Source organism: Canis lupus, chromosome 16 (assembly GCF_003254725.2).
Source record: "Canis lupus dingo isolate Sandy chromosome 16, ASM325472v2, whole genome shotgun sequence".
NCBI lineage: Eukaryota > Metazoa > Chordata > Mammalia > Carnivora > Canidae > Canis > Canis lupus.
Genome location: NC_064258.1, coordinates 8,538,490 through 8,682,668, shown reverse-complemented (window position 1 = coordinate 8,682,668; position 144,179 = coordinate 8,538,490). Strand labels below are relative to the sequence as shown.

Sequence of the window (144,179 nt, the reverse complement as noted above, 5' to 3'; positions counted from 1 at the left end):
GCAACTTTCAGCAAATCTCCACCCACCTCCTCCCCCCAACCCAAGAAAAGAAGCCAACCGACAAAAATACCAATTTCCACAAGAGCGAGTTTAGGAACCGCGGGCTCTCCAGTCCAATCCCCTGGATTCAGACTTGGCTCATCTTGACAGAGGATTAACATGCTCAAACCAGCACTGTGAACCTCTGCAGTCAGGTGAGATGAACAGTGGCTTGCCAGAGGCTTCCCCTAGGACAACGAGAATGCACCTGTCTGTCCTGGCGGCCTTCATGAACAAAGAGAGATGTTGCCCCAAAGGTGGATTGAAACATCCACCTCAAAAAACCAGAAAGCTGCTGGCCACATCTGAAAGACAGCTCCTCCCCCTTCCCAGCACCTGCAGCCTATGCCACCTGTCCACACTACAGCAGGAAGCCAGAGGACCCTAGGGAAAAATGCGAGGCAGAGGGAGTACTGTTGTTCATGGTGCGGCAGAGACAGGAGAGCATGTGGGAACATAGAGGGGCAAAGGAAATCAGGCGAGTGAGGAAAACAAAGCTCTTATTAACTCCAGCAGGAGAAAAAGGTTGTGGAGAAGGGAGCGTGGTCAGAGGCCAACAGTATCTATCTAATCCTGATCGCAGGAGAGCTGCCCATTTCATCAAATGTTGTAATAGGGGGAGATGGCAGGGGGCTAGCTCCTCAGCTACCATGGTGGGAGTCAACAGGTAATGTCCAAACCTGAAGAATCAAGAAATATAGGAGCACCTGGGTGGCTTGGTTGGTTAAACGTCTGCCTTTGGCCCAGGGGGTGATCCCTGGGCCCTGGGACTGAGCCCGTGTAGGGCTCCTTGCTCTGCAGAGAGCCTGCTTCTTCTCCCTCTGCCTGTCACTCCCCCTCCTTGTTTTCTCTCTCTAATAAATAAATACAATCTAAAAAAAAAAAAACACTGGTCAGTAATAATGTCAACCTCACATCAAAAAGTAGAGATGGAAGGCTTAAAAAAAAAAGAAAAGAAAAGAAAACTAGTAATATAAACAAATAGGAAATATTAGGAAAATAGAGGTTAAAAAAAAAAAAAAGGCTATCCTGTTGAGTCATTTCCTCCTGGGGAGAGAGGCCACGACAAAAGACAAGGTGGTTGTTACTTTTTATTACAATAAATATGTACTTATTCCACTTAACTTTTAAACTGCGTACATGTATCATTCTGTGTGTGTGTGTGTGAGAGAGAGAGAGAGAGGAGATACTTTTGTATAAAACAGGTCCTCTCGGGGCACCTGGGTGGCTCAGTTGGTTAAGCATCATCTGCCTTTGGCTCAGGTCATGATCCCAGGGTCCTGGGATGGGAGCCCTACATGGAGCCTCTGCTCAGTGGGGAGCCTGCTTCTCCCTCTCCCTCTGCCTGCTGCTCCCCCTGCTTGTGCTCGCTCTCTCTCTGTGTCAAGTAAATAAACACAATCTTTAAAAACAAAACAAAACAGGTCTTCTCAGCTGCTACAAAGCAAGGTTTCAAAAATTGAGGGGCTCTACAGCCCCCAGGGCACCTGACCGATGTGTGGCCATGTGTATCACCTTGCTAAAGCCGCTGCCATAGAGTACTGTGCACCGAGTACCGCACACCGAGTGGCCTAAAAGCAGAAATGTATTGTCTCACAGCTCCGGAGGCCAGAAGCCCGAGCTCAAGGCAGCGGCAGTGTTGCTTTCCCTGAGGGCTGTGATGGGGAATCTGTTCCAGGCCTCTCTTCTGGCTTCTGGTGGTTTGCCAACAATCTTTGGCCTTCCCTGGCTGGCAGACACACCACCCTGATCTCTGCCTTCATGCTCACACAGCATTCTCCCTGTGTGTGTGTGTCTGTGTCCAAATCTCCCCTTTTGGTAAGGACACCAGGCATATTGGGACCCACCCTACTCTGGGAGGACCTCATTCTAACTTAGCCAACTACACCTGCAATGAAGTTATTTCCAAGTAAAGTCACATTCTGAGGTCTCAGGGGTTAGGACCTCAACCTATGAATTGGGTGGGAGGATACAATTCAACCCATAAAGCTGGGTTATCCAGGCAGGGTGATACTTTGAAACAAATTGGCCACCCTGCAGGTCCCACCTCTTACTGTGGACACCTTCCTATGAGACCCTGACTCCCATGCTTGCCTTCCTCTAGAGGCTCCCGCCGGCCTCGGCAAAGGCCCCATCTCTCTTTGTCCTCCCCTGAACACACACCACTAAAAGGCACTCCTGCTCCCCCAGCAATGGGGCCAGTCCCAGCGTCATCCCACTGCGTCGTCTGTCCTGGTTCCTCTCACTGATCCCTGCTAGGCCGGTGGACCCTTAGCTCTTCTTCCCCTCCCTCTGATTCAGCCAACCCCTTTTCAAAAGTTTCCCCTCAGATTCAGACCAAGAAATCCTGAACTTTCCCCAGGACAAGAACTTGTGAATCCAATCTCAGCAAAAAAAAAAAGCGGGGGGGGGGGGGGGCAAAACACTTCCTTCCCCATGTGTCTGAGTGACATGGGCATGAGCGGGAGCCCTTGCTTGGCCACTTACCAACTGGGTGACGGTGGGCAAATTAACCTTCCTGTAGCTGCTTCCTTGGCTGGGAACTGGGAATAACTGTAACCCACCTCGTAGGGCTAAGTGATGAGAAGCATGTGAAGCCCCTAGCACAGTGTCTACAGCGTGATAGGTGTTCAGTAAATACCATTTGTCATTATTTTTTTTCTTATTACCATGTGTTAACCCCTTGATACCTTCCTCCATCTTTCCATTTTAAGAGCAAAAGCCTGGCTGTGCTAGGCCTCCCCCCAGCCTCTGATTAAAGTGAGGCCTCATTCAGGCCTTACAGTGCTCCGTTAGCAGTGTTTCTGTGGCTCCTGCCTCCTCCCCGTCCTGTCCTGCTAACAGCCAAGCAACGGGGCCAGCTCACCTGTCATCCCCGGGGCTCCCAGGGCACATCCGTCTCCAGGACATCCTCCACTGCACTGCCTCACTCAGATGATTTCCTAGTGCCTTCAGGACCTCCCCACCCCCACAGAAGCACTTTTAAGACATTTGTTTGTAAAAACAACAAGAAGAAGAACAGGCACCTGGGTGGCTCAGTGGTTGAGCATCTGCCTTTGGCCCAGGTCATGATCCCAGGTCCTGGGATTGAGTCCCGAATTAGGCTCCCTGCAGGGAGTCTGCTTCTCCCTCTGCTATGTCTCTGCCTCTCTCTCCCCCTGTGTCTCTCATGAATAAATAAACTCTTTAAAAAAGAAAACCCATTTCCAAAAAAGTAAACGATCTGGTGAATAATGTTGATATGTTTTGTGAAATTTTAGGACAAAGTCAAGTTACCTTATCCTTGTCATTAACACACACACACACACACACACACACACACACATTCCATTCCATTTTAAACTCATAGGCATCAAAGCACCCAGCTGAGGTCTGAACAGCATGTTTTTGCTAAAGGTCTCCAGTTGGGAAGGAAGCATAGTGGATCAGGTCTGGGAGCAAATCTCTGTGGGAAAACTAGAGTACAGTTTGTCTTGGAGCAACTTGCTCTGGAGTCCAACTCCCAATACCATTTAGAGATAGCTCTAACCAGGGAAAAACAAAACCCTGAACATTTCTGAAAGAATGTATCAAGGTCTGCTGCCTATGATCCTGTACAACTTGCCATCATGATAGACAGAACTTTTATGGTTATTATTTGTAATAACTGTGATCCAAAAAAAAAATCAGTAACTTTTCACTGTGCAGTTACTGTGTGCCAGGCACTGTTGTGCTTTGTGGGATGTGATTCATTTGATTCATCCAGTTAACTGTTAGTGGAGGACGTGCTTAAGAAGAAACGTTCTCAGGGAGCCTGGGTGGCTAAGTCTGTTGAGTGGCTGACTTGGTTTCAGCTCAGGTGGTGAACTCGTGGGTCACAGGACCAGGCCCCATGTCTGGCTACTTGCTCAGGGTGGTGTCTGCTTGTCCCTCTCCCTCTGCTCCTTCCCCTGCTCATGCTCACTCACTCTCTCTCATAGAAATACATACATACATACATACATACATAACTTAAAAAAAAGGAAGGCAGGTTCTCCATGGGGCAGCTATGTGAACCTAGACTTTCAATTCCTCACCTATAAAGTGGGTGACACCACCAGCCAGAGGCAGTGGTTGTGAGGATTAGATGAAATCATGCAGGTAGAGCATGTGAATCCAAGGTTTTTCACTGTCATTTCAGAGGCATGGAGAACTGAATGATACCTTTGAAAAACATGTACTATATTGATTTAAAAAAAAAAAAAAAAGCAGCAGGAAATGGGAAAATGTAAGATTCTAGAGGATCTTAGTCCGCCCTTCCCTTCGGTTTGTGGGTCCTGCTGGAGGTGAACTTGGGAGTGGTGTTTGATGCCCTGGTCCCCAGGGCCAGCCTCTGCCGCCGGGTGTCATTCCACATCAAAGGAGACGGGGCAGTCAGAGGCACCGAAACGCTGCCCACACTTCAAAGGCAGTTCCTCTTCCGGAAGCTGTTACAGCCTTTCAAGGAGGGTTAAAAGCAGTACAGCTTGGGGACGGGGACGGGGACGGGGACGGGGACGGGGATGGGACGGGGACGGGGACGGGGACGGGACGGGGACGGGACGTGGACGGGGACCCGCCGTCGGCTGCCACGCCGCGTCTGGACCCTCCCGGGTGCGCACTTCCCCCCTCCCCGGGACTTTACCGGGGCGCCGGGAGGCCCCATGGGGGGGGGGGCGGGGGAGCCGACGTCTCGCGCCCTGCACGCGGCGCCCCCCTTCCTCTCTGCGCCCCGCCAAGTCCACCCGCGCTGCTCTGACCCCGGGGCTTCCGCCGCGTGGATCACACACCCGACGGCTGGGTTTCAAAATCACAACCAGAAATAAAACACTCCCTATTTGGGGGGCAGAGGGCGGGGGCAGGGGGTGAAGAAGGTGCCTCGGATGCTCTGCTTTCCCCTGAGCAGGTGCTCTGAGCGCAGCATCTGGAGCCCCTCCCGGGACCCCCGCGCGCTGGCGGCGTCCGCACCGGTGTGCGCCCCACTCCCTGCGGACAGAGATGGGCCGAGATGGGCAATTTCGCAGCGCTCCTCCCCCCCGCAAAAAACAACAACTGGTTAGGGAGGTGGGCAGGCATGGGCGCACCCTCTCCTGGACCCGGGCACTCGGGGCACTCGCTCGGCAAGCGCGCCCTCCCCCCGCCCCCCTGCCCGGCCGCGCCCCCCAAGACCCTTCAGCCCCACCCCCACCCCTCACACCCTGCTCAGCCCCTGCCCGCTCGCACCTCCCGGACCCCCCAGCACATTCCTGCCCCCGCGCGGCCCCCTCCAGCGCCCCGCCCGCGCACCCCGCGGTGCCGGACCCACCCCCCGCACCCCTGCCGAGCGGAGGCGCAGACGTGCCGCACGTGCGCCGCGCGGGGATTGGCGGCCGCGCCCCGCCCGCGCCCCGCGCCCCCGCCCCCCCCCCCCCCCCCCCCGCGCCCCGCGCCCCCCCTCCCAGCTGCGGTGCAGGCTCCCGGCCCCGCTCTGAGGGAGGTCCCGGGCCCCGGGCCGCCACCGGGCAGCTGGTCCGTAGGGCGGGGAGGGGGAGGGCAGGGGGGGGGGCCGGAGCAGTCCTTGGGGAGCGCCCCTCCCCGCGCGGTGTGGGCTCGGCGGGGCCCAGCGAGCCTGCTCGGAGGAGCGGGAGATGCGGTTCCTGCCGAGCGCAAATACTTTCGGTAAGTGATGAGAAAAAGTGCCCCCTTGATTCGGTTGTCTGGCTGGGGCGCCCGCGCTCTTTGGGAAGGAGCCGCGGCGGGGCGGGGGTGGGGGGCTCCCCGCCCCCTCCGACCCGAATTTCGCGGGAGAACCGTGGAGAAGGAGCCTGAGCCTTTCAAGAGAGCTGGCGGGGCCTGACAGTGACAAAGGCACCGCGCGTGTGCGTGGCTGGGGGCTGGTTCCCCGCTCGGAGCAGGGACCCACGGTGTGCCCATTCGGGGACTGCTGATGGCCGGGCTTAGCCCGGGAGGGCTCCCCAGAGGAGGCGAGCTGAGCGGAGGCTGTGGGTGCCCGGGACCCGCAGGACTGGAAGAGCAGCCTGGGAGGGACAGGGGAGCGCGCGGGCGCCTTGGGGGCGGGAGGCAGCAAAGGTGCCAGCAGGTGAACCGCGCAGGGCCTGGGCTCCTCCTCCCAGCTGCAGTCAAGCCAATGCAGTCAAGCCGAGGGAAGACAGAGGCAGGGAACCCCCCAACCCAGCCGAGGCAAACCCACCGGCCTGCGGAGGAATTGCCACTGAAAGCATGTAGGGACACCTGGCCAAGAGGCTTCTCTTGCGGGCTGCCTTTCCAGAAGCCCAGGACAGGGCTGTACCAAGGGCCAAAATACCAGGAGCCTATTCGATTACTCATTCTTTTGGAGGAGGGTGCCTGCTGCTTGTACAACCAGACAAACGCCATCATACACGGTGAGGGCAAAGCAGAAGAGGAGGGCAGAGGGGAAGAAACGTGCCTCCTGACCTGACCATCTTAGGAGCTGGTGAAGGGTTTCTCCCACTGTTCTCCCTGCCTCCTCTTCCACGCCTTAAAGCTTAGCGTCTATTTGTGTGATGCGTTAGTTTCCAAACTGCTTTCACATCCATAAGTTATCCAGTAATCCCTATAACCTATAAAACAGGTTACTCATATGTGACCAGTGGAGGAAGTGACAGATTAGTTCAACTGTGTACCCAGAGTGATGCAGCTGTTAGGGATAGCTGTGGGACCAGAACTCGGGTCCTGGCTACCAATCCAGGGCTCTTTCAATACATCCAAGGAAGGAAAACAGGCCTGCTTTATGATTTCTGGTGCCCGGGGCACACCCGACAATTAAAATGAAATCCAGAAAGACAAGGTTCATTTTTTTTTTCTTAGTCATGGGTCTTTCAAATTGTCCCCTTGAAACACAGGTTGGCTCTGCTATTACACACCTGCGTGTGAAGAAGGGATTCCATTGAGTGACTGCCAGGAAAGCCAGCACTGGAGGTAAGAACAGAATGCCGGGGGGGGGGGTGGGGGGGGGGTGAAGATGGGTCACTGTGACTTGCTTCCTGATCCATACTTATGGTTAGAGCCACTCGAGATCTGGGGTCCTCTATCTCCTCTCCTATTGGTTGCCCACTACAGATGTTTTTTCCTGTCCTGGGCTGGGCTACACCCAGGGGGACCTCTGAAGCCTCCACCTCCTCCACTCCCACCCCTGAGGAAACAGAAACACCCACCCCTCCCATGGCCATGGCAACGTTGTTAAAATGAGTTTTGCTTCTAGAGGACTGTCACTTGAGCACTCACCATCTTTCTCCCACGTCAAGCTTTTTAAAAACGCACATCACTGAGCACGTCTCTGGGTTGGGATTCAGGAGGTCCTAGATGTGCGCTATTTGTTTTGTTTTGAATACCCTGACATGGTTTGGACGATCGGCCGGGTTTGGAACACACAGGTGTAGCACGACTTTCATCTGAATTGGTGGATCATCGGCCAGGTCAGGAACCTGTCACTGAGATGTTCATATTGCCTGAGAAGGGGCAGAAAGACAACTCCATTCATAAGGGAGCCCAGAACGGAACTAAAAGTGCTCACGGTAGGAAAATGCTGTGTTGAGTAGAAAGAAGACCCTAGAGGAATATAGGGTTGGGGAACTGAGAATGGGTGGGGACTAAAATAAAGTGAGAAAGTCAGTACTCTAAATAGAGAAAGGTCAGCGGCTTATATTTACATGACTTCTGTTCTGATCAATGGGCCGCGTTGGCTTCAGTTCCTTCCTCTCTAGATGGGCACCCCCCCACCCCCCCACCCCGGTAGCCACTGGCCATATGTGGGTGTGGAGCCCTTGGAATGTGGCTACATTTCAAGGTTCTGTCCACGTCCACTGAACACTGGATTTCAAAGACTCAGGAACGGTAAGAGCTCAGGGACACCTCTAACACTGATTATGTGTTAAAAGCGTATTTTGGGGGCAGCCCGGGTGACTCAGTGGTTTAATGCTGCTTTCAGCCCAGGGTGTGATCCTGGAGACCCGGGATCGAGTCCCGTGTCAGGCTCCCTGCACGGAGCCTACTTCTCCCTCTGCCTGTGTCTCTGCCTCTCTCTCTCTCTCATCAATAAATAAATAAAATCTTTTTTAAAAAAGTGTATTTTGGATCCCCTGAGTTAAATCAAATAAACATTATTGAAATTCATTTCACCTGTTTCTTTGTACATGTTTTTACATGTGGCTCCCAGAAAATTTTAAGTTACATATATGGCCTGTGGGGGCTGGAACTGTTCTTGACCTGAGTGATGGAGATATATGGGTATGTGTGCACATGTTGAAGTTCATCAAACTGTGCCTGTGGGCCTTGTGTACTATACTGTATATAAATTAAAAATAGTTAAAAGAAAAACAAAAAACTAACAGTGGCTTTCTGTTGTATTTAGAGCAAAAGCTAAGCTCCTCTCCATGGGCACCCAAGACCTGGCCCACTCATCTCCCTCATAGGACATCATTTCCCCCATGGCTCATGGACCTTGCCACTTTTCAGATGGGCCTGGCTCGTACTTATCTTGGGGTATTTGTATTTACATTTTCCTCTGCTTGGAAGGTTTTTCTCCCATATCGTCTTTGCTCCCATTCGTGTCTCAGCTCAAACATCTTCTCCTTCTTCCCTGACCATCTCTATCAGTTTTTGGTTAAAAAGAAACAAGAAACCCAAGTTGGCTTAAACATTGACGGGAATTTGTAGGCTGTGAAGCGATTAAGTTCAGAAGCGAATTAGGCACCAGGCAGGGTATAATCAGGGCCCTAGATCCTTTTCTCTTTGATTCTCTGGGGGCTCCCCTCAATAGGTCACCTTTATCCATTATCCTCATGTTAGCAGACTGGCTGCAGCAATCTCTAGCTTCTCATTCATATCCTACTTCATCCAGAAAGAGAGTTTCTTGTACTTCAACACTCAAAAGGGAAATCCTGCACTCACCTAACTTAAGTCCCGCCCTTAGCCCAGGAGAATCCCACACACTAATTGGTGTGATCCTGAACCAGTCCCTGCTCAAAGGACCCTAATTAGGCTTAGGCCGTGAAAGCCCCATGCCACCCAAATCTCAAGGCTACCATGTATTTGAGAGATTCAGATGGGTGCTGGGGAGGCAGCGGATGTGTCCCCAGACCACCTTACAGCCTCGAGTCCCTGGCTAGACCAGCACCTGGCAAACTTTTCTGCCAAGAAAAATAGTAGATAGGGACACCTGGGTGGTTCAGTGGTTAAGCGTCTGCCTTTGGCTCAGGGCGTGATCCCAGGGTCCCGGGATCGAGTTTTGCATCGGGTTCCTTGAGGGAAGACTGTTTCTCCCTCTGCCTGTGTCTCTGCCTCTCTCTCTCTCTCTGTGTCTATCATGAATAAATAAATAAAATATTCAAAAAAAGTAAAATGAAAAGAAAAATAGTAGATAATTAGGGTTGGCATGCTTCCTAAGGGTCTCTTTATTTCGTTTTATAATCCTTTAAAATATATAACTCGTTCTTAGCTCATAGGCCTGGGCCAAGGCCAGACCTGACTTGAGGGCCACAGTCTGCCAATTCTGACCTAGACCACTGTGACGCCTGAGATGTCTAAATTGACTTTGTTGACTTGTTCCCCGGCCTAACTACAGTGCAAGCTCCGTGAGAGCAGGAACCGTGTCTGTCTTATTCACCACTACCTTCTCAACACTTAAAGTGGGGCTGCACACAGATATGCTCAATAAATACTCCCTGGTTGGATGACGATGAAAACTTTACGGCAGAGTAGCAGGACCCAGTGCCTAGCTCTGGCCTGTATTTTTCTGCTCTCGCTGTCTAGAGGACACAGCTGCCCCACACTGAGCAGGACTGCTGCTGGGCCATGGGTCGTCATTATGTGAACCAGGAAAAGGTAACCCCTCTGGCTGATATAGCCCAGCCCCCAGCACTGGGGTGAGGGGCCAAGGGCTGGATTGTGGACAGCAGCTCTGGGGTGGAGTTCTGAGTCAGAGTTCTGAGATCTCACGTTCTTGTGCTGTTCCCACACCTCTAGGCCAAAATCCTCTGTGTGTGCTCTGCTTGCTGCTTTGACTCTCTTTTCTTTCACCAAGTCCCAATACCCTCTTGTTCCAGTTTTCAACAAAATGACTGCCGTCTGCATATATTGAAGTGAAATTCTCATTTGGTACTTGGAGCCGCATCCAAGTATAATAGAATGTGGCACAGGGTCAATGCGTGGTTGGGGAGCAATTTCTGTCCCGCACGCTTGCTATACCATGGGAACTCAGAAAAAGGGCCAGTCAACATTGCCAATAGAGAAACTACCAAAAAATACAGAGTAATAATGTTGAGGGTTCTTCTATCTGGGAAGATAAAAGCTAAAAAGGAATTACATCTGGGGCCCCTGGGTGGCTCTGTCAGTTAAGTGTCTGCCTTCGGCTCAGGTCATGATCTCAGGGTCCTGGGATTGAGCCCCAAACCCACTCTGCCCCTCCCCCTGCTTATGCTCTCCCTCTGGTGCACGCTGTCTAAAAGAAAGATATCTTTAAAAAAAAAAAAAAAAGAGGAGGGGGAGGGGGAGGAGGAGATAACTCCTGTCCGATCACGAAACTATGGTTAGGGTGGTCATGAATCCATTCCCCAAATCCTGAACCAGACTAGGGTGCTCTGCTTAAAGCTGGAGAGAACTACTTGCAGGAAGAACAGAAGAAAAATCTTCACTCTGTGGGTGGTAAGTAAGCTCATGGAACTCATTACCCCAAGCAGGAGTCAGGCAGGAAATAAAAATGCCCAGTGATGCTGTGGAAGACTGCTGTTGACAGATTTTAACGACTTACAAGAGAAATGAGGAATGCCTTGGGATGTCAGGATGTGCTCTTAGAAGCAGCAGACGGGGAGTGTAGCTAGCTGTTCACAGGGCCTCCCTCCATACCCCCCGCAGGGACCGAGTTCGAGGCAGGACAAGACCAGGAGGCAAAGCTGCCCCCCCACCCCGTACCCCAGGAGCAGTGTGGAAGATAGCCTTGCTCAGGGGTACAGGCCCTCACCCCTCAAAGAGTGACCTTGCCGACGTGGGGTTTCCTAGGCCAGCTACAATCTATTGCTGGGAATCTGGGGCTCACGAGACAGTGAAATGATGTTTGCGGAAACTTTACGTGTCTACTCCCTGGGAACTCATCTGTTGTCATTACAACAGCTAACGTACATCATGTACCGTGTGCGGCTGTCAGTCCTTACTCATTTAATCCTTACAACAACCCTGTCGGTACTCTTATTTCCCCATCCTATTTGACAGATGGGGAAACTGAGGCACAAAGCAATAACTTGTCAAGGCCCCACAGCCAATAAGTGATCCAGGATTCAACCTTAGGCTGATTGATTCTGGAACCCATCATTTCCCCATGAATATGGAGTTAAGGAGTTCTGCTACAGTTCTGCTGAGGAAGACACTGCTCGGCTCCCGTCATAAGGAATCCCTGTGACCATGCACACTTTTTCAAGAGAAGTCATGAGAGTCAACACTGGGTTCTGAATCAAATAAATCGGGCTAAATCCAGCCTGAAGTCGTCTGGCTCCTGACTCCTGCTCCACCCACACCACCTCTCCAGCGACATGTTTTACAGGATGCTGTTGTCCACGTCTGTGGGCGACCAAGTTACTAGACGCGCTCTGAGGAAAGCAGGGGAGACCAGGAGGACAGACATGGGGCTGGGGTGCTTCTGTGACTGGGAGTCTGTCCCGATGGAACAGATGTGGTGTCCCTGTCACTCAGCGATGACTAGTAATCTGTGATCCCTTGCAGTTCCAGGACCCAGTGAATCCACGGATGCCGTCACAGGAAGCAGCATCTAAGGCTCTAAGGCAGAGAAAGGTGTTTGACATGTGGGAAGAGAAGCTCTGTGGCATATCTTGACTGTCCATAATAGTCACACAAATCACACAAAATGTGCAAATTGGCAAGGCAAGAGTGAGGAGCCTGTGGCATCAAGTGGAGCCTTCATTCAGGGTCACCCCGTAGGTTGGGTTGTGCACTGCACTTCACGTGCACAGGGAAGACAGGGGGCCTTTTCTAGTTTGCACAAAGGCACTATTTGCTAAACGGAGCACCCTCAAGGCTGTGTCTGCCCACGGGGGACCTTTTCTAATTCATATCAAGTCTCCATAGGTACCAGGTGGGCCCTGAAGAAATTTGGGGCACTGTGCTACAGCACAGAGCCTGATGCACCACCGCAGGGCAGGGCTCTGAGCTCAATGATAGGACGGAGCTCAATGATAGGACGGAGCTCAGGATGCCCAGGATCCAGAGCTGTCACTCCCCTGCGCCCCAAGCAGTCCCCACAGATCAGGGCTCCTGGGAGGAGCAAGAGGGAGGACAGGGAGGCCAGCCCCCAAGTGGATATTGCTCAGCTTCCTCGTTCCACCCCCCAGTGAGGAGAGCACAGTCCACCCAGCCCCTGAGTGCAAGAAGTGGGGGAAAAGGCTGCATCCGGGCACATGACCCTTTATTGCACCGGAGCCCCATCCCTCATAAACGTGGCTGGACCGGTGTCCTGGATCTCAACCAAACAGATGACAGCAGAGGAGCGGGCTGGAGGCTTTCCCTCCCCTACGGAACATGGTTTTATTTGATCCTCACCATTTCCCTTTTCACAGGTCAGGATGCTGAACACACATTCAAGAAGGATAAGGGAGTAGGTCAAGGTCACATAACTAGGAAGTTGCAGCCTGAAGCAGACGCTGTGGCCTCTGCCCAGGTTCCCCTTTGAGGCTGATGAGAGCTCACAGTCAGTCCCTCCCCAGGAACAGCCCTGCCTGAAGGGAGCCACCCCGTCCAACACGGGCCCCTTCCTGGGGTGACCCCAATCCAACTCAGCCCTGCTGGGCTGGGGGAAGGAGTACAAAGAATCCAGTCCCCTGCTCCAATGTGGGACAATTCTGAATGGCCATCCTGGCTTCAGAGCTTTTGTTACAGCTGTTGTCTGCATCTCCCTCAGCCCAATCCTGCTCTCCTCACTCTTAGAGCTACTGCTGGGGGGCATGCTCCCCAATAAACTCTCTGCATGCAAATCTCCCTCTTATAATTGGCTTTGGGGCATCCCACCTAAGACCCCTGCACTTCCCACCTTTATGAAACACTGCCTCCCACCTCAGGCTTGCCAGGATGGAAGAATCCAGAATCCAAGCAGGGAGGGTGAGGCAAACCAGAGATAAACAACAGCAGGAAGCCACTGCCACCCCCAGGCTGGAGGGACAGAAGTGGGGGCAGTGTTCTCTGAGCCCAGGGTTCGCCCAGCAGAAGCTAGAACCACAGTGGGTCACAGCAGATCTGTCTGGCTCCTCTCTTCCTTCCTCCTTCGATTTTAGGATTATTTACATTTGCACTTATTTAGGTAATGTTAAAAACTAAAAATTTCAAGTCAGTCCAGGGTCCCTTTTGAAAGGGAATCATCACTGTAGAATGATGGAGGAGGGCCCCAAGGCATCATTAGCCTCCGCCCCAGTCCTGCCCACCCTTAACGTCCAGACTTTTCTATTGCTTTGATCCCTTGTTGGGGGAGGGTGTAGCCCAAAACAGCCCAGGGAGCCAGAGGATTTTAGAGCTGGAGAGTCCATCTTCTGGAAGGGGGCCCTATAACTTTAGGGGACCATCACTCCAGGGGATTGAAGTCACCTCCAGCCTTTTTAATCTCAGCCTAGAAGGGTACATGCAGGAGAATGACTGGACATCTTTTAAAATGGACAGGAGTCATTGGCATTGGTAATAGATCGAGTGTGAATATATTTGGTTTGTCTTGTGTGGGGAGAAAGCTCCTCTGGCCTGTCCCCAGGGAAGGAAAACAAGGTCCAGTGGAGAGAGAAGGGCTGAGGAACCCAACCCAGGTCCTAGCTCCAAGGAAGCCAGGCTCTGCCCTGGAGACCAGCTGCCATCCGTTTGTTTTTCAGTGGGCTGGGGATCTGGGCTGAAGGCACATCTGCTTCTGTTTATTCTTCCTCCTTATCTTAATGGGTCCCCACCTACCACTCCCTGTTACCCCTCAGCACCCCTGGGGCACTCGGGTGCCTCTTGCTGCCCCGGCATAGACTCGGGGTTAGGGCAGGGTGGCAGGGAGGAGAACAAGCTGGAGACTTGGTGTCCTGGGTGCAGCCTCCTCACTAAAAACCACCCCAGGCTCAATTGGATGCTAAGGTCAAAGAGGCAAAGGGCAAGAGGAGTAAAAAAGGCCAAAGATTCTCTTCCTGAGAAGGAAAGCAGGAAACTAACTGGCAGGTTGCTAGGGCCAACCTTAGCTCTTCGCTCTAAGAGAACTGTAATGATGTTTAAATTTCAGGTTACACCTAGGCTAATAACTACAACTGGCAATTCCTGTGGGAAGGAGGAAGTTTTCTCCCATGAAGTGGTAATAGGGAGGCACTCGCCCTTGAACCCAGAACAGTCAGCTTCATACAGGAAGAACTTTGCTCAGATAGGGCCCCTGGGAGCCTAAGGCACCTTCGTGCAGATTTGAAAAAGGGGCCCCTTCATCCAGGCAGTTCCCCCTCTCCCTTCCCAGCACCCCGGGGCAGGAGAGGCAGGACACATAGTCCTAGCAGCCCTCCCCCCCTCCCTCCCCTTGCTCTCCCTTCCATCAGCCTGGACAGCTTAAGCTCTGAATAGACCACCCTGCTGGTGGTGTGAGAAAAGCTACCAGCAGAGAAAACCCGCTGGTAGGTGTGAGAAAAGCTTGAAAGGCTTTTAACACTAACTTGGTCCAAAGTCCCTGCTCCATTTCATTCCATGATAAGGCTTCTCGTGGAGTGGTAAGAAAGCTTTCTCATCACATTCCAGCCCTGACCTGGGTTATCCTAAATTGTGATTATTGGCAATTTAGAATGCATGAAAAGGTACTAGATTTCTCAAGGACTCCCTTCTTCAAATTTTGCCTAATGCCTGTCATCTTCAAGCAGGGTTTTGGTTTTTGTTTAACTGTAGATATCATGAGGTTCTGTTCTTTTTAATTAGCTTTCTTTTTGGGGTAGCAAAATTAGCAATACGGCATGGTGGTTCCAAGCTTGATTTGGGGGTCAGAATTATGTAAGTTCCAATTTTAACTCCCCCACTTGCTAGCTGAGTGGCCCTATGCAGTTTACTTCTCCAAAGCCCAGTTTGCTCATTTGTACAATGGGGATAAGTAAAAGTATTTACCGTAAAGACTTGGCCCATGAATTAAATGAGGCAATGCATGGAAAACACTTGGTGGAGAGCACACAGCACCTAAGAACCATTAGCTATTCTGAAGTTTTTTTTTTCTTTTTTAAGATTTTATTTATTTGACAGAGAGAGAGAGAGAACACAAGCAGGGGGACCGATGGGCAGAGGCAGAGGGAGAAGCAGCCTCCCTGTAGAGCAAGGAGCCCAATGTGTGGCTCGATCCCAGACCCCGAGTTCATGACCTGAGCTGAAGGCAGACGCCCAACAAACTGAGCCACCCAAGTGCCCCTGAAGCTTATTTTAAATAGGTAAGGAAACAGACACCTTATTTTGGGATAATTGAGAAGGATGACCATGTTTTCTGTCCTTGGAAAAATGGCTGATTTTGTTTGGGGGCTGGGAAAATGAAACTGGGGCATCAAATTGTGCCAAAAGACTAGAAAGTGTTCAAGAACATAGGAGACATTAAAGGGGTTCTTGATGGCCACATTTGGGAAGTTTTGAGCATCAGAATTAATAATGACTACATTTGGTAGCATCGCGAATAAAACAAAATCCATGTGTTCATAGTGAGTACTCAAAATCACTATAAGGGACAGGAAGAGAAAGAGCCAATAAAAATGGAAGGAATAATAGAATTGGAAATCACTATTTTACAGCCCCCAATCAAATAAGTGATTTACACCAAGATAATCTGTAGAGAGTAAGATGTTCACATTGCCACAGATGACTTATGTGTCACCAAGGGGGAAATTTCCCTTTACAATAGGGAGATCTGGGGCTCACCATCTTAGCTGAGCCATCAAACTGAGCATCACCAACAATGCAACAGTTATGCACCTGCTGATGTAATAGAATATGAACAACACAATACCACCTGTGGATTATTCCTGCCAACATAGCTAACATGAGTCTAACCCAGCCTCGTGTCTACATTCCAGTGTACAGGAAAGAAGGACATAGGGGAACAAGTTAAATTATACCAAGAGGAATCGAGACTACCAATTCACAGTGTGGAACACACTATAAGACAACTGACCCATGACAAAGGCTCTCTCCTTGGCCAGACTCGCGTCAGGCTCCTCCAAACATCTTTTAATGAGGTCTTGACCTTGGTCCCCACTCTGTCTTGGGCCTGCCCAGCCAATCTTGGCAAAGAATCTTGCTAAATCATCCCCCACCCTTGACATCCGACCATCCTTGACTTCTGATCAAGGTCCTCATCCCCCAGCGTTGATGTCTACACTGTTGACCTGCCTTCAGCAAGAGTCACATCAGGTCAGTGTAGTAAGAATCCCCCTACCCTCTCCTCTTGACATCTGCCCTTTGTCTATCCACTGACCCCCTCCTCCTGCTCCTTTTTTTTTTTTTAAGATTTTATTTATTTATTCATTCATGATAGTCACACACAGAGAGAGAGAGAGAGGCAGAGACATAGGCAAGGGAGAAGTGCAGGGAGCCCGACGTGGGATTCGATCCCAGGTCTCCAGGATTGCGCCCTGGGCCAAAGGCAGGCGCTAACCCGCTGCGCCACCCAGGGATCCCTCCTCCTGCTCTTTGGCTATAAATCCCCACCTGTCCCTGTTTCAGAGTTGAGCCCAATCTCTCTCCCTTATTACAATAATCTTGAAGTCTCCCTTATCGTTCAAGCATAATTTTTTCTTTAATAGTTCAAAAATCAATGTCCTTTAAAAAAAAAGGTGGATTACTTTAGAATAAAAGAAGCTAGAAAGATGTAACAATCAAATGAATATATAAGATACTGTGATCAGATTCTGCTCAAAGAAGAAAAAAAATCTACATAAGATGTTTGGAGGACAACTGGATCCTTTTGATTACAGATCGGATATTATAAAATTATTGTTAGTTTTTGTATAGGTGATAATGGCAGGGCTGTGCTTTGCCTGAGGTTTCTTGAGGAAGATCCTGCCTTGCTTCTTCCTACATTTTTTGGGGGGATTGCTGGCAATCCTTGCTGTTCTTGGCTTAGGACAGCATTAACTCCTCTCTCTGTCTCCACAGTCACATGTCCTCCGTAGTGTGTCTGTGGCTTCTAATCTTTCTTTATAAGGACACTGGTTATTGGATTTAGGGCCTACCCTACTCTAGGATGCTCTTATCTTAACTTGATTACACCTGCAAAGGTGCTGCTTATGAACAGGTCACCTTTACTGGCACCAGGCTTTAGGACTTCAGCCTGTCTTTTCGGGGGAATGTAACTCAACCCACAACAAGGGTGAAATGTCAGGATGTCTGAAATCTACTTTCAGCTCTTTCAGGAAAAAAAAATATAGCTATAGAAAGAGCAAGAAAGGAAAAAAAATTAATGTAGTGAATGTGATCACTGTGATTCCTTAAGCTCCAGCTAAGCATGGATCCCAACTTGGGGATTGATCCCAAGACTCTGAGATCACAACCTGAGCGGAAATCAAGAGTTGGACGCTTAACCAACCAAGTGCCCCGAGCATCACTGTTTTTTTTTTAAAGATTTTATTTATTTATTTGACAGAGAGTGCAAGAGAGCATAAGCAGGGGGTGTAGCAGAGGGAGAGGGAGAAGCAGACTCCCCGCTGAACAGAGACCCTGGTGCAGAACTCAGTCCCAGGACCCTGAGATCATGACCTGAGCTGAAGGCAGACTGAGCCACCCAGGCGTGCCCCTCAAGCATTCCCATTTTTAATAAGGTGATCCTAACACAACACTAGGGTTGAAAAATACTAAATGCTAACACCATATTATTAAAAATACTACTAATACTAAATACTAAACATAAATATATACAAACACTAAAACATTAAATATATTTTAGGAAATATGAATACTAACTACTATAAACACTAAATACTATTTTTATACTTATAACACTAAATACTATAAATATCTACTATAAATACTATAAAAATAAATTCTAAAATATTATAAACTCACATGGATGTATTTAAATCCCCTGCCCCTTCTTTCTACCCACACACTCTAAAATGTGTTCTTTTTTAGAGCATAAATTTATGTAAAAGTGTACCAACCAATATTTCAGCGAACATTGACCCATGTAACAATGTTGAACAATTTATTATTAGATACATACTTCACAGTAGGGAGATATAGCCAAAGTTTATTTCTCTTGAACATCAATAGGCTTCAGCTAGGATTTGTTTTTCCTCCCTGTCTCTGCTCTTACCTCTCTTAAAGGTATAGGCTTTTCTTTTTTTAAATCTCTTTACTCACATTTTAGTGAGGTTTGGGGAGGAGGCTGGGGCTTATGCACATGTTCAATCTGCTATGTTTAATGGGAAATCCTCAGAACCCAAAGTTTTCAACCCTAATTTTATTGAAATGGGCTTCCTCCTGTAAACCTAATCCCAGTTTCAAAATGGAAGTCAAGGAGAAATAAGACTTGATTCACATAGTTTGTAGACCACTTTCCAAAAATGCACTGGCCTGTGTGGTTTAGTCTGAATGATCCATCTAAGTATAATTGTCTGACCGTCATGTGTGGACCATGTATATACAGCTCAAAGCCAAAGCCCCAGCCTCATCCCTTCTGGTGAAACACCAGTGCCCACAAACAGAAGGTTCCCCTTCTCTCACCCTGGAATAAACAGGAAGGTCTCTTGGGGCTGTGGTCTTAGGGCTATAGCTCTGCCCCTAATTTCTTCAGACCCTTTACTAAGAACTGAGTCATTGCAACATCACACCCAGCCAGCTGTCTCAGCACAAGAAAAGCTTTGCTGTGGTATGAGGTTTTGTGGGCTGCAAACTCCATCTAGGTCAGCAAATTAAACCCCATGGTGTGGTTACAGAGTCCAGCTCCATCTAGCTAAAGGGCTGTCTGACTTTACTCTATGGCCACCGGCTCTTTTGGTGCCTGGGATACTAGGCCCCTTGGCGGCTGTTTAAGGTACAACACTTCAAGCCTAAACCACTGGATGACATATGCCTAAACCCAGAATCTTGTTTTCTCCACCAGGGCTCTAGGGTATATGAGAATAGCAATACTCCACCACCCCTGCAGACATGGAGGTTTGTGTGTGTGTATTGGGACAAACACGGAAAATAGAAATGTGTTTCTTCCTTAGTTTCTCCTACTACTTGTGTTTTTCTGCTGCCGTGTTGACCCAAACATGAGCCTTTCTTCTCAGTTCTCTTTCATGGAAGTTTTTAAGAATCATTTCACAACAGATGGCCAACTGGTATACCTAGATTGGGTTTTACAAAGGGCAGTGTCTCAATGGTGTGGAGTCACCTTGGCTCAGGAACTGAGTCTCAGATTTATAGTGGATAAAGCCTTCAGAAACTACATTATGTCAAAAATTCAAAACAACTCAGCAACTACATATTTGAGGGCCTGCTACTATCCAGGGCTCAGGAACACAGACCTGAAAACCAGAGTTGTCTCTCAGGAGTTCTTTGACATTGGAGGAAGACCAACATAGTAGTGAATGGTTATACTTCTTACTACCTAGCACCTGCTCCTGCTTCTGGAAACAGTACCCCAAGTTCACTCTGGGGAAACTGCCCCCCTCATCCTGTGTGCTTTCACTGGGACTGAATCTGCCCCTAGCTCTAGAGCTGAGGTATAGACTCACGCCTGACCACAGTGATTGGTTTAAAGATGGGCATGAAACCTTCAAAGCCAAAGATATCCATGAAATGTTTGCTGATACTATTCAGGCAGAGGTACTAGGTACTTTTTACTAGGGTTGCTACCAGTAAGGATGATACAAGAATAGAACTGCCAGAAGCCACAAGATGGAAACCTAAGAATGAGGCCAACACAGCAAAAGACAGATCTGAATGAGAGAAACTGAGCTCCTCGGTCATGCCATTTTTGAAATTCTGCATATTCCTAGACTTCTCTGTCAATTGTCCCAATATCATTTTTATTTACTTAAGCTACTTAGATGGGGTTTTCTGTAATTTGCAACTAAAACAGTTCTATGTAGTAGGTTGAATAGTGTCCACCAAAAATTCACACCTACCCAGAACTCCGGAATGTAACCTTATTTGAAAACTGGGTCCTTTAAGATTTAATCAGTTAAAAATGTTGAGAGGATATCATCCTTGATAGATGATGTGCCCCAAATCTAATGACTGGTGTCCCTTTAAGATGAGGAGAGCCAGGGGCTGGGGGAGTTATGCTGCTCAAGGCCAAGGAGCACCTGGGGCCACCAGAAGTAAGGAAGAGGCAAGGAAGGATCCTCTCAAGAGCACGTAAAGGGAGTCTGGCCATGCTGACACCTTGATCTCAAACGTCTGGCCTCTAGAACCGTAGAATGTCCACTGCTCTAAGCCACCCATACTTTATTATGGAAGCTCAAGCAAACTAATACTCTCTAATATATGTTATCATTTAGTAAACACTTATGTGTTTGAACAAATCTCAGCATAAAATCCAAAGGCTGCTGAGAGATATTTGAGCTGGGACATTATGAAGCCTGAGGAACTGACTGTCCCACCAACCTGCCTGGCCATGGGCGCCCCTGGAAGGCCCCTGGAGAGTCTACACAATTCATATTCTGTAGGCCTCCTCTTTTCTAGATTTCTTGCAGGCCACTCTCCTAACGCAGGCACTTCTTTTTCTTCAGCAGGGAAATGAGCTCTGTTTGATAGACATTTAAAACATTTCTCCCAGTTTGTTTTCTGTCATCTCACTTTGTTTGGAGTAATAATTGCCCTGTAGAGTTTACATTTTTATACATTTTCAAATCTATCCATTTTTTAAAAAAAGATTTTATGTATTTATTCGTGAGAGACACACAGAGAGAGAAAGAGAGAGAGAGAGGCAGAGACACAGGCAGAGGGAGAAGCAAGCCCCATGCAGGGAGCCTGATGTGGGACTTGATCCCAGGTCCCAGGGTCATGCCCTGGGCTGAAGGCGGCGCTAAACCGCTGAGCCACCCGGGCTGCCCAAATCTATCCATTTTTTAATGGCTTATCATTGTTGGCCTTTTAAACATTCCCCTATTTTTATCTAATGGGCTATCCTACCTAATAAGGTAGCTTTTTTTTTCCTTTTTTTTTTTTCCTTATTGTAAAAAAACATACGCAACAAATTTGTCATCTTAACCATTTTTAAGTGTACGGTTCAGTGGCATTAAGTACATTCACATTGCTGAGCAACTGTCACAACCATCCATCTGCAGAACTCTTTCCATCTTGCAAAACTGAAACTCTATACCCATTAAACAATAACTCCCCATCTCTTCCCTCCCCCTGCCTCTGGGAGCCATTCTACTTTCCGTTTCTACAATTTTAACTACCCTAAGTATATGGCAGCTTTCTTTTATATTTGCCTCTACTTGCCTTACGCTGCATTTCCGCCACCTTTTATTAGGTGTTCCCAATAAATAGCAGCAGTGGTAACAGCTACCGTCGGCTATGTCCAGTCATTGTTCCCAGGCTCTGAATCCAATGGCTCTGATCTGCTGGTGTCCCTGCCAGCTACGTGGCATTCTGTGCATTTTACAGATGATAAGAGTGTGACCCCAACAAGCTCTACAAATTGCACTGATTAAAGAGTCTCGCACTCTTATTTGGAAGAGGGAGGATTTGTGCTCTTGTCTGTCCAAGCCAGAGCCACGGCTCCCCCCACAATGCCATTCTCAAAGACTTGCTTGCATGCCCTCAGAGTGACTGGCTTCTACAGACCTTGTCTCTTTTTTTTTTTTAAGAGTTTTTTTTAGAGGTTTATTTTTTTTTATTTTATTTATTTATGATAGTCACAGAGAGAGAGAGAGAGAGGCAGAGACACAGGCAGAGGGAGAAGCAGGCTCCATGCACCGGGAGCCCAATGTGGGATTCAATCCCTGGTCTCCAGGATGGCGCCCTGGGCCAAAGGCAGGCGCCAAACCGCTGCGCCACCCAGGGATCCCAGACCTTGTCTCTTAAATGTTGGCCATTCCTGGCTTTACTCCCACAGGAAAAACTTACTTTCAAATATTGCATGCAACTTTTTCACCTTGAAGCCTGGTTACAAAGTACAACGCCATTGGGGCACCTGGGCTAGCTCAGTCAGTAGAGCATGTGACTCTTGATTTCAGAGTTATAAGTTCAAGCTCTACATTGGGTGTACAGATTATTTAAAAATAAAACTTTTAAAAAACAAAATAACCCCAAATATAACTCTATTAATATCATGGGAGAATAAGAGGAAACAATTATTAAAAAGCAAATTCTATGACCATGGTCAAGATTCCAAAGTGGAAGACTGTGGTAGCCCCAAGTGGCTCCCATGGGCGTGTCTCCACTCCACTTTCTGCTCTCTCTCAGGTGGCTGGCCTCTAGTTGCCAACTTATCTTGTCCTAACCACAGGAAAGCACAGAAGAGTATGAACTTTGCCTCATGCGAACTCTTTTTCCTGTGTGAGAGCTGTGTCTTTTTTAAAGGAAGTGTAAACAATGGTGCATGATACTTGTATTAGTTTGCTAGGGCTGAATGAAGTAGCTGAAATGACAGGAATGTCTCACAGTTATGGAGACTACATATTTGAGGTGAAGGTGTTGGTGGGGATAGTTTCTCCTCAGGCCTCTCTCCTTGGCTTATACACAGTGGTCTTCATAGCATGCACTAGTGTGCTTGGGCTGCCATCATATCTGTTTTCCCACAGCTCTGGAGGCCGCAAGTCCAAATTCAGGGTGCCAGCATGGTCAGTTTCTGGTGACAGCCCTCTTCCTGGCTCAGAGGTGGCTTCTCACAATGTCTTTGAGCAGTAGAGAGGGTTACTGTTGCTTCCTCCTCTCCTTAGAAGAGTGGTAATCCCATCATGAGGATTACCACTGTCTGTCTTAGCTCAGGCTGCTGTCACAAAACACCACACACTGGGGGGCTTATGAACAACAGTCGTGGAGGCTGGGAGGCTATGCACAAGGTGCCAGTGTTGGGCACATTCTGACCAGGCCTTCTTCCAAGTCACAGAGCACCTGCTAACTTGTGGCATCCTCACGGGGCAGAGTAGAGAGAAGAGGAAACAAGGTATCTCAAGACTCTTATAGGGGGCACCTGGGTGGCTCAGTGGTTGAGCATCTGCCTTTGGTTCAGGTCATGATCCCAAGGTCTTGTGATCGAGTCCTGCATCAGCTCCCTTCAGGAAGCCTGCTTCTCCCTCTGCCTTTGTCTCTGCCTCTCTGTCTCTCATGAATAAAAAACATCTTTAAAAAAAAAAGTCTCTTATAAGAACACTATTCCCATTCATGCAGGCTCTCCCCTCACTGCCTCATCTAATTCTAATTACCTCACAAGAGCTCCACCTCCTAATACCATCACATGGAGGGGTCTGTAGTTTCAGCAGATGATTTTGAAGGACACAAACATCCTGTCCATAACAAGGCCTCACCCTCATGACCTCATCTAAACCTAATTATTGAAAGCTAATTATCTCCCAAAAGTCTACCTCTAACTAGCATTACATTGGGGTGAAGTGTTTGTGGAGGGTGGTTAGGGCTCCAACACATGACTTTGAGGGTTGGGAGACATAAATATTTAGTTCATAGCACATTGTCTTTTCTCCTTCCAGTGTGCAAATTTCTTCTCCTTATAAGGACCCTACCCCGCAGTGACCTCATTTGACCTTAATTACCTCTGAAAAGGCCCCATCCCTAAAGAAAGTCACATGCGAGCTACTGGGAGTTAGGATTCCACATATGAATTTGGAGTGGGGGTGGGAGGGACACAATTTGGCCCAAAATACTACTCTGAGCCTCATGGAATGAAGAGATTTTTTCCAAGTCTAACATTCCTGACCCCTCTCACGCCTGTGAATGATCAGATTCACCAGGTGTCCACTACTTTCAGCCTCACTCCCAGCAGCTTATTATTTTCTTTTTCTTTTTTTCTTTCAGATCTTATTTACTTATTTGAGAGAGAGAGAGAGAGACAGAGCAATGGGGGGGGGGAGGTGGGGGGGGGTGGTGCAACGGGAGAGGAAGAAGCAGGCTCCCTGCTGAGCAGGGAGCCCAATTCAGAGCTCCATCCCAGGACCCTGGATACATGACCTGAGCCGAAGGCAGATGTCCAACTGACTGAGCCACCCAGTTGTACCCCCATTACAAAAATGTTCAAACATAGAAAAGTTGAAAGAATACCATAATGCTCACCTGTATGCTTATCACCTAAACTTCACCATTGTTGACATTTTGCCACTTTTGTTTTACCTGTATACACGTGGTGGGGGAGGGTTGCTAAATTGCTTGAAAATAAGTTTTAGAACTATTTCACTCCACATGTTTCAGTATGTACCTCCTAAAAATAAACATAGTGCCATTTTCACATCTAAGAAATTTTATAGTAATTTGTCTTTCTTTCTCTCTCTCTTTCTTTCTTTCTTTTTTCATAGGCTCCATGCCCAGTGTGGAGCCCAACACAGGGCTTGAGATCAAGACCTGAGCTGAGATCAAGAGTTGGACACTTAAAAAAAAAAAAAAAGAGTTGGACACTTAAGGGTGCCTTGGTGGCTCAGTCAGTTGAGCATCCTACTCTTTTTTTTTTTTAAAGATTTATTCATTTATTTATTCATGATAGATATATAGAGAGAAAGAGAGAGGCAGAGACACAGGCAGAGGGAGAAGCAGGCTCCATACCAGGAGTCCGACGTGGGACTTGATCCGATCCGGGGACTCCAGGATTGCGTCCTGGGCCAAAGGCAGGTGCCAAACCGCTGAGTCACCCAGGGATACCCGAGCATCCTACTCTTGATTGCAGCTCAGGTCATCTCAGGACTGTGGGATTCTCTCTCTCACTTTCCCTCTGCTCCTTCCCCCTCCCCTGCTTATGCATGCATGCACACTCTCTCTTTGAAATAAGTAAATAAAATCTAGAAAAAAAAAAAACAGTTGGATACTTAACCAACTGAGCCACCCAGATGCCCCTATATTAATTTTTTTAGATATTTTTAATTCTATTTAAATTCAACTAATTGACATATAACACATTACTGATGTCAGAGGTCGAGATCAGTGGTTCATCTGTCTTATATAACACTCAGTGCTCATTATATCATGTGTCCTCCTTAATGTCCATCACCCAGTCACCTCCAGTAATTTCTTAATATCATCCAATATCTAGTCCATATTTAGATTTCCCTCAAAATACATTTTATAGCTCTTTTTTTATAGAACCAGAATCTAAACAAGGTTCACAAATTGTATTTGGTTACTGTGTCTCTTTTATCCCAGAAAAATCTCTCTCACCATTTAATTTTTGACATTGACTTTTTAAAGAAACCGGGTTAGTTGTTTTGTAGTTAGTTGTTTTTGAAAACCCACATTCTGGATTTTTCTGATTGTTTCTTTGTATGCCATTTAACTTGTCCCTCTATCCCTTTATTTCCTCAACTGGGCTTTTTCAACTGGGGTTCATCTGTACTAAAACAATTCTAGATTCATAAGGAGAAACTAATTCATTATATACAAAGGAAGCTGAGATCATTAATTGTATATGTCAACTTGTCTGGACCACAAAGTGCCCAGAATTTTGGTCAAACCTTATTTTATAGAATATTTTATTTAAATTCAATTTGCCAATATATAGTTTAAGTGCTCATCCCATCAAGTGTCCTCCTCTGTGCCCATAACCTTTGGTCAAACATTATTTTAGATGCTGCCATGAGAGTGTTTCTGGATGAGATTAACATTTGAATTGGTAGACTGAGTAAAGCAGATTGCTCTCCCTAATGTGGGTGAGTCTCATCCAATCAGTTGAAGGCCTGAAGAGAACAAAACCTGACCCTCCACTGAGTAAGAACGAACTCCTACCAGACTGCTGAAGAGATGGGACATTATTATTTTCCTGCCTTCAGACTTGAAAGGAAACACTGGCTCTTCTTATGGCTCAAATCTATTGACTTTCAGACTGGAACTTATACCATCGGCTCTCCTGCGTCTTCAGCTTGCCAACTGTAATTCCTTAGACTTCTCAGTCCCCATAATTGCAGGAGTCAGTTCTTTCTAACAAATCTGATACACACACACACACACACACACACACACTCCCCTATTGGTTCTGTTTTTCTAGAGAACTCTAATACAGATGCCTTTAGGTCACTGGGCTTATTTCTTTCCCAGAACCATGGTTGAAAAATTTAGATGAATAGATTAAGATTAAACATTTGGGGCAAGAACATTTCACATCATGTGACATCAGGAACCCCATAATATGTCCCTCTAATAATGATGCTAAATTTGGTCACAAATTAGCAACAAATCTGTTGATCACAGATTTTTACTTTATAAAGCTTCCCCCCCCCCCGCCCCGCCCTTGTGATTAGCAAGTGATTCTGTGGGGTTAGGCACCATGCAATTATCCTGTTCTCAACTAATTTTTACTGAATGATTTTGGTACTCATTGAGGATCCCTGCCTGAACCAGTTATTTCATTGGTTGCCCTCCCAACAATTTAAACTTTAAAAAGTTTGCGCCTCAGGCCACCTGGATGGCTCAGTAGTTGAGTGTCTGTCTTTGGCTCAGGGTGTGATCCAGACCCACATCAGGCTCCCCAGAGGGAGTCTGCTTCTCCCTCTGCCCATGTCCCTGCCTCTCTCTGTGTTTCTCATGAATAAATAAAATCAAGAAAGGAAGGAGGGAGGGAGGGAAGGAAGGAGGGAAAGAAAAAAGAAAAAGAGGTCAGACTGAATGGCTCAGTGGTTTAGCGCTGCCTTCGGCCCAGATGGTGATCCTGGAGACCAGGGACTGAGTACCACATCGGACTCCCTGCATGGAGCCTGCTTCTCCCTCTGCCTGTGTTTCTGCCTGTGTTGTGAGAGAGAGAGAGAGAGAGAAGAAAGAGGGAGGGAAAAAGAAAGTTTGCCCCTCAAAAGGCTCCAGCTTAATCTCCTGTGATTAAGGTATGTAGCAGGGCCAAATCTCTTACCCTTAGAGGGCTTTCTCTTTCCTATGAATCCTCTGATAACTGCTTAGTCCGTGCAGACCAGACCTGGCTGGTTGATTTCCTGGTGCCTGGAAAGTAAACATTAGGGGAACATTTTGTATCTTTGGTTGTGGTGCCTGAAAACAAGAATCAGAACCATTTGTGGAGGTTGGTGGTGGGGGCAGTGCCAACAGGAAGTGAAGCAAAGCTGGCATATCTGAATTAAGAGCAGGCTAAACTGAAGATGCCAGTGGGAATGAGGGACTCAGGGAAGGTGAGATCAGAGGGCCCCTGTCAGAGAACCGGCAGGATGCTGAGCATCAGCCAGGATTGGAGGGAAATGTGCTTTGCATTGGGGCTCCCCTGTGGGAGGGGAGTGGGTGGGCAAGAGGGGGGAGTACTAGGGCAGGCTGGGGGTCTATGGAACAGAGTGGGAAGACTCTGAGGGCAGAGGATGCGGCACCCAGGTCGGGGACAGGCTGAGCTCACACCACACTTCATCGGAGCAGAGAAGGATTAAGGGCAGAAGTTAGGGAAGATCAACAATTCGTGCCCCAGGCAGGAGGGACTGGCAGGAATCAGAGAGCCCCGGTGGAGGTGACCCCGGAACCAAGCACTGCAGAAGCAGAGAAAGGTGGCAGTTCTCGAAGGAATTCTATGAAGGCAGGGGAGCCAGAGAGGCACAGCCTCTGTGTACAGGCCAGGAGGAAATCGGTGGTCACAGGGGCCTGCAGGTGGGCCAGGGATGCTGGTCCTTCTGTCCCACCTCTCCCTGACGGCCTACACCCGATGCTGGTTGCTGCAGGTACCCCCCAGGAAATGTATTTGTGGAGCTTGAGGGACCCCAGGGCAGTAGAGCCCAGCTCTGCCCTCTCAGAATGACACTTCCCTCCTGCCCCTCCCAGAAAATGTAGCAGGAGCTTCCTACAGCCTCCTTCCTCCACCCCCATCACCTTAGCATTTCAGCCCCTGGAAAAGATTAGTGTCACTGGCAAACCTGGAGAGCTCATTGTGCACTTCCTCTTCAATGTGATTTATAAAAAAAAAAAAAAAAAAGGCTTGAATGAGATCAGTTCCAGCACTTTCCCTAGGGATCCATGTAAAGTCTACAGAGAAGTGTCCATTTATCACTACCCTGGGGTTTCCTGTTTTGAACCTGACCTGTTCTTGGCAGACCCTCCACCCTGGTTTCATCCAGTGGAAAACCCTGTACAGACTTTAACCCTCTCTTTTCCCTCATCCTTCCTTGGTCCCTGCCCTGCTCTTTCCAAGCTCGGGGCTCCTGGGCAGGACTCAGGCCTCCGGGGACCCACAGGGCAGGGGAGGCAGCGAAGGAAGCCACATGCTGGCCACACCCCTTGTAGTCTCTGCACCAGGCTACCTGGGTAATATTTCATGGAAGTTGGAGTGCAGAGGAAATGCAGGCCCACCTAGACAAAACGTGCCTGGCGATCTCAGGAGCAGAGCCGTCCTCGGTGTGGAGTGTGGTTTACAAAGAGCGGACAGATCCAGTTTGAAAGCAAACACCTGGCTTGGCCTGGACCGTGGAGAGAACAATGCAGAAGTGGTCATGAAATGGGGAAGGTAAATAGTGGAGCTCCATCTATGACTGCCCCGAGAAAACTGGGGAGGGTGCCAGGAGTTCACTTTTCTCTTCATTAAGTCAGGATTGTATCCTGACCACCTACCAATACTGGTTTGTCCCAAAACCCACTGGTGATCAGCTGCTTCAGGTATCAGGAAGTAATCCCATCCCCCTCTAGGGCCAACACAGGTATGCCTTGCTCTACAGAAGCTTCCTACCTAAATCCTACCTGCCAATGTCAGGACAATTGTATGTCTAGCCAGCTTCTCCTAGCCCCAGACCCCAACCCACCAGCTATAGAGTGTGCACATGACCTGGGTTGCCAATCATGTGCCCCATCCCCCTGCCCCGGTGCCCAGAAGCCAAGAAAGACCTAATGCAACTAAGTGGTTGCAATTTAAAAGCAGGTGTGGCAGCCTGATGGTTGCTTCCCTCTGATACTCATTCTCTTCTTATTCCTTAGTAACAGAAGTCCAATTTTTTAAAAATTGTGATAACATTCACAACAAAATTCACCCCTTTAGAGCGTACCATTCAATATTTAGTACACTCGCAAGGTTGCACAACCCTCACCACTATATCCAGTTCCAGAACATTTTCATCACCCACAGGATTTATCTTACTCAGGGCAGCAATGCTGCCAGCTTCAAGACTTCATTTCTCAACTCCCGCTGCAGCTAGGTGTGCTTTGTGGCTGGGTTTAGTCAATGAACTGTGGGCGGAAGCTAAAGGGGCCCCCAGGGAAGGGCCTTACAAGGAAGTGGCACCTTTGTCTCTCCTGTTTCTTTCTTCTGCTGCCTTTAACATCAGCTGTTTTTCCAAGGGTTTAATGGAAGAGCTGGCCTGGTTGGGGTTTTTGCCCCTGGTGTGGGCAGTACAGGTCTTAACAGGGAGTTCTGCTGCAACTTGCTACGGATTAAATCAGATCCACACATGAAGACCAGCAGGTGTGGCTCTTTGGAGAGCCACCAGTATAACAGGCTGCCGGCCCTGCCCACAATCCTTGGTTGTCTCCTCTAGAGAACCATCTCTGATGTATTCCTATTTGACTTGATTTTTCCAACATAACCTATAATATAATCTGTCTCCAGGCAGCGTGAACTTTGACCACTAGAGCTCCCATCCGGAAGCTGCTAAGCCCATCCCTCAGAGGCAGGTGTGGCTGCCTGAGTAATAAGCTTAGACAGCACTCACTCTGCACCAGGCTTTGATAGAAGCCCTTGATGTAGATCAGCTCTTGTAATCCTTATAGTAACCCTACGAGGTTAGAATCGTTTCCTTTTTAGAGACTAGGAAACTGAGGCGCAGAGCTCATTTACCTCGTGGTGCGGCATTTTGTCCTAAAACAAAACACAGGACAAAAGGCCATATGGTGACATCCACGCAAATCCTCCTTCCACTTTGGTCCTCCCTGCCACCACCCCTGTTACCATAGCTCCACACAGAGACTGGGTGGCTTAACAACAGAAATTTATTTAACTGGTCCCCTACTGGCTGTTTCCAAACTTTTGCTGTTATAAACAACACTGCAACAAATATCACTGTGTATATATAATTTTGTCCATGCGTGTATCTGTTAGATGAATTACTAGAAGTGGGATTTCTGAGTCAAAGGGCATGTGCATCTGTAATTTTGATGGCTACTACTCTCCATAGAGATTGGACAGATCTGCTCTCCCACCAAGTGTTTGAGGCCACCTGTTTTGCTATTGCTTCATCAACACACCAACAAAATAGTGTCAGACTCTGCCAGACGGATAGGCAAACAAATAAATAACTCCACTGTACTCTAACTTGTCAGTTGTGTGTGATGAGTTAGATCGAGCATCTTTTTACCTGTTGGGGAGTCATGAGCCCAGGCTGGGGGACAGCCATGCCCTCGGGCCAGGCCTCAGGCACAAATACCCCATCTCTACCTCCAAAGTAGGAGCTGCTTCTCAAGGCACCAAGTCAGATGCTTCTTTCCAAATGGCAGGGCTGCCGGGGATGAGGCGCCAAAACCAAAATAGCATGCTTTCTTGTTTCTAGTTTTAATATTTTTTTCTAGTGCTAAAACAACATACAACCCTGGACAAAAAAGAACATGAAAGAAAATGTAGGGGCGCCTGGGTTCTCAGTTAAGCATCTGCCTTCAGCTTCAGGATCTCAAGGTCCTGGGATAAAGCTGCCCACACCACCCCCCAAGTCAGGCTCCCTGCCCATTGGAAAGTCTGCTTCTCCCTCTTTCTGCCCCTCCCCCCATTCGTGCACTCTCGTGCACTCTCTCAAATAAATAAATAAAATCTTTAAAAATGAAAGAAAGGGGCACCTGTGTGGCTTAGTCAGTTACGCGTCAGCCTTTGGCTTGGGTCATGATCCCGCGGTCTTCAGATCAAGCCCCACACCGGGCTCCCTGCTCAGCTCTTCCTGTGTTCTCTCTCTCTCTTTCTTTCTCTCTCTTTCTTTCTCTCTCTTAAATAAATAAATAAATCTTTTTGTGTAAAGTTTAAAAAAAAAGAAAATGCAAATGACCATAATTGCTTGACACAAAAATATATGAGCAGCTTGACCCAAAAATATATGAGCAACATTGTTGTGTTATTTCCCACCAGTTCATTTTTCTAAGTGTGTATTTGCTTTTCCTTTTGAAAATTGTATTTAATTTGACTCAAATACAGGTATATATTCTCACGAAAAAAAGCACAAACCAGCCTTACAAGGGGAAGAAATCTGATGCAAGTTACAACAGCATGGATAAACCTGGAGGACATTATGCAAAATGAAATAACCCAGTCACACACACAAAAAAAAGGCATAAATGGGGCAATTTACCTCTATGCGGTACTTAGAGTGGTCAGATTCACAGGAACAGAATAGAATGGTGGTTGCCAGGGGTGGCAGGAAGGGGGAATGGGGAGTTGCTGTTTAAAAAATATTAGAGTTTCAGATGTTCAAGATGGGAAGAGTTCTAGAGATGGTTGTACAACAGGGTGAATGTGCTTGATACTACTGAACTGTACACCTAAAAATGGTTAAGATGGCGACTTTATGTCACGTGTATTTTACCATGATTCACATTTTTTAATTTAAAAATAGATTTCCATTTTGTCCCTCCTTCAAAAAGACAGTAAACTCTCCACTTGATTCCATTATTCGCTAGATATGTATGCTTCCAGAACTTTTCCTGTGCACAGACATGCTTATGTGAACATATAAAAAATATACTGCTTTGTGGGTGACATAGGTGATGGGGAGTAAGGCGTGCACTTGTGACGAGCCCCAGGTGATGTATGGAAGTGCTGAATCACTATATTGCACACCTGAAACTAATATAGCGCTGTATATTACACTGGAATTAAAAACATAAAGTCATACAGCTCTGCAAAAAACCCCCACATATATATGTGTGTATATATATGCACAAACAAATATATATACACAACAATGTTGCTCATATATATATATATATCTTCATTTTGTGTGGGTGTGGTTGCAATTTTAACATTCATGCTGTTCTAGAACTTGTGTTTTTCACTAAATGAGGTGTCAGAGAGCTATTGCCTAATTAGTACACGGTACGTATAGTACATGTCAGCAGCTCAGTATGAAACCAGACTTCTGTTTTGTGGTGTTGTACTGCCAATTCCCTTTTATTGGAGATTTATAGCATCATCATTTTTTTTTTTTACCTAACAAACAATGCTCCAGGAACATCCTTAGGCATGCATCCTTGAGCACATGTGCAAGTGTTTCTCCGAGGATAAAGGCCAGGACGTGTGACTGCTGGGTTGATGGGTATGGACGTGGCAAATTTGACTAGATTATGCTGAGTGACCTTTCCAAAAGGGCTGTGCCAATTTATACTTCACTGAGGAGTGTTTGAGATTATCCACACCTCACCAGCACTTAATAATATATGCCTTTTATGGCATATATATAATAGGTTTTTTCCAATTTATTTTTAATAAACATATATAGTTATATATTTATGCATGTGTGTATACATACATATATATATGTTTTTAATATATGTTTTTAATGAAAAACAGCAGTTCCCTGCCCTCAGCTATCTTACCATCAGGATCTACTTCCCAGAGGCAACTATTGGCAACCTTCTGTTTTCTCTGGCAATTAATCTCCATATTTATGAACACTCTGCTTCTACTGCTATTTGTTAATTTATTATTTTTAGATAGTATTCATGGACTCTGGTGCAGAGTCCCTAACTCTCCCACAGGTACACCCATCACTTCCCCTCTCCCATCACCCCAACATAGCCCTAGGACACTTTTTGGGTGAACAGTCAGTATTTACGTTATAATGACTATGATGGGCCAAGTAAGCATTAATTAGCTCCATTGTTGTGCAACCCTCCGGTATCCCTAAAGTCAAGGATGGCTTCTTTTTTATTCACTTTGCCTTCCATTACCTATCATTAGTGTTCTCTAAAAGCTTTCACATCTCTGCCAAGAGCCTTTCTGTGATCTTTTCCATATGTTCAAGTACATGGGTCCCATCATCTTCCTGGAGCCCCTCAGGAGTGCTCCTTTGTCCTGCACTTGGAGCTGGCTAGGCTCTGACCTAATGCTCTACTATATCCGGGGACATCTCTTCACACCTTCCTGTGTTGAATACCTAGTCCCTCTTTTAGGGATCCCATCTCCTTCTCTCTCTCTCTCTCTCTGCCTCCCTCTTTTTTAAAATTTAATTTTTTAAAGTAATCTTTTCACCCACTGTGGGGCTCAGACTCACGACCCTAAGATCAAGGGTTACAACCACACTAACCAGATGCCCCTCCATCCTGCTTTTTAATTTTACTCCCTCCTTTTGATGACGCATATTCTCTAATAGTATCCTAATAAAAATCACTTGGGAGCATACTTGGAAAATGTGCTTCAGAGAAAAACTATGTATTGTTTGGAGCACGTCCTTTGGAGTTATGTGATTTTTTTAAGATTTTATTTATTCATTAATGAGAGACAGAGAGAGAGGCAGAGACACAGGCAGAGGGAGAAGCAGGCTCTACACAGGGAGCCCGACATGAGACTCAATCCCGGTTCTCCAGGATCACGCCCTGGCCAAAGGTGGCACTAAACCACTGAGCCACCCGGACCCCCCATGATTTTGATTCTATGGGGGCCCTGTGCCTTTTGCTGCCTTTGAGCTATTTTACAAGTCTGTAAATTGTAGATAAATAATAGCAATTGAAAAATAATTCATATCTATAAATATGCAAATAAATAATCCATGTCCCTCTCTCTACCCCATACAAAAGGTCAGTTTCATACCCATTTGTAAATTCATTTGAAAATTCCTCTATTCAAAAGAATTCCTTTATTCCATATAAATTTGTGCTTCTTTGGCTTATTTAAACTGGTTGTAACATCTTACTAGTTCCCTCATTAATAATAAGGTAAGTACAACATTTAACACATGTTCACTTTATATTTCTGAGAGTCATGATGATTTTACCTTTAAGAAAAATTATCCTTGGGGTGCCTGGGTGGCTCAGTCAGTGGACTGTCTCCCTTCGGCTCTGGTCATGATCTCAGGGTCCTGGGATCAAGCCCCATGTCAGGCTCCCAGCTCAGTGGAGAGCCTGCTTCTCCTTCTCTGCTATTCCCCCTGCTTGTGTGCTTTTTCTCTGTCTCATTCTGTCAAATAAGTAAATTAAAAAATCCTAAAAAAAAAAAAGAGAGAGAAAAGAAAAATTATCCTTTAACAGAAGTATTTTTTCAAGTCACATCTGAAAAACCCTTGTTTAAAAAAAAAATACCCTTGTTCTACCTTCATACTTGATTGATAGATTGGGTATAAAATTGTGGGTTAAAAACCTAGTACCAATAAAATAAAATTAAATTAAAAGCTAGTGCCCTTTTGACTCCTGTTTCTTTGCATATTTAACTACTTTCCAACATTCCCCCAACCCTGTTTTTTTTTTTTTTCTTTGTCTATGAGATTCAGAAATGTCATGATAATATACTTTGGTGAGGGTCTTTTGCATTCATGTTGCCATGCACTTCAGCAGACCATTTACATAGAGAGACACCTGCCCTTCAGGCCTGGGCATATTTTTATATTATTTCTTTGGTGATTTGTTCCTCTTATATTCCTCTCCTCTCTCTTCCTGGAATTCCTTATATTTGGATGCTGAATGCTTAGATTTGACTTTCTACTTCCCTCCTCTCCCTGATCCCCATTCTCACTGTTGTATTAATTTGTTTCCCTGTTTACTAATGAGGTTAAGTAGCTTTCCATATTTAATTGGCCACTTAGCTTCTCAATTATTCTTTTTCTATTAAATAGAATTTTAATGTAAAACAACTGAATATAAACCAATAACTTGTTAGTGTATCATTGCATTTCAAAGGATGCTCAACTTAGAGCAAGATTCATTTATGTCATCTAGGTAAAAATGGTGTCTTACTTGTCTTGCTAGCCACAGAATTCCCAACACTTTATACATGTTCTGGCATATAACAGTTGCTCAACATACCTTTGTTGACTAAATCTTTAATTTATAGATTACAACGTATCTTAATCCAGTTCTTCCCCCAGGGTTAAATAGTAAATGGTCTTTAATTTTTCATCCTGAAAAAATAAAAAATAATCTTTACTGACTACTTACTCTTTGTCCTGTTCTAAGCTCTTTAGGTGTGGCAACTAATTTCATCCTTCCAACAATCCAATGAGATAGGTACTATTCTTATCTGCATTTTGCAGGTCAGGAAATGTATCTGAAAGTTTAAGTGGCTGAACTGAGATTTGGCTCCAAAGACAACACTTTTAACCACCAGACTAGGTGCCTCTTTACTTGACTCAGCTCATATGCCAATTCTGATCTATTTATAGTAGCTGTCAGGCACATATTGTTGTGAAGAATTTGGGGGCAGCATCTCAGTTCCATCTCAGGTCCAAAATCTGCCTTGATTGATTAATGATGTCTGCTATAGGCACAGGAATGGACAGTCTGAGTTACCTTTTTTTTTTTTTTAATACTCTGCTTAATAATTCCTTGGAGAAAAAATACTATCTTTGGGGTTAAACATAGCTTTAGTGCTTTTGAAATTAGGGCATGTTGACATCCAAAGTGTTTAAAGGCTGCTTTGTTTCTTTGCTATAGCAAGAGAATTCTTTAACTGCCTGTTTATAATTTATCTGAGAAAAGCACTGGTAATTAAGCATCTGAGCACTCCTCTGATTCTCTCCCTTCTTCCTTTTCCTGTGGCAAAAACAGAAAAAATAATCACATTGCATCATGATACCAGTGGGCCTTATAAAAAGCCCCATGATGTTATTTTTCCGATCATTGGTTTCCTCAGCAGCCAGCATTTAAGCCATTCCAAATACCCTTCACATCAGATCGTTAGAAATGACCGTACAATTGGTCTCTTTACTAACCTTTCTCCATCCCAAACAGTTTTACAATGTGGCTGCAGCTGCAGGGCAGCCCAGCTCTTCCCAGAACATCCATTAAACAGAACTTAGCATAGCTTTAAAAGTGGTATAAAGTAATTTTCTCCAATCTCTACCCACTTTCCAAAGTGCATTTTTGTCTTACACTCAGAACCAGCATCCATGTGTTTAGGATAGTTCCATAAGGTATTCGATATTTGCTTTTGAATCCTTTAAAAAAATTTCTTCAGCTAAAAGAATATCCATTTATTGAGAATTCCAGGGATGGCTATTATCTCCTATAACTACAAGGCGGGGATCCAAACAGAGAGAAAAATCACACAGCTCTGATACCCCTGGCAGAGAAAATGGAAGAGGAAAGCTACCCCAGAGGTCAACTTCATAAAAGCCAACAAGATTTTGAAGGAGGCACAGTGAGAGGAGGTCCCAGGACACCAGGGGTGGGTGGGGGCTGCGCTCTCCTACCACTGGCTGCTGTGTCTGCATCAGGGGGAGCCCTCCTCCTGGAAGCTCCACAGGGGCAACAGCAGAGAACCAGGTGTGCCCAGCGTTGGACTTGCTGGGGCTACTTAGACCTTGGCCACTCTGAGGCAGACAGGGCTCTCTCTTAGCTAGTTCCAAAGCATCCCCCATCAGATCAAAGAAAGAAACTCTGGCTGCATACCACATGGGTGCTGCAGGTCAGCCATACTCCTACAGAGCTTTCTGAGGGACATGTGTACACTCAGCCCCATAAACGGCCCTTCCTCTTAAGCTTCTGGATCTAGAACCCTCCCTGTGAGGCAGCATAGCTTGCTGCACCCAAGAAGGAGGCCATCTCATCTTCTTGTTGACACTGCACCTGCTGGGGGGTGGCATCTTGTCCATGATCCCATGAAGTTCTCTCTTGTAATACACAAAACTTCCACAGCTCCCTCGACTATTGCTGTATCCCATTATCTATGATGTTCAAGTTCAACTATAGAATGTCCCCTCCCACACATGCCCCACAGACCTACTCTATCTGGGCATACCCATAGCCAAAGCTGCCCAACCTGAATGCATCTTCAAAGCCCAGGTACTCTTAGATGTTCTTTTTGTGTTTTATTTTTGTTATTGAAATTGTGTTATTTTTGTTATTGAATATTTTTGAAAATTGAAATATTTTGTTATTGAAATATTTTGTTATTGAAATATTGAATATTGAATTTTGATATTGAAATATTTTTGTTATTGAAATATTGTTATTGAAATATGTTTTGTTTTGTTATTGTAATAACACTTTTTGTTATTGTGTTATTTTTGTTATTGAAATATTGTATATATAACTTATATGTACAGTTTAAAAATAGTAATAAACTCCCGTGTACTTATAACCCAGATCAAGCAGTATAACATTAGGAAAGCTTTGGGCCTTGTATTTGTTTCCTGAGGCTGCTCTAACCAATTATTGCAAGCTGGGTAATTTAAAACAACTGGGTAACTGGAATTCTCTCCCAATTCCAGGGGCCAGAAGTCTGAAATCATGGTGTCTGCAGGAGTGAACCAGGGGAAGGGGGTCAATGGAGCAGGGGCTTCAGGGCAGAGGCTCAGAAAGGATAAAGCCTTAAAGGAGTTTGGAAGCATTAGCTGTTAGGGGGCAGTTGGAGCCATAGCTGGGGGAGCCCACCCAGGAAAAGTGGATGAGGGGGTGGGGGTGGGGAGCGTGGAGGGGGATCTGCTGGCCAAAGACTGGGTAGAGAGGAAGGCAGTACCTGGGCACAAGCAGCAGACCCCAGAGGAAGACTGAAAAGGAACGGCCACAGAAGTAGGAGGGTAGTAGATGCATTGGCAGCTTTTATAAAGGTTTCAAGAAGTCTAGGCTTTCAAAAGTAAGAAACCAATCCTGTATGATTCCACTTACAGAAGGTATTTAGAGTAGTTGTATTCGTAGAAACAGAAAGAATGGTGTCTACCAGGGGCTGGAAAGGGGAAAGCAGAAGTTGTTAATGACTATAGTTTCAGTTTTGCAAGATGACAAGGTGATGGAGATTGGTTGCACAATAATGGGAATATCCTTAACATTACTGAACACTTAGAAATAGTTAAAGTGGCAAATTTTATGTTTTGCATTTTTTACCACAATAAAGAATAATTTACCAAAAACGAAAAAGTAACACAGAAACCAGAGCCTTATTTCTAGGCTTCAAATGTTCCTTGATTCTTTATCCTTTTGTGATTAGCGTTGACGCACAAGACCAGCATTCCCAAATAGGGGCAAAGCTACAATGTCTGCTCATAGCTGCGATCTGATGGGGGGGGGGGGGGCATGAGAGACTTTGCATCCCTCCCACCCCCCACCTATCCATAAGTACCCCCAAATACCCATGCTGGTAGACAGAAATCTAAGTAAAAACTCAAGCTGAGTCCCTTAGCAACCTGCAACCACACTGTCCCCTTCCTGCCCAGCACCTCTTATAAAGAAATCCTGCCACCCTCCCCAGCTAGTCAGCCAGCGCTCCCACTGTATGGCCATGGCTAAAACCTGCCAATTGCTAAGATCTACTTTATCTCCAAAAGTACCAATGCTTATTTTCAGTCTCATGGTCCAGGCTCTGGAAATTCAAATGGACTCTTGCTAATCACAACACAAATTTTGTACTCTTCTGGGCTCTCTGAGTAACCAGTCCAGGTAGGGGCTGTGATGGGTTATCAGAATGGCAAGGCCAGCTGGGAAAATAACCTGAGAGGCCTAGTGGATGTGGGACCTCAAGATGAGGTCCAGCTACAGGGCCTAGCTCTGGAGAGCAGCACAGAAAGGTCTGGAGCATCATGTAGGGGTCATAGACTCTGATATGGTAAAGTGACTAGTGCTTAGCACCTGCAGTGTGCCAGTCATCTTTCTAGGCCCATGACATGCAGGAACTCAGTGAATACTCACAGCAAACCTGTGGATGCAGTAGTGTTACACACCCCACTTTACAGATGCAGAAACAAAAGCATGGTGAGGGGGGTTCCCTGTGTCACATCTACTGTGAGCGTAAAGACCATTCCTCAGAAAACAGTTGACATTCCAGAAAATGTAGCCATCACTGGGAAGGGATGCACAGGTGTTGTGAAGGGCTCCGAGGGACTTCAATCACATCAATGTAGAGCTGTCTCCTTGGACAGAAAAAGAAGAGGCTCTCGGATGAAAAATGGTGGGAGAATGGTAAGGAACTGTCTCCAGGTTGCACTGTCTGCTGGTGTGTATAGAACACAATGGAGGATGTCATCCTGGCTATTGGGCCAAGATGAAGTCTGTGTGCTCACTTCCTCATCACCAGTGTCATTCAGGAGGATGGGTCTCTTGTTGAAATCTGCAACTTCTTGGGTGAGAAATACATCAGTATGTTTGAATGCAGTCAGGTATTGCTTGTTCACAGTTTCAAGCCCAGGAAGATGAGTTAATTCTTAGAGGAAAAGACATTGAACTTGTATCAAATTCAGGTTGCTACATCGATTCTGCAAGCCCCAAAAGTTAAAAACAAATATGCCAGGATATTTTTGGATGGTATCCAAGTCTTTAAAAAGGAACAGTTTAGCAGGCTGAAGAAGATGATCTAAGAGTTGTCCAGCAATGGAAATAACAAAATGACAGCTCATTCTTAAGACCTATTTATAATTATTTTAAAGATGCAGTGAAAGCCCTCTATTGAAGAAAAAAAGCATGTGGAGATTAAACAACCTGTCCAAGGTAATACCATGAGTGTGTGGCAGAGCCAGATCCAAACCCAGGCAGGCAGTCTTCCGAATCAGCACCCTTACCATGCAACTAGTCCCCTGGGGCCAGTCTTTAGGTGAAGAAACAAACAAGCAAACAGAAGGCCCCAAAGTGAGGAAGTCAGGAGAGTCTAGAGTCAGACTAGGGTTGTCATGGTATGAGGCAGGGCTCGGCCAGTCAGTAGCTAGTGTGGTGGGCTAAGAGTTCAGACTCCCAGGAGGGACCTGGTCAGATCTGAGCAAGGGACAGGGCAGGCTGCAGTCCCAGCAAAGGGATACCTGGACCCCCTTGGCTCTGAGCCATTGCCTTACTTCTGGGCTGGGGCCTTGATGTACTAACCTAAAAGTAAAAGTATAGGAGTGCTGTGACACCAGAGCTGTGACATAAGTGCCCAAAGTTGGCTCTGGGCCCCCTGATCCAAAGTCACACAGCAGCAAACAGGGCAATGTAGGCGACCTGACTGGCAGACACCAGGCTTCTGGGTAGAGAAGACCCGACATAATGACAAGGCCTCATGGGCTGGTGGAGACCAAGAAGCAAAGGGCAAACCTGCAGGTGAGAGCACCAGGGGGTGCAGGGTGGGGAAAGAAAAGGCAAGCAGCATGGAGCAGGCATGGACAGAGTCATCATCAAGGGCTCCCTGCCCACTGAAAATCCTTCATGCGTCTGTGCACTGTTCCGGCCCCAGGGTAAGACACTGCACTTACCTACCCACACAGATTCTAAGTGAGGATTCCCTGGCTGCTTTTCCACCTCACCTGGGCCGTTCCTCACCGTGCCAAACATGTTCCTATCTCAGGGCCTTTATACTTGCCATCTTTGACCTGGAACACTCTTCCCCAGATACCCACATGGCTCATTTCCTCACTCCCTTCCACCCTGTGCTCAAAGGTCACCTCAGCAGAGAGGACTCCCCCACATAGAACACCTCTCTCCTGTTTGCCCACCACTCAACAAGACCCCAATGGCACTGATTGTGTTTTCCAAAGGTATGCACCAACAGTCCCACCCCATGGGTTCTTTCATCACCAGCCCCTTGAAAGTGGGGGCCCTGCGGCTAATGACTTAACCAACAGAACACGGTGGAACTGACACTGATCTTAACTGGCGGTAGCTTCTGCTTCCTGCTGCTCAGAACACTTGCTCTTGGAGAGATCCTCCCAGACCTGAGCTGATAGGCTGAGAAGCCCAGAACACATGGAGAGGCTACAAGGGGGCAAGCTAGTCATCAACGCAGCTGAGCTGGAGGTCAACATCAAGAGCGGCCAAGTGAGTGAGCCCCCTCAGTGTCCAACCTGGCCAGTCCTTCAGATGACCCCCAGGCTGGCCAACCACTGACGGCACTGCATGCGAGACCCCAGCAAGAACCACCCTGATAGGTCCAGTCCATTGAAGGATCACAAGCAATAACACAAAATCGTTGTTGTTGGCCCCTCAGTTTCACAGCAGTTGTCCCCTGGAACATTCACCCTGATTTATGAACCTGCATAGTTACTATCACTACCTGACATCATATCATCAACTGTTTGTTACCATCTCTTTCTCCCTCTTGGTTTGGTTTACTGTGGTACACTTACCACTGAGAACAGCAGCTGGCATGGACTAGGCTCTCAATAAATACTCTCTGAAAGGATGAATGAATCCAAAAACATTTTCAAAAAGCAAATCATGACGCAATCATCAATGTGACTTTGCTAGTTCTCGACAGGCCTAACACTGGGTCATTCCTGAGCATATGGGAGGCATCAGGTTTGGCTGTGTTCATTTGCTCAACAATGGGTTATTGAGCTGCTACTATGTACGAGGCCCTGGAGATAAATCAGTGGACAAAAGCAAGGATCCCTACCTTCATTTTAGCGGGGGGAGACAGGCAATACACAAAGTAAAGTTAACATTCATAGGATATATTAGAAGGGGACAGATGGGTTGCAAAGAAGAAAATAAGGACTCTGTAGTGCTGGGGTTTGGCTGGGATATTAAATAAGCTGGTGGGGTGTATTGGTTTGCTCAGGCGGCCATAACAGAGGAACACAAAGTGGTGGCTTGGACAATAGAAATGTGTTGTCTCACAGTTCTTAAGGCTGGAACCCAAATAAGAGAGGCAGACTCTATGCAAGTGTTTTACATTTTAGAACAGTGTAATATGGATTTAATTTAATAAAATGAAAACTTGGAGTGCTAGGAGGCTCAACCAGTCAAGCATCCAACTCTTGATCTCAGCTAAGGGCTTGACCTCAGGGTTGTGAGTCCAAGCCCTGCACTGGGCTTCACGCTGGGCATGAAGCCTACTTAAAATAATAATAATGATAATAATAATAATAATAATAATAAACTCAAAAATGAGATAATAAAACAAGAGAATGAATGAAAAGGGAAGGCTTCAGAGCTAAGGAAATAAATTAAAACCCAAAATTCCATGATTCCAGATATAATAAATAAATCAGAAGAGAAAATAATAAAATAATCATGGCTAAAAATCAAATTAACACTATCATGGAGAAGAGACAAGATAAGGCTTGATGTAGAGGGAAAAGACAGAGATGGAAGCAGTCAGAATGTGACAGGTACATAAGTCAGAGATGTTCTATCAATTAAGGATAATCAAAAAAAAAAAAAAAAAAAAAGGATAATCAGTGTCCCTTGTATACAAGGCTCAACAAAAGGAACTTAAAATTACACAAAGATATAATACAGGATAGTTTCTCTGACCTGAGTGAAAAATTCAATCTGAAGACTAAAGAGATAGTGTACAGGCAGGAAAATTGCTGTAGCAAAACCAACACTGACATACCTATTTAAGATTCGAGCTTCTGAGGTTTAAAAAAAAAAAAAAGGAATCATTTAGACATACTGGTTAAAGAAAAATTAAAACAGATCACTTTCATTTACTTTTTAAAGATTTATTTATTTATTTTAGAGAGAGAAAGCATGAGCAGGGGGAGAGGGAGCATTTCAAGCAGACTCCACGCTAAGTGCAGAGGCAAACAGAGGGCTCCAACCCAGGACCCTGAGGTAATGACCTGAGCCAAAACCAAGAGTCAGATGCTCAACCAACTGAGCCACCCGGGTGCCCCAACAGATTACTTTTAAAGGAGGGGAGGGGAAATCAAGCTGGTCTCAGACTCCCCTTCCAGCAACAATAGTCAATGCCAGAGGACAGAGTTCATCAAAGTCTAAGGGGGAAAACTGTGACCTGAGAATGTCACATCCAGTCAAGCCAACACTGAAGCAACAAGCAAACACTCTCACCCATGCAATAATTCAGAAACCATAGTCACGATGAGCCCTTCCTTTAAAAAAAGAAGAAAAAAAAAAGATGATGAAGTCTCGCCAAATGACAAATCAAAATGAAGAACTCTAGAATGGAGGAGCCGCATAGAGGAAGAGATGGTAGGCTTTGAATCCAGTTAAAATGAGAGCTGGGGCCTCAGGAAAAATAGCAGGAACAAAATTGGGAGTGGGGAGAGGGGGAAGGAAGGCAATGGAGCAGGATCAGCCACTTCAGCTCTTACAGTTTGGATCCAATCAGTTCTGTCTATAACTGAAGTGTGATTTCAAAAACTGTAATGAATTCAACCTCTAATGCTTTTCATAATTCATAATCCTTTTATTTTAGACTTGGAGTATTTTAGGAACTAACATCTCCTGTGGTAAAGAAACATTTTTCTTAAGTTCAGCAATTTCTTCAGTTTCACTTTCTTCTGTTATATTCAAATAAAATTAAATAGGCTTTAGGATTAAATCAGCACATGCGGTAGAGGGCATTGGTTTTCTAATTCTTCAACCTTCTCGGCACCCATGCCCTGTACCTGTCACTTCCAAATTCTTCTCACAAGAAGTAGAATAGGTTTCTCCACCAAACTGATGTTGGGGTGGCCACTGTTATGCTCTGCCTTTCAAATCGCATAAAAATTCCTCTTTGGGTGAGCTCAACAGAGAAGAGGATTCCGAGAAGTATAGTTCTGACTTGGCCTACTTGACATAATGCAAACCACAACAGTCCACCCCTTATCATCCATGCATACTTCTCTGAATCACATTTAACTTCCACAAAAAAAAAAAAGAAAAAAATAAACCAAAACAAAAAACACAGCAAAATCATACATTCGCCTGATATAATTATTCCTTATACAATCAAAACACTAACTTTCTTTCCAAAAGAGAATATGAAGCTACATAGTCTCTTTATCCATCTTTGGGTAATATTCTTTCCTCTTCTAGCTCAATCTCTCTTTGATATCCTGTAACTTGGATACTGAAATATAAAGTTAACTTATTTGCATGCCCAATTTATTTTTGTATTTTTTAAGATTTTATTTATTTATTCATGAGTGGCAGAGAGAGGCAGAGACATAGGCAGAGGGAGGGAGCCTGATGCAGGACTCGTTCCCAGGACCCCAGGATCACGAACTGAGCTGAAGGCAGAAGCTCAATCACTGAGCCACCCAGGCAACCCTGCACATCTAATTTATCTTTTTTAAGATTTTATTTATTTATTCATGAGAGACACAGAGAGCGAGATACAGAGAGAGGGAAAGAGAGAGGCAGAGACACAGGCAGAGGGAGAAGCAGGCTCCCTGCAGGGAGTTCGACATGGGACTCGATCCCGGGTCTCCAGGATCACGCCCTAGGCTGAAGGCGGCACTAAACCACTGAGCTACCCGGGCTGCCCTGCACATCTAGTTTAGATGGTGTTTAGATGATAGAGGTTTAATCATTGATGCAGATCCATTGCAGAGATTTGACCTTAGTAGTCATGGGAGCTGGTTAACAATCATGTGTGTGTGTTGTCTTCACATACATGAGGTCAGATGCTGGAGCCTGAAGTCTGAAAGGCAGGCAGTTAGGACAAAAAAATCAATGTAAAGTAGAAGCTGGAATCCACTAGAATGGACTGGAACCTGTGTCAGTTCGCACTGCCTTCACCTTGAGGGTCTGGGTGTCCTGCAGAAGCAGCCAGTACCCTTTGTTATGGAGCTAACGGTGCATCTGGCCCAGGAGTTGGAGGAGCTGAAGAGGGCCCGGGAAGGTGGGGGAGTTGCAGGCCTGGCTGTTGCCCTAAGCTAATGGGGTGAGCCAGCAGGTTAGTGAAAACAGGTAAGCTACAAAATGGCTATGACTTCACTCCCACCTTCCAGTTCCCTCTCGTAGCTCATCCTGGAAACATGCAGGGAAGGGACTTTGGGAAATACAATTTAGCCCACCAGACTGACACATTACAAACTTGGGGCCTCTTTAAACCATATTTTACCACCAGATAAAGACAATAACAAAATAATGACTTTACCTGACTTGAGACAACTATCCCACACAGCACCAAAAACACACTAGCCATTCCCAGAAAAGATAATGACTCCCATTTTGTCTTTGGGTGGTATTTCTTTTGTAAGCGATTCTAACTAAAATACTGAGCTACAACGTTAATTACTATTAACATGTCTTATTTTTTTAAGATTTTATTTATTTATTCATGAGAGACACAGAGAGAGACACAGAGGCATAAGGAGAAGAAGGCTCCTCATAGGGAGCCTGATGGGGGACTCGATCCCAGGACCCTGGGATCACACCCTGAGCCGAAGGCAGATGTTCAAACACTGAGCCACCCAGGCATCCCTAACATGTCTTATATTAGATGTTAAGATGATAGAAAAGGGGAATAAACAAAAAATATTTGGTTAATTGATATGCAACTGTAACGATTCCAGTCCTCTTTTCTACTACTGGTCATATGGTCATAGCTGGCATTCTTTTTTAAGATTTTTAAATTTATTTGAGAGAGAGAGAGCATGCACATGCACAAGCAAGGAGAGGGGCAGAGAGAGAGGGAGAGAGAATCTCAAGCAGACCCCTTGCTGAACATGGAGCCGAATGCAGTGCTCAACTCCAGGATCCTGAGATTACAACCTGAGCCAAAACCCAGAGTCAGACACTCAACCAACTGAGCCCCCCATGGTCCATAAATAGCATTTTTAATGACCTTCCGCTATCTGTTCCATATCCCCTTTGCCCTCAGCAAGCACCTTGGCAGGTTGTGTTTTCTCATCTAGCAGGGTGACCCAAACCTTTATCTTTGAAGGGTCTGGGCCAATAGCAGTCTTGCCTGATTTGAGTCATTATAATTTTCCATCGACTTTAATCCCAGGACATGGGGCACTGAGACAGTCTGCAAGGGACTGTCTGTCTTCCAGGCATACACACTTCTTATCCACATGGTGTAGTAGCGACCTGATTTCCCCTGATGGTCAGGACTGGCTGCCTTAGGCAGGACCAGAACTCCTGCACCTGTCAGTCCACTGGCACGAGGTACCCGATGTAGCCAGATGATCGTAGTGATTTCCAGTTCAATGGAATCACTGTTGCGTTCCTGGTGGAAGCCTTTCTTTCTTAGGAACTGAGCCTCCCCACCTAGCATGGCCTAGTTCATCACCAGGGGGGATCGTGACAGGGACTACTCCCTCTCCTACCCTTCATTCCTGGAGCGGTAAATCCTGGTGATGGGGGAAACAGCACCCTATGTGAGATGTTGATCTGGAGCATGTAGCGCATCCTGGAGGACACGGCCTCAAACAGAAAAGGTGTTGCAACCTAGCTTTTGAAAGTCATTGAAAGGCCATTCCACAATTCTGTCAAACTAGCTCCTCTGGATAACGGGGAAGATGCTAAGACCAATGAATTCCATGAGCACAGACCAACTGTCTCCCTTCGTTTGCAATGAAATGAGTTTCTAGTCAGAAGGGATGCTTTCTGGAATATCTTGGTGGATAAGGTGCTTGTTAAGTCCACAGATTTGGCAGTTTTGGCAGAAGCACTGTGGGCAGAGAAGGCAAAACCACAACCAGAGTTAAGTATCTGTTCTAATAAGAACAAAATACTGCTCCTTGGTGGAAATTCTCAGGGTTATGAGTGTGTCACCAGGTTGCGGGCTAAGCACTCTGGGAAATAGTGCTGTATCAGGGCCTCAGTGCCGATGTCGGATGCTGGTAGAGAGGCCCTCAACACTGGCTACCGCAAACTGGCCCTGGTGAGTGGAGGGCAGGCCCATGCTTACCCCGGACACTGGGCAGTGGCTAGAGTGGCTGGGGAAGGAGGCTGACTGCCATCTCTTCTATCATTCTGTCTACTTGATGGTTAAAATCCTCCTCTGCTGAGGTCACCCTTTCATTTCCATTCAGAGAAATCTGCCCATCCACCTGTTCCCCAGACCTCCTTGTCATCGATGCTCTAGTCATGGTCCTTCTGAGTTCCTGACCATGCAGCCACAACCCACAAACCGAGGTAAACCCACACCTCTAGCCGTCTCTCCTTCTCGGCAAAACAAGTAATCAGGTGATCTGCAGAAGTTCTGCCCACTGGGAGGATTTTCCTCCATCCACTGTCCTTGACATTCTCCCCACAGAAAAAGTATAGTACTGCAGCTGTCCACTGAATGTGGGTAGGGTTATCGGTCAGGGTGATTTTGCCCGCAAGGAACAGAGTATCCAACTGCAAGCAGCTTATACAATAAGGGGCACATTCTAAGAACGACACCTGGAGGCAAAAAATGCACTACTGCAAAATTCTTTTTTAGAGTGCATCAAACCTTTCCTAAAGCCGAGTCCCTCCTCTGAGCACACACTGGTGTCAGTGAAGCATTCACACAGGGCACATAGCTGAAAGGTCAATAAATGCAGATTGTTATAATAATTGTTATGTTACCTCTAAGTCCTCTTCCAACCCTCAGATTCTATGAGCATCTCTACTTGGTGGCAGCATATTTACAGCTCCAGTGTGGGGGGAAAATAAAGTTGCAACACAGTGGTACTGGCTGGTATCCTGCTAAATGCAACACAGAGTGACTGTGTTTCCCCTGCTCCAGTTCTTTCTTTTGAGACCATGAGAAGGATTACTAAACGAACCTACCATGTATCTGCAAATGTAAAAAGCTCTTGGGAAAAAACTTTAGAAGCTTCTGTCCATCCTTTTCATCATCTCTAGGCATTACTCTGCCACATAGCACCCATCCCCTTTCCTTTTTCTTTTCCTTTTTTTTCTTGCAAACTCCTCAGAGTTGCATACTAAGGCCATGTCTTCATTTCCCACAGAAAAGTTGTCTACACCTGGTGGTTCCCAGTCTTTTGAATGTCACAGACTGGTTAACTTCAAGAAACAAAAAAAGATGAAGAAGAAGAAAGAAGAAAGAAGAAGATGATGATGGTGGGGGTAGGGATTTGTTACTTAACCTGTAAAGGAGCTTTTTGTTTCTTAAATCCCCGATATAATGTTACTATCACCAACATTTCATTAAAATGCCATCAAAGGAAAGAGCAGTCTAACACCAAAAAAGCAAAGGGGGGGGGGGTGTGCAGAATCTCAAAATAATGTGTCCTTCCAAAAAATCGGAGTTGCCAGCTTACTCTGATTTTTTTTTTTTTAATTTTAAATAGCAAACTATTTTTGGGACACCTGAGTGGCTCAGGGGTTGAGCGTCTGCCTTCAGCTCAGGGCGTGATTCCGGGGTCCTGGGATCGAGTCCCCCATCCGACTCCCTGGAGGGAGCCTGCTTCTCCCTCTGCCTGTGTCTCTGCCTCTCTCTTTATTTATTCTTATGAATAAATAAATAAAATCTTTTAAAAAAAGACTATACTTTTAAAAATCAAGCACAAAGGGGCACCTGGGTGGCTCAGTCAGCTTCTGACTCTCGGTTTCAGCTCAGGTTGTGATCTCAGGGCTGTGAGATCGAGCCCCACGTGGAGTCCCACTTGGGGCTCTCTTGCACTCTCTCAAATAAATAATTAAGTCTTTAAAAGATAATAGAGCCGGCTCCTGGGTGGCTCAGTCGATTAACCTTCAGCTTGGGTCATGATCCCAGAGTCCTGAGATTGAGACCTACATCAGGCTCCCTGCTCAACAAGGAGTCTGCTTCTCCCTCTTCCACTCCTCCTGCTTGTGCGCTCTCTCTCTTTCTCTCTGTGTCAAATAAATAAATAAAATCATTAAAAATAAATAAATAAAAATAAGGCACAAAGAAATCCCAACATAAAATGTTGCCTTAAGATAATGAATTGTATTTTAGTGATTAGATGAGCACAGCATGAAAGTAAAAGAGTACATACAATTTGTGGATCTATAGTTTAGTGAATAATAACAAAATACACAGCCTACACATAAAATACAGAGCGCTGCAGGTATCTCCCCTGTGCCGCTCCCCACCGCCCTCTCCTGCCCCCACAGGCCACCTCCTATAGTACGTGGTATCTGTTTCCTGTCCTGTCTTTATATTTTACTGCCTTTGTCTCTGTCCCTGAACGAGGCATTGATTGGTTCTGCCTAGTTTTACTACTTCCATGAGAGGAACCATATTGTATGTGACTTCCCTTTTTTCACTCCAAATAATAGTGTGGGGTTTTTTTTTAAGATTTTTTATTTATTTATTCATGAGAGACACAGAGAGAGAGAGGCAGAGACACAGGCAGAGGGAGAAGCAGGCTCCCTGCAGGAACCCCATGCGGGACTTGATCCCAGGACCCCGGGATCACACCCTGAGCCGAAGGCAGACGCTCAACCACTGAGCATCAGGCGTCCCAAATAATGGTGTTTCTTGATACAAGTTTGGTGTGTAGAAATCTATATTCTACTGAGGCTTATTACAAAGAGGAAGTGAGATGTCTACTTCATTTATGTAGCAGTTGTGGCTAAAAATCCAGTCTCGCCCATGCACGTGGATGGAAAGGGAAGCAAGGCTCACGATGCTCTCGTCATACATTTTGGAATCATGCCCTCCAAGCTTCCTGTAGCTTCCGTGGGGCAGAGATGCCCTAATGTGGGCTACAGGGACTGATCACTGGCTGGTCACTCCACTGGCATGACACAACTCTGGGCTCTGATTACCATCCACCTGCTTGTGAAGGTGCCGCAAGCAGGCAGATTTCCCAGACCCGTCCAAAGTGACCACACTGCTGCTTAATATCTTCCAAGTTTGCATCCCTATATAGGGTCTCCTTCACACGTAAAGAATAAGCCCAGGAAATTCTCACTGGACCCTGGATCTCTCTTGAAAAAGATCCTGGGTGGTTCAGTGGTTGAGTGTCTGTCTTTGGCTCAGGGCGTGATCCTGGGGTCCGGGATCAAGTCCAGCATAGGGATCCTGTGTCTCTGCCTCTCTTTCTCTCTTTCTCTCTCTATCTCTCCTGAATAAATAAATAAATAAAATCTTTTTAAAAATCTTAAAAAAAAAAAAGATCCTGGGCGATACCCATCTCTGGTAACACAGAATCTTATGCCCCACCAAGACCAAATGAATCAGAATTTTGCATTTTAATAAGATTCCCAGGTGACTTATATGCATGTTCATATTTGAGGAGCACTGGCCTAGATCCTTCATTTTGTGTGCATGCTCTTCTTTTCCCAAGATTTTATTTATTTATTTGAGAGAGAGAGAACATGAACAGGAGGAAAGGACAGAGGGAGAGGGAAAAGCAGGCTCCCTGCTGAGCAGGGACACTGAGGCAGGGCTCCATCCCAGGACCCTGAGATCAGGACCTGAGCCGAAGGCAGATGCTTTACCAACTGAGCCACCCAGGTACCCCTCTGTGTATGCTTTTTAAATGAATACAGTATAATGCACATTCAGAAAAGGGCTAAGTCATATGAGTGCCTATGGATGAATTAAGTGAATCCACAGGTGTACCCAGGCCCCAGACCTTCTTGGTGAAGGTGTTCTTGCCACAGAACACTGGTGGCACCCTAGAAGCCCCCTTTCCCACACACCCTCCATTACTAAACCCCCTGCTCTCCAAAGGTAACCAAAACCCCAGCTTCTAATAGCATAGGTTAATTTGGTCCATATTTGTGGAATATGAGTAAAATCATATTGTATGTATTCTTCTATGTCTGGCTTCTTTTGGTCACGTGTTGCAAGACTACATCCCTCACTAGGAACACTAACTTTCCCATTTACTTAAACACTCTGAACCGGTCTCCCTCCTGTTTCTTCTATCTCCCCCTTCTCCTGAAAACTAGGATCATGTTAAATAAAGCCATTTGTTCAAATAAAGAAGTTTTTAGTGAGCATCTAGACTATGCCATGGACTGCTGAACCCCAAAGTGTGTTGCCACATTGAGATTGCCCTTTTTTTTTTTTTTTTTTTTTTTTTTTTTTTTTTTAATTTTTATTTATTTACTTATGATAGTCACAGAGAGAGAGAGAGAGAGAGGCAGAGACACAGGCAGAGGGAGAAGCAGGCTCCATGCATCGGGAGCCTGATATGGGATTCGATCCCGGGTCTCCAGGATCACGCCCTGGGCCAAAGGCAGGCGCCAAACCGCTGCGCCACCCAGGGATCCCTGCCCTTTTTTTTTAAGATTTTATTTATTTATTCATGAGAGACACAGAGAGAGAGAGAGGCAGAGACACAGGCAGAGGGAGAAGCAGGCTCCATGCAGGGATCCCGATGTGGGACTCGATCCCAGTCTCCAGGATCATGTCCTGGGCTAAAGGCAGTGCTAAACCACTGAGCCACCGGGGCTGCCCAAGATTGCCCTTTCAATGGGGCATCTTGCCTAAGTAGTTTTCCGGGGATGTGGAAGATTCACATTGGTATGTGAATTCAAACTCGGAAAGGAATTTATTACCTGCCCTAAAACACATCCAAGCTGCAGTTTAGCCCACAGCTAGCGAGTAGCAGCAGGGCTTCTCAATTACATCTTTTGAACACATCATAAAATCTAGGTCCCAATAAGTTTCTGGCTCAATTATTTCTACTTTTCTTCAAACGTTACTCGGTTAGATATTCAGCTTCTCCCAGCTAAAAGTTCTAACTTTCTCAAAAAGCTCTCGGCACGTGTGCTTCTCAGAGCCTTCTGAGAAGTAAGGCATGCACAGATACTCACCACTGGCTTCCCTATGGACCTCTGGACCTAAATCCTCTGGTCTAATTTAGTTCAATGTGAGCATCGCCATGCGACCAATGGTCAGTCAGCTTCTTGCTGGGCCCCAATTTTCTCATCTATAAAAAGAAGTAAGTGTACTGCATCAGAGGTTTTTAACCTGGGATCCATGATTTATGAGGGAACCCATTAATCCCTGGAAATTACACCAAAGATTGTGAATGGGGTGTGTTCTGGTGGAAGAGAATTCAGAGTACCACAACCCCCTGAAAATTAAACACGATCATGTTAGGGGACCCCCAGGAACCTTTTTAGCACTTAGTGTTCTGCAATCACATGGCTCCCTGTGGCAACAGGAGGGCTTGATTTTTGCTTAGTGTCTGGCTGAATTTGAATCTCTAAAAGAAAAGATGGCCGGGACGCCTAGGTGGCTCATTAGTTTAGCACCTGCCTTAGGCCCAGGGCGTGATCCTGGAGTCCCAGGATCCAGTCCCACATCGGGCTCCCTGCATGGAGCCTGCTTCTCCCTCTGCCTGTGTCTCTGCCTCTCTCTCTCTCTCTCTCTCTCTTTGTCTCTCATGAATAAATAAATAAAATCTTTTTTTAAAAAAGAAAGAAAGAAAAGATAGCCTTGCCTTTTTCCTTCGATAGATTTTTCTGCCCTCACAGAAAGGATACTATAAAACTGCAGCGTGGCACACGAGCATTTCTCTGATCCCTGCAGCTAAGATAATATAAAGGGTCATTCCATTCAAAATAGCATGGCCCTGGAGCAAGTCCCTTAGTTTTAATCATAGGCCCTCAATCCGGGTCCTATTTTATTTAGTGGCTTGTTTTGTAATCCTGTATCTACTGTAACCTTCAGAACAAACTGGCAGTTGTGGTTCTTACAACCAAACAGATGTGAACATACCAATATATTCTGAACAAGTCAACAAACTGATTTTCTTTCCCCAGAGAAAGGACAGCCCCACATGGAGAAGGCACCTCAGTTTGCCTAAGCAGACCAGGATGCTAGCCTGCCACCTGAGCAAAGGAGTGAAACCAACCCCTCCTACCTCTTGTAGGTTGGAGCTCATTATTTCACACACAATAATATTAGGTTACACACTCCCTGTGTGTGGCTGGTTCCCCTGGCAGCGCCCTAGCAACAACTTGAACCAAAAGTTTTCATTACAAACCGCCTCAGTTGGTATAAGGAACTGTCTCGTATTCCTTACATAGAACAAGACATGCTGGACTTGTAAACAGTGTTCTTAATAATTATATTGGTTTCACTGCAGATGAAAGAGGTGGTTTCAGAACTCCTCCTCTTCCTATAAATACCCTTTTCTATTCTTAGTTATCTAAAGAAGTAGAGCCACACCTTCCACCCTTGCTGCCCTAAGTGTGGGCCACGGACCAGCAGCAGCAACAGCATCTGGGAGCTTATTAGAAATGCAAAATCTCAGCCCCACCCCAGACCTACTGTCCAGAATCTGCACTTTATCCAGATCTCCAGGTGATTCCTAATCACAGGCACATTAAAATTTGAGAAGCACTCATGAGAAATCACCCAAAGCCTCACTAGCAGCCACCTAACCTATGCCTGTGATCTTCCAGCAAATAATTAATGATCGATAAATGTGAGCTTCCTTCCTTCTCCCTCTTAAAACCCAGAGGACCACCAGAGATGCCTTGAGGAAGGGAGGGGAGAAGGAACAAACCCCGAAGAGGGGAAACTTGCAGACGAGAGAGAGTGAAGAAGAAAGACCAAGAAGACCAGCAGAGCAGGGGCAAGCCAGGGATGGCTGGCAGAGTGAGGGCCCAGGGTCTCCCGCACCCTCTCCAGCAGGGTCTCCCAGCTGAGACACATGGGTCCCACCTTCACACTTCTCTCCACAGCAATCGACTAATCAACAACTGGCTTGTTTCTATACAACAATTAATTCAATTAACATCAAAACAAATACCTGCAGCTTCCTCTATTTACCTATTTAATAGTTTTCAAAAATTGACTCTTGGGTCAAGGTGCTTGTTATCTTTTTTCTAATATATGTTAAAACAGAATCATGGCTGCTGTTAACACTTTGTTAAATGTTTGTGAGCTGTCCCTGGTGGCGTAGGCCACACCTGGGACATCTGCCCCGGAGGAATGACCATCCAAGCGGTGCAGCAAGGTCCCTTCCAGCTGGCACAAAATGTGCAAGCCTGGTTCTATTTCCTCATGTTTCTAAACTGCATTGCAGGATACAAGGTGTGCTCTAATAGTTGTTATTCAGGCTAAAGCAGCAGTTGACTGCAGGTCAAACACTCGCAGGGCCACTTATCTAGCATCTGCTTAATTTTTAAGGGTACTGGCAGGAACTTGGGATAAAGATCATGAAGTAACAAGCAGATGTCCCCTCAAGATCCCGGGTAACTCACAAATGTTATGTTTACTAACTTTGCACAACGTGGGCTTAGAACGTGGACCTGAAATTAGCCAGCAGCCCTCATCTGGATGCCACTTGGCCTAAAGAAGCCTGGGGATTTCTGATCGCCTACACATGAACTCTATGACTCCCGTTCCCTCTGTCTCCACAGTCTTCAACAATTCATAGAACCCCTACTTCCCTGTCATTTGAGAGAAAGGAGATATGAAACAAGCTAAAGACATAAGAATGTGAACCCACTGAGGTGCAACTTTTTAAAAGAAACTTGGAGAAACCGAATACTCTAACAGTAAACAAAATAAATGGGAAGTCAGAAACATACACTAGAAGAGAAGGTAGCAATTATTTAAATGGGCCAGTTAGCAGCAGTTCTTGGGAATTTAACAGGTATATATACATTGGAAGGTGACAGTGTCTTTTCCATCTCCACTGAGAACATGACATAAAAGGAACAGGCTCGAATCATAGCAAGAGCGCGGAGGAACTTTGACTTGTCAGGGTTTTAGACTCTGATCCAAACTAACAAAGGAAAGAATGGGCTTGCCTCAGAAGATCTTTTTTAATGGATAGCTTAAAAAAAAAAATCACCCTGACTCTATTGTGGGTTAGGTATGGTTCTGACTGGATGTCAGGGGTGAGTCTATGGATCCTTTCAATCCAGTTATAAAAAGCTCCTAGGACCTCAGTCTCAATCCTTTCTAGTAGTACAATTAATTCTATTGCATTAAATATTGCTCGTGATAAGTGAGCTATCAATGCACTCTGAGTCTTTGTGTTATTTGTGTTTCTGTCCTTTCAAGAAAAGGAATCTTCTAACAGAGCCCTTTGTAAACAGACTTCCTACAAATTGCATACAGTATATTAATTGCACCATAGGAAGAGGGAGAAATGAGCTTTACTGTAAAACTGAGAGCCTTTTGTAAATCTGGATTTTGAAAAGCAACATGGAAGAGCCCACCCAAGGTAAAGAATGAACTACTGTCATACACAGGACAGAAATTGAGGGCAGTTGGCAGGGACCCAGTGCATATAAAGCTGTTAGCACAGTGCCTGGCCCTTAGGACGCAGGCAATACCCAGAAGCTCTTAAAATATCACTAACAGCTTTCTTTGGATACTGCTATTCACTTAACTTCCACATGTGCACGGGGCTGGGGGGGAAGCAAGGATCAATATTGCATCCTGTGCCCACCAGTCTCTTTATCTCAGCTCAGGAACCACGGTGATCCAAATCCAAGCTCCCCAGACCAGCACCCAAGTTCGCTCTGGTTCTCATCTCCTTGCCCTTTGGTCAGGCCAGCCTCTCCTCCTCCACAAAACATCAGCTCCTCCCTGCTCTGGCCCATTCCACTCTCCTGGAAGCGGTGAGAGGAAAACAAATGGGTTGATAATCATTCCCATTGACTGAAATTGAAATACAGGTTAAAGATAGCTGTGGAGGGGCACCTGGGTGGCTCAGTCAGTTAAGCATCCACCTCTTGATTTCAGCTCAGGTTATGATCTTGGGTTTCTGGGATTGACCCCCACATGGGGCTCCCTGCTCAGCACAGAGTCTGCTTGTCCCTCTCCCTCTGCTCCTCCTCTTGCTTGTGCTCTTTCTCTCTCAAACAAATTAATTAATTAGATCTTTTTTAAAAACAATAAAAGTTAAAAAGAGAGAGAGAGAGATAGGTGTGGAGGAAGGGCACGAGCCCCTTCTCCAAACTCTTCCAAAAAGTAACCAACAGTCCGAGGCCCACACAGTTCACAAAGTATGGAGGAGCTCACACTTCCTCCATGAAACTCTTGAGATGACTATCTGAGAGTACGTGGCAATTATCACTCACTGCATTTACTAGAATAAAATTATGAATATTAAAATTATATAGATTTTAAGTACCACTGAACATAGAGGTCCAACGCTATTGCTTTTGGTTAAAGACCAGACCAAGAAACAGCACAATGTAATCCTGAGTCAGAGTCACAGTGAGTAACATTTTCAGAGGAAGTTTCAAAAGAGGAATGATTTCTGGGTCAATTTAACTGTAGAGTCTAAAATAACTTCAGCAGTCAGCTCAAAAGATAAACTGTAAAAGTGATGTACATGTCTCTATCAAAGAGTAAGAAACTGACCTTTCCTGAAACATATCTCAAGGGAACAATGGTTAGAATTATCCCCAAGAACATTCTGGTGAAAGGAAGAGTCTAGGTGGATCACTCATCAGTCAAGGCTGCCAAAGGGAAGATGGGTCCCAGAAAAGGTTTGTCTCGGTTTGGAAAAGATAAAGTTGGCCAGGGAGTGAAGCATTTTGGGTAAGTCTAATCATTGTGAGCACTGTGTCTGCCACAGCCTGCCCGCTGGAGAGCTGAGGAGTCACAGTAGCAATGTGCACTGCTCAGAAATTGTGTCTCCACCACCTCTCACCAAAGATATGTTGAACTCCTAACCTGCCCCCACACCACCTGTGAATGTGACCTTATTTGGAAATAAGGTCTTTGCAGATGTAATCAAGTCAAGATGTGATTATACTCAATGAGGATGGGTCCTAAGACAGCCCAAGTGGAGTCCTTTTTAGTAGAGAAAAGAGTCAGAGAAAGACTCACATGGAGGGGAGACGATGTGAAGAGACACAAAGAGAACCCCACGTGACAATGGAGGCAGACTGGAGCCGTGCCTTCATAAGCCAGGCAAGGAAGGATCCTCCCCTAAAGCCTAAGAGAGAGCCCTGGACCAATCGACACCTAAGCCTCCCAAACTATGAGAGAATCAATTTCTGTTGTTTTAAACCCCCTCTGCGGGACGCCTGGGTGGCTCAGCGGTTGAGCGTCTGCCTTTGGCTCAGGGCGTGATCCCAGATCCTGGGATCAAGTCCCACATCGGGCTCCCTGCATGGAGCCTGCTTCTCCCTCTGCCTGTGTCTCTGTCTTTCTCTCTGTGTCTCTCATGAATAAATAAATAAAATCTTTAAAAAATAATAAAAATAAAATAAAATAAATAAAAATAAACCCCCTCTGCCCACCCAGCTTGTAGTCCTTTGACCAAAAGCCTGAGAAAGTGAACACATCCCCCAAAGTGCTACGGCCTCTCCTTCGGGTAACCACATCCCTCCCTATTCACATAGATACAGGTGCATTGGGATAAGCACAAGGAGTCCACAGTCATAGCCTTCCACACAGAGCTCCCCCCAAACTTGGGAAAATCTCGTGGGCATCTGCTGAACTGCAGACTTTTTGGCTGTCTTTTCTTTATTTTTATTTTTATTTTTATTTTTATTTTTATTTTTACTGAGAACAAATTTGTTAACATTCACAAAAATAGAGCAGTATAATGAACTCCTATGTGCCCACCCCACAGCTTCAACCATTATCAACATTTTGCCCATTTTATTTCATCTGTCCTCCTCCCGTGTTTATCCTGCACGGAGGGGTGCCTGGAGCAAGCCTTGAGTTTTCAAGCAAATTCAACACACCATTCCAGGTCACCTGTAAGTGCTTTCGTTCAAACTGCTTCAGACACACTTTCTTTGGTCATCTTCGAGTATTGTATATTTTAGTAGCTAAGCAAAAGGAATGAAGAACATTTTATGTCTGAGTCCTCTGTTTCTTTTCCTTATTCTTTTTTCTTCTTCACAGTTCAGTGGTTTGTAATATATTCGGAGTTGCGTAACTATCACTCAATCTAAATTTAGAACATTTTTATCATTCCCAAAAGAAACCTTGTACCCATCAGCAGTTAGTCCTCATTTCTCCCTCCTCCTTCCAGCCCCAGACAACCACTCATCTACTTTCTATCTCCATAGGCTTGCCCACTGTAAACATTTCATATATGTGGAATCCTACAACCTGTAATCTCTTGTATCTGACTTCTTTCACTTGACCTAATGTTTGTGCTTGCTTCGGCAGCACATATACTTGGCATGATGTTTATAAGACGCATCTATGTTAGGGCATGTATCAATATATCACTCCTTTTTTTATGGTTGAAAAATATTCCACTGCATGTATATACCAGTTTTGTTTATCCGTTCATTAGTTGATGGAGATTTGTGTTGCTTCCATTCTTATGACTATTCTGAATAACACTGTGATGAACACTTACATGGACATATATTTTCATCCTCTTGTGTCGGTGCCTAACGGTGAATAGCTCGGTTATATGGTCACTCTATGCTTAACATTTTTTCTCTGTGTTTAACATTTTGGGGAAACACCAGACTACGTTCCACAGTGGCTTTACCATTTACAATCCTGCCAGCAATGTATGAGGTTTCCAACTTCTCCATAAATTTTCTACCACTTGTAATTGTAACTTTATTTTTATTACAAACATCCTAATGGATATGAAGTTGTATCTCCTTGTGATTTTGATTTGGGTTTCTCTAATGACTAAGGATGTTGAGCTTTTTTTCATGTGCTTGTTGGCTCTTGGCGTAACTTCTTTGGAGAAATAGCTCTTCAGATTCTGCCTATTTTTAAATTGGTTTGTCTTTCTAATTTGTTGATTTGTAAGAGCTCCTTATAAATCCTAGACCCAAGTTCCTTATCAGATATATGATTTGCAAATACTTTTCCCATTCCATGAACTTTTATACTTTCTAGATGGTGGTCTTTGAAACACAAAAGTTTTCAATTTGGGGATGCCTGGGTGGTTCAGTGATTAAGCGTCTGCCTTCAGCTCAGGGTGTGATCCCGGAGTCCCAGGATCAAGTCCCACAACGGGCTCCCTGCTTCTCCCTCTGCCTATGTCTTTGCCTCTCTCTGTGTGTCTCTCATGAATAAGTAAATAAAATCTTTTAAAAAATTTTTTTTCAATTTGATGAAGTCCAATTTATTTTTCTTTTGGTGTATATCTAAGAATCCACTGCTTGAATCAGCATCACAAAGATTTACTCCTCTGTTTCTTTTTAAGAATTTTATAGTTTTAGTTCCTACATTTAGGTGGTAACCCATTTTGAGTTATCTTTTATATATGATGTGAGATAGTGATTCAATTTTTCTTGTATGTGGTTATAGACATGACATCTTAATTCTATTTCTTTTTTTAAGATTTTACTTATTTATTGGAGAGAAAGAGAGTGAGAGAGAACATAAGCAGAGGGGGGAAGGGCACATGGAAAGGTAAAAGCAGGCTCCCCGCTGAGCAGGGAACCCCACACAGGCTGATTCCAGGACCCTGGGATCATGACTTGAGCCAAAGGCAGACACTTAACTGACTGAGCCACCCAAGCATCCTCTTAATTCTATTTCATATTAACTTGTTCTATGATACTGTACTTCAGTTTTCTGAAAATCATCTTTTAGATGATTTTCACTAGACTACCGCCTACAGTGATTAAAAAAAAAAAAAGAAAACCTTATGAAGAAATATTTTAAATGAGGAAGTGGTTAGCCCTTCCCTCATTGCCTGTCATCTGTAATTCATTTCCCCAATTTTACACGTTTCCCCCTTTTCTTATAACTTTCCACAATGCAGTGTGGCAGTTGGTTGACTTGTTAGTCATAACTGTACAAATTAGGTCGGCCCTAAAACTCAGATATGCAATTTTAAAATGTAATATAACTAAGACTTTGGGTCCAAAAACATGCCCATTGGTCCTAATAAATCTGAGGTAAAAAGATAGATACTCTGCCCTTAGACAATTACAGCCTAGAAAGAGAAAACAACAGTATGTACTCAGATAACATGGAGTGAATATGAACACAAGAAGGAGAGAGTGGCTGTATGGGAGAGCTGAGAAGACATAATAAAAGGAAGGAACCAGAACAAAGGCTTAGACTAGGGCCAGACATAGCATGCCCATGTCTGATGCTATCAGGACAGATACTTCATCTACAGGGAATGGTCCCCACTCATCCCCAGCAGATTATAACCCCACAGAGGTGAGCCTGGTAGACCCAGGAGGGCTAGACTTTCTTCTTTTTTTTTTTTTCAAGTTGAAAAAAAAGTCTAATTTTTATGTGTAATCCTTCATTTTTTAAAGTTGCTAATGACTTAAATTTTTAAAACTCTACAGTGGGTTCCTCAAAAAGCTTAACATAGGATTTGGACACCTGGGTGGCTCAGTGGTTGAGCGTCTGCCTTTGGCACAGGGCGTGATTCCAGAGTCCCAGGAGCGAGTCCCACATCGGGCGCCCTGCATGGAGCCTGCTTCTCCCTCTGCCTATGTCTCTGCCTCTCTCTCTCTCTCTCTCTCTCTCATGAATAAATAAATAAAATCTTTAAAAAAGAATGGGACTCAAACGGATATTTGTTATGCCAGTGCTTGTTGCAGCATTATTCACAAGAGCCAAAAGGTGGGAACAAGCCAAGTGCCCACAAGTAGATGAATGGATAAACAAAATGTGGTCTGTCCACACCACAGACGGGATGTTATTCAGCAATAAAAAGGAATGAAGTATTGCTACATGCTACATAATGGGTGAACCCTGAAAACATTATGCTGAATGAAATAAACCAGATACAGAGCACAAATATTATATGATTCCACCATATGAAATATCTGGAAGAGGCAGATTCATAGAAAGTAGATAGGAGGTTACCAGGGGCTGGGGAATTATTGCTTAAGGTTATAGAGTTTCTATTTGGGGTGATGAAAATGGTGTAGAAAGAGATGGTGTGATATGATGTAGTGATGGTTGCACAACACTGTGAATGTAATTAATGCCACTGAATTGCACACTTAAAAATGGCTAAAATGGCAAATTTTATATTTTACATAATTTACCACCACCAGAAAAACCATTTACATAATTCACCACCACCAAAAACAACAACAACAACAACAACAACAACAACTCTAGAGCAGCAACACAAAATGTGTTAGGGACTACTATGTGAGCTGTGGGCCACCGGTTTGACACCTTGGGCTCAGAGTGATTAACACTGGACACCTCATGTGCACTGAGCAAGGATTCAGTAATAATGCAAAGCTCTACACAAGACACTGGGCTGAGAAGGGAGATAAAATTACAAATATATATATTCTTTATCCTCAAGGAGATCAATGGCCAGAAACACGCCGAATAGTAGTAACATGACAGTACTTTCAAGAGGTTCCCAAATGTACTTCAAGAGGTTCAGAGAGGAAATCACACCCAGTTGTGGGGAATCACTAAAAGATTTCTGGAGGCGAGAGAACTTGAGCCAAATACTGAAGGACAGATAAGAAAGCAAGGCTGCTCCTGAAGAGAAAACATGAGTCAATGTCGAGAGAAAGAACAACAAAGGGTATATTTCAGTACAGAGTCCAGTTTGGCTAGAGAAGAATCCAAGTAGAGAAGTAGCTGCAAAGGTAAGAAGAGACCAGGACAGGGGCCCATGAGTGCCAAACTGGGGATTCTCCACTTAAACTTGAGCAAAATGAAGTCTTCAAAACTGTCCCTGAGATTGATTAGCTAGGTATCAACGTATAAAATAGATTGAAAGAGATGACAGAGGCTTTTGAACAGCTAGGTGAGAAGTAAGGAAGGTCTGGCCTTGAATAGTAGCTATGGGATGGGAATGAAGAGGAGGGTGGGAATGAAGGGGAGGGGGCTCTACAGAGGAGTAGCAGAAGCTGATGGCTGCAAGGGGGAGAGGGAGAATCAGAATGGGGCAGAGGGTTGTGGCTATATCATTTAGGGTGTAGATGATTTTTCAATTCCTTTAACAATGAAGATGAAGGGGGAGGGGTTGGCATCATTTTGATTCATTTTATCTGTACTTTAAGTTACGAGAGACTGAAGTAGAAGAACCAGGAGCATGGAGGAGACTAGAGACTAAAGAGAAAAAGAAGAGTGAACCAAAAGAGCAGAAGATGCATGGCGGGAGCAGAGTGGAAAGACCTGGCGAAGGGTCAGGATGGCACAGATGGAGCGGAAGTCAAGAGAACATTTTTTGGGGGAGAGGAAAGAAGATGGCTTCCTACTCATTGATAAGATAAGAAGTGAGACTCTGATGGCTCAGTGATGGCACATCTGTTGCAGAATATGACCCAGGGAGCCAAAAGAAGTAGAATTCCAGAACTGTGTAGTGTCACTGGGGCCTAGGTGAGGCTGGAGAGCACACACATATAGCAACCCCTTCTGTGGCCCAGACATCAGTGCTTGGCACTCTAAGTGGAGGAGAAGGGGAAAAGCTTAGGCCAACAGCTGGCTTCTAAGATGTTTAGGATGAGTGTGATAAAAATCCAAGAGTGAGGCATTCTTGGATCACCAAAGGCACATCTTTGAAATGGTCAACCATGGGGTTTTCAGAGCTCTGTGAAGCAATAAGAGGAAGCACCTGGGGTGACTGGCAGAATGAAGGGAAGCATCTCCAAAGAGCAAGTCACATAGTGGTCCCTTCTCCTGCCCCCTGACAAGATAAGGAGCCAATAGATGGGAAGCATGGTCAGGAGGAAGTCAAGTAAATGCTAGCAGGAATGGGCCTGGGAAGGTATGGACAGAGCCAAAGGAGTTGAGTCTTGAGGGACTTCAGAAGGGAGCCTGCGCCCAGGACTTAGTATAAACTCCAGATGCCACATGCACCACTCTTGGGAAGAGTGTGTAAATAATTCAGAGAAATGCATTATGGCTTTAATAAAATCACTCAGAGCACAGGTCCTTCTGGGGATGGACTAGGTCTCATCACTTACGTGAAAGAACTTTCATGAAAAAAGAACAGTGTGAGAGAAATCAAATACAGATCAGGGGTCTAATCTCAACTGTGCTAACCAAGCCTGTGCTCTTTGGAATAAATGCTGAATGGCCCCATTCACTCATTCATTCATTCATTCCCTTTGCCTTGGGGTCCTCACTTTACAATGGGCCTCAATCTCTGTCCTACCTATTTCATGAGGTTGCTCTCATGATAAAAATGAAAGCTACTTCAAAACATTTCACATTGAAGCACCCCCAAGTTATCCCACTGTGGTGAATTTTAGATAACTATCCCTTGTGCTTTAAAATATGGTGTAACATGTATGAAATAAGTGCGTCATCCAGTAGGGCTTAGAATGGGCTTTGATCCAGAGACCAGGTCACGTTTATGACAAGTGTTGACCCTGTACAAAAGTGAAATAGTCCTTACACCCAACTTCCTCCTGTTTTCTCTCCTCACTCATGGTGTGATCTACACAGACCCCAGTGTTTGGTAGCTCATTTTGGAGCAAGCTCCAATGGTCTAGCTCATTTTGGAAATAAATGCACTTGGATGTTTTATTAGTAAAGCTGCATTTTCCTCAGAGCAGGTGTGCCATGCAGCCACAATGAAGGGAAAATAGAAAATCTCTAAAGCAGTAAATTATCACTCTCACTCAGACAGTGCTATGTCACTCTAGACAAGTCACCCAACCTAGCTGTACCTGGATTTCTCTAAACCATCCTGGAACAATTCTGGTGACACAGAGCCAGAAGGCAAGGAGCCCCCGCTATGAAGGAGGAACATGGACATGTCACAGTTTGAACTTGAGTGGATCCAAGAAAATCGGTGCTGGAAAAGTGGCAAGAGAGAAAAAATGCCTTGCTACAAACATAAGATGGGATACACAGCAAGAGCTGTGCAGTGATGAGAGAATGAGAAGCTTAGCTAAAGGAGGCCATGAGACCTGTGGCCTGTCTTGGGTTGACCAGATGAACAATGATCCATTTTGAAGTATGGTATGACATTAGAATGATTTTTATACCGGGGATTCTGCTGCAGCCCAAATAGGGACAAATGTGGTAAACTCTGGGCCCGGACCCACACTAGAGGGTTTAGTGCTGAGAACACTGGGATGTGGCATTGAGGTAATTTGGTGTTGTTAATATCTTCTGAGTTAGGGCTAGTGATAGGTAGGGGAGGACCAACCAAGAGATGTGAAAACACCTGGTTGAAATGCTATTCTGAAAAGGAAAAATCCAATAGCTGTGATTTCATACATAAACGTTAATTCTTGCTGAGCAAAGGAGAGAGAGAAAATAATTAAGAGAAATTAACAGAACAAAGAGAACAGAACACAGATCAGATTTAAGAGGGGCAGACTAGGGACGCCTGGGTGGCTCAGCTGTTGAGCATCTGCCTTCAGCTCAGGGCATGATCCCGGGGTCCCGGGATGGAGTCCCACATCAGGCTCCCTGAAGGGAGCCTGCTTCTCCCTCTGCCTATGTCTCTGCCTCTCTCTGTGTGTCTCTCATGAATAAATAAATACAATCTTTAAAATATATATGTTTTTTAAAAAGAAGGCAGACTATAACCCTGAAGGATTCCATAAAGATCAACATAAAAGCATGTCCAGCGAGTGGGGCTAAGGAGGCCCCAAATGTAGATAGGTCTCTAAAACAACCACTACCTTCCAAATATCAGGATTCCTCTTCTCCATATTTCCCTAGGGCTTGGTGCAGACAGAAGCAGGAACCCCTTCAAAAAAGAACGGGCCACAGCAGTTCCTCTCCTAGCTGGCACCACTTCTTACATCATCAGCCTCCCCTCTGCCCCACAGTCCAGCAAGCCTGGGAAGGGCACAGAATTTAAGTCAGGAAAGGAAGCTGCTGGAGGCCTGACTCACTCTGTCCTCAGCCACTCAGATCATGGGTGGGCAGGTCTGCACACGATGAATCACTGAGAGCCGTGAATACTATTCTGAGCTCTGCCAAGGACATGGATGCTCTGTTGGCACCCTGGCACCCTTCACAGTTTCTTTCCTTCCTTGTATGGCTGCCAGGAGACAAGTGCTATAGGAACTGAATATTTGAGTTTTTTTAGACCAAGGCGGAAACTATCTAACTCTTTCTATTCCTGCTTCCCTTCTCAGTTCCTGGAAATCACTAATCGGAAACTGGGATTGAGAGCTACCTCCTTCCAAACCCAGCTGAGGTTGGTGAGAAGTCATTTCAGGGAATGGCAGGGGAGGGTGAGGCATACCTCGGGTAATTTCCCAAATGAGTCACCTGACTATTTATTTGGACTGAAAAGTACCAAGGAACTATATAAGCTTAAGTTCTAGCTTCTAGGGACCCCTGGGTGGCTCAGTGGGTGAGCAACTGCCTTTGGTCATGATCTCGGAGTCCTGGAACCAAGTTCCACATCAGATTCCCACAGGGAGCCTGCTTCTCCCTCTGCCTATATCTCTGCCTCTCTCTCTGTGAATAAATAAAATCTTAAAAAAAAAAAAAAAGTTCTAGATTCTACAAGGAAAAGGCAGACTAGTACCTACAGCTCTACATAACTGCACAGTGCTTGGGGTTAATTTCCCAATCTATCAAGCTCCCCAACAGTCAATGATGACTTACACCCATGCAAGCCACAGAAAGAGTTAAATGTTATATGGACTATATCAAACACACCAAACACTGCTGGACTTAGCTACCAAGGATTTAAATAAGAATGTGTCTTTGTAATATCCTCCTACTACTCTGTATTAAATTACAAGAATATCCACAGGGGAAAGTCTGCTGTCCTTCATCCTCTTATTGTCTGTGTCACAGACCCTTGGGGATAGGCATTTGGAAAAGCAAAGCTCATGCTTCAGGAAGATGAGAATATAGTACATTCCATTAACAAATATTTATTGAATATGAGAAGGGCATTTTGGGGGTTACAAAGATGAAGGAGGCACCCTCAAGGAGATTAAATCTAGTGGGAGAGATAAGATATGTACACAGATCATTTTAAATAAGGACGAAGCCCTACAGGATATGAAGAAAGAATTATCTGGTTTGATGAAAGTCAGGCAGGATCCATGAGCTGTGATTTGGAGAACAAGTACATTTTCCACGAGGGAAGAGGCAGAAATGATACTCAAGGTGTAGAACATTCTCTCATTTTTCTACATGGATGTGCAGAGATAAAACTGGAGAAGCACAGAGGGTTTGGACATGCAGTGCCTTAAGCAAAATCCAGTGGGTGTGGAGAACTCCCTGAAGGTACTCAACAGGGTGAGAGTCATGATCGAATCAGTCCCTAGAAGCTCAGCCTGGCAGTTGCCTACAGGGTGGACCAAAAGGGAGAAAAACCAGGGATAGAGAACTAGTGTTTTAGTTCCACATGGAACTAGTGAAAGCCTGAAGGAAGGCAGTACTATAGGGAAAGAAAAGGAAACAGGTGTGTACAGTGTTGTGGAGGGGATCAAACAGAGCCCGAACTTCACTGAATGTGAGGAGATGAGAGGAGAGAAAGACATCAAAATGACTCTGGGAAACTAGAAACCGTAAGAGATAAATGTGTTTTTCAATTAGAAAGATAGATTTTACAGGATGAGATGAGCACTGGGTGTTATACTATATGTTGGCAAATTGAATTTAAATAAAATTTTTTTAAAAAACACTCCTGGGATGCCAGGGTGGCTCAGCAGTTGAGTGTTTGCCTTCATGCCCAGGGTGTGATCCTGGGGTCCCGGGATTAAGTCCCACGTGGAGCTTCTCACATGGAGCCTGCTTTCTTTCTCTGCCTGTGTCTCTGCCTCTCCATCTCTGTGTCTCTCATGAATAAATAAATAAAAATCTTTAAAAATAAATACATACATACATACATACATACATACTCACTCCTGGGGCGCCTGGGTGGCTTAGTCAGTTAGGTATCTGCCTTTCGGCTCAGGTCATGATCCCACAGTCCTGGGATCAAGCCCCACACTGGGCTCCCTACTCAGCAAGGAGTCTGCTTCTCCCCTCTCTCTCTCTCTCCCTGCCACTCCCTCTGCTTGTGGTTTCTCTCTCTCTCTCTCTCTCTCTGTCAAATAAATAAATAAAATCTTTTTTAAAATAAAAAAAAATAATAAAAATACTCCCCATTTGAAAAAAAATAGATTTTAAGCTGGAATGATGGAAAATGATAGCAGCATTCATAGGCTCATGGACATAAGGAGGAGGAAGAGGCTGGAGGGATGGTTCCCCTTTGTGAAGGTTAAGAAGCCATGCAGATGCCCAGAACACAGTCAAAAATACTTAAGAGAGAGATGAGGGTGGAGAGAGATATGGGAGTCACCCACACAGAGATGCCCGTGGGGACTGCGGGACACAAAGAAAAGCATTCTGAAGACAGAACAAACCTAATGAAGACCTACTTTTGAAGAACAGAAGAAACAGAAACAATGAGGGAAAGCAAAAAGAATGAGTACTTACTGAGTTCCAACTATGTGCTTGTGCTGAGATTCATATATACTGTGATCTGTGAAGTACTTGTCCCATTTTACAGATGAGAAAACTAAATCTCAGGTTAGTCCACCACACAATCTGGAATCCCACATCAGAAACCTGAGAGTCATTCTCTTCAAGTCCATGTTCTTCACTTCTCACAGTCAAGTGCAACATGCCTTAATAATTTTACCTCTGAATCTTCCTTGACTCTCTTCCCTTCTTCCATCTTTACTTTGGACCCTCAATTCTTCCCTGCATAGGCACAACATCCTATCTCCAGATCTTCCCATTCATGGTGCCACTCACCACCAATCCATCTTCTCCCCTACCACCATCCAGTTCTCACAAAGCCTTCAGAAGCTTGCAAGGCCCCGCCTATCTCTCTAGGATCACCTCAAGCCCCTCACTTGCATGCATCCCACGCTCCAGCCTCACAGACCTACCTATGGCCTACACAATCCAGCTAGCATCCCATCTCTGTACATGTTTCCTCTCTTCCAAGACTATCTCCAGTTGTTCAAGAGCAATCTAGGCATTGTATCCTCAAGATGATCTTCCCAAGGACCTATTTTCTGTACTCCTCACTGCTCTGGCTATAACCCCATCACAACACTCATCACACGACAATATTTTATCCATGTAACAGTCTCTCTCACTGTATTAAGAGCAGTTTGGGAGCAGGGATTTTCCTGTATACATTGGTGTCTAACAACATCTCCTGGTAGAATTAATAAGACAATTCAAATCCAAATCCAAGTCTGATTTTGAGGTCTACATTTCTTCCACCATACCATAAATTCAGAGGGTAGACAGAGAAATAAGATAGTGTAGGATGACAAAAAGGTAAGAGGCCATCTATGAAAAGCCCATAGCTAACATCATACCTAATGGTAAAAGACTGAATGTTTTCCTTCTAAGATTAGGAGCAGGACAAAGATGGCCACTGTTGCCACTTCTATTCAACACAGTACTGGAAGTTCTAACCAGAAACAAAAAAGAAAAAGAAATACAGGTCATCCATATTAGAAAGGAAGAAGTAAAACTATTTCTATTTCCAGATGATATGATCTTACATACAAAAAAAAAAAATCCTAAGGAATTCAGAAAAGAATTATTAGGACATAGACTAAATTCAGCTAGGTGGTAGGACACAAGATTGATATGCAAAAATCAGTTTTACCTCTAGATACCAGCAGTGAACAATATGAAATGAAATTAAGCAAACATGGGATCCCTGGGTGGCGCAGCGGTTTGGCGCCTGCCTTTGGCCCAGGGCGCGATCCTGGAGACCCGGGATCGAATCCCACATCGGGCTCCCGGTGCATGGAGCCTGCTTCTCCCTCTGCCTGTGTCTCTGCCTCTCTCTCTCTCTCTATGTCTATCACGAATGAATGAATGAATAAATCTTTTTAAAAAAAGAAAAATACTTAGGAATAAATATATTTATTCAGGAAAAATATAAATATTATTTACAAATAAATACTTATAAATGAATAAAAAACATAACAAAAGGAGTACAAGACTTGTACACTGAAAAATACAAAATATCATTGAATGAAATTAAAGAAGACCTAAATAAATGGAAAGATATCCCATATTCAAGAACTGGAAGATTTAATACTATTAAGATGGAAATACTCCCCAAATTGATCTACAGAGTCATCACAACCCCTTTCCAAATTCCAGCTGCCTTTCTATTTTTTATATAAATTGACAAACCATGAAATTCATGTGGAAATATAAGGAGGGACCCAAAATCACCAAACCAACTCTGACAAAGAAGAACAAAATAGGAAGACCTACACTTCCTGTTTTCAAAACTTACTACAAAGCTTCAATAATCAATACTATGTGGTACAGACATAAGGACAGATACATAGATCATTTAGACATACAGGTCAATGGCACAGGTCAATGGATTCTGAGAATCCAGAAAATAAATCCTTACATTAGTGGTCAATGGATCTTTGACAAGGGTGCCAAGATAATTCAATGAGGAAAGAATAGTTTTTTTCAACAAATAATGCTGGAACAACTGGATGTCCACATGCAAAAGAATAAACTTCTGCTTCATTCTTATACCATATATAAAAATTAACTCAAAATGGAGTTAAAACCTAAAGGTAAGAGCTAAAACAATAAAATTTTTAAGAGAAAACTTCGGACTAAATCTTCATGACCTTGGATTAGGCAAAAATATCTTACATATAACACCAAAAACAACAAAAGAAAAAAATCAGCTGACTTTATCAAAAACTTTTTTAAAATATGTTTCAAAGGACCCTGACAAGAAAGTAAAAAGACAATCCACAGATTAAGAGAAAATATGTTCAGGAGCAGTCCTGGATGGCTTGGTGGTTTAGCGCCGCCTTCAGCCCAGGGTGTGATCCTGGAGACCTGGGATCAAGTCCCATGTCAGGCTCCCTTCATGGAGCCTGCTTCTCCCTCTGCCTGTGTCTCTGCCTCTCTCTGTGTGTCTCTCATGAATAAATAAACAAAATATTAAAAAAAAAAAGAGAAAATATGTTCAGATCATATATCTAATAAGGGACTTCTATCCAGAATACATAAAGATCTCCTACAACTCAACAATAAAAGGCAAATAACTGAATTCTAAAACGGGTAAAAGAAACATTTTTCTTTTTTTTTTTTTTAATTTATTAAATTTTTATTTATTAAATTTTTATTTATTTATGATAGTCACACAGAGAGAGAGGATGGGGGAGAGAGAGAGAGAGAGGCAGAGACATAGGCAGAGGGAGAAGCAGGCTCCATGCACCGGGAGCCCGACGTGGGATTCGATCCTAGGTTTCCAGGATCGCGCCCTGGGCCAAAGGCAGGCGCTAAACCGCTGCGCCACCCAGGGATCCCAAGAAACATTTTTCCAGAAAGACATACAAACTGCCAATACACACATGAAAAGCTGTTCAACATCATTAGTTATTAGATAACTGCAAATCAAAATCACAATAAGACATCACTTCAAATCTATGAAGATGACTATTTAAAAAGTCAGACAGGACAGCCCAGGTGGCTCAGTGGTTTAGCGCCATGCCTTCAGCCCAGGGTGTAATCCTGGAGTCCCGGGATCGAGTCCCACGTTGGGCTCCCTGCATGGAGCCTGCTTCTCCCTCTGCCTGTGTCTCCACCTCTCTCTTTCTCAGTGTGTGTGCCTCTCATGAATAAATCTAAAAAAAAGTCTTAAAAATAATAAAAATAATAAAAAGTCAGACAATGACAAGTACAGATGAAGACGTGAAGAAATTGGAACTTTCACGGATTACTGGTGGAATAATAAAATGGTGCAGTCACTTTGGAAAATAAATGGTTGGCAGTTCTATATGTTAAATATAGTCACCATATGAGTCAGCAATTCCACACCTAGGATATACCCAAGAGACCTGAAAACATATATCCACACAAAACTTGTAAACAAATTTCATAACAGCATTTTTCGCAATAGCCAAAAGTGGGTATGACCCAAATGTTCATCAACTAAAAAATAAGTAAACAAAATGTGGTATATGCATACAATCCAGTTTAAAAAATGGAATGAAGAACTGACACATGTAACATAAAGGAGCCTTTGTCTCAATTTTACCTGCTGGATTTTTTTTTTAAGATTTTATTTATTTATTCATGAGAAACACAGAGAGGAGAGAGAGAGACACAGGCAGAGGGAGAAGCAGGCTCCACACAGGGAGCCCAACGTGGGACTCAATCCAGGGTCTCCAGGATCACACCCTGGGCTGAAGGTGGCGCTAAACCGCTGAGCCAGCTGGGCTGCCCTACCTGCTGGATTTTAATTCATGGAGGTTATTGACAGAAAAGTCGATGCTATTGAAAGAAGAGCTTTATTACTTACGATTTCTGAGAGGAGGGCCACATGGGGAAGCTCCAGTTTGGGTCTAGAAGCAGGCAGAATAGGAGAAAACTGGAGCCAGAGCCTTTATTATGTGTTCTGCAGGAAAGGCAGGACACAGTAAATAGTTTACAACAGGCTTGTCTCAATAATTCTGACAGGCTTTGGGAAATAGGGACTGTCTCTAGTTGTCTGATACCTGGTCCTGGGGTGATTTAGGGCAAAAAAATATTGGCATGGTGTGTGAGCAGTTGATAAAGTAGATGGTTGGTTCAGGGAGTGGGCTCTAGACTGGTTCGTTTGCATATGAAAAGCTCCTGGGTGAGTCTTTTGCTATCCCTAAGAATTGGCTAACCCTGGGAGGGGCAATCTTTGCCCAGTCATAGAGGCCACAAATGTCAGAGCATCAAGAATGCAGACAATAAGAAAGTACAGTTAATACAGTTGGCCCTCTGATGAATTAATGCTATGTAGACATAGAATCTAAGAAAAACCAGTTAGAACAATCTTGAAAACTTTATGCTAAGAAGCCAATCACAAAAAAATTGCAGGAGCGCCCGGGGAGCTTGGTTGGGTGAGCATCTGCCTTCAGCTCAGGTCATGATCCTGGGGTCCTGGGATCGAGCCCTGCCTCGGGCTCCCTGCTCAGCAAGGAGTCTGCTTCTCCCTCTCCCTTTGCCCCTCTCCCTCCAACATTCTTTCTCTCTGTCTCTGTCTCTCTCTCTCTCTCTCAACAAATTTTAAAAATATTTTTTTAAAAAATGATCCTTGGGCAGCCCCGGTGACTTAGTGGCTTAGCGCCGCCTTCAGTCAGGGGCCTGATCCTGGAGACCCGGGATCGAGTCCCACGTTAGGCTCCCTGCATGGAGCCTGCTTCTCCCTCTGCCTGTGTCTCTGCCCCTCTCTCTCTCTTTGTCTCTCATGAATAAATAAATAAAATATTTTTTAAAAATAAAAAAATAAAAATAAAAAATGATTCTTAAGGCTATGAACCTAGGGGACTGCAAGATGGTATTGCCGCTGACAGTTAAAAATAAATCAGAAAATATAAGGATTATGGCACAGCTGAGGACCCATGATCTAGAAAGAGACAGCTACTTAATGACGAAGAATCAAGGCTGCTCAAAAATGTTCGAAGCAGCTTATTATACAAAGACCAATAGGAAGGTTATGTGAGTAGTGGATTCGCAGGGACTGGGTGGAGAAAGCGAGCTATATTAAATTGGCCTGCCAACAGGACATCCTAGTGAGCTCCAGGCAATTTAAGATTAAAAAATGAGTAACAAATTGGGGCTAGAGATAAATACTCAATAGCCATCAGTGGATTATAGAAAAATATGAAAAAGGAAGCTTTCTAAAGGAAAGAACTAGAACAGAGAAAACTAGAACATGCACCAAGTTCTACCTTCCACACGCCAGGCATCGTATTAGGAGATTTTTCTAAATGATTAGACAGTGATCCTGAGTTTCCAGAGTTCTGTAGAATGATGAAGACAAGGCTGAAAATAGAGTATGAACAAGAGCCTCTGGACCACAGAAGATGAAACAGTTTTGTCCAGAGAGTTTTCCTGAGGTTGAGGATTAGGAGAAAGAGGGGAATCAAATCAGAGAGAGAAGAGGAGCTCAAAGCAGCAGCCAGTCAAAGACTTCAAAAGTAAAGAACTGCACTGACAGATTTGATCAGAAATCAATAGCTGGGGGGAGAGCTTCAATACAAATTTAAAACCAGAGAGGCACCTGGGTGGCTCAGCGGTTGAGCTCTGCCTTTAGCTCAGGTCATGACCCTGGGTCCTGGGATCGAGTCCCGCATCGGGCTCCCTGCAGGGATCCGGCTTCTCCCTCTGCCTATGTCTCTCCCTCTCTCTCTGTGTCCCTCATGAATAAATAAATAAAATCTTTAAAAAAAGAAACTTAAAACTGGAAGCCCAAAAAGCTGGAAGAGAGAGAGAAGTTGTCCTCAAATACACCAAGAGAAAAAATACATCTGTGCTGCTTCCGAAGGAAGAACTAATAAGGAAGGAGAACAAAAATTTTTTTAAAGATTGTATTTATTTATTCATGAGAGACACATGGGGAGAGAGAGGCAGAGACACAGGCAGAGGGAGAAGTAGGCCCCCTCGGGGAGACCGATGCGGGACTCAATCCCAGGACCCCAGGATCACAACCTGAGCCAAAGGCAGACGCTCAACCACTGAGCCACCCAGGTGTCCCGAGAAAGAATTTTCTAACAATTCGAGCTACCCAACAATGGAAAGGCCTCCCTAGGGAGGGTGTGCTGGGTCAGGGGAAGAGAACATTCCCATGTGTGGGTCCAATAGCAATGAGGGGACACTAGGGAGGACCTAGAAGTAAAGTACACGATAGTTCTCACCTCAAGAATTCAGAGCTGGTGTCCAGATTAGAGAAGGAATAGTTAGGGACGCCTGGGTGGCCCAGCGGTTGGGCATCTGCCTTCGGCTCAGGGCGTGATCCCGGGGTCCTAGGATCGAGTCCCACCTCGGGCTCCCTGCATGGAGCCTGCTTCTCCCTCTGCCTGTGTCTCTGCCTCTCTCTCTCTCTCTCTCTCTCTCTGTGTGTGTGTGTGTCTCATGAATAAATAAATAAAATCTTTAATAAAAAATAGAGAAGGGGGGCAGCCCCAGTGGTGCAGCAGTTTAGCACCGCCTGCAGCCCCGGGCGTGATCCTGGAGACCCTGGATCGAGTCCCACGTCAGGCTCCCTGCATGGTGCCTGCTTCTCCCTCTGCCTGTGTCTCTGCCTCTCCCTCTGTGTGTGTCTCTATGAATGAATAAATTTAAAAATCTTTAAAAAAATAAATAAAAATAAAAAATAGAGAAGGAATAGTCAGTGGGCAGGGGGGAAGAGAGAGAGGTTTGCACGGGGAGGCCGTCCATTTGGATTTGGACTTGGACCCACTACTCATGGTCGAAGGTGTGGAGGGGATGGTCGAGGATCTCAGCTGAGAGGCTTGCAGAGCGTAATGACTGGAAACAAAAGGGGAAAGGAAGCTCTTCAAAAGCGGTGGGATTTACAGTGAAGCTAAGGCATCACTTCCCCTGGGAGACAGAACCGTCCAAGCAGAGAAACTCCAGAGATTCTCCATCTTTCAGTAAAACAGGCTGGGCGGCCTTCAGCGGAGGCAGGAGGCTGGGGGCGGGGGCAGGCGCGTGGAACGGGGAACTGAGAATAACTAGCCAGGAGGGTTTCAAAACACATAGACAGTAATCATGAAATAAAGAACATGTGGCACCTTCTGGTGCTGAAAAGTACAGCAGGCAGGGTGTCTGGGACTCTGTCTCCCCCTGCTGAGTCAAGAAGTCCGAGCGGCCTGGGACAGGAAGGGAGCTTGACCGTGAAAGACAGGCTTCTTTCGGGGTGGGTGGAAGGAGGAAAACAGAAATGCTGATATGAAATCTCCTTACAGATGAGAAGCACCACAATCCTGCAGCACTAAATGAGCTGGCCAAAAGCAGCACACCTGTGCCAGAGCCAAACAGGAGGTGGGTGTGGGAAGGGGGACAGTTCTGGGTCATTTCTGTATTTCTGTATGTCACCCTTGGCGAGGCTTTTCTCTAAAAGATTTTTGTCTTTTTTTTTTTTTTTAAGATTTTATTTATTCATGAGAGACACAGAGAGAGAGGCAGAGACACAGGCAGAGGGAGAAGCAGGCTTCCTGCTGGGAGCCCAATGTGGGACTCGATCCCAGGACCCCGGGATCACAACCTGAGCCAAAAGCAGACACTCAACCGCTGAGCCACCCAGGTGCCCCTAAAAGATTCTTGTCGTAACTAACCCATCCCTTTATCCAGAGGCTGTTTCAATAGCCTAAGTGATTGCAGAGACCAAGGGTGAGGACAGTAAGGAGGGGGGGTTAGGAAGGTTTGGGTCTTACTTTAACTTAATTAGGAATCTTTTCTCTGGTCATGACACAGGTTTGCTTCTCAAAAGTTCTGCTAAATGACAAATCTGGGTGATGATGCAACACTTGCATTCCCTCCAGGAGTTCATTCATAGGATCATCTTTTACATGAACCCAACTAGTAATGTCAATGATGGTGAAACCTATTTCCTGACTCTGGGGGCATTTAGGGCAGGGTCTTGGCGGACTCTACCCCAGGCACTGCTGCTTCACCCCACAGTTGCGCTTGCCTCCCTCCAGTCACTTTGTAATTCCATTAACATCTTCATCCCACAAAACAAAGGCAATTCATGTATGCTACTCATTAGGTGTCAATTTTAATGAAAACCAACTGCATTACTGTTAGGTTTCTGAAACTTTTCTATGGTGAGGCTAAGAAAACAAACAAAACGCTAATAAGCAATTGAACATACATGCACACAGATCCAGGACCGAGATATCCTGGATGTACTTCTTTAGGGTGTGATAATAACTATTAAACAAAGTGAAGGCCTTTGAAGTCCTCAGATGAAAGGTTTCAGCTAAATACAATGATCCCATTAAAATCTGCAACATTCTGGTCAAACAGGGCAGCACTTTTATCAACACTCCACTGTGACAAAGAGGATTCAAAATGGTTCCAAATGATTTTGCTACCTCTTGAATTTGGGGAAAGGCAAAAAGAAAAAAAGTTATTTCAATGGGCGGGGGGGGGGGGGGGTGGGCGGCAACAGCAGGCTTTAAAAAGCTGGCCACTGTATGATCCTGAAGACCTGGGATCGGGTCCCCCGTCAGGCTCCCTGCATGGAGCCTGCTTCTCCCTCTGCCTGTGTCTCTGCCTCTCTCTCTCTCTCTCTCTCTGTCTCCTGAAAAAATAAATAAAATCTTTAAAAAAAAAAAAAAAAGCTGGCCACTGGCATCTCAGGAGCAAGCCTCACATTCAAAGTTAGTTAAGCATTCGTTAGAAAGACAGGTAAGGGGATCCCTGAGTGGCGCAGCGGTTTGGCGCCTGCCTTTGGCCCAGGGTGCGATCCTGGAGACCCGGGATCAAATCCCACGTCGGGCTCCCGGTGCATGGAGCCTGCTTCTCCCTCTGCCTGTGTCTCTGCCTCTCTCTCTCTCTCTCTCTCTCTCTCTGGCTATAATAAATAAAAAAATAAAAATTTAAAAAAAAAAAGAAAGACAGGTAAGAAGCAGGGATCTTGGTCAAGAGGCAAGAGGCAGAGCTGGAGAAGGGGAGCACATGAAATCATCATGTGACCTGCAGTCACCTGCACTGACTATCCAGGGGCCCTGAAGGAGGGTCAAAATTACAATCCAAGAGCCAGTCAGGTGGCAAGATCCCCTGGAGCCTCAGGGAGAAGGGAGTGAGAAGAAGAGGGTGAGAGGTGTTCTTTACAAAGGCAAACTTGGGGCAGAAGGTAACTGCAGAGGGAAGCCGTAGGCTGGAACAAGGACAGCAGCTCTGAGGGGCTCAGGGGGGCCGGGGAGGTGGGGGGACTCCGCCGAGCAGCAGGTGCAGGGCCAGAGGCAGCCTGATGCAAGTTCTGCTCAGGCCCCTGGACTCTGGCCCTGGGGAAAGATGAGGACAGCTGCACAATATACATACCTTGCAAGGAAGGCTAGGGTAAGATTAAATAAGAGGCCTCATGGTATAAAGGCAAAGGTGGTAGAGTGAAGTCAAAAGGCCTGGGCTTTTATTTCATTCTGCTTCTGTCATTTACTAGCTTTGTGACCCTGGGCAAACCACTGAACATCTCTGAGCCTCGGCCCTCACATCTAAGGAACAGAACTTGGTCCTGCCTACCTCATAACGATGTGGTGGGCATACGAGAGTAGTGAGTGGGTGGGCACTTTATAAAGACGTACATGGGGATCCCTGGGTGGTGCAGCGGTTTAGCGCCTGCCTTTGGCCCAGAGCGCGATCCTGGAGACCCGGGATCGAATCCCACGTCAGGCTCCTGGTGCATGGAGCCTGCTTCTCCCTCTGCCTGTGTCTCTGCCTCTCTCTCTCTCACTGTGTGCCTATCATAAATAAATAAAAATTAAAAAAATAAATAAATAAAATAAAGACGTACGTGCATGTGAACTATTACATCAGGATGAAAGACCACACCACTAGGTACTCGTACAGAATTTCTTTTCAGGTATTAGACTTGACACATAAATATACATGTACATATGTATGTGTGTGATATATATATTTACATATAACATATTGTTACCTTTAATTTATATATGTATATATGTAAATACATGTATATATGTAAATATGTTTACATGTGTATAATGTATATGTATATGTTACATATAATATATACATATTTGTATAATATATGTAAATATATTCACATATAACATTGTTACCTTTAATAACCTATAATGCATGCATTTAACCATTTCAGTGATCTGTATCATCTATCTTATCTATGTTCACATATATAAATATTACCTCCTATTTAATCTGATTTATTCAGATAGATGCTGAAACAAATCTGGTCACCAGAAACGTTCAGGGCATCTAAGGAAAAGCAAAAGGAAGATGACTCTGAATCTAAAAGTGCAAGAGGCCACACAGGAAGGTAAATCGGCTGTCTTGATTCATCGGCAGGTACATCCTTGGACATGGAGCTGACTCTTTGATGCTCACAATTGAGGAAATGACAACCAGAAACAACCAGAGAACAAAATAGAGCAGTAAAATCAATCAGCCTGAAGCAGACAGTGTGGTCTACGAATTACGGCTCTGGAAGTTTAAAGAAGAGAAAAAGCATTAGGAGTGGGGTCATCAGGAAGAGTTTCTCAGGGGCAGGACACCAGGGGCTAAGAGGGATGAACAGCACTGGGACAGTGGCAGAAGGAGGACAGTCCAGGTAAAATCACGCAGCAAGAACAGAGGCAGCAGCTTGAACAGCATGGGATCTGTGCTGGAGCAGCAAACTCACTGTTCACTGCTGCTGAGCCTCTGGGAGAGCTGATGGGTCTCCCAAGGAGCCTGAGGAAGGGATAATGTGCTTTCCACCAGCCAGCCTCATAACATGCCCACTTACTGCAGGAGGCGGTACTGTATATAAAGCAAGGGAAAGGGCCATTTGCAAGGTTGGGGGCCCACACCCCAGTTTGCCTGCCCTCCACTCTGTCGTTCTCCTTCCACCTTTTCCAATATGATCAACATTTACTCAGCACCAACTACACAGGAAACTGAAGAAAAAGAGCAACAGTCTCCTTGGGGAGTTAGATATAAAAATAGCTAAGACAGAAACAGCTAAGCACCAAGTAATAATTGCTATTCCTAGCCAAGGAAGGCGAGACAGTGGATGTTCATCAGGCTGGCTGAGAAAGGTTTCTTGGACTAGTCAGTGCTAGCCAAGCATTGGAGGAAACTTAAGATTCACAATGCTGAGAGTTAGAAAGAAGTATTGCAGATAAGAAGGTATGTACAACAACGGGAATACTCCTAACACTACCGAACTATACACTTAAAATGGTTAAGATGGTAAATGTTATGTCATTTGTATTTTTTTTTAAGATTTTATTTATTTGGGACGCCTGGCTGGCTCAGCGGTTGAGCCTCTGCCTTCTGTTCAGGGCGTGATCCTGGGATCCTGGGATCGAGTCCCACACTGGGCTCCCTGTGAGGAGCCTGCTTCTTCTGCCTGTGTCTCTGCCTCTCTCTCTCTCCCTCACTCTCTGCATTTCTCATGAATAAATAAAATCTTTTTTAAAATATTTATTTAAAATATTTATTAAATATTAAAAAATTATATTAAAATATTTATTTATTAAAAAAGATTTTATTTATTTATGAAAGACACAGAGAGAGAGGCACAGACATAGGCAGAAGGAGAAGCAGGCTCCCCATGGGGAGCCCAATGTGGAACTCAATCCCAGGACCCCAGGATCTTGCCCTGAGCCGAAGGTAGACACTCAACTGCTGAGCCACCTAGGCATCCCAGGTCATGCATATGTTAATCATGGTGGGCTTTTTTTTTTAACTTTAAGAAAATTTAAAAACAGGTGCTTCCTCAAAAAAAAAAAGAAGATATGAAAACACATTGCCATTTGTAGCAAGTGATAAGCCAACCCAATTGATTTTTGTAGAAGGTTTGCCTAGAGGGGCAATCAGTAGATAAACAGCTCAAAATCAGACTGGAAAACCTCACGCCAGGTGACACTTGATTCTCTATACCAAGGTTTCTAACTTTGTGGTCCGAGGAAGGCTTCAAGTTTTGGCCCATGAACATCCTGTAAGACATTTTCAATGTTCGTTCATATGTGCATTTTGATCTAGGGAGACAGTAAATGACTTTCAGATTTTCAAAAGGGTTTATGACTTAGAAACCTTGAAAACGGGATCTCTGGGTGGCGCAGCAGTTTAGCGCCTGCCTTTGGCCCAGGGCGCGATCCTGGAGACCCGGGATCGAATCACACGTCGGGCTCCCGGTGCATGGAGCCTGCTTCTCCCTCTGCCTATGTCTCTGTCTCTCTCTCTCTCTCTCTCTGTGACTATCATAAATAAATAAAAAATTTTAAAAAAAAAGAAACCTTGAAAACCATTCATGTAGGCAATTGGCAGAGCGGTATGTGTGGGGATGGGACAGGGGGTTGAGGTTATAGAACCTGAGTCCATTTCCCTTGAGAATTGTTCTTAACTATACACCAGCGTGTATTTAACAAACTGCTACCATACCTCTCTTTAGTGGTTTCTTATTCACTATTTACCAGAGCTCTTGGTAGATGAGAACAGCTCATCAGGGAAAGTTGCTGACAACTTACTATAGAAAAGAAACTACCAGAAAGTGAACAGAAAAGAGAACTCAGTAAAGGGGATAGGAGGTCAGGAGAGTCAATAAATTAAAATGCTATAGAAGGGACGCCTGGGTGGCTCAGTGGTTAAGTGTCTGCCTTCGGCTCAGGGCATGATCCCAGCTCCTGGGATTGAGTCCCACATCGAGCTCCCCATGGGGAGCCTGCTGCTCCTTCTGCCTGTGTCTCTGTCTCATGAATAAATGAATTTTAAAAATATTTAAAAATAAAAAGCTATAGAAGCCAGGAGAAAAAGTCCTGGGGAAAATGGAGTGGTTACCAGTGTCAAGTACCAGAAAGGAAATAAAGATAAGGAGTGACAAAAAAAAAAAAAAAAAATCTCCAAATTCAAGGGTCTTCAGATGTACAGTTTCTGTAAGGTGATGAAATAAGAGGTCAGAGGGCAAGGATAAGGTGTCCAAACTGGGCACTTGTACAGAAGGGACGTGCTACTGATAATTATGTCAGAATAACAGGAATAAACCAGGCCTGTCCCAGGCAAGCAGATACGCAGTTCGTTACCTCACTGAGGAGGAAGCTAGAAGGACAGCCAGAAAGGCAGCAGATGCCATCCATTAACTCAAAGGGCTTGGCTGTGAAAAGAAAAATAGCTTGGGGGGTCAGCAGAACTAGTAGGGTAAGAAAAGGCTTTATCAGTTACTTATGGGGGAGGCAGGGAAGACTTCTGGAGGTTTTAAAGAAGGGAGGGAGGAAATGCAGGAGAGCATTCTGCATCCTCCATCAACTTCACAAAGTGCACAGAAGGCCCTCAGGCATTTCTCGGGTGAACATTTACTATGGGACTCTGGGCTTCCAGGAAGAAGGAAGGAACAGAATAGGCAGGCGCAGGGAGGGGATTTTCTTCCTTTGAAACTACACAGAAGACAGAGAAGAAAACACAGTATGACCAGAAAGGGCAGGCCAGGGTGATTTTCTTCACCCTAATGAGCACGTAAGATGTAGCTGTCAGAGAAGCTGTCATCTCCAAATTAGCTTCTTTGATGGCCTCTTCTTCAAGAGATAAGAAATTAATAAGAAAGTCAAGTCACAAGTTCTTTAAAGCTGATTCCTATGTAGATTGGCAGAACCAGAACAATAAGGAAATATATCCATCCATGCAATAAATCCTTTCAGTCTGGGCTGAGCACTTACCTGTTTAGAATTTCGTTTTAGATACAGCTTGAGGGCTACAAAGAGGTCAGGGGGACACTCGCCCAGCTAAGTTCAAACAGGCCAAAAAATAAAATAAAATACAAATAAAAGAATAAACAGGGTAAGAAAACAATGTTGCTGTCAGGATACAAAGATGCTACCATAGAGAGGAAACTCTCAGCCAAATGTCAGAAGGAGGTTAAATAATAAAAAATGGCATTTGTCTCTCTAGACGATTCCTAAATTACAACCAGGCAGCTCATCCAAACTTAGCACAATCTCACACAAAGGGGCAGGGAAGGTGTTCACAGAACATAACAGAGAAGGGGCTATCAGGGAGAAGCTAGTTATACAATCTGGCAGCACCAGCGGGTCAGTAAATGGTCAACAGCAGGAAATTATAAGGCATGAATCATATTCTAGAAGGAAGAAGTCAGAGTATATATTTAAATAACCAGATGGACAAGTATTTACTATAAAAGTCAGTTTATTTTCCCTTCCTGTGTTTCATATTTTCCCTTTTTTGTCAGTAATGAGGAATTAACGATTGGAAATCTCCTTGATTAAATAACATGAACAAGTTCATAAACACACCACATTTTAGAGTATAAAGCAAGAAGTTGAAAAATATTCCCAAAAAAAAAGAAAAATATTCCCTAACCCAACACAAATCAAGCAGCCCTCCAAATTGCACATTTTCCCCCAAGTTCATGTCCATAATTTAAAATACATATACAGAATGACCTAAAAATATTGATAATTAGTACAGAATTCACAGCCTTGAAGACATACGTGCTACAAACTGCTAACGGATAGATACCTAGTCCCCAGGCCCTATTAACCCATTCCTGTGATTCAAGGTCATATACTTAATGCCTTATACTAGGACAAGAGGTCTGTCCTCTGTCTCTAATTCTAGTCTTCTGCTGAGGTAACTCAAGGAACCTGGTTGTGAGAAAGATCAACTCTCTGAAAACAGGGCTAAGCAGATTAGCATCCTAGTGGATCCTAATGTCCCCAAAGAGCAAATCTGGAGTTGAGTACTTCAGTCGTGAGCTACACCTTGGAATGTTCATGATAACTGCTGATGTACCTTATGGCTCTTGAAACGAAGACTGCGTACTTCCAGGAGTTGAGTTTTGAATGAAGACAGAAGAGAATGAGGTGACAATAATTTGAAGGTATTTCTGCTTCTGGAGGCGAATAACTTTAGATCAGATAGAGTGACTGAGCCAGTCACCATGTAGTGTGATTTTCCCACCACAGTTAACAAAGAGAGTCTTTGTCCAAGGCAGGCTTACACTTGATCCAGCTTGAGCACACTACCAGGATTTGATGCTTCAAAGATGAGCGACTGTTCTTTGCAAACTCATTATCAAAGCAAAATCCAATGCTTCCTTCCTATTCGTGGAGCCCGTCATTGATGCAAACCATGTGCAACTGTCTCGTGGCCACTCAACTTTCCAGGCTGGAGAATTAAGGTCCAAGTCCAAGACAGTATTTCAGGTTAAAAGGATAAATTTCAACAGGCCAAATAAAGAGGCTGGCAGATTCATGGGCCAATCAGTACATTTATGAAACAGTGAAAATCGTCCACAATAACTCATGTAGTGCAGAGAAACAGCCTGGCCTTCACCACTGGTCAATATCTCAAGTGGCTGACACTGTTGAAAGAGACTTGACAATCTGAGGTTTTGTTGGAGCTCTTAAGACAACCCCCAAATAGGGTGAATTTAAAAAAATAATGGTCCTGATGTGTCTCCCATTGTTCTTTACTTCTGTGGGCAACACTCACTCACTCAATACATGAGCTTGTCGTCTTTGCATAAGATAGCAGGTTTCCCTCACTATTAATGGCGAGATAAACAAAATTGTACAACTTGTCTGTGAAGAGAAAAAAGCATTAAATATGCATTGACAATTTAATTAACTGTTAGAGCACCATGTTTTGAACGTAATAATGAATGTGGACAATTGGATTCATTTTGACTTCGTACAAAGATAACTTGATCTTTTTTTTAAAGATTTTATTTATTTATTTATTTATTCATTCATTCATTCATTCATTCATTCATTCGAGACACAGAGAGAGAGAGAGAGGCAGAGACACAGGCAGAGCGAGAAGTAGGCTCCATGCAGGGAGCCCGACGTGGGACTTGATCCCGGGTCTCCAGGATCACACCCTGGGCTGAAGGCGGCGCTACACTGCTGAGCCACCCAGGCTGCCCCAATATAACTTGATTTTTAATGAATTGGAAAATGATTTTGAAAATCAAAGTTAATATTTTTTTAACAGTCTCCTGAAAAAAAGAACTAAGGTACGCAAAATTAAATAATTTGCCATAGGTAGAGAAATAAAAAAAAATAGTACTGGAGCTTGCTATATGTATTTTTTATTTATTTAAGTAATCTCTGCACCCAGTGTGGGGCTCAAACTCATGACCCTAGGATCAAGAGTTGCATGCTCTACTGACTGAGCCAGCCAGGCACCTCTGGAGCTCATCTTAAAAACAGTGCTTCTTATAACAGAGATCCAGTTTTCTTTCTGGTACAACTTCTTGTATGATCACAGAGCAGGTTCCTCAGGAGACATTTCCCTCTGTTTAGCACAGATGTCAGATGTGGAACAAAGAAATATGGCCCAGTCTTTAGAAGCTAGCAGGCAGTTAGGCAGAAGAAGCATCCTTTGTGATAACCTTAAGGCAGCTCCAAGCAATTTGGGAGCTGAACTATCCTTGGGTTCCTTGGACAAGGCTGGAGGAGTATGAAATAGGGATGGGATGGATACTAAATGGATCCCCTTGTGGATGAAGCTGTCACCAGGCTCTCTCAGGGAGACCTGTCTTGAGCACCATCTCACCAATAATGTAAGAGGAGGGTAGGTCACATACTTATTCAACAGAGAACATTTTTAAAGTATAACACCTTGTTCTCAATTGGCTTTTTCCCAGAAAGTACAATTCCAGCCAAGAATGTTTAAGGCATGACAAATATTTTCTCAAGAGACTCTCATCATTTTAGAACCTACACACCAGTGTTAATTATAGTAATGCTTCTTTTTGAGTGTGATGTCGCTTGGTGTACACTGTAATTTCCTTCAGAATTCCCAAATTATATTTAGCAGGTAGAGAGTACCCCGGAAGAGTACACCGATACTTTCGATAAGTCTCTCACCACCTTTTCTGGAATTATAAATGACAATACCCATTAGGCTCAGGTCAAGGGCACACTAAAGACCCATTCCCACCTTAAAAAAAGAATGTTATCTTTGAGACTCATAAAATGTTACTTTTCACAAAAGGGTCACTAAAAGCAATCAGCAATTCTGCTGCTTTAAGTGACTTAAGTCAATGCTTTGAACTAAATTAGTAAGAGAAACCACTAGTTAAAAGGGACACATTCACTTACCATGAGAATGAAAAAGTAGAACACCCATATCCATCCCAGATTGTCCTGGATCAAAGACACTAAGTACTACAAGGGAGAAAAAGAAATTACAATATAATCCTTTATAAATTAATCAAATGAAGTAGCTGAAAGGTAGATTAAACACAGCTCTTCCAGAAAATGAGAAGGGAGTTAAGATTCGTAGATTGTCTTTTGGTTTACAAAGCTTTCATGTGCATGTTCCTACTTAAAGATACCTGGCCCTCATCTTTATTTATTTATTTATTTTTAAAGATTTTTTTTATTTTATTTTATTTTATTTTTTTAAGATTTATTTATTCATGATAGACAGAGAGAGAGAGAGAGAGAGAGAAGCAGAGACACAGGCAGAGGGAGAAGCAGGCTCCATGCCAGGAGCCCGACGTGGGACTCGATCCCAGGACTCCAGGATCAGGCCCTGGGCCAAAGGCAGGCGCTAAACCGCTCAGCCACCCAGGGATCCCCAAGATTTTTTTAAAATTTATTCACAAGAGACAGAGAGAGAGAGGCAGAGACAAAGGCAGAGGGAGAAGCAGGCTCCATGCAGGGAGCCCAACATGAGACTCGATCCCGGTTCTCCAGGATCACGCCCTGGGCCAAAGGCAGGCTCTAAACTGTTGAGCCACCCAGAGATCCCCTGGCCTTCATCTTTAAAAGAAAAAAAAAATGTTATTCATTTACTTAGAGAGAGAGAGAACACAAGTAGAAGGTTGGGGCAGAGGGAGAGGGAGAAGCAGATTCCTGGCTGAGCAAGGAGTCCGATATGGGGCTCAAACCCTGGGATCATGACCTGAGTCGAAGGCGACACTTAACCAACTGAGCCACCTAGGCGCCCATGGCTTTGTAAGGGGCACCTGGGTGGCTTATAAGCTGGCAGAGTCCAAGCACAAAAACTGCAGAACAGATGACAGGGCTAAAAGGTTTATCTTAATTCACTTTGCTAATAAAAGAGGAAGATGAACATCCTCAAGCCACTTCTGTTCAATTATTCTTTCTTCCAATGAAAGGTACTATAATTGAGGCTTTGATGTTTTTAAAAATAGTTGGTTTTTTAAGTATGTTGCTCATTTTTCTTTTTTTTTTTTAAGATTTCATCCATTTATTTGAGAGAGAGAAAGCAAGAAACAAAGCAGAGGGGGAGGCACAGACGAAGAGGGAGAAGCAGACTTCCCACTGAGCAGAGAGCCCAACACAGGGCTCGATCTCATGACCCCAGGATCATGACCTGAGGTGAAGGCAGCTGCTTACCTGACTAAGTCACCCATGCGCCCCTGTCACTCACTTATCAATTGTGTTATTTACTCAGAGGATTTCTTTTTTTTTCTTTTTTTAAATAAATAAAATAAAGATTTTATTTATTTATTCATGAGATACACAGAGAGAGAGATGGAGAGAGGCAGAGACACAGGCAGAGGAAGAAGCAGGCTCCACGCAGGGAGCCCAACGTGGGACTCGACTCCGGGTCTCCTGGATCACACCTTGGACTGAAGGCGGTGCTAAACCACTGAGCCACCCGGGCTGCCCTACTCAGAGGATTTCTATATGGCTTTAACATTTTATGGCAAATTCTTTACTTCAATCACCCAAAAGAATCTAATAGCATTTAACCCATTTTCTTTTCCTATTATGACAAAATATATGTAACATAAAATTGGTCATTTTAGCCATTTTTAAGTGTACAATTCAGAGGCATTATGTACATTCAGTGTTGTACCACCATCACCACTATCTATTCCCAAAATTTTTCATCACCCTAAAAACAAAATCTGTACCCATTAAGCAATAACTCCCCACCATCCTCTCTTCCCAGCCTCTGGTATCCTCTGATCTACTTTCCATCTCTAAGAATTTGCCTGTCCTAGAGATTTCATGTTCAGTGGAATCACACACTATTTGTCCTTTTGTGTCTGGCATATTTTGCTCAGTGTACTGTCTTTGAGGTTGCAGCACATGTTGGAATGTCCTCTCTTTGTATGGCTGAATAATATTCCATGCTATGGACATACCACCTTTCATTTGTTCGGTTATTAGTGGATGAACATTTGGTTGGGTTCAACCTTTTGACTATTATGAACGATGCTGCCATGAACATTGGTATACACATGTATGAGTCCTATTTCAGTTCTTTTTTTTTTAAACAGACTTTTTCTTTTTAAGATTTTTATTTATTTATTCATGAGAGATACAGAGAGAGAGGCAGAGACACAGGCTCCATGCAGGGAGCCTGATGTGGGACCCGATCCCGGGTCTCCAGGATCACACCCCAGGCTGAAGGCGGTGCTAAACTGCTGAGCCACCAGGGCTGCCCTGTTAGCTGTCCTAATAGGTGTGGTGTCTCACTGAGTTTTGATTTGCATTTCCCTAATAACTAAGGATGCTGAGAATCTTTACATGTGTTTATTGGCCATTTGTACATATTTGTCATGAGGATTTGTCCCTATGATTTCATCTAAGAGTTTTTACGGTTTTAATTCTTAAAGTTAGGTATTGATCCATTTTGTGTTAATTTTTGTCTACACTGTAAGGCAAGGTCCACCTTCATCCTTGTGCGTGTGTGTATATCCAGCTTCCCCGGCACCATTTCCTTCCTCATTGAATGGTCTTGGCACTCTTGTCAAAAATCAACTGACCACAGATGTGAAAGTTTTACCTGTGTTCTTCCACCACATACTACCAGTAAAATTTATAAGTGGAAAATAATTAAAGCAAAACGAGTGATTTAGCCTAGATTACATATGGAAAGCAAAAAAGCAGAGGTCTAGTCACCCATTAAAGGGCTCACAGAAGGGGAATCCCTGGGTGGGTCAGCAGTTTGGCACCTGCCTTTGGCCCAGGGCATGATCCTGGGGTTCCTGGATCCAGTCCCACATCAGACTCCCTGCATGGAGCCTGCTTCTCCCTCTACCTGTGTCTCTGCCTCTCTCTCTCTTTCTCTGTGTCTCTCAAGAGTAAATAAATAAAATCTTTTAAAAAGAAAAGGGGGGCTCACAGTGGTGCTCCCAAGTCTTTCTGCCACTTTATCTTTCTTTTAAAAAGTTTCATTGACACATAATTTTCATAACATAAGCTTCACCCATTTAAAGTATACAACTCAATGGTTTTTAGTATATCTACAGAATTGTGCAACTATTACCATAATCTAACTGTAGACCATTTCTATCACCCTTCCCCCAAAGGAAATCTGTACCTTCAGAAGTCACCCCACAGACCCACCTGACCCCAGGCAACCACTAATCTATTTTCTTTCCCTATAGATTTGCCCATTTGGGATATCCCGTATGAATGAAATCATTAAGTATGTGGGGTTTTTTTATTTATTTTTTTAGTATGTGGTCTTTTGTAACTGGCTTCTTTCACTTAGCCTCCTAATTTTTAGGTGCATTTATATAACTTTTAAGTGTCAGATACCCTCTTCAACCGCCAAATACTACTCCATCATATGAATACACCACATTCTGTTTACCCATTCCTCAGTCAACGGACATTTGGGGTTTTTCTACTTTTTAGCTGTTATGAGTAATCCAGCTATGAACATGTATGTGTTCAAGTGTTTATGTAGATATCTGTTCTCATTTTTCTTGGATAGATACCACAATTTAATCTTTCTGAGCCCCTACTATGTGTCAAAAACATACTAAGCATTGGGACCACAGAGGTGAAGGAAACAGTTTCTGTTCTCAAAGAAATGCAGACTCTGGCACAGACAGATTAGTAAATGTGATGTACCATGACATTCACTCTGTTAGAGGTAGGCATCAACTGCTATGGAAACCCAGCGAGAAACAAACATTTTTCTTGTGAAGTCAAGGCAGGTGGGGAAGCTGTTCAGGTTAAGTTAGGAGAACTGGGACAAGGCTCATTAAGTTTCTAATATTAAGTCATAGAGTTTGGAACCTCCACACAATGGGAAATTATTCAAAAACCAATATGGAAGAGGAATGAATGAAGCTAACAATGATTTCCTCCAGATGTCGTTTCCCCAATCACCAAAGTGAGCCTAATGCTGACCCATGTTCACAGTTAGGGATCTGAATACTGGCAGGTGAGACATTCTAAATACAAATAAACTCCCTGAAATGCTCATTATAACCCACCCATTTGATTAATGAAGAAAATATCAGGGAGAAACAATAACCAAAAATACAGTGGTATCAGAAAAGGATGTCCAATACAATCATCCTTCACCCCTTACTTAAAGACCTCTGAACTAGTAGCCAATAGCACTTTTGGCTCCTACTGCAAAACACAATCAAGTAAAAGCACATTTCTCCTACTTTTGCTAGTTTTTTTTTTCCATCTTCAGTCTCATAAATATGCTAAGCACATCAGTCATATCAATCATTCATTCTACAGCCATTCAACAGATGTGGGAATGCCTACTGTGTGCCAGGCACCATTCTACATACTGAGGCTACCGTAGAACACAAAACAAAATGCTGTCTTCGTCATACTTATATCATAGTGGGAGAGTCAGATACCAACGAATAAGGATATAATGTATGGCTGGGTAGTGATAAGCATTAAGATGGCTTATTTTCCTCAATAATTGCTCTCTCATTAGCCATCAGCAATCACACATTGGTGATCTACCCCCACAGAGCAAGCAAAAGCGATAGTCAAGGCCGGTAATAACCTAAATGTCAAAACTAAGAGACTTTTTTCTTCCATTCTCCTTCTCTGGCCCCTCTATACCTCTGATCTCACTAACACCTCCCCTCGCCTCCACGGCACTCTCCTGACTTCCTACATCTTTGACCACTAAGCATCCCCCAAGGTTTTGCCTATATTTTCTTTGCCCATTAAACATTTCATTGACTTCCAAAATTTCAATTATTTTATCTATGTAGATGATTCTCTGATCCTTATTTTTACAAAATTAGCACTCAATGACCTGGAAAGGTATATCCTAGGAGAGGCATGACTCACGACTGTCCCAAGGAAGAGAAGGCTAAATTTAAGTCTTTGAGTGGTTCTGACTACTTATTATAGGCCAATCTCAGCCTAGACCATCTCTAGTTTAGAGTGCATAAGAATAATCAGGAAGGCTTGTTGAAACATAGATCTCCAGGTCTAATTCAGCAAGCCTGCAGTAAGCTTGGTGTTCTATACTTTAATAAATAACCCAGATGATTCTGACACAGACATTTATGAACCTCCCTTTGAGACATTCATTAGAAGCAGAGAAAGTGACTCAGAGCAGCTGCAGAGTCCATGGCAGTATCTGTAGGGATCCATGTGAAGAACGTGTGTGTCTGGTACAAGAGAGGAGGTAGGGTGTGCATGCCAGGTGGGGAATAACGAGAAGCACGTGTCTCGTGGCTCCTCGGAGTGCCAAGTTCAGGCTGAGAAGAAGGGAGTAGCAAACTGTGACTGAGGGAGTGTCAGCTTTTCTCCAGACAGGAAGAATCTGGAAATAAAAGTGGGAGGAAGAAACTAAAAAATGTAGAGGGACCTTCCATATTAGGTCACATTAGCTGACCTCAGAGAAGATCAGAAACCCAAGGCTTACAGAAAAGTACACTATATGGCACAAGAGTGCCACCTACTGTGGCTCAGTGGGCAGGTGCAAACTCTTCACCAATGAGAGACTACTCACCGCTCAATTTTCAACCCCTCTCTTGTTCCCTCACCTGGCCCACCGCAGCTCCAATGCTTCCAGTTCCATCAACAATTCCTGTGACAGTTGCCAAAGCCTCACTGCTCCCTTGGATTAGCTCTTGGCGACCCAGGTCCGCAGAAATAGCAGAACTAATCATATTAGAAGGTCCACCGATAAAAAACCCTGAAGTCGTAAACAAAACAGGTTCTCATTAAAACCCTATTCATCACCCCACTAGAAATCCCCTGGACAAGACAAACTCTTATCCCAACATTTTAATCAGTATGTTGGAGGGAAACAGTAAAAGGGGGAGGAAAAAAAAAAAAACAGTAAAAATGAAAACTCTCCCAGATAACGTCCTCTTCAAACTAGTTAGCATCCACTTTTCTGAAAGCCCTACTTGGATTACACGATATTTTGGTATACTTTATAAAAACCAAAGATACAGAAAATACAGTGAATAGACAACCTTTCTCATCCTGTAAAGTCTATATTCATTAATAACTAATTATATTCGCTGGTCAACTTTTACTATAACAGAGTTGTATCAACTATTTGTCCAAAAACAAGCACACATATTGAACAAAAAGAGAAAAGAGAAAAGGCTCCCTAAACAGTGCAGATGGTTCTATCAGCCTCTGCTCTCCATGAGGCTCCAAGGACTGAGTTGGCCCACGTGAATCTGTTCACATGCTTGGAATGACTTCCATGTGCCTCACGTATCATGAGCAGCTCTCACTCTCTGGAGTATGATCTAAGGTTTAAAAATAATCTTTCTATACCATGGTCCCTAATTACACTCAACTGTTTCATCTGGTACTCAAGTGGGAAAATACTGACCAATTCCAACATAAGAGGAACACCTTTTTGAAAGCTGGTGAATTGGTTTCCAATGGGGCATCTTCCTAAGTCACTTCCAGAAGTAATAAGGGAAGCCGGGGCAGCAATCAAACATTTTAGAAAATCTCTGTCAGAGGGGACGGCTTCTATAACACTAGGACTTAGGAGGTCACATCATAGCAGAGAAACAGAATCTGAATCTGAAGCAGGCAGAGTTCTCTGTAATGAAGGTTTTAGTATCATTCAAACTGAGGGAGCAAACGGTCTCCCTTTCTTCCTTTTTATTTACAGAGGAACAGTAACAGTACAGTGAAACGGAGCCACACGACATACCTGTAACTGCCATCAGAAGTGCATTAATGGATTTATCGTTTGGAGAACCTATGAGGAAAGACGCAGAAACAGCATGCTGACTTTGAAAGCAGATTACATGGGCCCCCACTGAAAGGCACGCAAAGATCGGGATCTCAGTGACCTCACGGATCACTCCCAGAGACAACAAAGGGATACAACTCTTTCACCGCCTACTTCAACTTTTATTTGTAATGTCTGCCTCTTGCTGGTGCTCGAGCTAATGAGACTCCTAGAAGCTAAAGAAAAACTCTACTCCCATCTCAGCAGCATCTTGGGGGACATAGTGCAAACCTACTAATTACCATCTTTCCTCTTTTGAAACCGTTTCCCTTTTATTGTTTTATTGGCTCTAATGCTGGCCCTCTGGAGCCTACCCGCAAACAAAGCATATACACTCCCAAGCAAGCTTTTAAACAAACCAACAAAGCACAAGAGATGCCAGTTGCCTCCCCAACACAAATAAAACTACATGAGGGTACTTTTTATCCAGGCGTTTACAGGACTATACAAAGGCCTTGTATCAGCCTTTGTAGCTGGTCTCAAGCATCTCCCCAGGGTTGATCGCTGACTCGTGGCAAATGCCTTAGTCCCGAGAGATCAGAAAAATAATTTAATTGCCAGGGAATACTCACGGCTATATCCAACGAGGGACCCAATGGCCAGAAGTAGACTGAGGGCTAAAACGGGTGCTCTCTTCTGTAATACGTCAGAGATGAAACCTTGCAAAGTCCCACCTGCAAGCATTAAGAGTGCATCACAACCAAAACCTTTTATGATTTAGCTCAGTTATCCAAAGCTTGTTGTTCCCCATGCACCGTCCCCCTGCTAGCAGGATCCTGACACTGGTCTACCCAAAATGAGGGCTGACTCTCCCAAAAAAGCTTCCCCCACAGCTTCCTTTAAGGGAGATTACCCATCAATTGCCAAGATGGCTGATAGGAGCAGGACACCATGAATCAGACAGCAAAATAAGGAAAAAGGAAATAAAATCATCAAAACCACCAACTATCCCTGGCTGTTCTCCCTTCTCAAGCCAGTAGTAAAGGCTTTTCCTGATTTTTCTTTTTCTTTTATTATTATTTTTTTGTTTTGTTTTTTCTTAGGGACGCCTGGGTGGCTCAGTGGTTGAACGTCTGCCTTTGGCTCAGGGCATGATCCTGGAGTTCCGGGATCAAGTCCCACATTAGGCTCCCTGCATGGAGCCTGCTTCTCCCTCTGCCTGTGGCTCTGCCACTCTCTCTCTCTCTGTGTCTCTCATGAATAAATAAATAAAATCTTTTTTTAAAAAAATGTTTTTTCTTAGAGAGAGAGAGAATGTGTGCATGTGTGTGGCTAGAGGGAGAAGGAGAGAGAGAATCTTAAGCAGGCTGCACGCTCAGCATACAGCCTGACACAGCTTGATCTCATGACCCTGAGATCATGACCTGAGCCAAAATTAAGAGGCAGATGCCTAACCAACTGAGCCACCCAGATGCCCCTCTGCTTTTTATTTTAAAAGATGATTCATTAAAGACCATGCTTCGTGGGCTATTAGTGGCAGCCAATAAATGTTCACTGAAATTAAATGTAGCAATTATGGTTTGGTGATAATGAACAGGTCAGGATTTTTAGAAAAAGGTAATGTGAATCCTTTAAGCAACAAGGTCACATGTAGGTGCAGCCCCATTTCAAGCAATAGGGGCTATGGGACATCTGGTACATCCTCATCGCACAACAGGTCCCAGAAGCATGATCAGATCTAAAGGTGGCAGCCTCACCTTTGGCTCTGTATCTAAGAATAAGGGCAGACAAGTTAAGTACAGTAACAGCATATCACCTGAGGATGCACTGCTCTCTTGTTCTCGGGACAGCTTAGCCTTACCACAATTCTAAATCCAAACATTACACAAAGGATGTTACAATTTTGCCGCAGCCATATAAGTAATACCCAGTAAAATGCATTCTGTACAACTGTCTTATTTTAAAATTTCTTGTGTGGGATGCCTAGGTGGCTCACCAATTGAGCGCCTGCCTTTGGCCTAGGGCGTGATCCTGGAGTTCCAGGATCAAGTCCCACATCAGGCTGTGTGGAGCCAGCTTCTCTCTCTGCCTACGTCTCTGCCTGCCTCTCTCTCTCTTTCTCTCTCTCTTTCTGTGTCTCTCATGAATAAAAAAAACCCTTATAAAAATAAATGAATAAATAAAATAAAATTTCTTGCATACTTGTTTATACTTCCAGCCACAGCAAAAAGTTACTAGTAAAATCTGTGCACAGCTGTGCACAATGAAGCAGTTGCAAAATACAGAAATTAATCCCCACGATTATTCCTACCCTATGATCTGATAAAATCTATACACTAAGCTAATATTTTCCTTTCTTTGACTATGGGTGGTGGGAAGTCGATAAAGTTCACATTCTAGCTTGGATCTCTGGCACACATTAGCTTTAAACCTATGATATCACTGAGAGTGTGCTGAAGGGTTACATCTAAAGAGATTGCAGAGGGAAACATCCCTGTGCTTCCCAACACAAAAGAACTGATGCATAAACAAAGAACCGAGAAAAAAAGAGCCCTATAAATCGCAGGGCTGCCGTGGGCTGGCTCTTCTTTTCTATGGATCCTTTTTTCTTTTTTAAGAGTTTAGCTGTTTACTGGTAGGACAGTTAGGGAAAATGGCTGTGGACTAAGTAATAAAACTTTTCATGCTGTCATATTTCATAACCCAATAAAATATTACTAGTGACAAACTCTCATTATAGAAAGAGATGCATCTGGCATTACCTATAATTCCTCCAACATCGTACCAAATGGACAGCTTGTCAGCTTCAGCCTCCTTCCATCCAAAGTTGTTACTCAGATAAAAGGGTAACCAGAAGAAGAAGGAGTAATTTACTAACTTCAAGCAGGCATAGGCCAGTGAGTACTACAAGAAAAACATGCAACTATCAATAAGGAACAGACAGCACAGCAGGACCACAGTTCTTAATGTAATTAAGAAGCAAAACCATACACAGGAGTTTGGGAAGAACAGTACCTGATTTTAAAAGTACACATTTCTCTAAATTCCCATTTGCCTGACTCTACCTTGTCTCCCTCTTCTCTTTAACCCCATTAGCTTTCAGAAAGGCATGCACAGCAGGCCTCTAGAATAAAAATACATAGGAGTATTTCTTAATTGTCCTCAGTTTCTTCTCCTGTCAGTTCCCTGGTAGAAGCAAACCAGTGTTTTGAACCTCAAAGGCAGGGCATATACTCGTGTTCCTTTCTTTAGATGAAGACAAAAGGTATCCATACCACTATCATTAACTGTAAGCAGAGAACTCCAGTAAACAACATCACAGCTTTTATTCCAAGCAGCCCAACACTTTTGGTTCTTCTACTTGCTGCAGAGTTAATGTTATGAACAGTGGTTAGCAATGTGACGAAACTATAGTTTCAAGGTCTAAGGAAAGCATCAACGTTAAAACTGCTTTCACATTACGGTTTCTAAAAGCCTTGTATTCCAACATCCAGTGGAAAAGCACAAAGTATCTTTGGTGAGTCAGGAATGAAAGAACATGACCGTCCTGGGCCTTGTGGCTCTACTCTGAGGAATAAAAGTTGCAGCTGTCTTAGGATGGCAGTGGGGCTAAGACTCTTATATTCAACACATTATTACCAGGAAATCCTGACATTTAGCATCAAAGGAAAAAGGGGGAGGAACAGAGAGGCTGACTTCAAAGGGTGTCTGGCTAGTATATTCTTTTCCCTGGAGCGGCCAGTTATTCCCTAGGTATCACTTGTTTTAAAACAGCTTCCCTGGCAGGGCAACAGCCACCCCCTAGAGAGCCAAATCCCAATCATGAGGGCATTCTGTCCAGACAGCCTGCTACAAAGACAAAGGGATTAAGTTAACTCGATTTCCTCTGCATCCCTGCCCGTGTCAGGAAACAATTGCTTGTGAAATACAGAGGAGGAGCAAGAGTTTCATATTTAGTCACAAGAGACGTAAGGTCTGTCCCAGAAAGTAAACTATTACCAGCAGAGTATTTTAACAACTACTTAAAAAATACCAATCTTTAGGATAAGAACAGGCCTCAAGGAACTTGAATATCTCTTGTCTAATACGTCATCTTTGGGTTACAGAACTGTGGAGACTTACACATTTGTTGTAATTCACGCTTCACTATGTGTTTGCAAATATCGGTGCTCTCAGCTTGGGGGCATGGGCAGAAGGGAACTAATGAGTACGCAGTACTGCAAGCTTCAGACTCTGAATCTTGCTAAGGGGCTACACTAGTAAGGCACCATTAGACGACAAAACAAAACCAGGTGCTTGTTCACAATACAGTAACCCAATGTTACAGACCCCGAGGTAGAATGGTTGACTTTCTGCTCTATGGGAAAGGGGACTGAGACACAAGGATAGGCTGAGTGACTTACCCCAGGCCTCACAGAGAGTTAGTGGGTAAGCTGGACACATAACCTAGGCCTCTTAACTTCCACTCCCGTGCTAGAGCGCCCGAAACATCAAGACAGAAAAACTGCAGCAGAAGGGATTTAGTTCAGATGTTAGAAAGTTCTCCTGACTGTAAAGGTTTTGGAAACACTGGAATGCATTACCAAGAAATACTGTGGAGTACTGTGTTCTATACTTTTTTAATAAAAGGGCAAATCATTTTTTTTCCTAGAATGCTAAGAATACAGGCAAATAAGGCAGACTTAAATGAATCCTTCAAAACCCCTCTTGGTCACATATAATTCTACAATACTTCAACAGGCCAAAAAAAGAACATATTTAAAAATATCAATTTTGCCTTCTTACTTGAATGCAGGGTCAGGGTCAGCAAACTAGGGCTCGCCAGCCAAACCTGTCCACACCCATTTATTCCATATCATCCAGGGTTTCTTGTGTTCTACAGACGTGAGTAGTCGTAGTAGAGACTGTACCACCGCCCCCCTACCCGACCCCACCCCAAAAAGCTGAACACATTTACTCTCTGGCTCTTTGCAGAAAAAGTACACCAACCCCTACATCAGAATGCAGAAAAAATTTCAAGTCATGCCACCCTAGACACAAGCTGAGGGGAATATATTCCTAAAATAAAGTATCAAAGAGAAGCTAAATACTTCAAGATGCTTTATCACAGGCAGTGCTAATACCTAGGCTATAACTTCTCACTAGTGGTGGTAAGGAGATCTGAACCGTCCTTACCGGTATAACTCCAGGAAGACAACAGGCCTGATAAAAGCTTATTGCCTTGACTTGGGTAATAGTACTGCCTTCCTGGATGGAATAATTAGGCTCATATTCATCTTCATTTTCAGCATCATTAATCAATGGCCTGTGTGAGTCCTCTTCAAAATTTTCTTCTGCCTCAATGCCTGGGAGACCTAAAACAGTAATAGCCACAATTTATTAAGTGCCATCTAGATGCCTGGCATTGTGCAAGGTGCTTTGCATGTATCATTACTCATGGGCTCATGATTATTTTTGTCTCATTTTACAGAAGCATTGAAGGTTCAAGGCCAAGGTCAATCAAGGTTGATTACAGTCACACAGCTAATAAGCCATAGAGCCAGGACTCTAATTCTATTTCATCTGGCTTCAAAGCAATATTGTTTTGGGGTTTGTTTGTTTTTAAGATTTTACTCTTTTCTTTGAGAGAGCAAGAGAACAGGGGGAGAGAGAGAGAAGCAGACTCCTCACCAAGCAGAGAATTTGATGTGGGGCCCGATCCCAGAACCCCAAGATCATGACCTGAGCCAAAGGCAGACGTTTAACTGACTGAGCCACCCAGGCGCCCCCAAAGCAATGCATTTTCAATGACATTACACTATCTCTCTTACATTTTAAAAAATGTTAATGATGTACTATTGAACTGACACATCTTTTTGATAACACTCAGAAGACAGAATTGTACATATATCTGCTTCTGTGGCTTTGCTTGTACATATTCTGTATGTAACCACAGATAAGTATCAAACTAAATTACTTTTATGAAGGGAAAGAAATCTGTTCAAACAAGTGAAATGAGAAAAATATCATGCTAATTTCCAGTCAGTGTCTCAATTGCAAAACTCATTTGCAAATGAAGAGTTTTTCCTGAATCTATAAAGGTGAAACACTGCCCTCAAACATTTGCAGCCATGTCTGGTTAGACAACCACAGGGTCTATGGGCCATAAGCAGCAATACCACTCCTTCAACTCACTGAAAGGAGCTCACAGTTCTCCTAAGGAACAAGAGATTGGTTGTGCTGGCCTCAGGTTTCTCTTCGCCCATAACAGTAAGACGTGTTGAATAGAAAGGATAGCTTTTCCTCACCGATTTCTTCTGGTGACACCAGGAGCCCAAAGAAGATGATGATCCCACCAGTAAACTGCACAGCCGCTGTCACCAGAAAGGCATACTGGAGGAGAGAGGAGAGAGGAGCTTCTTACACGTCCGCGATATTGGTTAGAGCACATTGACTAGAAGCACATGTGGGGAAGGGAGGGGACTAAGAAGGAATGAGCATGAGTGCTTAGTCCATGCCAGGCTCAGAACTTGAGTTTCACTTGTCTTTTCCACGCATTTTCCCCACAAGGCTCAGAGAGGACAGGTCAAGTCTCAGGGACACTGAATGGTATACCACTACAGTTGTGAAATCACGACTGGCTCCCAAAGCCTCATTCTCTGCACCACAGATCCTCCCACAAGAGACAGTATCTGGGCAGCCCAGGTGGCTCAGCGGTTTAGCTCCGCCGTCAGTCCAGGGCATGATCCTGGAGACCTGGGATCAAGTCCCACGTCGGGCTCCCTGAATGGAGCCTGCTTCCCCCTCTGCCTGTGTCTCTGCCTCTCTCTCTCTCCCTCTGTCTCTCATGAATAAATAAATAAAATCTTTAAAAAGAGAGAGAGAGAGAGACAGTATCTATCTGCCCTCAAAAATATTCTATCCAGTGAAGAAGATTAAATAATACACCAAACAATAGTACAAGGCACCAAGCAGGCGAATAAAGGAGAAGACCCAGTCCTAATTAAGAAACACATATAGAAAAAAAAAAAAAAAAAGAAACACATATAGAAAGAAATAGCAATGATGTCAGCAGAGCAATACCATGTCTTAAGGAAGAGCTGAAAAGGCAACTGGTGGTCAATCCCAGCATGACCTAAGCAAAGGGACAGGGTGGGAATGAGAGAGAAAGCCTCCTGCATGGTCAAAGTGGAGGGCCTCTGCTAAGGGGCAGCAGGAAATAAAACTGCTAGGAAAAATGAGAGATCAAGATGAAAGAACCTCAAAAGCCAGACAACATTAGCTGAATTATTTTTAGTAGAGAATGGAGCCTGATGTGGACAGGTGGTCTACATTTCTGGGAAAGACAGTGACAAAATGAGTGTTTCCAGAAATCAAATCAGCATGCGGGCTGAACCAAAATTTCCATCTGAGCCAATTGGCACAATTCAGATGAGAAGCCAGGAAGCCTAGAATAAAGGTGACCAAGAACAGAGAAAGGATTTCCTTCCCATTGAGCCTTACTCAACCAAAATTCTTCTGAGACCAAACACTTGGTAAACTATTTAAAGATTTATCTACGTTTTAAAAGAGCGACTTCCCTATTTAGGTTTTAGAATAACACTTTCATATGATCCAAGCAACAAAAAGTTGATGGGTAGTAAAAGCTCTCCCTCCTACTTGTCTCATCCTTTTTCTCGTCCTACTTCTTCTCTCATCCCATTTTACCAGCATATAACCATTGTTGTTATTTGATTTCTACTCCCCAAGAGACTGTTTTAGAAACATACAGGCCAATACAAATCTATACTCTGATTCTTACTCCCTACAGAAATGGCATCATTCAGTACACACTGTTCCACACCCTGGCTTTCTTCACCTAAAAACCATTGAGAACTTTCCCTATCAGGACCCTGAGAGCTTCCAAATTCCACTTCAAAGTTGTGCCACCTTCCTCACACATGTGTCATACTGTATCTCCCTTTTGGTTCACATTTGTTATCAATTTTTTGCTCTTACAAACAATGTTGAAATAACCACATAGATACATCACTTTGTACATGTGGAAGTATATTCATCTGTTGGGATTAAGTCCTGTGGGTGGAACAGCTGGGACAGAGCAGGTGTAATTTTGATAGTTTCAGAGTGACTCCAAGAGGGGTCAGTGCTTGTTTGTTCACATCCTTATAAACACAAAATGCTATCAAAATTTATAGATTCTTACCAATGTAAGTATACAGCACAGTTTCTTTCTTGTCTTTTTCTTTATTTTTTACAGTGTAGTTTTATTTTTTATTTATTTTTTTTTTTTACAGTGTAGTTTTAACTCACATTTGTCCACCAACTAACACCTAAGCTCCATAAGAGCAGAGATTTTTCTTTTTTGGCCAGTGCTCTATTCTCTACTGCCTAGGGGCACTTAGAGAACTGTGATACATATTTACTAAATGAATAGGTAAGTTACAAATGAAGTGGAATATACTTCATATATTTCAAAGCCATATCTATTCCTTTTTCATGAACTACACATTCAAATCCCTTACCTTTCTTTCTATATATTGTTGGTCTTCTTATTAATTTGCGTGTACTCTTTATATATGAGGGAGATTAGCTCTTGATCTGTAACATGAGTTACAGATACTTTTTTCCCGATTGATTATACTGTCTTCAGACTTGGGCATTTTTCCCATGAATAACTTCTGTGTTTGAATTTATCAAACGTTTGTCCTTTTTTAACATAAGCCTTGTCCGACCAAACACAGCCCTACATAGTTTTAGATAGCCACAGTATTGCTTCCAAAGACAAAACATATTATATATACTCAAGAAAGAACTAGAAGGACATACCTACCTCATAACCGTATTGCAGAACAGAAGAAGCTAGGCATGCTCCCAAAATATTGCCCACTGAAGCACAGGCACTCCAGAGACCAAATACAACTCCTCGTCTAAGACAGAGAACAGTGAAAAACAAAAAACAACAGAATCAGAAGGAATTCAGGTGCAGTTCAAATACAAAATACAACTCCTCGTCTAAGACAGAGAACAGTGAAAAACAAAAAACAACAGAATCAGAAGGAATTCAGGTGCAGTTCAAATACAAAATACAAATACAAAACAGTGAAAGTTCACATTCCAAAGAATAAACATTCTATATTAAAATTTTTTTTAAAGTAAACTCAAATGACAAAATATCAGGTTACTTTAAGATATTAAACTAAACCTCAATTTCGGGCACATCACAAGACACTGTTAAGAGAATTTTAAAAGTAAGCCACAGACTAGGAAGAAATATTTGCATATTGCTTATCTAATAAAAGTCTCACATTTGGAATATAAAGAACTCTCAAAATTCAGTAATACATGGGGTGCCTGAGTGTCTCAGTCAGTTAAGCAACTGCCTTCAGCTCAGGTCATGCTCCCGGGGTCTGGGGATCAAGCCCCACGTTGGGCTCCCTGCTCAGCGGGGGGGCCTGCTTCTCCTTTTCCTTCCTGCTTCTGCTCTCTCTTGCTATCTCTGTCTCATTCTCTCAAACAAATGAATAAAATCTTAAAAAAAAAAAAAAAGAGCCCTCAATAATACAAAAACAAGCATTCCAGGGGCCCCAGCTGGCTCAGTAGGTGGAGCATGCAACACTTGATCTCTAGGTTGTAAGTTCAAGCCTCATGTCGGGTGTAGAGATTCCTTTACAGAAATTTTTAAATCTTAAAAAAAAAAAAAATCCGATATAATGTTAAAGAGTGTGAATCTACAACCATCTCAAAAGTTTTTGAAAAAGAGGCTTCATGCACACAAAAACATGATGCAAATAAGCACATAAAAAGATATTCAACAACAACAAAAAAAGATATTCAACATCATCAGACATTAGAGAAATGCAAATTAAAACTGATGATGTATCACTATCACTACATACCTATGAGGATAACTTGAAGTGAAAAAGACCACACATACGTGTTGTGTTGGCAAGAATACATAGCAGCTAGAACCCTTACATTCTGCTGATGGGAATGTAAAATGGTAAAACCACTTTGGAAGAGACCATTGGTTTCTTAAAAAGATAAATACACATCTACCATATGATCCAGCCATTCTACTTTGACATATTCATCCAAGGAAAATGAAAGCACTTGTTCATACAAAGATTTGTACAGAAACTGTTCACAGGAGCTTTATTTGTAATGACCAAAAACTGATGACAACCCAAATGTTCACCAACAGGTGAAAAGATAAATTGTGATACCATAGATTACTACTCAACTATAAAAAAGGACGAATTGCAGGATCCCTGGGTGGCACAGCGGTTTGGCGCCTGCCTTTGGCCCAGGGCGCGATCCTGGAGACCCAGGATCGAATCCCACATCGGGCTCCCGGTGCATGGAGCCTGCTTCTCCCTCTGCCTGTGTCTCTGCCTCTCTCTCTCTCTCTCTGTGTGACTATCATAAATAAATAAAAATAAAAATAAAAATAAAAATAAAAAGGACGAATTGGGACAACTGGGTGGACGATTAGGCGTCTGCCTTCAGCTCAGGGTGTAATCCCAGGGCCTGGGATCGAGTCCTGCATCGGGCTACCTGGGAGGAGCCTGCTTCTCCCTCTGCCTGTGTTCCTGCCTCTCTCTCTCTGCATCTCTCATGAATAAATAAATAAAAAACATTTTAAATAAATAAAAAATAAAAAGGGATGAATACTAGATCTCAGAATAATCATACTGAATGAAAGCAGACAAGAAACAGTGTATACTGTATGATTCTATTTATGTAAGATTTTAGAAAATTCAAACTAATCTAAACTGACAGAAAACAGATGAACAGTTGCCTGGAAATGGCAATGGGAGGGAGGGGGAAGGGAGCAGGAGGGGTGGAGGAGAGGAATCACCAAAGGGCATGAGGAAACTTAGGGGTGATGGAGATGTCTACATTTTCTTAACTGTGATGGTGGTTTTCAGGGTGTATGCAGGCTGAAACTCATCAAATGATACATCTTAAATGCGCGCAGTTCATTACATACCTTAATAAAGCCATTAAAAAAAGAGAGAGGAAAAAAAGGATGAGTAAATAATCTAGTAGAAGGAAAACTAGCTATTACAATAGTCCTGGAGAAAAATGATTAGCTCTGAACATAGGCAATGGCAGTAGGGCTGGTGAAAGAAAGAGAAGCTAATTTTTTTTTTAAGATTTTAAGTAAAATCTTTACTTAAATCTTTACAAGCCCCAACATGGGGCTTGAACTCACAACCTTGAGATCAAGAGTCACACGCTTTTCTGACTGAGCCAGCCAGGCGCCCCTCTATTAATAACATACTGTGTTAGGTCTAGATTTTTTAGCTCCTTAAACATTTTTATAACCTCATGGAGACAGGAGTCTGAGAAACCAACAGGAAGACAACCCAGTAAAGTGAAAAAAGTTTAAAAGTCCTAGCTCTGCCACTTCCAGCTGTGCAATCTCAAGCCAGTCACAGCTCAGGCTCATTGGAACATGTTCTGCTCCTCAAAGCACTGAGCGCAGTGCTACATGCGAAAGGGCTTGGTGCTACACGAGAGTACATGTTAATGTTGTTAATGTTACCTAGTCTACACCTGCTTTTAAAAACTATGACCCTGGGTGCGCCTGGCCCGCTCAGTCAGTGAAGTGTGAGACTCCTGATCTTGGGGTTGTGAGTGTGAACCCTACACTAGGCATAGAGATGACTTACAAATAAAATCCTTTAAAAAAATAAAAATAAAAACTATGACCCTGATAAAGGGGCATGATTCATCCAAGATTAACAGGTTTCTAAGCAATGTCTTCAACCTATCCCTTAATTCCCTGGGGCCCCAATTTTGTCTACTTGGAAAACCATTTGGACTAGATAATCTGTGTTTTCCCCAGGGCTCAAATGCCTGCCCTCTTTCTCTAAAATACATAAAACCTAGCAAGAGGGTGCTGGGGAAAGAGTCAGAAGGTCAGGCTCTGAATAACACTGGCAGACCAAAAACATGATTTGATTTGATTTTTTTTCTTTTTTCAGTTTTATTTATTTATTTGTTTGTTTGAGAGAAAGAGAGAGCAGGGCACATGCAGGCAGAGCAGCAGAGGGAGCAGCAGAGATAGAGGAAGAAGCAGGCTCCCTGCTGGGCGTGGAGCCAAACACAGAGCTCAATCCCAGGACCCTGGGATCAAAGGCAGATGCTTAACCAACTAAGCCACCCAGGGGGGCCCAAAGACACGATTTTAGAAGAAACTAGTTGAGGGGCACCTGGTGGCTCAGTCGGCTGAGCAACTCTTGATTTTGGCTCAAATCCTGATCTTGACGTCCTGGTATTGAGCCCCATGTCTGGTTCCATGCTCAGCAGCGAGTCTGCTTGTCCCTCTCCCTCTCCTTCTGCTTCTCCCCACTCTCACGCTATCTCTCTGGCATATAAATTAGTAAAATCTGTTTAAAAAAAAAAAAGTGCCAAAGTGATTATCCTTGAGTGATACGATTTCAAATGCTTTTACCTTTATTTCTCTTTGTTCATTTATATTATCTGGTTTGTCCACAAAAAAACAAGAAGCCTTTATATAATTTTCAAAATCACAAATGAAAAAAATTACTTTAAAAATCTTAATAAAGGAACAGACGGGATCCCTGGGTGGCGCAGCGGTTTGGCGCCTGCCTTTGGCCCAGGGCGTGATCCTGGAGACTCGGGATCGAATCCCACATCGGGCTCCCGGTGCATGGAGCCTGCTTCTCCCTCTGCCTGTGTCTCTGTCTCTCTCTCTCTCTCTGTGACTATCATAAATAAATAAAAAAAAAAAAAAATTAAAAAAAAAAAAAAAAAAAGGAACAGACGCCTGGGTGGCTCAGCGGTTGAGCGTCTGCCTTTGGCTCAGGGCGTGATCCTGGAGTCCCAGGATCAAGTCCCACATCGGGCTCCTCACACATAAGCTCACACACAGGGAGCCTGCTTCTCCCTCTGCCTATGTCTCTGCCTCTCTCTCTCTGTCTCTCATGAATAAATAAATAAAATCTTAAAAAAAAGAAAACCTTGATAAATATAAACAGCACATGAGCAGATAGCATCACCTACTCCAAAAAAAACCTAAAGTATCACATGGGAACAAGCACCTCTTAAAATCAATTGTTAAACCAGTAACACTACAGTTAGAGTTCAATAGAAACCACAGCACACTGAAGTACAATTAGAGTATGCTCATTAAGTCGTACTTATTCTACCCATACGACATTTCATGGGTGAACTTTCATGATGTTACAGATCATTAGCCAGCAGGCATCATGACTCCCAATGTGAAAACCTAGGAGGCTGGAAACCTGAGGGAAGCCAGGCAGAGCATGCACTGATCACTCAGTGGGTGGATAATGTCTGTTTCATACACTGGTCTATGGTAAAAGAGTAAACAGATAAAAAAGACCGAACCATAGATGAGATAAATGTGTATCTCACAATATATATTTACCCAGGACAAATTAAAGAAATCCAAATTAATAATACTCTTGAAATCAGAATGTCACCAAAAATGGCAAATAGCAAAGCCAAATCTTTGAGAATCTCGACTTATTTTCCATCCTATAAATGAAGTACGGCTCTTCTTCCTGGCAGCCCAGAAGATGCTGTAGCGGGTTCCACTCTCATGCCGTGGCCTGTATCACACATAAACTCACATATGATCTGACAACTACTTGAAGGTTTGGGGAAAAGATGTCCAATTTGAGCTTTCAAGCCCCAAAGTTTGGCATTCTTCATCTGTAACGTATTAGAGTCTTTGTTACGTGATCTTATTTATTCATGAGAACATACAGAGAGAGGCAGAGACATAGGCAGAGGGAGAAACAGACTCCCTGTGGGGAGCCTGATGCGGGACTCAATCCCAGGACCTCAGGGGATCATGACCTGAGCCAAAGGCAAATGCTTAACCACTAAGCCACCCAGGCATCCTTGTTATGTGATCTTAGGCAAGTCCCATAGATAATTTTTGACCTCAATTTCTTCATCTTTAATGTAAGAAGATAAAATTAGACCACTGAGTCTCAAACAAAGGGAAGGGAAGGCAAAACCCACAGGAAGACACATGACAGGATGCTACATGACTTATGTTCTGTTAAGGGAAGATTTTTGAGATGTACTGCCTTAGCCACACTCAAAATCTGACCATGACCAGCAGAGTATTAAGAATGTGCCTAGGGATCCCCAGGTGGCTCACCGGTTTAGCGCCTGCCTTCAGCCCAGGGCGTGATCTTGGGGTCCCGGGATCGAGTCCCACATCGAGCTCTCTGCATGGAGCCTGCTTCTCCCTCTGCCTGTGTCTCTGCCCCCCCCCCGCCCCCCTGTATCTCTCATGAAAAAATAAAAACTTAAAAAAAAAAAAAAGGAATGTGCCTCACTGGGGCACCTGGGTGGCCCAGTCAGTTAAGCTTGACTCTTGATTTCATCTCAGGTCATGATCTCAAGGTGGTGAGATTGAGCCCCACATCAGGCTCCATGTTGGATGTGGAGCCTGCTTAAGATTCTCTCTCTCTGGGTGGCTCAGCGGTTTAGAGCCTGCTTCTCCCTCTGCCTGTGTCTCTGCCTCTCTCTCTCTCTCTCTCTCTGTCTCTCATGAATAAATAAAAATCTTAAAAAAAAAAAAAAAAAAAGATTCTCTCTCTCCTCCCCCAGCTCACATGCACTCTCTCTCTAAAAAAAAAAAAAGTAAATAAAAATAAATAAGAACATGCATCACCGGCCTACACCCTTCAAGTCCACACCTTTTCCAATACTCTCCAAAGTGAAGCTTTTTCTCAACTTTCTAAAATAGAAGAGGTGGGTAGTGTTGAAAAGATGGAGTTAACTGATGACAAGTCTGAATCATCTGATATTAAAACCATTTCAAAGGGGGAAGCCCGAGTGGCTCAGAGGTTTAGTGCTGCCTTCAGCCCAGGGCGTGATCCTAGAGACCTGGGATCGAGTCCCACGTCGGGCTCCCTGCATGGAGCCTGCTTCTCTCTCTGCCTGTGTCTCTGCCTCTCTGTGTGTGTGTCTCTCATCAATAAATAAAATCTTTAAAAAAACCAAAACACTTAAAGGGACACCTGGGTGGCTCAGCAGTTGAGGCCTTTGCCTCCTGAATTCCAGGATCGAGTCCCACATCGGGCTCCCTGCATGGAGCCTGCTTCTCCTCCCTCTGCCTATTTCTCTGCCTCTCTCTGTGTCTCTCTTGAAAAAATAAATAAAATCTTTTTTTTAATAAATAAATAAATAAATAAATAAATAAATAAATAAATAAATAATAAAACCACTTAAAAAGAGAAATCAAAGAGGAAGAGAGTGGCATACCCAGCTTTTCCAAACCAGTTGCCCATAACAGCAACCACACAGGGCCAACCAGTAGACTGGAGCAGGCCATTTACAATCCACAGGCAGCAGTAGAGTCCCTTGTTGTAGAAATGCAGCCATTCTGTGACAGTGCCAAAGACAAACACCTAGGATACGAAGGGAAGAAAAAGGAACATGTGACATCCACAGACACTTTTAGGACACTAAAATGCCAACCACAATGACGTCTGTGCATGAAGAAACATGCCCAAAGGTGTAGGGCCAAAGAGACATGTGCCGACTTTTCAGATGCTCCTACTCTGAGCATAAGGTGAATAAGACAAGACCCAAGTGCCACCACTGAGCAGGGATGTCAATCAACACAAAGTTCATTAATGATTACACCCATTTGACTTGTATTTTTAGCTCTAAGAAGTTAAATGCTCATTGTTCAACTTCATTAGACAACTCTTGCTGTTATCTCGTCCTCAGACCCGTGTGTGTGTAGAGGACTACTATGGGGGCTGATTGAAGTCGTGTATGTAAATTCAGTCAGGGCAGTGCCCCACACACTGTGGGGACCAGGAAGCGCCAGCTATGATCATTCCTGCAGCTGCCGAGACAACCGGTGTAACCTGTGATCTGCTCAAGAATTCAGAAGCATTCATCAAGTCACCACTGTGGGGGGGTGGCATTTTGCTCAAGTGGACATTTTATCGGTAGTCGAAGTTACTTTTGGAATATTTTGCATGGGTTAGAAATAGTATGTACCAGGGATCCCTGGGTGGCTCAACAGTTTAGCACCTGCCTTTGGCCCAGGGCGCAATCCTGGGGTCCCGGGATTGAGTCCCATGTCGGGCTCCCTGCATGGAGCCTCCTTCTCCCTCTGCCTGTGTCTCTGCCTCTCTCTCTCTCTCTCATAAATAAATAAATAAAATATTTTTTAAAAATATAGTATGTACCATACTGTATGATTCCATTCTGGAATCAGCACAACTATTAGGAGGACAGAAAAATGGTCAGTGATTGATAGAGGCTGGGGGAGGGGGGAGGAGGAGCAGTGGTTACAGAACTATACTCCTTTGTCAAAACTCAGAACTACACACCAAGAAGGGTGAGTTTATGCACATACTTCAATTTTTCAAAAAATGTGAAAAAAAAAAGCAAAGCAAAAACGTATAGAGGTTTTAAAACAATATGTATAGGGGCGCCTGAGTGGCTCAGTCAGTTAAGCATCTGCCTTCGGCTCAGATCATGATCCCAGGGTCCTGGGATGGGCTCCCTGCTCAGTGGGAAACCTGCTTCTCCTTCTCCCTCAGCCTGCCACTCCCCCTGCTTGTGCTGAATCTATCAAATGAATAAAATCTTAAAAACAAATAAACAAACAAACAAAAAAAGATTAAAGCAATGCGTATATATGTGTAGGTAAGAGGGCTGTAAATGTAAGTAAAGTGCTTCAATCTCTCAAATGGCAGATACTGGAAAACAATAATAAAACTGGGACTAGCTGAATGCCATGCTTTCATTCAACCAACAAAAACTCCTCACTAGGACCTAGGAAACAAAAAAAGATGCATCAAATGTGGATCTGGCCCTCTCTAGTATTTAATTATCCAGGGCATTTTTTCCACATGCCTCACACACAGAAACCCACATAACCTTCCCTACCAACCTGGGGGGAGGCATTCAAACAAAGAGGATGAAGCACACAGCAATCATCCCAGGAAATGGCAAGTGAGGAACTGACACGCAGGGAGTCCAGGTCTAAGAAACCTGTGACCTCCACCACCATGCCACTGACTCCTAGGGAAAACAAGAGTGATACAGAAATCAGTGGACTAAGTAGTCAACGATGTCAGTGCCTTCAAAGACATACAGGCGGGGGAGCACAGAAGAGGAAATGATTACTTTCAGGAATGAATGAGGTCAGTAAAGGAAGACATCGTGAAAGAAGTGCCATTTGACCAATAACTTGCTGGCGACATTGAGCTAGACTATGGAGAGCTGAAAAGAGAGCCATTCAAGGCAGGAAAGGCAAAAACAAACAGAGTGAGGCAGAAAGGCACAGGGTATGTTGGGACCATGGAAAACAGTTTGGCCAGAGCCAACTGGTAAAGCATAGAGACAGACGGGACTGTCAAGGCAGGACACAACCCAGTTCTCAAGAGCACCGAATGCCATGCTATTTATGCTTGGCTTCTGTGTTCAATTCAGGCAGCATGTATACTATTTATGCATGGCTCTGGTGGTGACTGAATCACAAAAGGGACATGATCCAAATCTCACTTTAAAAAGATTCCCCTATGGGGATCCCTGGGTGGCACAGCGGTTTGGCGCCTGCCTTTGGCCCAGGGCGCGATCCTGGAGACCCGGAATCGAATCCCACGTCAGGCTCCCGGTGCATGGAGCCTGCTTCTCCCTCTGCCTGTGTCTCTGCCTCTCTCTCTCTCTCTCTGAGTGTGACTATCGTAAATAAATAAATTAAAAAAAAAAAAAAAAAAAAAAAGATTCCCCTATGAGCAGCCTGGGTGGCTCAACGGTTTAGCACCACCTTCGGCCCAGGGCGTGATCCTAGAAACCCGGGATCAAGTCCCACGTTGGGCTCCCTGCATGGAGCCTGCTTCTCCCTCTGCTTGTGTCTCTGTCTCTCTCTCTCTCTGTGTCTCTCATGAATAAGTCAATAAAATCTTTTATAAATTTTTTTAAAATTAAATAAATAAATAAATATAAAAAGATTCCCCTAACTGAAAAGGCACACGAGGTATTAAAAAATTGAATATTGATTTTACTTTTCTATTCTACATATAGAAATGGGCAGGAGGAGTACTTGGATTCTAAAATACCCAACCAAGATGATGATGATGATGATGATGATGATGATGATAAAAATAATACCTTTCAACTTACCACTAGTGCAGAAGAGCACATGCCAAAAGATAGAACCCATCGTAAATTAAGCCGATCTCCAACAATTCCACTGATGAAAAGGCCCTAAAAATAAAGCATTTTATTTCACAGCTCTGAATAACACAGCCTGAAAAAGGGAAGATGCGTTGCAAACCAAGTGAGGGAAATAAAACACTGACATGACTCAAAATTAAACTTCATTCTTATGCCCAGACTAGCTGTCTCAGTTTCAAAAATGTTTCATAAAATGACAGTGCACTTCTGCACATTATACTGTAAACAAACTCACGCACCAAAATACTGTAATCTAGGCTAAACTTTGAGTCTACCAAAAGCAAATCCCCCTCACTGTCTAAAAGGAGCCTGGAAAAGCAAAAATCAAAACAAATAAAACCAAGAATATTAATTAATAAAACAAGCCCACAAATATATTTCATTTTCTAGAACAGATTAACTTAAAAATCAGTTATCTGGGACACCTGGGTAGCTCAGTGGTTGGGCATCTGCCTTTGGGTCAGGGTGTGATCCCAAGATCCGGAATCAAGTCCTACATCGGGCTCCCTGCATGGACCCTGCTTCTCCCTCTGCCTGTGACTCTGCCTCTATCTCTCTCTCCCTCTGTGTCTCTCATGAATAAATAAATAAAATCTTAAAAAAAAAAAAAAAGATCAGTTATCTGCACTCCCAGGGGGGCTGCCCTTAGTTAGCCATTTGCATCCTGAGTCAAGATGTGTTACAACATGTCCTGTACCACAGAAGTTTCTGGGGCACAGGCACTGCCTATTTAATCTGACCCTTGGGTTTCATGACCTCACAAGGCAGGGAGAGTAAGGACACAAAGACAGTAATTAGTTGAAGAACGGTACAAATGTTCTGCCTTCTGCTCTCCTCTTAGTGGCAGGAAATAAAAACCTGAGTCATGGCAGCAAGGCACACTAAAGAGCCCATGGCAATACACCAGGTTTCTTCCATAAGTATGTAAAATGAACAAATGTCTTCACGGAAAACCTAAATCCAGATACAAGTGTTTCTGGTAAACTGTCGATCTCTACATTAGAGAAAATTTAGATTGATAGGTCTCATTATGGTCAACCTGTCACTACCTCAAAAGAAGCACCTATAAGCTTTCAATTCTTCATTCTACAGCTGCCACTCAGGTGCCTTATGCTATATAGAGTAAAGGAGGTGAAGAAAATCTCAGTGTTTCAGATTAGAGAATCAATTCATCCTGTGGTGTTCCAAATGCCTGCGTGATGCCTAGAAAGCTCCAAAAGGACATGTGGCTCAATACAAAGAAATATGATCACTGATGTTCCATGGCACTTTTTATCTCCTAAACCTACTTAATCCTGGGGATAAGTATTATCACAACTCTATAGAAAAGTAAGGTTAAATTTCATTTCAAAACCAAGTTTCCTACAGCTAGTTGACAGTGGTAGAGCTGGTCTTTGCTCTAGACTATACATGGCTTCTTAAAACATTCCACAAAAGGCTCGCAGCGAGGCACCACTGCCAGTGCTCCAGCCAAAGTCGAATGACCGTACACTGGGATGTCATACAGAAAATGCCCAGGATACAGGTGCCTGGGTGGCTAAGTGGTTAAGTATCTGCCTTCAGCTCAGGGCGTGATCCTGGAGTCCTGGGATCAAGTCCCGCATCAGACTCCCTGCAGGGAGCCTGCTTCTCCCTCTGCCTATGTCTCTGCCTCTCTCTCTCTCTCTCTCTCTCTCTCTCTCTCTCTCGGTGTCTCTCATGAGTATATAAAATCTTAAAAAAACAAAAACAAAAACACAACGCCCAGGGTGAGGAGCATGGCTACATGATCTAAGGTCTGCTCCAATTGTTTCTACAAGCTTCCTCTTTGAAGAAAAGATATTCCAAATACTGTCCAAATAAACATTCAGAGAACACTTTGGAACTTCCACCAGGTATTTCCCATCACCTGGATATCACTAATTAAAAGGTTTCTTTACAAAGCACCTGGGTGGTTCAGTCCCTTAAGTGTCTGTCTCTTGATTTCAGCTCAGGTCGTGGTCTCAGTGCTGGGAGATCTCATGTCCCAGGGAGTCTGCATTCTCTCCCTCTCCCTCTGCCCTTCCCCCTGCTTGCTTGTGTGCATGCTCTCTCTCTCTCTAATAAATAAACCTTTTTAAAAAAAGCTTTTTAATAACTGTAGACATCTTCACGAGAGGAAATCAAACAGTGGGAAGAAAGGGAGGACCATTCACAGTGCAGGGGTCCAGTGGCAGCCACCACTTCCCACAGCCTTAACTCAGCAGCCACCGAACTTGCTCCCTACCACCAGACAGAGATCCCAGCTGCCCTATCCAAGGTGACTACCTCGGACAATGAGCACCTCTTTTCCCCCCATGCTGGCATGGTTCCTGGGACACCACTATTCCATAGTTGTCCCCCTCCACTGCTTGCCTATTTCTCATGTCCCCTGCCTCTAAGTACAGGAAGCCCCACGGCTCAGCTGTCACACCTGTCATACTATCCCCACCTGCTCCCTTGATGATCAGTCTTGTAACTCTGAAAAGTATTTCTATGCCAAGGACTCTGAAATTTGTACCACCAGCCTGAACCTCTACCTTGAACTCCAGACTCCATACATAACTAAGTGTCTGTTCTTCATCCTTTAGGCAAGAATAGGTATCTCACCTGTAACATGTCCAAAAGCCATTTTCCCCAAAGCCTACCCTTCCCAATTTTAATATATGTGCTCCTGAAGCAAACACAAGCCTACCCTTCCCGTTGTCTTCCACTCTGTTATGATACTAACACTCTAGAGTTGTCCTCAAGGCCTCTCTTTCTCTTATACTCCACATTCAACAGGAAAAATAATGATTGGTTCTACCTTCAAAACACAAAACCGGGCAGCCCCGGTGGCGCAGCAGTTTAGCGCTGCCTGCAGCCTGGGGTGTGATCCTGGAGACCCGGGATCTAGTCCTACGTCGGGTTCCCTGCATGGAGCCTGCTTCTCTCTCTGCCTCTCTCTCTCTCTCTCTCTGTGTGTGTGTGTGTGTGTGTCTCAATAAATAAATAAAATATTTTAAAATTAAAAAAATTAAAAAAAATAAAACACAAAATCTACTTCTTCCCATTTCTGTTACTCCTGGATCTAAACCACCATCATCCTTCACCTCAAAATTGGAACAGCCTAATCTATGTCCCTGTTTCTGCCTCTACCCTTTGGTCTAGTCTCCTGGGACAGCAAGTGGGCCTGTCCAAACACAGGGCAGATCCTGGCACTCCTCTGTGCAAAACCTTTCAGGGCTCCCATCTCACTCCCATCTCACTGTTGGGGCCAAAGCCCCAACAAAAGGACCAAAAACCCTAAAGGTCTGAGCCCCACACCTTTTCTAGCCTCATTTCCCATCACTCTGTACTAGTCACCCTGACCTCACTTACCTACTTCAGGTCTTTGCTCAAATATCGCCTCCTACTTGAGGTCTTTCCCAGCCATCCCAGTCCTAAATTACGACTACCACTCAGCGCTCTTTAGACCCCCTTTCCTGCTTTTTTTTCTCCCCAGCATCTGTACTGTTCAACTGACCCCCTTCAACTGTACTGTTTGCTTCTGTATAAAATTGTATTACTGTCTGTCTTCCTTAGATCCCACTTCAAGAAGATAAGTTTTATAAAGCTACGGATTTTTCCTGTGTTGATGAACTCTCACAGACTAGAAAAGTACCTGGCACATGCTAGGTATTCAGTAAACATCTGTCAAATAGACGGATAAGTGGGTGGATGGATGGATGGATGGACGGATGGATAGATGGAAATGACACAGAATATAAACTTCAGCAATGTTGAACTCTCCTCTGTCAACAAATTCTAAAATCTCTTATGAACTTCACAAGGTTTGGAGTCATTTCCATTTATATCTTTCCTCAACCTAAAACCCCCAAATTCTGAAACTTACCACAGCATAAGAGAAGAGGAAAATAGTATCCAGTGTCCCAAGGAAAAGTGTGGCTTCCTCTGCGCTGGGAAACAAATGGTTGCTGCTCCAGATCTACAGCAACACAGTAAGAATCACGTTAGTCCCCGCTGCTACCTGTCAGTCCTTCCCATTTCTCAAAGCCCCTTTACCTAGAGCCTCTCTGCCCACCCTCACAGAATCCAGGGGAGGTTGGACAGAGGAAATTGGCACTCTAGATAAGGAAACACACGTGCAAAAAGGTCTGCAAGCTCAAAGCTATTTGCACAATGCTAAAATGTTGTTTTTTCCCTTTAACTTTTCCATTGATGGGACAAAAGCAGTAGTGGGTAAAACTATGACTCAGCAGGAGTCAAAGCAGTTACACAAAATCATACTATTAATCACTGTATTTAAAAATAATAAGCACTGTATTTATTGCCACGCTCACAGTTTAAAAAAAAAAAGCCAATTTCACTTAAAGAACATCCTTGATACATGCTAGATGCTGAATAAATCTTTGTTGAGTAGTGAGGCACCTGGGTGGCTCAGTTCAGCTCAGGTCATGATCTCAGGGTCATGAGATTGAGCCCCATGCTCCATGCTCAGTGAGGAGTCTGCTTATCCCTCTCCCTCTAACCCACTACCAGCCCCGACTCACAAACCCTCTCTCTCTCAAATTAAATAAAAATATTTTTAAAATATTTTTTTCTCAAGCAGTAAAATGTTTGGTTTTTTAAAAGCTTTTATTTATTTATTCATGAGAGACACAGAGAGAGAGGCAGAGACATAGGCAGAAGGAGAAGCAGGCTCCCTGTGATGAGCCCAATGCGGGACGCGATCCCAGGATCCCGGGATCACAACCTAAACCAAAGGCAGACACTCAAAACACTGAGCCACCCAGGTGCCCCAAGCAGTAAAAAAAAATATTAATTTGATTAAATCTGGCCCCTGAGCACACTGATGTGCATCCGCACGCAGCATACCAAAGAGCCACAGCTGTCTTGAGGGAAAGCACTAGTGAAGCTGTGTGAGGTGCAAGCGAGGATGCTGTTTTTTACTTGAAAGAATGACTGACAGACAAGCTATAGTTATTCAGTTTGGGGTACCTGGCACACATTTCCTCAAAAAAGAATGAAATAAGCCTGTCACTTCAAAATCCATTCAAAGTAAAGACAGACAAATGGATCTTAATATAAGGGTATAAAAAGTTAATTGATACAGTTTCAGATTCCACACGCAACTAACCTTTAAAAAATTGCCATTTGTCAAATTCTGGTGTAGTATCAAAGACGAATGCCCACAATTAACTGGAAAGGCTATTAAAATACTTCTCCCCTTCCTACTATGTATCTGTCAAAGGTCAAATTCTCTTTATACAGTTCAAAGGATCATGTTGCAAGAGATTGACTTCAGAAGCAGACATGAAAATCTGCTATCATCTATTAAGCCAGACTTGAGATTTGCAAAAATGTAAATTAATGCCATTCTCCTCATGAAGTGATTTTTTTTTGTCTAGAAATATCACTTTTCATAAAATGCTATTTATGTTAACACATTATTGGTAAAAAAAAAAAAGAAAGAAAGAAAAAAGAAAAAAAAACACATTATTGTTTACTTAATTTATTTACAAAGCCAATGAATTTTTTAAAGATTTTATTATTTATTTGAGAGACAGCATAGGGGGAGGGGCAGAAGAAGATGGAGAGAGAAAATCTCAAGCAGACTCCCCACTGGGTGGGGTGGCAGATATGGGGCTCCATCCCACAACCCTAAGATCATGACCTGAGCTGAAATCAAGAGTCGGACACTTGGGCAACTGGGTGCTCAGTGGTTGAGCGTCTGCCTTTGGCTCAGGTCGTGATCCCGGTGTCCTGGAATTGAGTCGCACACAGGGAGCCTCCTTCTCCCTCCGCCTGTGTCTCTGCCTCTCTCTGTGTGTCTCTTCTGAATAAATAAATAAAATCTTTTTTTAAAAATTATTAAAAAAAAAAAAAGAATCAGACACTTAATCGACTGAGCCACCCAGGCACACCTCCCCTTTTCACTGTTGAAAACTGATGTATTTTTTTCAGTTTCTCAGTTTTAATTTCTAAAACAGTAAGTATCTAAAAATATAAACCCACATAACCAAAAGCTCTTTGGGCTCCTCAGAGCAAAAATTTAGAGAATTACTGGAATAAATGATTTCTGAGATGAGTTGTTACAGAAAAGAAATTCTGACTTTAGAATGTTAAGAAAAAAAAAAATGTTAAGAAGAAAATCACAGTCAGCAATTAAAAAAAACTTTAACAGAAAGTAAAATCCCCAAATCATAAAAGAATATATATTAGTGTGATTCTAAAGGATTGGGACTCATTTCTGTGTGGCTTACAGCACTAGTCTTGCTCCTTTAACATCTCAGATACTGCTGTCATGATAAGACCCTGTATACAGACCTAAGATTGATCAGTATTTCAGTGCACCAAGTAGGACCCTAAAGTTCTCCACTTAGACTTACTTCGCCACATTTTCCCTCAGACCACAATCTTTGGCCCTGAGGCTCATCAGGCTCCAGAACTAAGCCCTGTCGGGCACACAGCAATGTGAGCTAGAGACAGTGGCCCTAAGCAGCTCCTCAGAAGTTTCTAGAGTTTTTCTGTACTCTCTCAAGAAGCCACCAAAACTCCCTGCAGGTGTGGCCTTCATAAGAACTGACAGATTTTAAAACAGCTTTCTTCTGCTTCACTGCCAGAATTCAGCTGAAATATACTTTTGATGGCTTGCTTAACAAGTAGAAAACAAAACCCAAAAACTTAAAAAACAAAGTAGGACTAACAGAAAGATACAAAAAATAGGATGACAGAAAAAGCCTAGAAAAGAAAATCTACTTCAATAATAGAAGTCAGATCAAGATGAGAACACTAGACAGTGAGAAATGGTCTGTGTATACAGAGTGAAGGATCCAGTGTTTGACAAAAGTCACTGACAAGATGACTTAACACACTGAAACCCCACACCCTGCAGTGGTTTAAGCTGGCCTGCTTGTATGTGCAATGATGGTGAGAACCCAGAGGTTTGTACGTGTGTGGGGTTTTCTCGTGTCGGGGGGCGGGTGGAAGGCAGGGCTGCAGTAACCCACTAGAACAGCTGCATAATGAGGCACTTCCTGGAAGCATGAAATTGCGTGCACAGACCATCAGTGACCCTGTGGGTTTCCTGAGCGAGAATGTTTATCACAGAGTGAGGGCGAGGCATGGGGTGGAGACCTTGGGGGAGAGCTTCCTGAAGTGGTGAGCAGAGGATGAGCTAATGCTGACCTATGGTCCAGGGCTCTGTTCTCTGCCTACAGTGAATGGAGTGGTATCGGTTTCCGTGAGGTCCCGTTGGGGGAAGACAGGCTGTGGATGAGCTTGAAGCAGAATGTTGAGGACACCCTCAATCCCATTTCCCTCTCCTGGACAGGGTAGGCTCCCTACACTATCCTCACGGAAGGATCACACTGTCTGGTAAAGAAAAGACTTTTTAGTTTAGTGAACAAAGTTTTGTTTACAGTTTTCAATCAAGTTGCCTGACCTGTCAAACATAACTGTTACTTCCTTATTATCTCTAAACAGAGATTTTTTTTTCTTTTTTTTCTTTTTTTTTTTTTTCATTTATTTATGATAGTCACATAGAGAGAGAGAGAGAGAGAGAGGCAGAGACATAGGCAGAGGGAGAAGCAGGCTCCATGCACCGGGAGCCTGACGTGGGATTCGATCCGGGGTCTCCAGGATCGCGCCCTGGGCCAAAGGCAGGCGCCAAACCGCTGCGCCACCCAGGGATCCCTAAACAGAGATTTCATGGTATGTTCACTGACTGCTTTCAATGTTTGTGCGTATCACCAGGATTTATTATAAACTCTCAAGGTAAAGAGACTGGGTGCGCTTAATTCTTTTCATAAGATACCTAAGATATCTATGCATAAAAAAGAAAGCTATCGTAAGTAATTTTTGAGATGTTGTTCAGGACACTTTGAAATGAAATGAAATGAAATGAAATGAAATGAAATGAAATGAAATGAAATGAAAAAGAAAAAAGAAAAGAAAAGAAAGGAAAGGAAAGAAAGGAAAAGGAAAGGAAAGGGAAGGAAGAAATGTTTAACAATACATGAGCAAAGTATCTTTCAGAAACTTTTACACAAACTTCCGGTTCTAAGAACTCTTCCCACTTTGGACAAGAAAGCAAGTGTCAAAGGGAGGCCAGGGTTGACAGTTACAGACCGAGAAACATAGGAAGACTGAAAGGCACACATGGCCCTAGAGGCCCCACTCCCAGCAGCAGGCTTCAGGCAGGAAGAAACCCAGACCTTAAAGTCTAAGGAAAGGAACAGAAGGTCAGCACTGCTGTCGGTGATGGCAGAGACAGAAATACAAAGATCTCCAGGATCAGTCTCAACTTGACCTCTATATAACCAATCCATCCAAACTACTTAATCCATGGTTCTGAAAAACCAAAATGTGAAACCTATTTTAGCAGCAGTTAGAGTGAGTAAATAAACATCTAAGCAGAAAAGTGAATGCAAGTCCCCTAAGAGCTACTAATGTGACATAGTTACTGGCAGGAAAGAGTTAACACAGCAGGCCCAAGACTGTTCTCCCTAATAAGGCCTACTTGTAAGGTTGGCCCCTAGCTGGCATCTGGGAATCGGGATCTAGGGAGGGTTCCCACCCTTCCCTGCTAAGAGTGGTTCACTGTACCTAAACTATTTGTACAAACAATGTGGTTTATGCTAAACCTGCTTTCCTTCTGGGAGTCTGGAATTTTTTTATGTGCCAGGCACAGTGCCTACATAACAAGTCCCAATAAAAACCCTGGGCACTGAGTCTCTAATAACTTTCCCTGGTAGACAAGATTCCACCCATGTTGTTACAATTTGTTGCTGGAAGAATTACATCCATCCTGTGTGACTCCACCAAAAAAGCACTCTTGGAAATGCACCTGGCTTCCTCCAAACCTCAGCCTGTATGCTTTTTTTCCCCTTTGCTGATTTTACTCTGTATCCTTTCACTGGAATAAACCATAGCTGTGAGTAGGACTATAAGCTGAGTCCTGTGAGTCCTTTTAGTGAATCATCTCAACCTAGGGGTGGTCCTGGGAACCCTCAACTCAATTACCTAAAAAACAAAGGCAGCCTTAGGTAATACAACCAGAAACTCAGTGCCTAACAGAAATCCGACTATTCTGTATACTAGTCAGACTGTACCTGCAGTACCACATTTAGGGCACAGTGTCACTACACTACAATTGAAGGAGCCTGGGATGTTTGGCCTCAATGAGAGAAACTTAGGGAGATAGGTTTGCTTTGAATATTCAGCAGGCTGTCATGCAGCAGGAATCAATTACTATGCGTGGCTCAGAAGAAAACCCAAGATAGAAATTAAACAGCAGAATACTTTTCCCTCAATACAAGAAAGAACTTCCTCCAAGTGTTAAACCAGTTGAGTGATCATCTTTCAATAGTGACAAAATTCCATTCTGGCTGAGAGATTAGAGCACCTGATCCCTTTTAAGGCCACTCCATCTTGAAGGTTTGATCATTTAAGATGTCTCACTGTGCACACAACACTAGTCAAGACTCAGTGTGAAACCTAGCCTTCCATTCTTAACATCCTTCCTTTTAAAAGTTCCTGATAATTTAAATTCAAGAAAAATTGTATAGAAAGCTGCCCAACTGGCTCAGTCAGGAGAGCATGCAACTCTTGATCTCAGGGTCGTAAGTTTGAGCTCTACGTTGGGTGTAGAGATTACTAAAAAAAAATAAATAAATAAACTTTAAAAATAGGGGGAGGGGAAGAAAAATTATACAAGAGCATCTTCAACAGAACATCAGTTCTATGAGGACAGGCTCTTTTTTTCTTTTAATCGTCTCTGTAGGTTTTTTTTTTTTTTTTTTTGTATCCTCACTGCCTCAAATACTGTTGATGCAAGATAGAGCCCCAATAAGCACTTGACTGAATAACTTAATTACATTTTGAGGGGATATGCCTATAACCGTCAGATCTCTGTGAGCTTTTAATTGATCCAAATACAGGAAAAATATGTTAAGAAATAAGACATGCTGAGACACCTGGGTGGCTCAGTTGGTTAAGGGTCTGACTTCGGATCAGGTCATGATCCTAGGATCCTGGGATCATGCTCCATGTTGGGTTGCCAACTCAGCAGAGAGTCTGTTCTCCCTCTGCCTCTGTCCCTCCCCCAGCTTGTCCTCTCTCTCTGTCTCAAATGAATACAATCTTTGAAAACAAAAACAAAAACAAATAAGACATGCCAAGAATATTAATATGTGTGAATAATTCCACATAAGTAGAACTCAAGGAGTGTGGTAAAGAATGAGTGGACTGGACTTGTGTATTGACTTTTTTTTTTTAAGATTTTATTTATTTATTCACGAGAGACATACAGAGAGAGGCAGAGACACAGACAGAGGGAGAAGCAGGCTCCCTGTGGGGAGCCCTATGTGGACTTGATCCCAGGACCTGAGCCAAAGGCAGATGCTCAACCACTGAGCTACCCAGGTGCCCCCAACATAGCATATTGGAAAGAACAGTATCTCCATTCCAAGCTGTCATCAAAGAATTCACCTGACCCATAATGAAACCAAGAAAGTGGATACACACTCTGACTTCTAGACTCTTAAGCAGGATACAAACAAATTAAACAAATGGCAACTATGTAAACACTGAGACATTAAACTATGTAATACATGGTATACACCATTCAGAAGGGGAAAAAAAATCAGTGGAAGGTGGGGAAAAAACTCGACAGAAAAAGTGGTATTTTAGGGGCATCTGGCTGGCTCAGTCAGTAGAGCACACACCTCTTGGTCTCAGGGTCGCGAGTCTAAGCCCCAGGATGGATATAGAGATTACTTAAAAATAAGAAAAAGTGATATTTTATCTTGCCACAAAGGGAAAAGCAAGATTTACGTGAGTGGGAAGAAAGCAAAAGAGCATACAAAAGAAAATGAGCAAAATCTCAAAGGCAGAAATGAGTACAGATACCTGGGAAACTCAAAAAACCACCTTCCCAGAAATGTGTCACTTCAAAACAGTGAAAAAGAAGCTGGATGAAGTGTAAAACAGGCCTGAGTCGGGGCAAGCTAAGAAATCAAGCAGAACAGTTTGGGTTTTATGCCACAGGAAACAGCCATCTCAGAGTCCTAAGCAGATGAATGAAACAAAATAGAAGACCTTAAGAGGAATTTAGGGGGTGGGCACAGCTCCCTTCCTGGCACTTTGCTCTGCTTACCTCTACAGGCAGGTTAATTGACTTGTTAAAAGCACTTGGGGTCCACTGCTTAGAGATACTGACTTTGACATTGCTAAAAGTTTTTCTTGATGCATGGAGCAACGAATAACTGCAAAAGAGAAAAGAAATACGGCTGAATGAATAGCAAAGAAAATGGCATTCAATAAAATCCTGGGTACAGTCCCATGTGTTTTATTCAATTTTTGAATTCTCCTCTTAAAAAAAAAAGAAAAAGTACTGCTTTATGAGATCAATTGAAACAGTCTCTGCCAAGCAAAAGAAAGAATTAACCAGTCTTCTTCAACATGAGCCCCTGTGTCCACTCATAACTTACCCCTCCACTTAGGCACAGGACTGATACAGGACTGATCCCAACCTACTCTAAATCATGGTTGCAGTTCTATAAAAAATTTTAAGTCTTTAGCAACGGTTGGCCCATCAATGCATTACCCATTAAGTAGCTTTCTCTGGAGTCCTGTCTTTTCCTATTGATGCCTTCTTTCATGCATCAAGAATGGATATCCCTAAAGCCAGCATCCAAAATTACCTATCAACTCTTACATCCTTAGAGAACCAACCATTTCCTAGTTTCTGCCTTAAAACAATCAAATCACATCACTTGCGGTGCCTTCAATAAAGATTAATAGTAAATAAAATCTACCTAGAAGAAATCATCAAAATAGTTGCGTCACAGGGTTATAAGTAACACGGCTCCTAAAACCAAACAGCCTGGTTTGTGGCATCTATGGCCTCTAAAGTAAGAGCCACTGAGGGCTATAGAATCATAAACATGGATAATCCTTCAGTCAAGCTAGCACTTGGGATCTCACAGGAGTCACTAGAACTCCTCACAACTGTCTCTTTTTTTATTTTTTTAAAAGATTTTATTGGGACGCCTAGGTGGCTCAGCAGGTTGAGCATCTGCCTTCAGCCCAGGGCATGATCCCGTGCTCCTGGGATCGAGTCCCACATCGGGCTCCCCGCGTGGAGCCTGCTTCTCCCTTTGTCTCTGCCTTTGTCTCTGCCTCTCTCTGTGTGTCTCTCATGAATAAATAAAATCTTAAAAAAAAAAAAAAGATTTTATTTATTTATTTATTCATGAGAGACACACAGAGAGAGACAGAAACAGAGGCAGTGGGAGAAGCAGGCTCCCTGTGGGGAGGCCGATTTGGAACTCGATCCCAAGACCCCCAGATCATGACCTGAGCCGAAGGCAGATGCTCAACCACTGAGCCACCCAGGAGTCCCATCCTCACAAGTGTCTCATACCTTACTGTTCAAGGAAGCACAAGGCATTCCCTGAATATGTATGCCCTTTGTTCTCAAGCTCCTGGTTTTAATAAATAAAACACTGTATACTAAGCCAGGGTTTCTCAATCATGGCCCTGCTGACATTTTAGGCCTCCCAAATTCTCTATTGTGGGAGGCTAGCCTGTGCATTGTAGGAGCTACAGCAGCATCCCTAGTCTGTACCCACTGCAAGTGGCACTCCTTCCCCCAGGGTGACAACCAAAAATGCCTCCAGACATTGCCAAACTTGGGCAAAATGGCCCCGAAAACTACTGAGAGGTACCAGAGAGCACAACAGAAAGAATAACTAGCCTATTTCACAAGCCATGCCAATCACTGCACTAAATACTTGCCGTGCCAACGACTAGCCCCCTCACACAGACAAAACCAAAAAACACAAGAGAACAGTTTGAGCAACAAACATACCTGAAGAAGGTAAGCAGGAATACAACAACATGATGATGACTGAACCGGGAGAACAGAGTTCCTCTTTGAAAAATATTTGGCCAGGCCATAGTCTTCCTGACCTTCCTTCTCAGCTCCGACCTTAAAGTTTGGACAGTGAATTATTTACATCATTTCTTCTTTCTGCAAAGACAAAATGCATTACCAACATTACTTAAAATAAGTAGTCTATCCAAAAACTGCTTTAGACTTAGAACCAGTCAGCATATGATCAGGCCTTGAAAAAAATCACCTCGGCTAGCAGACACCAGAAAACTAGATTGATAATTATGTTTATAACAAGCCCTTAGGGGCACCTGGGTGGCTCAGTCAGTTAAGCATCTGCCTTTGGCTCAGGTCATGATCCTGGAGTCTTGGGATCAAGCCCCGCATGAGGCTCCCTGCATGGAGCCTGCTTCTCCCACTGCCTGTGTCTCTGCCTCTCTCTGCCTCTCAAGAATAAATAAATAAAATCTTTTTTAAAGTAAATAAATAAATAAATAAATAAGTCCTTAAAAAGAAAAATCCTGGGGATCCCTGGGTGGCGCAGCGGTTTGGCGCCTGCCTTTGGCCCAAGGCGCAATCCTGGAGACCCGGGATCAAATCCCACATCAGGCTCCCGGTGCATGGAGCCTGCTTCTCCCTCTGCCTATGTCTCTGCCTCTCTCTCTCTCTGTGACTATCAAAAATAAATAAAAAGAAAAAAAAAAAAGAAAAATCCTTGACAAAAGATTACATCCTAATAGAAAGCCATCTTGGGCAGACCTGGTGGCTCAGCAGTTTAGCGCCACCTTCAGCCCAGGGTGTGATCCTGGAGACCCAGAATCGAGTCCCACATCGGGCTCCCTGCATGGAGCCTGTTTCTCCCTCTGCCTGTGTCTCTGCCTCTCTGTGTCTCTCATGAATAAATAAATAAAATCTTTAAAAAAAAAAAAGCCATCTATTAGATTTTCTTATCCGTTTGTATGTGGGATGGTTGGCTACATCTACCAAGTAAATAAATAAAATCTTTAAAAAAAAAAAAAAGTAAAATATCCACAGCATTGGAAAAGTCCTGTAACTTGTATTAGGGAAAAATAAATTGTCAAAATGACCTGTATGCTACAATACACTACAATAGTCAAGGTAGGAGACAAACTTAAGAACTTCCAGTACTAAAATTAGCAAATCACAGGGCTTTGCTTTCAAGACTGCGCTCAGCCAGTAACTGCTGACTTTTCACTGTAACTGCTATTATACTCATGTTTTTTGTTTTGTTTAAAAGATGTTATTTATTTATTTATTCATGAGAGACAGAGAGAGAGGCAGAGACACAGACAGAGGGAGAAACAGGCTTCCCGTAAGGAGCCCGATGCGGAACTCGATCCCAGATCCCGGGACCACACCCTGAGCCAAAGGCAGACGCTCAATTGCTGAGCCACCCAGGCATCCCTATGCACATGTTTTCACTAGCCACAGCTTGGTAGATGTAGCCAAACCTTAAATGCTGACAGAACCAGACAAAAGACCATTCCTGAAACTTGCAGATAAAAGGTACAAAGTTGAGGTAGTTAAAATTATATAACCATTATAGCTGTTTCATTTACTGGCTGTAAGTCCTTGGACAAGTCAATCTTTATGAATCACAGACAGTCATCTATGAAACGGCCTATCTCTTCTGAGACTTATGAGACTAAACAGTGTATGTAAGGTATTGAGAAACTAATTTTAGCCACTGACCTGCCCAGAATTAATCAATCACACATCAGTAGAAGGTAGCTAATTTCATTTCATCTTTCTACCTGGAAAATGGTCACAAAATAATGAGCCAAGTAGGATTTTAAGATTCCACTTACAAAAATGTAACAAACTTTCTGTCTGTAATTCCAGAAAGTTACAAACCTGAGAGCTATTAGTGTCACTGCTAAATTTACCTCCATCCTCTAAATTAAACATGAAACCCCAGTGGAACAACAAAGCTTTATGTAAACTGTAGTTCTATGAATTGAACACATTTGCACCTCCAAACACTGTACTGAATACTTCAGGGAAGGTTGCGACCTGTGAAGTAATTTATCAGGTAAAATAGTAATTCCAAAAATGTATGCTCCAACAGACTGGGATTACATTGCTTTGGCAATAATGGTTGTGTCTTTCAAGGCCGTGCAGTTACATTAATAACTTTACATGACTAGAGCTGTTCGAGACCATCTGGATTTCATTTCTAAATAAACCACTTTTTCCTTAGCTACAATGACAGGAGAGAAAGGGCTTAATAACTATACCAGGAAAATAGTTTCAAATATTCACCTGCTGTTGGCAGAATGGCACTTAAAATGAATACTATCATACCATCTGGTCCTACATAATTACAGTAAATAATAATAATAATAATAATAATATCTTGCACCTATATTCCCTACATCACAGAAGCTATTTCTAATCATCTGTGAGCTCGGCGACCCTGGGGAAGTACTGACAGTTTCGCCAAGTCTGAATCCACCAAGCACATCCTACTTTCTGAAGGCCATTTTCTTTCCTGCTCTAAATACAGACAACAAATCTCTAACATTTTTCAAGTGTTTGTAAATGCTATTACAATTAATAAAACAAAAATTCACTTAAGTATTTCTAAATTCACAGTAGCTTACCATTTAGCCTTTTCTCAATCAATGGATACTGAATATACAGCTATTATATGAGAACAAGAATTAGCTTTTTAAAATAAACTTATTAAAAATAAGATCCTTGCCATCAAAAAGGATACAGAACCACTGAGCCATGTTCTACTTTTGAAAACAAGTTGATAATCATTAGCTCATCTGATTTGTAATGAAGCTTTTTTGAGTCCTAGAAGATCACCCACAGGACGTATTTTTCTAGAATGGAACATTCCACATTGTGTGATCAATGTTACAAAAAAGATGGCTTCACGGGGCACCCGGGTGGCTCTGTGGTTGAGCATCTGCCTTCGGCTCAGGTCGTGATCCCAGCCAGGGTCCTGGGATCGAGTCCCATGTCGGGCTCCTTGCAGGGAGCCTGCTTCTCCCTCGGCCTGTGTCTCTGCCTCTCTGTGTGTGTCTCTCATGAACAAATAAATAAAATCTTAAATTAAAAAAAAAAAAGTTGGCTTCACTTGTAACACATCCAAATAGAAGGCAATCTCCCCTTTGTAAAGCAATGCCTTGGAGTAGCAACCATTCCAAAACCGTTGCTTTCTATAGATATTCAGAAACCATTCCAACCCCACAACATAAGATTTCAGGTTGCCTCGTATTAGGAATGCTGTGGGAAGACAGAGTCTACGAAGTGGACGGGAGGAAAGCATCTCACTCCCCCATGCCCACGTCATCTGACTCCATCTCCACCCCACTCCAACCTTCTTATCTTGCTCTCTGGAAATCTAGATATGCAGTGAATAAACTCCAGATGGTCACCCTCCTTGGAGGGTTCTTTGCCTCAGACTCTGGCCTGTCCCCAGATGACCCTGAATCCTCTGAGGTCTTTCAAGGAGAGAGTCATCTTTCTTCTCATGATAACTCTTCCTCCTCGCAAGACCCCAGCTTCTCTGAACTCAAGCAGTGGGAGTGGGGGGGGTTCGAGTGCCTCCTGCCCCAGAGCAGGGTCACGTCCTGACCTCCCAGCACTCCGCTCTCACTGTAGACAGCCCCTTGCCTCACTTCCCTTCTGCCACTGCTTCCGTCCCAGCGCAACAGCCAGGTGGCTCAACTCTCCTTCCCCTGCCCCCTTCACCACCAGTCTTTGCCTCCAACATCACTACCCCAGACTAAAATTTCAAAGACCCTACATTCTTTCCCTCCAGAGAACCACTTGCTCTCCCACTTCCCACTCAACAGTCCTTTTACCTCAGCAAGCCTCCCAACTCAGTCACCTCGCCACGTTCCCGTTACCCATTACCCTCCTCTTGTCCTCACTGCCTTCTTTACCAACTTAGAATCAAACCAATCCCTTAGGGATCTTTTTTCTTGCTTGTCTCTGTCTTCCTTCCCTGCACCCAAGCAGTTGAGTTTTGCCAGAGAAAAATCACACAAGCAGGACGATTTCACTTTTTAGATTCAAAACCACAAACCTCAAAGGACATGCAACACTGCCCAGCATGTCTACACTTCCTCAATTATTTTGCTTCCTCAACCTCTAAGACAATTTCACACTTCTCTATTTAGAGTTCCAGCATCGGGAATCCCTGGGTGGCTCAGCAGTTTAGCGCCTGCCTTTGGCCCAGGGCACGATTCTGGAGTCCCGGGATCGAGTCCCGCGTCAGGCTCCCAGCATGGAGCCTGCTTCTCCCTCCTCCTGTGTCTCTGCCTCGCTCTCTCTCTCTATGTCTGTCATAAATAAATAAATAAATCTTTAAAAAAAAAAAAATAGAGTTCCAGCATCTCTCTCTCTCTTCCTCACCTAGTACGATGGCTTTCCACCAATGACCCCCACAGCTATGGCTCTAACATGGACCTTCCAGAGTTCCTAACAGTACAACCAACCATCCACTTGATATGCCTCCATGGATCTGAAGCAAGATCTTCATTTCCTCCCTCCAAATCTATTTCTTCCCCAGAATCCCCCACCTTAGAAGTAATACCACCATGCTTCCAAGTTGTCCAAGGTAACCAGGACTTACTCACTTTTCCTTTTCTCTCTCTCAACTTCCGCATCCAACCCATTACTAGTTACCCCCCAAAATATATCCCAAATCCATCCTCCTCTCTCCATCCCCACTACCACCACGTCTACCCCAACGGCCTTTTGAAGGCTTTCACCATTTCTTCATCTACCCTGCCCCCAACTCCTTCTCCACACATCAACCAGAAATGTATCTTAAAACATAAATCAGCTCTCATTCCTCTGCTTATAATACACTGATGGCTTCCCAAGACTCAGATATAAATACAAAACTCTTTGCCATGGCCTTCAAAGCCTGAATACCCTGGCCCTCTGTAGTAAAACAAGAAGAATAAGGGGTGAAGAGCAGTGGAGTTGACAGTTGTGGCCACCAAAAAGAAGTTAGGGATGAAGGAGGAGAAGCATGCTCTTGGCCAAGCAGAGAGCCCGACGTGGGGCTTGTTCCCAAGCCTCTGAGATCACATCCTGAGCCAAAGGCAGATGCTTCACCAACTGAGCCACCCAAACGCCCCAATAAATAAAATAAAAAAAAAAAAAGATTAACAGAAAAATGATGTTATGTGAAACCAAATGTGGTAATAGTGTATTATTAACAAGGTATGATTTTTTTCCCCTCAAATCCCCTGGATTAAAAAAAAAAATCCCCTGGATTTATACCTTTAAGCTTAAGGGGATTTATACCTTTAAGCTTTCTAATTACTATGTTTTACCCAACTTGGGATATTTTAACCTTTTTTCTTATAGAGTATGGCATAGTGACTAGGGTCAGGTCTGGGTCTAAATGCTCGCTTCATCTGTTAAGAGATATTATTTTATAAAATCTGTTTTCTCATGTATGAGATGTGAGAACTAAATGCAATAATTTAGGGCAATTACCTAACACAGTGCCTGGTACTTTGGAAGGATTTGGTGTTGGTTATGGTCAAAGAATTCATTCATTGGCAAAATCTTTATTGATGGTTTTTTTTTTTTAAAGATTTATTTATTTATTCATGATAGACACACACACACACAGAGGCAGAGACACAGGCAGAGGGAGAAGCAGGCTCCATGCAGGAAGCCTGACGGGACTCGATCCTCAGTCTCCAGGATCCCGCCCTGGGCTGAAGGCAGCGCTAAACTGCTGAGCCAGCTGGGCCACCCTTTATTGATGGTTCTAAATACTCTCCTAGGAGCAGCCCGGGTGGCTCAGTGGTTTAGCGCCGCCTTCAGCCCAGGGCCTGACCCTGGAGACCCGGGATCGAGTCCCACGTCAGGCTCCCTGCATAGAGCCTGCTTCTCCCTCTGCCTGTGTCTCTGCCTCTCTCTCTGTGTGTGTCTCTCATAAATAAATAAAATCTTTTAAAAATAAATAAATGCTCTGCTAGGTGCCAAAGATCGTTTTGGGCTTAAGACAGAGGAGTCCACTGCTTTTGGGGAGCTTACAGAAGAACAATACACATGTAAACAGTTAAACCAGATAATTTGATTGGGAGCAGTGCTCTCAAGGGAAGAAACAGAGATGAGAGAGGTAACTGAGTTACTTCCCCAACCATTGTAGGTAGGGCCCTCAGGGCATGCACTGAGGGAGATGACTTGGGGATGAGCCAAGAAAAGGAAAGAGCAAGTCTTTTGCAAAGAACAGGAGAAAAGCATTTCAAGCAGTGGAACAGCAAATGCAAAGACCCAAAAAGTAGGATATTAGATGAGCAATGAATGAGTTTACTCTTCAGATTTCAGTTTTTACATTTGCAAAGTAAAAAGATTATGTGTACTGAAACATAAAAACGTGGCTGTAAGAGTATTAAATGCATAGCTGAGGGATGCCTGCGTGGTTCAGTAGGTTAAGCATCTGCCTTTGGCTCAGGTCATGACCCTGGTCCATAAACCAGCCTCACATCCTGCTCCTTGCATGGCAGGGAGACTACTTCTCCCTCTGCCTCTGCCTGCCACTCCCCTTGCTTGTGCTGTCTCTCCCTCTCTCTCTCTCTGACAAATAAATAAAATTTTTTTTAAAAAAATAAAAAATAGAGATCCCTGGGTGGCGCAGCGGTTTAGCGCCTGCCTTTGGCCCAGGGCGCGATCCTGGAGACCCGGGATCGAATCCCACATCAGACTCCCGGTGCATGGAGCCTGCTTCTCCCTCTGCCTGTCTCTGCCTCTCTCTCTCTCTGTGACTATCATAAATAAATTTAAAAAATTAAAAAAATAAAAATAAATAAATAAAAAATAATAGGGGATCCCTGGGTGGCTCAGCAGTTTAGCGCCTGCCTTTGGCCCAGGGCGTGATCCCAGAGTCCCAGGATTGAGTCCCACACCAGGCTCCCTGCATGGAGCCTGCTTCCCCCTCTGCCTGTGTCTCTGCCTCTCTCTCTCTCTGTCTCTCATGAATAAATAAATAAAATCTTCAAAAAAAGAAAATTTAAAAATAGGGACACCTGAGGGATCCCTGGGTGGCGCAGCGGTTTGGTGCCTGCCTTTGGCCCAGGGCGCGATCCTGGAGACCCGGGATCGAATCCCACGTCGGGCTCTCGGTGCATGGAGCCTGCTTCTCCCTCTGCCTGTGTCTCTGCGCCTCTCTCTCTCTCTCTCTCTGTGACTATCATAAATAAATAAAAAAAAAATAAAAAAAAAAAAATAGGGACACCTGAGTGGCTCAGTGGTTTAGTGCCTGCCTTCGGCCCAGGTCCTGATCCTGGAGTCCCGGGATCGAGTCCCACATCAGGCTCCCTGCATCGAGCCTGCTTCTCCCTCTGACCGTGTCTCTGCCTCTCTCTCTGTGTCTCTCATGAATAAATAAATAAAATCTTTTAAAAAAATTTTTTAAATACATAGTTGAGTTGAGCTATTTTGACAGTATTGTGTATGTTGTAATTTAGCACTTCAATGCTTGACACACAAATCTCCTTTTCATCCCATATTATCTCATTTGAAGCCATTTACCTGTACTACATAAAACCCTTTTACTCAAAACTCGTCTTCTATAATTTTTCTCTTTTTAAATTGTATCTAGCACTTACCTGTAAAATTTTCTTATCTTATTCCAGGGCTCTTAAATTACATTCTTCCTACCTATTTTAAACATATTCCAAAGACAAGGAGTTTTCACAGTACAAATCTTTCCTTCTCAGGGCACCTGGCTGGTTCAGTAGCATGTGACTCCTGAAACTGGGGTCAGGTTTGAGCCCCACAATTATGGGGTAGATTGTATTTAAAAAAAAAAAATCTTGGGACGCCTGCGTGGCTCAGTAGTTGAGTGCCTGCCTTCAGCTCCAGATGTGATCCTGGAGTCCCAGGATCAGGTCCCACATCAGGCTCCCTGCGTGGAGCCTGCTTCTCCCTCTGCTTGTGTCTCTGCCTCTCTCTGTGTGTGTCTTTCACGAATGAATGAAATCTAAAAAAAAAAAAAACTTTCCTTCTCCTAAACAAAAGGCTTATACTCCAGTTAATGGTCATTGCCGTGACATTTCATTTTATCAGGGATGAAGAGGAACAAAACAGAACATTCAATGATACACTTAATCCTGACAGCTAGAGAAAAACAAGACATTGCACTGACTTTAATTTTACAAAAGTACTGTTTCAGGGTAATTTTCACATGGAAATCAAAGATTAACGGAAGAGGAGCATCTGGGTGGCTCAATCAGTTAAGCATCTGCCTGTGGCTCAGGTCATGATTTTGGGGTCGTGGGATCAAGTTCCCTCTCCCCTCTCCCAGTCTGGTTCCCTGCTCAGCAGAGTCTGCTGCTCCCCCTCTCATTACCCTTCCCTCTGCTTGTGTGTGCACGCTCTCTCTCTCTCAAATAAATAAATAAAATCTGTGTTTCTTTTTAAGATTTTATTATCTCTCAGAGTAGTAGACAGAAGGAGAAGGAGAAACATGCTCTTGGCCAAGCAGAGAGCCCGACGTGGGGCTTGTTCCCAAGCCTCTGAGATCACATCCTGAACCAAAGGCAGATGCTTCACCAACTGAGCCACCCAAGCACCCCAATAAATAAAATTCAAAAAAACAAAGATTAACAGAAAAATGATGTTATGTGAAACCAAATGTGGGCCACAAAAAGGCATTAAAGTTCGAGTTGGAACCACAGACTCTCAGCTTAAAGTCTCTGAGCCTCGATTCTCTCATTTAAGAATTAAATGAGGGGATCCCTGGGTGGCGCAGCGGTTTGGCGTCTGCCTTTGGCCCACGGCGCGATCCTGGAGACCCAGGATCGAATCCCACGTCAGGCTCCCGGTGCATGGAGCCTGCTTCTCCCTCTGCCTGTGTCTCTGCCTCTCTCTCTCTCTCTCTGTGTGACTATCATAAATAAATAAAATTAAAAAAAAAAAATTAAGAATTAAATGAGGGGATCCCTGGGTGGCTTAACGGTTTAGCATCTGCCTTCAGCCCAGGTCGTGATCCTAGAGTCCCGGGATGGAGTTCCCCATCCGGCTCCCTGCATGAAGCCTGCTTCTCCTTCTGCCTGTGTCTCTGTCTCTCTCTCTCTCTCTCTCTCTCTCTCTCTCTGTGTGTGTCTGTCATGAATGAATAAATAAAATCTTTACAAAAAAAAAAAAAAAAGAATTAAATGAGATCATTTTTGAGCGTTCGAGTACAGAGCCTGGCACACAGTAAACACCTAACAATGGCAAAGAAATAAATCAGCAGCGAGACACTGAAGAAAGCTGGCAGTCCTGATTCAGTTTTCGCTCACTCCAGGAACATACTCTTCTCCCTATAAAAACACTCGGTAATAAATTACTATGAGATCACCTACAATCTTACGTTTCAGGAAACACCAAAACCCCTGTGGACACATTCCCATTACGCCCACCCACCCCACCAACCCCACCCCACCCCACCCCCCGCCAAAAGGGAGAGTGAGCAGCGGGAGGACATTCGGCAAATAAGAATACCGAGGGAGGGAAGGAGGGATGCCCGGGTGGCCCAGCGGGTGGGCGCCTGCCTTTGCCCCAGGGCGTGATCCTGGAGACCCGGGATCAAGTCCCGAATCGAGCTGCCCGCAGGGAGCCTGCTTCTCCCTCTGCCTGCGTCTCTGCCCCTCTCTCTCTCTCTCTCTCTCTGTCTTTCATGAATAAATGAAATCTTAAAAAAAAAGAAAGAAAGAAAGAAAAGAATACCGAGGGAGTGACGAATACGTTGCCAGAACACAACCCCACTTACTCCATCACGACGCCTCTCCCTCTCCGGCCTCAGAGCATCTTTCCCAAAGGCCGTCCTTCCCACTCCCGGGCAGGAGCCCTCGCGGCCCGGCCCCGACCCCCGCCCCCCACGCCCGCCCCAGGGCCCGCGGTCCCCGCCGGCCCCGCCGGCCCCGCCCGGCCCCGCACACCCGGCCCCGCACACCCGGCCCCGCGCGGCGGGAGGGAGCCCAGCCGGAGGGGAGCGAGCGCCCGCCCGCCCGCCGCCCCCGCCGCGTCCCCGCGCCGCCCTCCCGTCCCCGGGGAGCCCCCCGCCCCCCCGACCGCGCTCGCGGGCGGCGCCCCCACACGTCGCCCCCAGCCCGGCTCCGGCCCCCTGTCGGCCGCACCCCGCGCGCCGCGGCTCGCGCACCCGGGACCCGCCGCAATCGCCTCGCTGCAGCCCACCGTCCGGCCCGCTCGGCTCCGCTGCCCGCAGCCCCTCGCCGGCGCCGCCACCTCACCCGCGGCTCCGCGGCCGCGGTTTCCGGACGCTCACGTGACCCGCCCGTCCCCGGAGCATGCTGGGAGTTGTAGTCCGACCGCGGCATCACCTGCGGGCCGCAGGGGGCGGCACGGGGCGGTGGAGGGAGACGAAGGTGGGAGGGAGAGGGAGGGGCGAGGCCTCGGTGAACCCGGCTGCTGGGCTGCAGGAGGAGGCGATAGCCAGGGGTGTAAGCTGGAAAAAAGCAGTGAGAGAGAGAGAAAATACAATTTGAGAAGTGCTGTACAGGTCATCTTTTTTTCAGAAAAGCTTAATTCTGCTCTTTCTTTTTTTTAAACAGATAACCCACCTTTTATTTTATTTTTTTTTTAATTTATTTAAGACACAGAGAGAGAGACAGGCAGAGGGAGAAGCAGGCTCCACGCAGGGAGCCCGACGTGGGACTCGATTCCGGGTCTCCAGCGCTGGGCTGAAGGCAGCGCTAAACGGCTAAGCCACCAGGGCTGCCCTCTGCTTTCTTGTAAAAAGTAACATGCTGCTTCCCCAAAGAATATATTTATTTCTACTGCTTTTTTTGTTGTGTGTTTTGTATTACATACCTCCATAAAAGTAATAGATTTTTTTTTTTTTTATGATAGTCACACACAGAGAGAGAGAGAGAGAGGCAGAGACATAGGCAGAGGGAGAAGCAGGCTCCATGCACCGGGAGCCCGACGTGGGATTCGATCCCGGGTCTCCAGGATCGCGCCCTGGGCCAAAGGCAGGCGCCAAACCGCTGCGCCACCCACCAGGGATCCCGAGATATTTTTTTTATTGGAGTTTAATTTGCCAACATATAGCATAACACCTGGTTATGCTTTACATTTTTGTTTAAGTTAATTAAATGACGTGGCCCATGCAGGCCGGGCCAGTAATCTGCCACCATCATTCACCATTCTGCCCTCCACTCCACCCACCCAAATAGATGAATGTTAAGATCCTGACAGCCTCTCGGAAAATTAAAGGCCTTAAGACACGGGACTTGCAAGTAGAGTCTGCTGCCCTCTTGGGCCCTCTTTCAACTTGTTGGGGAAACAGAATTTGTTTTAAAATCTCCCAACTGGGATCCCTGGGTGGCGCAGCGGTTTAGCGCCTGCCTTTGGCCCAGGGCGCGATCCTGGAGACCCGGGATCGAATCCCACGTCATGCTCCCGGTGCATGGAGCCTGCTTCTCCCTCTGCCTGTGTCTCTGCGCCTCTCTCTCTCTCTCTGTGTGTGTAACTATCATAAATAAATTTAAAAAAATTTAAAAAATAAAATAAAATAAAATAAAATCTCCCAACCCAGAAAATCTCTCTATAAAGACAGCAGGGAAAGGGAAGAGTTTTACTATTAGATAGGCATTAAAGTAGAATGTGATGCTTATGGGATGCCTGGGTGGCTCAGAGGTTTCAGCATCTGCCTTTGGCTCAGGGTGTAATCCTGGGGTCCCAGGATCAAGTCCCACATCTGGCTCCGTGCATGGAACCTGCTTCTCCCTCTGCCTGTGTCTCTGCCTCTGTGTGTGTGTGTGTGTGTGTGTGTGTGTGTATACATATATATAAATATGTGGAGGGGGCCCCTGGCTGGCTCAGTTGCTGGAATGTGCAACTCTTGATCTTGAGGTTGGGTGTTGATACATCAATAAATATATTATTACATAATATAATATATAGTAGAATATTATTCAGCCTTTAAAAAGAATGAAAATTTTTTGGATTTTATTTATTTATTTATTCATGAGAGACACACAGAAAGAGGCAGAGACAGAGGCAGAGGGAGAGGGAGAAACAGGCTCCTCGCAGGGAGCCGGATACAGGACTCGATCCCCAGACCCGGGATCACACCCTGAACAGAAGGCAGACGCTCAACCACTGAGCCACCAGGCGTCTCAAAAGGAATGAAATTCTGGCACATGCTACAACATAGAGGAACCTCAAGGGCATTATGCTAAATGAAATAAGCCAGTCGCAAAAGGATAAATATTGTATGATTCCATTTACATGAAGTACCTGAAATACCTGGATCAAATTCATAGGGAGAGAGAGTAGGATCATGGTTACCAGAGGCTGAGAGGGAAGAGAAATGGGAGGACAAATGGGAGTTATTGTTTACTGGGTAGAGTTTCAGTTGGGAATGCTGTAAAAGTTCTGGAGATGGATAGGAGTGATGATTGCACAACAATGTGGATATATTTAATGCCTTTAAACAGAACCCTTAAAAATGGCTAAACTGAAGACACCTGGGTGACTTAGTCAGTTGAGCATCCAACTCCTGATTTGGACTCAGGTCATGATCTCAGGATCATGAGATTGAGTCCAAGTCGGGCTCTGCACTCAGCACGGGCTCTGCTTAAGATTCTCTCCCTCTCCCTCCACCCCTCCCCGCCCCCCACTGCTCTCTCACACTCTCTCTCTCTCTAAAAAAAAGGACATACTGTGTAAAGTGTCCATATTGTAAAACATATGTGTGTGCATGTACATATATGTGTGTATGGATGTGTGGAGTGGGTGTGAATAAAATAAGTACACAACCTGTGTCACTACCACCCAGGTCAGGAAGCCCAGGCCATGCTCTTTGCACTCATAGTCGCGTTGGTGGAGAGGGTCCGGTGGAAAAGGTCAGAACGGGGGAAGGAGAATCTCTCTCTCCCTAACTTCCATAACCATCTAGACATTGTATTTTTTTTAAAGATGTAATTGATAAAAAAAAAAAAAAGATGTGATTCATTTATTCATGAGAGACACAGAGAGAGAGAGAGGCCAGACACAGGCAGAGGGAGAAACAGGCTCCATGCGGGGAGCCCGATATGGGACTTGATCCCTGGACCCCGGGATCACACCCTGAGCCAGAAGCAGGACACTCAACCGCTGAGCCACCCAGGCGTCCCTAGACATTGTACTATTTGACTTCTACTTCTAGATGTTCTCTAAGCACCAGGGCTGAGTCAGTTGACTTTTTTTTTAATTCCCCAGTAACCATTACCAGAAGAAGAAACCATTTTGACACCTAGCCTCACTGACATTAACATCCACCAGGTTTTATTTCCTGCCTCCTGCCCATACCGGGTGGGGGATCTTGCCCCATATTTCATTTTCAATTCACAGACAGATGACTGTGGCTTCCTGAATGACAATGTGCAGGAGCAGCATTTGGCAGTGCCTTTTCTTTTCTTGCTCTACCTGCCAGCATTGGGCTTATTACTCAAAAAGAGTAATTGCATTTTTGCACTAAAGAGTGATGCATAAATGGAATATGGGTAAGAGAAGTTATAATTTAAAGGTTTTCTGAAGGAATCCTAGAAAGAAATGCTCTTGGAGAGTGAATAAATCCTCCTCGATTTCAGTGCTTCTCAATCTTTCTAGACCTCAACCCAAAATGTAAGAGATACATTTTACATCACCTGCGTACATTCATGCATGGATACAACTGACCCAACCATTATACAAAACAGTACTTAGCCTCAACTGCATGAGATATACTCTGGAATTTTGTCCCACTTTCTTCTGTAAAAATGCTGGTTGCAGGGGCACCTGGTTGTCTCAGTCGGTATTGCCAACCGACTCTCAGTTTCAGGGTTGTGAGTTAGAGGCCCACGTTAAGCATGGAACTGTCTTAAAAAAATTTGCCACCCACAAAAATTGATTTCATGATTCCTTAATAGGTCTCAGCTCACAGTTTGAAAACATCATACCCATCTAAACATTTTATCAGTCTGGTATTTCCATTTCGCACATTGTAGCGTAACTGCCTACACTTACATCCTACATTTCGGAGAAAATCTAGTACCTGAGATCTGACAAGTGGTGATTCTTCCAGATTCTGCGAGAGCAAAACTTAAGGAAAACTCACCTCAGCCTTCTGCTTCTGCTGCCAACAGGAGACTGATAAACTCAAGGTTTTCCAGACCTAAAAATTAACCTTTGTTCTGCGGTAGACTTTTTTGAGGGAGGGAAACAGGAATGTTTTCCAGCTCTCTCTTTTTGTGCAAGTTCAGAATTGTTTGGGGGTTTTGTTTTGTTTTTTGGTTTTTGGTTTTTGGTTTTTGGTTTTTCATCTTCTCTTGGATCTCCTCCCTTCTCTCAGTGGCTCTTCAAAGAGAGTTTTTCAAGTCCACGAAACAATGGAATGACTCAAGACCCAGATCTGTAACCTCCTTGACCTTGCCGCCCTCTCAGCTAGCCGCCTCCCCCACCCCCAGCCAAACGAGGGACCCCAGGAAAAACTGGGGGCAAAGGATGCAAATAAGAAGGGGAGTAGAGAGAAGGAAGGGGGAGCTAGGCGGCTAGTCCTGTTCCTTCGGCTTTGCTGGGTGGCGATCGCGGGGCGGGAAGGCTGGCTGCGTGGGGAGTGCTGGCCAGCGCCTCACCTGTGCTGCGCCCCGGGCTCGCGCTTTCCTTTCACTTTCTCAGGTCGCCAACCCCCGACACCTGGGGACCCAGCGACAGCTTCCACCGCGGCCCCGGTGAGGCGGGAGGAGGAAAGGCACACGGAGGACGGAAAGGGAAAAAACTAGGAGCATAAAGTAAACATTACCTGCGAGCAGAGGTGAGAGAGCGAGCCAGGTAAGCAACAGGTGAACCAGGAAGGTGAAAGCTACGGGATGCGGGATGGAGGGCACCTGCGGTGGGCACTGCTCATTTCTCTGGTGGGGGGGGGGGGGGGGCAGAGGCCAAGGTAGCAGGGGCTTTTGTCCAAACCCTGAGCCTGAGAACTTACTTGGGGGAGGGGGAATGTGGAAGGAAGATTCTTGCTCAAGTTACAGTGATATGACACCGGAAGTGGAATGGCCTTTATTTGAAAAGCCAGAAGGGAAAGAGTGGTTTCGTTGTGTCTTTTGTCTGCTGGGTCATTTGCCATAGGTGACTTCAGAGGCGTCCAAGAGAGGTATGGGATACTTCTTCATCCATTTAAAGCTCAGGGTTTTCATACACGGTTATGAATCTGGGTGCTTTTTAAAATTGTGTGATGATGCAGATTTGTCCTTTCCTGACTTTAGAGAAGACCAAAAAATGAAACTGGAAGAAATGGGGAAGGGTGTCATAAGGCAGGAGCAATGTGAAGCATGTCAAATTTAATCATCAAAGGGATAAGTTTCCATGTATTTTTATGAAACATTGGATGAGGAGACCCAACACAACATCATGTGAAGAACAGTTGAAAGGCCCAGGGATATTTGCCTTGAGCGGATATGCTTGCTGCCTCAAATATCTGATGGGCTGTCATGTGGAATAGGAATCTGCCAAGTGCTGGCACAGCACGAGGGGCAACAGATGGAAACCCCAGGGAGATAGAGTTCAACCCCATGTAAGTTAGAGTTGGACATGCCAAATGGATTTTTTTTTCAGGAGACTGAATTCCTTGTAATCAAAGATATCAAAGCACAGGTGGATATTTAAGCAGAAATGCTGAGGTGGGAATGAAGTTTCAAGAGATTGTGTTGATCACTGTTCCCCAAACCCAGAGGGTCATCAGAATCACCCACGGAGCATGTGCCTGTGTGTGTGTGGTGCGTGAGTGCGTGTGTGCGTGTCTGTGTGTGTCTTTAAATATGTTTAGTAGATCTGGGATAGGCTCTAGGAATGTATCTTTCTAATTATCTCCTCTAGTTGGTTCTGACATAACCAGTTAGTTTGGAAAACACTATCTTTAGACACGTTATTTCCCAGCCTATAGTAAAATATGTCAAAAAACACTTGAAAACCATAGTTTTCATTTTGGGTTGTTTTTTTTTTTTAATTTTTATTTATTTATGATAGTCACAGAGAGAGAGAGAGAGGCAGAGACACAGGCAGAGGGAGAAGCAGGCTCCATGCACCGGGAGCCCGATGTGGATTCGATCCCGGGTCTCCAGGATCGCGCCCTGGGCCAAAGGCAGGCGCCAAACCACTGCGCCACCCAGGGATCCCTGGGTTGGTTTTTTTAAGCGTATTTATTTTTAAGTAATTTCTACAGCCAACACGGGGCTTGAAGAACTCACGACCATGAGATCAAGAGTCACATGCTCTACGGACTGAGCCAGCCAGGTGCTCCACATAGTTTTCATCTTAAATATTCTCCAAATCCTAACTTCCTGGTCAAGAAAACCAGAAGAAAAAGGCCACGTCACTCTTCCCCAAACTGACTTCTCTGTCAAATCTTGTCGGTCCTTGTTGTTGGTTGCCTGGACGTTCTGTCTTCCACAGTTGGGGGGGGTGGTTTCCTCCCTGTGTGAAGCGGAGACAGGATGACACCTAGGCATGACCTCCAGCTGATGAATGCCCGGAGGCTCGCCTCTGCCATCCTCTGGTTCTGGGCACTTGATAGAACATGGGGGATCTCTTGGCCTCAGTGACTAAGATTTTAGTGAATGCTGTCATCCAATAGTGTTGCTTGTGTCCTGGGCCCAACAGAGAATGGCAGTTAAACTCTTCATTTCAAAGGAATGCCAACTCATGTAGGCAGGTGTGTGCCTGTGGGGGAGGTTCCCTCGCACCTGGCCAGTAATTAGTGTCTTTCTCCCACAAGAATGCAAGTCCTCTGAAGGAATAACCTCCCTTTCCCTCATCCTGTCCTACATCCCGAGTGCCTAGAACAGTGCCTCATTCACTAAAGAGATGCTGGATTTCTTTTTTTCTTCCTAGGTCTGTTCTAGGTGGCAGGAGCCATGCAATTCTCCAGCTCATCCAGAGCAGCAGATGAGAATTTTGACTATTTGTTCAAGATTATCCTCATTGGGGACTCCAACGTGGGGAAGACGTGTGTGGTTCAGCATTTCAAATCTGGGGTCTACACAGAGACACAGCAGAACACGATTGGGGTGGACTTCACTGTGCGCTCCCTTGAGATTGATGGCAAGAAAGTAAAGGTCAGAAAAGCACAGGGTTGGTTCCTCTTCTCTTGGCTAGAGTGCTTGGGTTGTTGTTTTATTTTTTTAAGATTTTATATATTTATTTGAGAGAGAGCATAAGCAGGGGGAGGGCCAGAGGGAGAAGTAGACTCCCCACTGGGCAAGGAGCCTTATGTAGGACTCCATCCCAGGACCCCGGGATCATGACCTGAGTCGAAGGCAGATGCCCAACCGAGTCACCCAGGTGCCCCTTAGCTAGAGTTCTTAACATCAAAACACATCCCTGGGGAATAAAGGATTTAAATATAAAAGATGAAAGCATAAGAATACCAGAAAAAATAATCATTGGAATATTTATCTTTATCATTGTGGAATGGAGAAATTACCCTTTTTAAAAAAAGATTTTATTTATTTATTTGAAAGAGAGAGAGAGCACAAGCAGGGGTTGGGGGCGCAGAGAGGGAGAGGGACAAGCAGACTCCCTGATGAGAGTGGTGCCCAATGCAGGGCCGATCCCAGGACCCTGAGATCATGACCCAAGCTGAAATCAGACACTTAACTGAGTCACCCAGGTGCCCCAGGAAATCAGCCTTTTAAGACAAGAACTCAGATGCCATGAAGGAAAATCACAACTATCTAAAGGCCAAATTTATATATCTCTATATAATGTTATAAAGGTCATATTTCTACATTCACAAGAATACTGTAAACAAAATTTTAAAAAATGACAAACTGGAGAAAAATATTTGCAAATATGGAACTGACAAAAGGCTTATTTCTTTAATGTGAAAGAGCCACAATAGATATCTAAGAATAACAACCAAACACAAAAAGTAGGCAATCTACAGATTGTACGAAATTGCTATTTCATAGTAAGTTCGATAGAACTAGCTCAGAAATTTATGTCAAGTTGTAAAGGTGCCCATCCTTACTCATAATTTTAAAAGTGCAAATTTGAATAACAGTGAGAGACTTTTACCTATTTGATTAGAAAAGATCAGAAAGTGTTGGTGAAAATGTAAAACACAATCTTGCTTCAGATCTTGACTAAGTAAAAACAACAGTAAAAAGACATTTTGGAGGTAATTAGGACAATTTTAACATATTAGATGATACCAGGAAGTTATTGAATAGCTGATTAGCAGTGATGGTGGCATTGTGCTTATGTACGAAAATGTGCACTTTTGACACAAAGGAAGTGACATAAAGCCTGGGATTCACTTTAAAATAACACCTCAAAGAAAACACAAGAGGCTGGATGAAGCAAGAGTGCTGGAATCTTGATAATTACTGAGTCTGGGTGATGAATATATGAGGGTTCCTTGTTTTATTCTCTCTAGTTTGGGGTACGTTTACAATCTTTCTTTAAAAAATACGTTGTGGGATCCCTGGATGGCACAGCGCTTTGGCGCCTGCCTTTGGCCCAGGGCGCGATCCTGGAGACCCGGGATCAAATCCCACATCAGGCTCCCGGTGCATGGAGCCTGCTTCTCCCTCTGCCTGTGTCTCTGCCTCTCTCTCTCTGTGACTATCATAAATAAATAAATACCTTTAAAAAATTTTTTAAATAAATAAAAATAAATAAAAAAATAAAAAATACGTTGTATAGGGGCGCCTGGCTGGCTCAGTCAGTGGAGCATGCAACTCATGATTTCAGGATCATGAGTTCAAGCCCCACAATGGGTGCAGAACTTACTTGATGAACTAATCAATTATTAATGAGTACATTTTATAAACAGTGTGAGACAGTGAACAAACAGGTACCCTCAGATATAGTGGGAGGGTGTACAAACGGATGCCCCCGTGGGATGGCCATTGAAAAGGCATTACTTGGGATCCCTGGGTGGCTCAGTGGTTGAGCACCTGCCTTCAGCCCAGGGCATGATCCTGGAGACCCGGGATCGAATCCCACGTTGGGCTCCCGGTGCATGGAGCCTGCTTCTCCCTCTGCCTGTGTCTCTGCCTCTCTCTGTGTGTGTGTGTGTGTGTGTGTGTGTGTGTGTGTGTGTGTCTCGTGAATAAATAAATAAAATCTTTAAAAAAAGAAGAGAGAGAGAGAGAGAAGGGATTACTATTAAAGACACTCCTAAAAAAAAAAAAATAAAAAGACACTCCTAGACATAAACAGCTGAGTGGTCCTTTTTTTTTTTCTTTTTTTTTTTTTTAAGATTTTATTTATCCATTCATGATAAACATAGAGAGAGGCAGAGATACAGGCAGAGGGAGAAGCAGGCTCCATGCAGGGAGCCTGACGTGGGACTCGATCCCAGGACTCCAGGATCATGCCCTGGGCTGAAGGCAGGTGCTCAACCGCTGAGCCACCTAGGGATCCCTGAGTGGTCCTTTAAAATCAGAACAGTTCAGCCAGCACCAGCACCTTGAGCAGGTTCAAAGGTAAATCCCAATATCTAGACAAAGGGATGTTGGAGGTTAAAAAACAAGATCAAGAACACCAGACTCATAAATAAATAAAATCTTTAAAAAATGAAAATAAAAAATAAAGGGATGCCTGGGTGGCTCAGTGGTTGAACGTCTACCTTTGGCTCAGGGCCTGATCCTGAGGTCCTGGGATCGAGTCCCACATCAGGCTCCCCGCAGGGAGCCTGCTTCTCTCTCTGCCTGTGTCTCTGCCTCTCTCTGTGTTTCTCTCATGAATAAATCAATAAAATCTTAAAAAAAGAAAAAATACATATATATATAACAGCAGACCCAAGACATTGGATACACCTCTCCAACTAAAGCATCCCTTAGATGGTGGCTCCAAACCTGAAAGCACACCCAAATCATCCTGAGGACCACACGGAAACACGGATCCCTGGGCCCCACTCCAGACCTACTGAATTGGGGTTATCTCGAAGTGAGACCCAGGAACCTGCTGTTTCCAGACAGCTTAGGTGAGCAAGCTCCCGGCAGGCAGGCCTGGGAACTCCTGATGCGAACCCCCTTTCCTGCCCTTTTGCAGATGCAAGTGTGGGACACCGCAGGTCAGGAGCGCTTCCGGACCATCACTCAAAGCTACTACCGCAGTGCCCACGCGGCCATCATCGCCTACGACCTCACCCGACGGTCCACCTTCGAGTCTGTTCCTCACTGGATCCACGAGATAGAAAAATACGGAGCGGCAAACTTGGTCATTATGCTGATTGGTATGGCCTTTTCGAAGCATTTAGCTTTTCTGTCCTGTCCCCCTCTGCTGATGCTCAGCTTTTATATGCTTCTGACGGCAAGGGAACGGGGAATCCTAAACGTGCAGGCGGTGGACGGGACCTCGGAAAGCGTTTGGCTTAGAATTCCCATCAGATCCACTTGAGAATGGGGGGTGGTGGGAAGGGATGCGAACTTGTTGATAATACAGATTCCAAGGCCCACCCTAGAGTGTCTCCTCCCGGACACCTGGGATGGGGTCCGGGCTTCTCTATGAAGACATCCCCAACTGATTTGATGCAAACGTGTGTAGACCACACGGGAAATACCCTGCAGTCTGAGGCTTACAGTATCAGATGGGCTTCAAATCCCCAAGGGAGCCACTCCGAGGCGGGTGACTGACTATCCGTGAATGACTCCCTACACCTGCTAGGACCCTAAGCCAATTTTTTTAAAAGATTTTATTTATTTATTCATGAGAGACACACACAGAGAGAGGCAGAGACACAGGCAGAGGGAGAAGCAGGCTCCCTGCGGGGAGACAAATGTGGGACTCGATTCAGGGTCTCCAAGATCACGCCCTAGGCTGCAGGTGGCGTTAAACCGCTGCGCCGCAAGGGCTGCCCCCTAAGCCAATCTTTTTTTTTTTTTGTAGTAAGTTTATTTTTTATTGGTGTTCAATTTGCCAACATACAGAATAACACCCAGTGCTCATCCCATCAACTGCCCCCCTCAGTGCCCGTCACCCCTAAGCCAATCTTAACGACAAACCACCATCAAAATTAGCAGCAACTTCAACCGCACCAAGGAAACTGCCAGCTTAAGACGTGAGCCGTCCTATTGAACATTCAGACAGTGTAAGGTTTCCATCCCTTCTCTGTAGTTTCAGTTTTGCAAACGGAGCTGCCTTTTCCTTCCTCCTGTCCACACGGCTATTAACCAAGTGGCTGCTAAATTTTGACATGATCGTTTAGGCCCTTGCTACTCAGAGTGTGGCCCACGAACCAGCAGTTACCAGCTGAGGTTTGTTAAAAAGTGCAAGCTCTCAGGCCCCATCCCAGGCTTAGTAAATCAGAAGCTTCATTTTAAGAGGAAAAGAGATTCATAGGCAAATGGAAGTTTGCATAGCACCAGCCTAGACAGCTGGCTGTGAGACTGACAAAGAGCTAAACGCATGGTGTTTAATGGCTTATTCATCCTCTGACGAGCATGGCCTAGCTCTGCGGCCGGCAACCCTCTGAGCCTTAGTTCCTGATCTATAAGATGTGACTAATACTTAGTGGGTTGTAAATATGTAATGAGATACTGTACATAAATTGCTTAGCAGTGCCTGGAACCAGGTAAATTCTTACTAAACTATAGGATTTGTTCTAGGAAGTTTGTTTGAGGATCTGACTCATCTCTGTTCCAAAGAATTCAGGGCTTATGGTGAGGGGGCGACTTCCTAGGACCCAGGAGAAGCCAGAGGTTGAGCCCCAGCCAGAGCAGGAGCCAGTGGAGCCAGCCCCCCCTCTGACAAGCATCCTCCTCTCAGGACCTGAGCCCTGGGAATCAGCCTCCTTGCACTGTATTGTGTACCTGTTTTCCCTCCCTCCCTCAGAGCTGTTTCTCACTGCAGGAGTAGTGGGGGCTGCCCCCATTTACCCTGGAATCCTCACTCATGGAGTTTCTGACATCATCCCCCCCTCACTCTGGCCACAAACCTCATTCTCTCAGTATCCGCTTGCTCACATTCCTCAGAAAGGGAATCCCACTGCCCCCGTTCCTTCTTTTCATGGCAAAGCATGACCCAGGCTGCTGGCCTAACCAAGGATGGGCGGGCCTGGGGCAAGGTGCCTACCTGAGACCAAGCAGCTGGGCCCCAGTGGAGAATCAGTCACGGGATGCGAAGCCTGGACTCGGGTGGGGC

The 144,179-nt window shown here is 44.3% G+C and overlaps 2 protein-coding genes and 1 long non-coding RNA gene across 8 annotated transcripts in view; 1 reads left to right on the top strand and 2 right to left on the bottom strand.

The window, feature by feature from the left end:
- Nucleotides 1-7,375: 7,375 nt before the first annotated feature.
- LOC112651009 (uncharacterized) lies at nucleotides 7,376-28,560 on the bottom strand. Its single transcript, XR_003130547.3, has 3 exons — nucleotides 28,447-28,560; nucleotides 27,020-27,105; nucleotides 7,376-7,505 (listed from the first exon to the last, which is right to left on the bottom strand). It is a non-coding gene; the product is annotated as an uncharacterized LOC112651009 (long non-coding RNA).
- A 52,675-nt stretch (nucleotides 28,561-81,235) lies between these two features.
- Nucleotides 81,236-132,357, bottom strand: SLC37A3 (solute carrier family 37 member 3). Of its 3 annotated transcripts, none has more exons than XM_025433849.3 (15): nucleotides 132,208-132,357; nucleotides 122,034-122,195; nucleotides 120,318-120,426; nucleotides 113,052-113,144; nucleotides 109,127-109,210; nucleotides 106,241-106,386; nucleotides 99,795-99,891; nucleotides 97,273-97,357; nucleotides 96,161-96,339; nucleotides 93,748-93,889; nucleotides 91,618-91,719; nucleotides 90,965-91,012; nucleotides 89,823-89,974; nucleotides 84,175-84,240; nucleotides 81,236-82,650 (listed from the first exon to the last, which is right to left on the bottom strand). In XM_025433849.3, the coding sequence occupies exons 2-15, from the start codon at nucleotides 122,120-122,122 to the stop codon at nucleotides 82,558-82,560; spliced, it is 1,485 nt and encodes a 494-aa protein (XP_025289634.3). In that variant the 5' UTR covers nucleotides 122,123-122,195; nucleotides 132,208-132,357; the 3' UTR covers nucleotides 81,236-82,557. The 3 variants fall into 3 exon arrangements, with proteins under 3 accessions (XP_025289634.3, XP_025289635.3, XP_025289636.3); XM_025433850.3 differs by having other exon boundaries at nucleotides 132,243-132,349; XM_025433851.3 differs by lacking the exons at nucleotides 120,318-120,426; nucleotides 132,208-132,357 and adding an exon at nucleotides 107,892-108,022 and having other exon boundaries at nucleotides 122,034-122,158.
- A 3,680-nt stretch (nucleotides 132,358-136,037) lies between these two features.
- Nucleotides 136,038-144,179, top strand: part of RAB19 (RAB19, member RAS oncogene family) — an 18,315-nt gene continuing 10,173 nt past the window's right edge. The window contains exons 1-4 of one of the 4 annotated variants that reach the window (XM_035700097.2): nucleotides 136,038-136,195; nucleotides 136,384-136,845; nucleotides 138,921-139,144; nucleotides 142,089-142,272. In XM_035700097.2, coding sequence (XP_035555990.1) covers nucleotides 138,944-139,144; nucleotides 142,089-142,272 — 385 coding nt within the window. In that variant the 5' untranslated portion in view covers nucleotides 136,038-136,195; nucleotides 136,384-136,845; nucleotides 138,921-138,943. Of the gene's footprint in view, nucleotides 136,196-136,308; nucleotides 136,863-137,029; nucleotides 137,185-138,920; nucleotides 139,145-142,088; nucleotides 142,273-144,179 lie in introns of those variants that run through there. The other 3 variants (XM_035700096.2, XM_025433953.3, XM_025433954.3) reach the window with 3 other exon arrangements.

What these genes read in the sequence shown, in the direction of transcription:
- SLC37A3 (XM_025433849.3), bottom strand. Translation starts at nt 122,122, where the DNA reads ATGGCCTGGCCAAATATTTTTCAAAGAGGAACTCTGTTCTCCCGGTTC. An exon ending in TGTGCTCTTCTGCACTAGTG is followed by an intron (nt 106,387 to 109,126) that starts GTAAGTTGAAAG and finishes TTCGTATCCTAG; the next exon opens with GTGTTTGTCTTTGGCACTGT. An exon ending in CGATGTTGGAGGAATTATAG is followed by an intron (nt 91,720 to 93,747) that starts GTAATGCCAGAT and finishes TAATGCTTGCAG; the next exon opens with GTGGGACTTTGCAAGGTTTC.